This window comes from Anopheles moucheti, chromosome 2 (assembly GCF_943734755.1).
Source record: "Anopheles moucheti chromosome 2, idAnoMoucSN_F20_07, whole genome shotgun sequence".
Classification (NCBI taxonomy): Eukaryota; Metazoa; Arthropoda; class Insecta; order Diptera; family Culicidae; genus Anopheles; species Anopheles moucheti.
Window position 1 is genome coordinate 89437114 of NC_069140.1, and position 137500 is coordinate 89574613.

Sequence of the window (137500 nt, forward strand, 5' to 3'; positions counted from 1 at the left end):
GGTAGCTTTTGAAGCGATTTTGCGGTGGTTTTCGCGCCAAATTGCTGTACTAGGTGCTACCTCTTCCGTGGATGCTCTCCTGGTACTTTACAGTCGGAAACTGGTAGCTTTTGAAGCGATTTTGCGGTGGTTTTCGCGCCAAATTGCTGTACTAGGTGCTACCTCTTCCGTGGATGCTCTCCTGGTACTTTACAGTCGGAAACTGGTAGCTTTTGAAGCGATTTTGCGGTGGTTTTCGCGCCAAATTGCTGTACTAGGTGCTACCTCTTCCGTGGATGCTCTCCTGGTACTTTACAGTCGGAAACTGGTAGCTTTTGAAGCGATTTGGCGGTGGTTTTCGCGCCAAATTGCTGTACTAGGTGCTACCTCTTCCGTGGATGCTCTCCTGGTACTTTACAGTCGGAAACTGGTAGCTTTTGAAGCGATTTTGCGGTGGTTTTCGCGCCAAATTGCTGTACTAGGTGCTACCTCTTCCGTGGATGCTCTCCTGGTACTTTACAGTCGGAAACTGATAGCTTTTGAAGCGATTTTGCGGTGGTTTTCGCGCCAAATTGCTGTACTAGGTGCTACCTCTTCCGTGGATGCTCTCCTGGTACTTTACAGTCGGAAACTGGTAGCTTTTGAAGCGATTTTGCGGTGGTTTTCGCGCCAAATTGCTGTACTAGGTGCTACCTCTTCCGTGGATGCTCTCCTGGTACTTTACAGTCGGAAACTGGTAGCTTTTGAAGCGATTTTGCGGTGGTTTTCGCGCCAAATTGCTGTACTAGGTGCTACCTCTTCCGTGGATGCTCTCCTGGTACTTTACAGTCGGAAACTGGTAGCTTTTGAAGCGATTTTGCGGTGGTTTTCGCGCCAAATTGCTGTACTAGGTGCTACCTCTTCCGTGGATGCTCTCCTGGTACTTTACAGTCGGAAACTGGTAGCTTTTGAAGCGATTTTGCGGTGGTTTTCGCGCCAAATTGCTGTACTAGGTGCTACCTCTTCCGTGGATGCTCTCCTGGTACTTTACAGTCGGAAACTGGTAGCTTTTGAAGCGATTTTGCGGTGGTTTTCGCGCCAAATTGCTGTACTAGGTGCTACCTCTTCCGTGGATGCTCTCCTGGTACTTTACAGTCGGAAACTGGTAGCTTTTGAAGCGATTTTGCGGTGGTTTTCGCGCCAAATTGCTGTACTAGGTGTTACCTCTTCCGTGGATGCTCTCCTGGTACTTTACAGTCGGAAACTGGTAGCTTTTGAAGCGATTTTGCGGTGGTTTTCGCGCCAAATTGCTGTACTAGGTGCTACCTCTTCCGTGGATGCTCTCCTGGTACTTTACAGTCGGAAACTGGTAGCTTTTGAAGCGATTTTGCGGTGGTTTTCGCGCCAAATTGCTGTACTAGGTGCTACCTCTTCCGTGGATGCTCTCCTGGTACTTTACAGTCGGAAACTGGTAGCTTTTGAAGCGATTTTGCGGTGGTTTTCGCGCCAAATTGCTGTACTAGGTGCTACCTCTTCCGTGGATGCTCTCCTGGTACTTTACAGTCGGAAACTGGTAGCTTTTGAAGCGATTTTGCGGTGGTTTTCGCGCCAAATTGCTGTACTAGGTGCTACCTCTTCCGTGGATGCTCTCCTGGTACTTTACAGTCGGAAACTGGTAGCTTTTGAAGCGATTTTGCGGTGGTTTTCGCGCCAAATTGCTGTACTAGGTGCTACCTCTTCCGTGGATGCTCTCCTGGTACTTTACAGTCGGAAACTGGTAGCTTTTGAAGCGATTTTGCGGTGGTTTTCGCGCCAAATTGCTGTACTAGGTGCTACCTCTTCCGTGGATGCTCTCCTGGTACTTTACAGTCGGAAACTGGTAGCTTTTGAAGCGATTTTGCGGTGGTTTTCGCGCCAAATTGCTGTACTAGGTGCTACCTCTTCCGTGGATGCTCTCCTGGTACTTTACAGTCGGAAACTGGTAGCTTTTGAAGCGATTTTGCGGTGGTTTTCGCGCCAAATTGCTGTACTAGGTGCTACCTCTTCCGTGGATGCTCTCCTGGTACTTTACAGTCGGAAACTGGTAGCTTTTGAAGCGATTTTGCGGTGGTTTTCGCGCCAAATTGCTGTACTAGGTGCTACCTCTTCCGTGGATGCTCTCCTGGTACTTTACAGTCGGAAACTGGTAGCTTTTGAAGCGATTTTGCGGTGGTTTTCGCGCCAAATTGCTGTACTAGGTGCTACCTCTTCCGTGGATGCTCTCCTGGTACTTTACAGTCGGAAACTGGTAGCTTTTGAAGCGATTTGGCGGTGGTTTTCGCGCCAAATTGCTGTACTAGGTGCTACCTCTTCCGTGGATGCTCTCCTGGTACTTTACAGTCGGAAACTGGTAGCTTTTGAAGCGATTTTGCGGTGGTTTTCGCGCCAAATTGCTGTACTAGGTGCTACCTCTTCCGTGGATGCTCTCCTGGTACTTTACAGTCGGAAACTGATAGCTTTTGAAGCGATTTTGCGGTGGTTTTCGCGCCAAATTGCTGTACTAGGTGCTACCTCTTCCGTGGATGCTCTCCTGGTACTTTACAGTCGGAAACTGGTAGCTTTTGAAGCGATTTTGCGGTGGTTTTCGCGCCAAATTGCTGTACTAGGTGCTACCTCTTCCGTGGATGCTCTCCTGGTACTTTACATTCGGAAACTGGTAGCTTTTGAAGCGATTTTGCGGTGGTTTTCGCGCCAAATTGCTGTACTAGGTGCTACCTCTTCCGTGGATGCTCTCCTGGTACTTTACAGGCGGAAACTGGTAGCTTTTGAAGCGATTTTGCGGTGGTTTTCGCGCCAAATTGCTGTACTAGGTGCTACCTCGTCCGTGGATGCTCTCCTGGTACTTTACAGTCGGAAACTGGTAGCTTTTGAAGCGATTTTGCGGTGGTTTTCGCGCCAAATTGCTGTACTAGGTGCTACCTCTTCCGTGGATGCTCTCCTGGTACTTTACATTCGGAAACTGGTAGCTTTTGAAGCGATTTTGCGGTGGTTTTCGCGCCAAATTGCTGTACTAGGTGCTACCTCTTCCGTGGATGCTCTCCTGGTACTTTACAGTCGGAAACTGGTAGCTTTTGAAACGATTTTGCGGTGGTTTTCGCGCCAAATTGCTGTACTAGGTGCTACCTCTTCCGTGGATGCTCTCCTGGTACTTTACAGGCGGAAACTGGTAGCTTTTGAAGCGATTTTGCGGTGGTTTTCGCGCCAAATTGCTGTACTAGGTGCTACCTCTTCCGTGGATGCTCTCCTGGTACTTTACAGTCGGAAACTGGTAGCTTTTGAAGCGATTTTGCGGTGGTTTTCGCGCCAAATTGCTGTACTAGGTGCTACCTCTTCCGTGGATGCTCTCCTGGTACTTTACAGTCGGAAACTGGTAGCTTTTGAAGCGATTTTGCGGTGGTTTTCGCGCCAAATTGCTGTACTAGGTGCTACCTCTTCCGTGGATGCTCTCCTGGTACTTTACAGTCGGAAACTGGTAGCTTTTGAAGCGATTTTGCGGTGGTTTTCGCGCCAAATTGCTGTACTAGGTGCTACCTCTTCCGTGGATGCTCTCCTGGTACTTTACAGTCGGAAACTGGTAGCTTTTGAAGCGATTTTGCGGTGGTTTTCGCGCCAAATTGCTGTACTAGGTGCTACCTCTTCCGTGGATGCTCTCCTGGTACTTTACAGTCGGAAACTGGTAGCTTTTGAAGCGATTTTGCGGTGGTTTTCGCGCCAAATTGCTGTACTAGGTGCTACCTCTTCCGTGGATGCTCTCCTGGTACTTTACAGTCGGAAACTGGTAGCTTTTGAAGCGATTTTGCGGTGGTTTTCGCGCCAAATTGCTGTACTAGGTGCTACCTCTTCCGTGGATGCTCTCCTGGTACTTTACAGTCGGAAACTGGTAGCTTTTGAAGCGATTTTGCGGTGGTTTTCGCGCCAAATTGCTGTACTAGGTGCTACCTCTTCCGTGGATGCTCTCCTGGTACTTTACAGTCGGAAACTGGTAGCTTTTGAAGCGATTTTGCGGTGGTTTTCGCGCCAAATTGCTGTACTAGGTGCTACCTCTTCCGTGGATGCTCTCCTGGTACTTTACAGTCGGAAACTGGTAGCTTTTGAAGCGATTTTGCGGTGGTTTTCGCGCCAAATTGCTGTACTAGGTGCTACCTCTTCCGTGGATGCTCTCCTGGTACTTTACAGTCGGAAACTGGTAGCTTTTGAAGCGATTTGGCGGTGGTTTTCGCGCCAAATTGCTGTACTAGGTGCTACCTCTTCCGTGGATGCTCTCCTGGTACTTTACAGTCGGAAACTGGTAGCTTTTGAAGCGATTTTGCGGTGGTTTTCGCGCCAAATTGCTGTACTAGGTGCTACCTCTTCCGTGGATGCTCTCCTGGTACTTTACAGTCGGAAACTGATAGCTTTTGAAGCGATTTTGCGGTGGTTTTCGCGCCAAATTGCTGTACTAGGTGCTACCTCTTCCGTGGATGCTCTCCTGGTACTTTACAGTCGGAAACTGGTAGCTTTTGAAGCGATTTTGCGGTGGTTTTCGCGCCAAATTGCTGTACTAGGTGCTACCTCTTCCGTGGATGCTCTCCTGGTACTTTACATTCGGAAACTGGTAGCTTTTGAAGCGATTTTGCGGTGGTTTTCGCGCCAAATTGCTGTACTAGGTGCTACCTCTTCCGTGGATGCTCTCCTGGTACTTTACAGGCGGAAACTGGTAGCTTTTGAAGCGATTTTGCGGTGGTTTTCGCGCCAAATTGCTGTACTAGGTGCTACCTCGTCCGTGGATGCTCTCCTGGTACTTTACAGTCGGAAACTGGTAGCTTTTGAAGCGATTTTGCGGTGGTTTTCGCGCCAAATTGCTGTACTAGGTGCTACCTCTTCCGTGGATGCTCTCCTGGTACTTTACATTCGGAAACTGGTAGCTTTTGAAGCGATTTTGCGGTGGTTTTCGCGCCAAATTGCTGTACTAGGTGCTACCTCTTCCGTGGATGCTCTCCTGGTACTTTACAGTCGGAAACTGGTAGCTTTTGAAGCGATTTTGCGGTGGTTTTCGCGCCAAATTGCTGTACTAGGTCCTTCCTCTTCCGTGGATAGTCTCCTGGTACTTTACAGTCGGAAACTGGTAGCTTTGGCAGCGATTTTGCGGTGGTTTTCGCGCCAAATTGCTGTACTAGGTGCTACCTCTTCCGTGGATGCTCTCCTGGTACTTTACAGTCGGAAACTGGTAGCTTTTGAAGCGATTTTGCGGTGGTTTTCGCGCCAAATTGCTGTACTAGGTGCTACCTCTTCCGTGGATGCTCTCCTGGTACTTTACAGTCGGAAACTGGTAGCTTTTGAAGCGATTTTGCGGTGGTTTTCGCGCCAAATTGCTGTACTAGGTGCTACCTCTTCCGTGGATGCTCTCCTGGTACTTTACATTCGGAAACTGGTAGCTTTTGAAGCGATTTTGCGGTGGTTTTCGCGCCAAATTGCTGTACTAGGTGCTACCTCTTCCGTGGATGCTCTCCTGGTACTTTACAGTCGGAAACTGGTAGCTTTTGAAGCGATTTTGCGGTGGTTTTCGCGCCAAATTGCTGAACTAGGTGCTACCTCTTCCGTGGATGCTCTCCTGGTACTTTACAGGCGGAAACTGGTAGCTTTTGAAGCGATTTTGCGGTGGTTTTCGCGCCAAATTGCTGTACTAGGTGCTACCTCTTCCGTGGATGCTCTCCTGGTACTTTACAGTCGGAAACTGGTAGCTTTTGAAGCGATTTTGCGGTGGTTTTCGCGCCAAATTGCTGTACTAGGTGCTACCTCTTCCGTGGATGCTCTCCTGGTACTTTACAGTCGGAAACTGGTAGCTTTTGAAGCGATTTTGCGGTGGTTTTCGCGCCAAATTGCTGTACTAGGTGCTACCTCTTCCGTGGATGCTCTCCTGGTACTTTACAGTCGGAAACTGGTAGCTTTTGAAGCGATTTTGCGGTGGTTTTCGCGCCAAATTGCTGTACTAGGTGCTACCTCTTCCGTGGATGCTCTCCTGGTACTTTACAGGCGGAAACTGGTAGCTTTTGAAGCGATTTTGCGGTGGTTTTCGCGCCAAATTGCTGTACTAGGTGCTACCTCTTCCGTGGATGCTCTCCTGGTACTTTACATTCGGAAACTGGTAGCTTTTGAAGCGATTTTGCGGTGGTTTTCGCGCCAAATTGCTGTACTAGGTGCTACCTCTTCCGTGGATGCTCTCCTGGTACTTTACAGTCGGAAACTGGTAGCTTTTGAAGCGATTTTGCGGTGGTTTTCGCGCCAAATTGCTGTACTAGGTGCTACCTCTTCCGTGGATGCTCTCCTGGTACTTTACATTCGGAAACTGGTAGCTTTTGAAGCGATTTTGCGGTGGTTTTCGCGCCAAATTGCTGTACTAGGTGCTACCTCTTCCGTGGATGCTCTCCTGGTACTTTACAGTCGGAAACTGGTAGCTTTTGAAGCGATTTTGCGGTGGTTTTCGCGCCAAATTGCTGTACTAGGTGCTACCTCGTCCGTGGATGCTCTCCTGGTACTTTACAGTCGGAAACTGGTAGCTTTTGAAGCGAATATGCGGTGGTTTTCGCGCCAAATTGCTGAACTGGGTGCTACCTCTTCCGTGGATGCTCTCCTGGTACTTTACAGTTGGAAACTGGTAGCTTTTGAAGCGATTATGCGGTGGTTTTCGCGCCAAATTGCTGTACTAGGTCCTTCCTCTTCCGTGGATAGTCTCCTGGTACTTTACAGTCGGAAACTGGTAGCTTTGGCAGCGATTATGCGGTGGTTTTCGCGTCAAATTGCTGTACTAGGTGCTACCTCTTCCGTGGATGCTCTCCTGGTACTAAACTGGTAGCTTTTGAAGCGATTATGCGGTGGTTTTCGCGCAACTTCGCGCGCAACCGCCATCTTGTTCGCCATCTGGTACGCCATTTTTCGCGCCATCTTGTCCGCCATCTTGTCAGCCATTTTGTCCACCATCTTTTCCGCCATCTTGTCCGCCATCTTGTCCGCCATCTTGTCCGCCATCTTGTCCGCCATCTTGTCAGCCATTTTGTCCACCATCTTGTCCGCCATCTTGTCCGCCATCTTGTCCGCCATCTTGTCAGCCATTTTGTCCGCCATATTGTCCGCCATCTTGTCCGCCATAATGTCCGCCATCTTGTCCGCTATCTTGTCCACCATTTTGTCCGCAATGTTATCCGCCATCTTGTCCGCCATCTTGTCCGCCATTTTGTCCGCCATCTTGTCCACCATTTTGTCCGCCATTTTGTCAGCCATTTTGTCCACCATCTTGTCCGCCATCTTGTCCGCCATCTTGTCCGCCATTTTGTCCGCCATCTTGTCCGCCATCTTGTCCGCCATCTTGTCCGCCATCTTGTCCACCATTTTGTCCGCCATCTTTTCCGCCATCTTGTCAGCCATTTTGTCTACCATCTTGTTCGCCATCTTGTCCGCCATCTTGTCCGCCATCTTGTCCACCATCTTTTCCGCCATCTTGTCCGCCATTTTGTCCACTATCTTGTCCGCCATCTTGTCAGCCATTTTGTCCGCCATCTTGTCCGCCATCTTGCCCGCCATCTTGTCCGCCATAATGTCCGCCATCTTGTCCGCCATCTTGTCAGCCATTTTGTCTACCATCTTGTCCGCCATCTTGTCCGCCATCTTGTCCGCCATCTTGTCCACCATCTTGTCCACCATCTTGTCCGCCATACTGTCCGCCATCTTGTCCGCCATCTTGTCCGCCATCTTGTCCGCCATCTTGTCCACCATCTTGTCCGCCATCTTGTCCGCCATCTTGTCCGCCATCTTGTCCGCCATCTTGTCCGCCATCTTGCCCGCCATCTTGTCAGCCATAATGTCCGCCATCTTGTCCGCCATCTTGTCCACCATCTTGTCCGCCATATTGTCCGCCATCTTGTCCGCCATCTTGTCCACCATCTTGTCCGCCATCTTCTCCGCCATCTTGTCCGCCATCTTCTCCGCCATCTTGTCCGCCATCTTGTCCGCCATCTTGTCCGCCATCTTGTCCGCCATCTTGTCCACCATCTTGTCCGCCATACTGTCCGCCATACTGTCCGCCATCTTGTCCGCCATCTTGTCCGCCATCTTGTCCGCCATCTTGTCCGCCATCTTGTCCGCCATACTGTCCGCCATCTTGTCCGCCATCTTGTCCGCCATCTTGTCCGCCATTTTGTCCACCATCTTGTCCGCCATCTTGTCCGCCATCTTGTCCGCCATCTTGTGCGCCATCTTGTCCACCATCTTGTCCGCCATCTTGTCCGTCATCTTGTCCGCCATCTTGTCCACCATCTTGTCCGCCATCTTGTCAGCCATTTTGTACACCATCTTGTCCGTCATCTTGTCCACCATCTTGTCCGCCATCTTGTCCGCCATTCTGTCCGCCATCTTGTCCGCCATCTTAACCGCCATCTTGTCCGCCATCTGGTACGCCATCTTTTGCGCCATCGTGTCCGCCATCTTGTCCACCATTGTGTCCGCCATCTTGTCCACCATCTTGTCCGCCATCTTGTCCGCCATCTTGTCCACCATCTAGTCCGCTATATTGTCCGCCATCTTGTCCACCATCTTGTCCACCATCTTGTCCGCCATCTTGTCCGCCATCTTGTCCGCCATACTGTCCACCATCTTGTCCGCCATCTTGTCCGCCATCTTGTCCGCCATCTTGGCCGCCATATTGTCCGCCATCTTGTCCGCCATCTTGTCCGCCATCTTGTCCGCCATCTTGTCCACCATTTTGTTCGCCATCTTGTCCACCATCTTGTCCGCCATACTGTCCGCCATTTTGTCCGCCATCTTGTCCGCCATCTTGTCCGCCATATTGTCTGCCATCTTGGCCGTCATATTGTCCGCCATAATGTCCGCCATGTTGTCCACCATCTTGTCCACCATCTTGTCCGCCATCTTGTCCGCCATCTTGTCCGCCATCTTGTCCGCCATCTTGTCAGCCATCTTGTCCACCATCTTGTCCGGCATCTTGTCCGCCATCTTGTCCGCCATCTTGTCCACCATCTTGTCCGCCATCTTGTCCGCCATCTTGTGCGCCATCTTGCGCGCCATGGTGGAATTGTTGGGGTAGGAAGGGGGAAGGGGAAGGAAGATGTCACCTCTTGAAGTACATGTTCTCCTGGTATCGGAAATCTGAAAACAGCTGGTTTGTATGGAAAGCTAGTGTTTACACATTGCATACCTTTCCGCGTATTGCATTGTAAGTTGATTGCATACCTTCCGGCGCAGTACCAGGAGCTACCTCCTCCGTGGATGCTCTCTTGGTATTATACATTCGAAAACGGGTAGTTTTCGAAGAAATTTTTCACGAAAAACGGGAAAGTTAGGGAAGCTTTTGAAGCGGTTTTGCGGTGGTTTTCGCGCCAAATTGCTGTACTAGGTGCTACCTCTTCCGTGGATGCTCTCCTGGTACTTTACAGGCGGAAACTGGTAGCTTTTGAAGCGATTTTGCGGTGGTTTTCGCGCCAAATTGCTGTACTAGGGGCTACCTCTTCCGTACCTTCTACCGTGGATGCTCTCCTGGTACTTTACATTTGGAAACTGGTAGCTTTTGAAGCGATTTTGCGGTGGTTTTCGCGCCAAATTTCTATACTAGGTGCTACCTCTTCCGTGGATGCTCTCCTGGTACTTTACATTCAGAAACTGGTAGCTTTTGAAGCGATTTTGCGGTGGTTTTCGCGCCAAATTGCTGTACTAGGTGCTACCTCTTCCGTGGATGCTCTCCTGGTACTTTACAGTCGGAAACTGGTAGCTTTTGAAGCGATTTTGCGGTGGTTTTCGCGCCAAATTGCTGTACTAGGTGCTACCTCTTCCGTGGATGCTCTCCTGGTACTTTACAGTCGGAAACTGGTAGCTTTTGAAGCGATTTTGCGGTGGTTTTCGCGCCAAATTGCTGTACTAGGTGCTACCTCTTCCGTGGATGCTCTCCTGGTACTTTACAGTCGGAAACTGGTAGCTTTTGAAGCGATTTTGCGGTGGTTTTCGCGCCAAATTGCTGTACTAGGTGCTACCTCTTCCGTGGATGCTCTCCTGGTACTTTACAGTCGGAAACTGGTAGCTTTTGAAGCGATTTTGCGGTGGTTTTCGCGCCAAATTGCTGTACTAGGTGCTACCTCTTCCGTGGATGCTCTCCTGGTACTTTACAGTCGGAAACTGGTAGCTTTTGAAGCGATTTTGCGGTGGTTTTCGCGCCAAATTGCTGTACTAGGTGCTACCTCTTCCGTGGATGCTCTCCTGGTACTTTACAGTCGGAAACTGGTAGCTTTTGAAGCGATTTTGCGGTGGTTTTCGCGCCAAATTGCTGTACTAGGTGCTACCTCTTCCGTGGATGCTCTCCTGGTACTTTACAGTCGGAAACTGGTAGCTTTTGAAGCGATTTTGCGGTGGTTTTCGCGCCAAATTGCTGTACTAGGTGCTACCTCTTCCGTGGATGCTCTCCTGGTACTTTACAGTCGGAAACTGGTAGCTTTTGAAGCGATTTTGCGGTGGTTTTCGCGCCAAATTGCTGTACTAGGTGCTACCTCTTCCGTGGATGCTCTCCTGGTACTTTACAGTCGGAAACTGGTAGCTTTTGAAGCGATTTTGCGGTGGTTTTCGCGCCAAATTGCTGTACTAGGTGCTACCTCTTCCGTGGATGCTCTCCTGGTACTTTACAGTCGGAAACTGGTAGCTTTTGAAGCGATTTTGCGGTGGTTTTCGCGCCAAATTGCTGTACTAGGTGCTACCTCTTCCGTGGATGCTCTCCTGGTACTTTACAGTCGGAAACTGGTAGCTTTTGAAGCGATTTTGCGGTGGTTTTCGCGCCAAATTGCTGTACTAGGTGCTACCTCTTCCGTGGATGCTCTCCTGGTACTTTACAGTCGGAAACTGGTAGCTTTTGAAGCGATTTTGCGGTGGTTTTCGCGCCAAATTGCTGTACTAGGTGCTACCTCTTCCGTGGATGCTCTCCTGGTACTTTACAGTCGGAAACTGGTAGCTTTTGAAGCGATTTTGCGGTGGTTTTCGCGCCAAATTGCTGTACTAGGTGCTACCTCTTCCGTGGATGCTCTCCTGGTACTTTACAGTCGGAAACTGGTAGCTTTTGAAGCGATTTTGCGGTGGTTTTCGCGCCAAATTGCTGTACTAGGTGCTACCTCTTCCGTGGATGCTCTCCTGGTACTTTACAGTCGGAAACTGGTAGCTTTTGAAGCGATTTTGCGGTGGTTTTCGCGCCAAATTGCTGTACTAGGTGCTACCTCTTCCGTGGATGCTCTCCTGGTACTTTACAGTCGGAAACTGGTAGCTTTTGAAGCGATTTTGCGGTGGTTTTCGCGCCAAATTGCTGTACTAGGTGCTACCTCTTCCGTGGATGCTCTCCTGGTACTTTACAGTCGGAAACTGGTAGCTTTTGAAGCGATTTTGCGGTGGTTTTCGCGCCAAATTGCTGTACTAGGTGCTACCTCTTCCGTGGATGCTCTCCTGGTACTTTACAGTCGGAAACTGGTAGCTTTTGAAGCGATTTTGCGGTGGTTTTCGCGCCAAATTGCTGTACTAGGTGCTACCTCTTCCGTGGATGCTCTCCTGGTACTTTACAGTCGGAAACTGGTAGCTTTTGAAGCGATTTTGCGGTGGTTTTCGCGCCAAATTGCTGTACTAGGTGCTACCTCTTCCGTGGATGCTCTCCTGGTACTTTACAGTCGGAAACTGGTAGCTTTTGAAGCGATTTTGCGGTGGTTTTCGCGCCAAATTGCTGTACTAGGTGCTACCTCTTCCGTGGATGCTCTCCTGGTACTTTACAGTCGGAAACTGGTAGCTTTTGAAGCGATTTTGCGGTGGTTTTCGCGCCAAATTGCTGTACTAGGTGCTACCTCTTCCGTGGATGCTCTCCTGGTACTTTACAGTCGGAAACTGGTAGCTTTTGAAGCGATTTGGCGGTGGTTTTCGCGCCAAATTGCTGTACTAGGTGCTACCTCTTCCGTGGATGCTCTCCTGGTACTTTACAGTCGGAAACTGGTAGCTTTTGAAGCGATTTTGCGGTGGTTTTCGCGCCAAATTGCTGTACTAGGTGCTACCTCTTCCGTGGATGCTCTCCTGGTACTTTACAGTCGGAAACTGATAGCTTTTGAAGCGATTTTGCGGTGGTTTTCGCGCCAAATTGCTGTACTAGGTGCTACCTCTTCCGTGGATGCTCTCCTGGTACTTTACAGTCGGAAACTGGTAGCTTTTGAAGCGATTTTGCGGTGGTTTTCGCGCCAAATTGCTGTACTAGGTGCTACCTCTTCCGTGGATGCTCTCCTGGTACTTTACATTCGGAAACTGGTAGCTTTTGAAGCGATTTTGCGGTGGTTTTCGCGCCAAATTGCTGTACTAGGTGCTACCTCTTCCGTGGATGCTCTCCTGGTACTTTACAGGCGGAAACTGGTAGCTTTTGAAGCGATTTTGCGGTGGTTTTCGCGCCAAATTGCTGTACTAGGTGCTACCTCGTCCGTGGATGCTCTCCTGGTACTTTACAGTCGGAAACTGGTAGCTTTTGAAGCGATTTTGCGGTGGTTTTCGCGCCAAATTGCTGTACTAGGTGCTACCTCTTCCGTGGATGCTCTCCTGGTACTTTACATTCGGAAACTGGTAGCTTTTGAAGCGATTTTGCGGTGGTTTTCGCGCCAAATTGCTGTACTAGGTGCTACCTCTTCCGTGGATGCTCTCCTGGTACTTTACAGTCGGAAACTGGTAGCTTTTGAAACGATTTTGCGGTGGTTTTCGCGCCAAATTGCTGTACTAGGTGCTACCTCTTCCGTGGATGCTCTCCTGGTACTTTACAGGCGGAAACTGGTAGCTTTTGAAGCGATTTTGCGGTGGTTTTCGCGCCAAATTGCTGTACTAGGTGCTACCTCTTCCGTGGATGCTCTCCTGGTACTTTACAGTCGGAAACTGGTAGCTTTTGAAGCGATTTTGCGGTGGTTTTCGCGCCAAATTGCTGTACTAGGTGCTACCTCTTCCGTGGATGCTCTCCTGGTACTTTACAGTCGGAAACTGGTAGCTTTTGAAGCGATTTTGCGGTGGTTTTCGCGCCAAATTGCTGTACTAGGTGCTACCTCTTCCGTGGATGCTCTCCTGGTACTTTACAGTCGGAAACTGGTAGCTTTTGAAGCGATTTTGCGGTGGTTTTCGCGCCAAATTGCTGTACTAGGTGCTACCTCTTCCGTGGATGCTCTCCTGGTACTTTACAGTCGGAAACTGGTAGCTTTTGAAGCGATTTTGCGGTGGTTTTCGCGCCAAATTGCTGTACTAGGTGCTACCTCTTCCGTGGATGCTCTCCTGGTACTTTACAGTCGGAAACTGGTAGCTTTTGAAGCGATTTTGCGGTGGTTTTCGCGCCAAATTGCTGTACTAGGTGCTACCTCTTCCGTGGATGCTCTCCTGGTACTTTACAGTCGGAAACTGGTAGCTTTTGAAGCGATTTTGCGGTGGTTTTCGCGCCAAATTGCTGTACTAGGTGCTACCTCTTCCGTGGATGCTCTCCTGGTACTTTACAGTCGGAAACTGGTAGCTTTTGAAGCGATTTTGCGGTGGTTTTCGCGCCAAATTGCTGTACTAGGTGCTACCTCTTCCGTGGATGCTCTCCTGGTACTTTACAGTCGGAAACTGGTAGCTTTTGAAGCGATTTTGCGGTGGTTTTCGCGCCAAATTGCTGTACTAGGTGCTACCTCTTCCGTGGATGCTCTCCTGGTACTTTACAGTCGGAAACTGGTAGCTTTTGAAGCGATTTTGCGGTGGTTTTCGCGCCAAATTGCTGTACTAGGTGCTACCTCTTCCGTGGATGCTCTCCTGGTACTTTACAGTCGGAAACTGGTAGCTTTTGAAGCGATTTGGCGGTGGTTTTCGCGCCAAATTGCTGTACTAGGTGCTACCTCTTCCGTGGATGCTCTCCTGGTACTTTACAGTCGGAAACTGGTAGCTTTTGAAGCGATTTTGCGGTGGTTTTCGCGCCAAATTGCTGTACTAGGTGCTACCTCTTCCGTGGATGCTCTCCTGGTACTTTACAGTCGGAAACTGATAGCTTTTGAAGCGATTTTGCGGTGGTTTTCGCGCCAAATTGCTGTACTAGGTGCTACCTCTTCCGTGGATGCTCTCCTGGTACTTTACAGTCGGAAACTGGTAGCTTTTGAAGCGATTTTGCGGTGGTTTTCGCGCCAAATTGCTGTACTAGGTGCTACCTCTTCCGTGGATGCTCTCCTGGTACTTTACATTCGGAAACTGGTAGCTTTTGAAGCGATTTTGCGGTGGTTTTCGCGCCAAATTGCTGTACTAGGTGCTACCTCTTCCGTGGATGCTCTCCTGGTACTTTACAGGCGGAAACTGGTAGCTTTTGAAGCGATTTTGCGGTGGTTTTCGCGCCAAATTGCTGTACTAGGTGCTACCTCGTCCGTGGATGCTCTCCTGGTACTTTACAGTCGGAAACTGGTAGCTTTTGAAGCGATTTTGCGGTGGTTTTCGCGCCAAATTGCTGTACTAGGTGCTACCTCTTCCGTGGATGCTCTCCTGGTACTTTACATTCGGAAACTGGTAGCTTTTGAAGCGATTTTGCGGTGGTTTTCGCGCCAAATTGCTGTACTAGGTGCTACCTCTTCCGTGGATGCTCTCCTGGTACTTTACAGTCGGAAACTGGTAGCTTTTGAAGCGATTTTGCGGTGGTTTTCGCGCCAAATTGCTGTACTAGGTCCTTCCTCTTCCGTGGATAGTCTCCTGGTACTTTACAGTCGGAAACTGGTAGCTTTGGCAGCGATTTTGCGGTGGTTTTCGCGCCAAATTGCTGTACTAGGTGCTACCTCTTCCGTGGATGCTCTCCTGGTACTTTACAGTCGGAAACTGGTAGCTTTTGAAGCGATTTTGCGGTGGTTTTCGCGCCAAATTGCTGTACTAGGTGCTACCTCTTCCGTGGATGCTCTCCTGGTACTTTACAGTCGGAAACTGGTAGCTTTTGAAGCGATTTTGCGGTGGTTTTCGCGCCAAATTGCTGTACTAGGTGCTACCTCTTCCGTGGATGCTCTCCTGGTACTTTACATTCGGAAACTGGTAGCTTTTGAAGCGATTTTGCGGTGGTTTTCGCGCCAAATTGCTGTACTAGGTGCTACCTCTTCCGTGGATGCTCTCCTGGTACTTTACAGTCGGAAACTGGTAGCTTTTGAAGCGATTTTGCGGTGGTTTTCGCGCCAAATTGCTGAACTAGGTGCTACCTCTTCCGTGGATGCTCTCCTGGTACTTTACAGGCGGAAACTGGTAGCTTTTGAAGCGATTTTGCGGTGGTTTTCGCGCCAAATTGCTGTACTAGGTGCTACCTCTTCCGTGGATGCTCTCCTGGTACTTTACAGTCGGAAACTGGTAGCTTTTGAAGCGATTTTGCGGTGGTTTTCGCGCCAAATTGCTGTACTAGGTGCTACCTCTTCCGTGGATGCTCTCCTGGTACTTTACAGTCGGAAACTGGTAGCTTTTGAAGCGATTTTGCGGTGGTTTTCGCGCCAAATTGCTGTACTAGGTGCTACCTCTTCCGTGGATGCTCTCCTGGTACTTTACAGTCGGAAACTGGTAGCTTTTGAAGCGATTTTGCGGTGGTTTTCGCGCCAAATTGCTGTACTAGGTGCTACCTCTTCCGTGGATGCTCTCCTGGTACTTTACAGGCGGAAACTGGTAGCTTTTGAAGCGATTTTGCGGTGGTTTTCGCGCCAAATTGCTGTACTAGGTGCTACCTCTTCCGTGGATGCTCTCCTGGTACTTTACATTCGGAAACTGGTAGCTTTTGAAGCGATTTTGCGGTGGTTTTCGCGCCAAATTGCTGTACTAGGTGCTACCTCTTCCGTGGATGCTCTCCTGGTACTTTACAGTCGGAAACTGGTAGCTTTTGAAGCGATTTTGCGGTGGTTTTCGCGCCAAATTGCTGTACTAGGTGCTACCTCTTCCGTGGATGCTCTCCTGGTACTTTACATTCGGAAACTGGTAGCTTTTGAAGCGATTTTGCGGTGGTTTTCGCGCCAAATTGCTGTACTAGGTGCTACCTCTTCCGTGGATGCTCTCCTGGTACTTTACAGTCGGAAACTGGTAGCTTTTGAAGCGATTTTGCGGTGGTTTTCGCGCCAAATTGCTGTACTAGGTGCTACCTCGTCCGTGGATGCTCTCCTGGTACTTTACAGTCGGAAACTGGTAGCTTTTGAAGCGAATATGCGGTGGTTTTCGCGCCAAATTGCTGAACTGGGTGCTACCTCTTCCGTGGATGCTCTCCTGGTACTTTACAGTTGGAAACTGGTAGCTTTTGAAGCGATTATGCGGTGGTTTTCGCGCCAAATTGCTGTACTAGGTCCTTCCTCTTCCGTGGATAGTCTCCTGGTACTTTACAGTCGGAAACTGGTAGCTTTGGCAGCGATTATGCGGTGGTTTTCGCGTCAAATTGCTGTACTAGGTGCTACCTCTTCCGTGGATGCTCTCCTGGTACTAAACTGGTAGCTTTTGAAGCGATTATGCGGTGGTTTTCGCGCAACTTCGCGCGCAACCGCCATCTTGTTCGCCATCTGGTACGCCATTTTTCGCGCCATCTTGTCCGCCATCTTGTCAGCCATTTTGTCCACCATCTTTTCCGCCATCTTGTCCGCCATCTTGTCCGCCATCTTGTCCGCCATCTTGTCCGCCATCTTGTCAGCCATTTTGTCCACCATCTTGTCCGCCATCTTGTCCGCCATCTTGTCCGCCATCTTGTCAGCCATTTTGTCCGCCATATTGTCCGCCATCTTGTCCGCCATAATGTCCGCCATCTTGTCCGCTATCTTGTCCACCATTTTGTCCGCAATGTTATCCGCCATCTTGTCCGCCATCTTGTCCGCCATTTTGTCCGCCATCTTGTCCACCATTTTGTCCGCCATTTTGTCAGCCATTTTGTCCACCATCTTGTCCGCCATCTTGTCCGCCATCTTGTCCGCCATTTTGTCCGCCATCTTGTCCGCCATCTTGTCCGCCATCTTGTCCGCCATCTTGTCCACCATTTTGTCCGCCATCTTTTCCGCCATCTTGTCAGCCATTTTGTCTACCATCTTGTTCGCCATCTTGTCCGCCATCTTGTCCGCCATCTTGTCCACCATCTTTTCCGCCATCTTGTCCGCCATTTTGTCCACTATCTTGTCCGCCATCTTGTCAGCCATTTTGTCCGCCATCTTGTCCGCCATCTTGCCCGCCATCTTGTCCGCCATAATGTCCGCCATCTTGTCCGCCATCTTGTCAGCCATTTTGTCTACCATCTTGTCCGCCATCTTGTCCGCCATCTTGTCCGCCATCTTGTCCACCATCTTGTCCACCATCTTGTCCGCCATACTGTCCGCCATCTTGTCCGCCATCTTGTCCGCCATCTTGTCCGCCATCTTGTCCACCATCTTGTCCGCCATCTTGTCCGCCATCTTGTCCGCCATCTTGTCCGCCATCTTGTCCGCCATCTTGCCCGCCATCTTGTCAGCCATAATGTCCGCCATCTTGTCCGCCATCTTGTCCACCATCTTGTCCGCCATATTGTCCGCCATCTTGTCCGCCATCTTGTCCACCATCTTGTCCGCCATCTTCTCCGCCATCTTGTCCGCCATCTTCTCCGCCATCTTGTCCGCCATCTTGTCCGCCATCTTGTCCGCCATCTTGTCCGCCATCTTGTCCACCATCTTGTCCGCCATACTGTCCGCCATACTGTCCGCCATCTTGTCCGCCATCTTGTCCGCCATCTTGTCCGCCATCTTGTCCGCCATCTTGTCCGCCATACTGTCCGCCATCTTGTCCGCCATCTTGTCCGCCATCTTGTCCGCCATTTTGTCCACCATCTTGTCCGCCATCTTGTCCGCCATCTTGTCCGCCATCTTGTGCGCCATCTTGTCCACCATCTTGTCCGCCATCTTGTCCGTCATCTTGTCCGCCATCTTGTCCACCATCTTGTCCGCCATCTTGTCAGCCATTTTGTACACCATCTTGTCCGTCATCTTGTCCACCATCTTGTCCGCCATCTTGTCCGCCATTCTGTCCGCCATCTTGTCCGCCATCTTAACCGCCATCTTGTCCGCCATCTGGTACGCCATCTTTTGCGCCATCGTGTCCGCCATCTTGTCCACCATTGTGTCCGCCATCTTGTCCACCATCTTGTCCGCCATCTTGTCCGCCATCTTGTCCACCATCTAGTCCGCTATATTGTCCGCCATCTTGTCCACCATCTTGTCCACCATCTTGTCCGCCATCTTGTCCGCCATCTTGTCCGCCATACTGTCCACCATCTTGTCCGCCATCTTGTCCGCCATCTTGTCCGCCATCTTGGCCGCCATATTGTCCGCCATCTTGTCCGCCATCTTGTCCGCCATCTTGTCCGCCATCTTGTCCACCATTTTGTTCGCCATCTTGTCCACCATCTTGTCCGCCATACTGTCCGCCATTTTGTCCGCCATCTTGTCCGCCATCTTGTCCGCCATATTGTCTGCCATCTTGGCCGTCATATTGTCCGCCATAATGTCCGCCATGTTGTCCACCATCTTGTCCACCATCTTGTCCGCCATCTTGTCCGCCATCTTGTCCGCCATCTTGTCCGCCATCTTGTCAGCCATCTTGTCCACCATCTTGTCCGGCATCTTGTCCGCCATCTTGTCCGCCATCTTGTCCACCATCTTGTCCGCCATCTTGTCCGCCATCTTGTGCGCCATCTTGCGCGCCATGGTGGAATTGTTGGGGTAGGAAGGGGGAAGGGGAAGGAAGATGTCACCTCTTGAAGTACATGTTCTCCTGGTATCGGAAATCTGAAAACAGCTGGTTTGTATGGAAAGCTAGTGTTTACACATTGCATACCTTTCCGCGTATTGCATTGTAAGTTGATTGCATACCTTCCGGCGCAGTACCAGGAGCTACCTCCTCCGTGGATGCTCTCTTGGTATTATACATTCGAAAACGGGTAGTTTTCGAAGAAATTTTTCACGAAAAACGGGAAAGTTAGGGAAGCTTTTGAAGCGGTTTTGCGGTGGTTTTCGCGCCAAATTGCTGTACTAGGTGCTACCTCTTCCGTGGATGCTCTCCTGGTACTTTACAGGCGGAAACTGGTAGCTTTTGAAGCGATTTTGCGGTGGTTTTCGCGCCAAATTGCTGTACTAGGGGCTACCTCTTCCGTACCTTCTACCGTGGATGCTCTCCTGGTACTTTACATTTGGAAACTGGTAGCTTTTGAAGCGATTTTGCGGTGGTTTTCGCGCCAAATTTCTATACTAGGTGCTACCTCTTCCGTGGATGCTCTCCTGGTACTTTACATTCAGAAACTGGTAGCTTTTGAAGCGATTTTGCGGTGGTTTTCGCGCCAAATTGCTGTACTAGGTGCTACCTCTTCCGTGGATGCTCTCCTGGTACTTTACAGTCGGAAACTGGTAGCTTTTGAAGCGATTTTGCGGTGGTTTTCGCGCCAAATTGCTGTACTAGGTGCTACCTCTTCCGTGGATGCTCTCCTGGTACTTTACATTCAGAAACTGGTAGCTTTTGAAGCGATTTTGCGGTGGTTTTCGCGCCAAATTGCTGTACTAGGTGCTACCTCTTCCGTGGATGCTCTCCTGGTACTTTACAGTCGGAAACTGGTAGCTTTTGAAGCGATTTTGCGGTGGTTTTCGCGCCAAATTGCTGTACTAGGTGCTACCTCTTCCGTGGATGCTCTCCTGGTACTTTACAGTCGGAAACTGGTAGCTTTTGAAGCGATTTTGCGGTGGTTTTCGCGCCAAATTGCTGTACTAGGTGCTACCTCTTCCGTGGATGCTCTCCTGGTACTTTACAGTCGGAAACTGGTAGCTTTTGAAGCGATTTTGCGGTGGTTTTCGCGTCAAATTGCTGTACCAGGTGCTACCTCTTCCGTGGATGCTCTCCTGGTACTTTACAGTCGGAAACTGGTAGCTTTTGAAGCGATTTTGCGGTGGTTTTCGCGCCAAATTGCTGTACTAGGTGCTACCTCTTCCGTGGATGCTCTCCTGGTACTTTACAGTCGGAAACTGGTAGCTTTTGAAGCGATTTTGCGGTGGTTTTCGCGCCAAATTGCTGTACTAGGTGCTACCTCTTCCGCGGATGCTCTCCTGGTACTTTACAGTCGGAAACTGGTAGCTTTTGAAGCGATTTTGCGGTGGTTTTCACGCCAAATTGCTGTACTAGGTGCTACCTCTTCCGTGGATGCTTTCCTGGTACTTTACATTCAGAAACTGGTAGCTTTTGAAGCGATTTTGCGGTGGTTTTCGCGCCAAATTGCTGTACTAGGTGCTACCTCTTCCGTGGATGCTCTCCTGGTACTTTACAGTCGGAAACTGGTAGCTTTTGAAGCGATTTTGCGGTGGTTTTCGCGCCAAATTGCTGTACTAGGTGCTACCTCTTCCGTGGATGCTCTCCTGGTACTTTACATTCGGAAACTGGTAGCTTTAGAAGCGATTTTCCGGTGGTTTTCGCGCCAAATTGCTGTTCTAGATGCTACCTCTTCCGTGGATGCTCTCCTGGTACTTTACAGGCGGAAACTGGTAGCTTTTGAAGCGATTTTGCGGTGGTTTTCGCGCCAAATTGCTGTACTAGGTGCTACCTCTTCCGTGGATGCTCTCCTGGTACTTTACAGGCGGAAACTGGCAGCTTTTGAAGCAGTTTTTCGGTGGTTTTCGCGCCAAATTGCTGTACTAGGTGCTACCTCTTCCGTGGATGCTCTCCTGGTACTTTACAGGCGGAAACTGGCAGCTTTTGAAGCAGTTTTTCGGTGGTTTTCGCGCCAAATTGCTGTACTAGGTGCTACCTCTTCCGTGGATGCTCTCCTGGTACTTTACATTCGAAAACTGGTAGTTTTCGAAGCAGTTTTTCGGTGGTTTTCGCGCCAAATTGCTGTACCAGGTGCTACTTCTTCCGTGGATGCTCTCCTGGTACTTTACAGTCGGAAACTGGTAGCTTTTGAAGCGATTTTGCGGTGGTTTTCGCGCCAAATTGCTGTACTAGGTGCTACCTCTTCCGTGGAAGCTCTCCTGGTACTTTACAGTCGGAAACTGGTAGCTTTTGAAGCGATTTTACGGTGGTTTTCGCGCCAAATTGCTGTACTAGGTGCTACCTCTTCCGTGGATGCGCTCCTGGTACTTTACATTCGGAAACTGGTAGCTTTTGAAGCGATTTTGCGGTGGTTTTCGCGCCAAATTGCTGTACTAGGTGCTACCTCTTTCGTGGATGCTCTCCTGGTACTTTACAGTCGGAAACTGGTAGCTTTTGAAGCGATTTTGCGGTGGTTTTCGCGCCAAATTGCTGTATTCGGTGCTACCTCTTCCGTGGATGCTCTCCTGGTACTTTACAGTCGGAAACTGGTAGCTTTTGAAGCGATTTTACGATGGTTTTCGCGCCAAATTGCTGTACCAGGTGCTACCTCTTCCGCGGATGCTCTCCTGGTACTTTACAGTCGGAAACAGGTAGCTTTTGAAGCGATTTTACGGTGGTTTTCGCGCCAAATTGCTGTACTAGATGCTACCTCTTCCGTGGATGCTCTCCTGGTACTTTACATTCGGAAACTGGCAGCTTTTGAAGCGATTTTTCGGTGGTTTTCGCGCCAAATTGCTGTACTAGGTGCTACCTCTTCCGTGGAAGCTCTCCTGGTACTTTACAGTCGGAAACTGGTAGCTTTTGAAGCGATTTTGCGGTGGTTTTCGCGCCAAATTGCTGTACTAGGTGCTACCTCTTCCGTGGATGCTCTCCTGGTACTTTACATTCGGAAACTGGTAGCTTTAGAAGCGATTTTCCGGTGGTTTTCGCGCCAAATTGCTGTACTAGATGCTACCTCTTCCGTGGATGCTCTCCTGGTACTTTACAGGCGGAAACTGGTAGCTTTTGAAGCGATTTTGCGGTGGTTTTCGCGCCAAATTGCTGTACTAGGTGCTACCTCTTCCGTGGATGCTCTCCTGGTACTTTACAGGCGGAAACTGGCAGCTTTTGAAGCAGTTTTTCGGTGGTTTTCGCGCCAAATTGCTGTACGAGGTGCTACCTCTTCCGTGGATGCTCTCCTGGTACTTTACATTCGAAAACTGGTAGTTTTCGAAGCAGTTTTTCGGTGGTTTTCGCGCCAAATTGCTGTACTAGGTGCTACCTCTTCCGTGGATGCTCTCCTGGTACTTTACAGTCGGAAACTGGTAGCTTTTGAAGCGATTTTGCGGTGGTTTTCGCGCCAAATTGCTGTACTAGGTGCTACCTCTTCCGTGGATGCTCTCCTGGTACTTTACATTCGGAAACTGGTAGCTTTTGAAGCGATTTTCCGGTGGTTTTCGCGCCAAATTGCTGTACTAGATGCTACCTCTTCCGTGGATGCTCTCCTGGTACTTTACAGGCGGAAACTGGTAGCTTTTGAAGCGATTTTGCGGTGGTTTTCGCGCCAAATTGCTGTACTAGGTGCTACCTCTTCCGTGGATGCTCTCCTGGTACTTTACAGGCGGAAACTGGCAGCTTTTGAAGCAGTTTTTCGGTGGTTTTCGCGCCAAATTGCTGTACTAGGTGCTACCTCTTCCGTGGATGCTCTCCTGGTACTTTACATTCGAAAACTGGTAGTTTTCGAAGCAGTTTTTCGGTGGTTTTCGCGCCAAATTGCTGTACCAGGTGCTACTTCTTCCGTGGATGCTCTCCTGGTACTTTACAGTCGGAAACTGGTAGCTTTTGAAGCGATTTTGCGGTGGTTTTCGCGCCAACTTGCTGTACTAGGTGCTACCTCTTCCGTGGATGCTCTCCTGGTTCTTTACAGTCGGAAACTGGTAGCTTTTGAAGCGATTTTTCGGTGGTTTTCGCGCCAAATTGCTGTACTAGGTGCTACCTCTTCCGTGGAAGCTCTCCTGGTACTTTACAGTCGGAAACTGGTAGCTTTTGAAGCGATTTTACGGTGGTTTTCGCGCCAAATTGCTGTACTAGGTGCTACCTCTTCCGTGGATGCTCTCCTGGTACTTTACATTCGGAAACTGGTAGCTTTTGAAGCGATTTTGCGGTGGTTTTCGCGCCAAATTGCTGTACTAGGTGCTACCTCTTTCGTGGATGCTCTCCTGGTACTTTACAGTCGGAAACTGGTAGCTTTTGAAGCGATTTTGCGGTGGTTTTCGCGCCAAATTGCTGTATTCGGTGCTACCTCTTCCGTGGATGCTCTCCTGGTACTTTACAGTCGGAAACTGGTAGCTTTTGAAGCGATTTTACGATGGTTTTCGCGCCAAATTGCTGTACCAGGTGCTACCTCTTCCGCGGATGCTCTCCTGGTACTTTACAGTCGGAAACAGGTAGCTTTTGAAGCGATTTTACGGTGGTTTTCGCGCCAAATTGCTGTACTAGATGCTACCTCTTCCGTGGATGCTCTCCTGGTACTTTACATTCGGAAACTGGCAGCTTTTGAAGCGATTTTTCGGTGGTTTTCGCGCCAAATTGCTGTACTAGGTGCTACCTCTTCCGTGGAAGCTCTCCTGGTACTTTACAGTCGGAAACTGGTAGCTTTTGAAGCGATTTTTCGGTGGTTTTCGCGCCAAATTGCTGTACTAGGTGCTACCTCTTCCGTGGATGCTATCCTGGTACTTTACAGTCGGAAACTGGTAGCTATTGAAGCGATTTTGCGGTGGTTTTCGCACCAAATTGCTGTACTAGGTGCTACCTCTTCCGTGGATGCTCTCCTGGTACTTTACATTCGGAAACTGGTAGCTTTTGAAGCAATTTTGCGGTGGTTTTCGCGCCAAATTGCTGAACTAGGTGCTACCTCTTCCGTGGATGCGCTCCTGGTACTTTACAGTCGGAAACTGGTAGCTTTTGAAGCGATTTTGCGGTGGTTTTCGCGCCAAATTGCTGTACTAGGTGCTACCTCTTCCGCGGATGCTCTCCTGGTACTTTACAGTCGGAAACTGGTAGCTTTTGGAGCGATTTTGCGGTGGTTTTCGCGCCAAGTTGCTGTACTAGGTGCTACCTCTTCCGTGGATGCTCTCCTGGTACTTTACAGTCGGAAACTGGTAGCTTTTGAAGCGATTTTGCGGTGGTTTTCGCGCCAAATTGCTGTACTAGGTGCTACCTCTTCCGTGGATGCTCTCCTGGTACTTTACATTCGGAAACTGGTAGCTTTTGAAGCGATTTTGCGGTGGTTTTCGCGTCAAATTGCTGTACCAGGTGCTACCTCTTCCGTGGATGCTCTCCTGGTACTTTACAGTCGGAAACTGGTAGCTTTTGAAGCGATTTTGCGGTGGTTTTCGCGCCAAATTGCTGTACTAGGTGCTACCTCTTCCGTGGATGCTCTCCTGGTACTTTACAGTCGGAAACTGGTAGCTTTGGCAGCGATTTTGCGGTGGTTTTCGCGCCAAATTGCTGTACCAGGTGCTACCTCTTCCGTGGATGCTCTCCTGGTACTTTACAGTCGGAAACTGGTAGCTTTTGAAGCGATTTTGCGGTGGTTTTCGCGCCAAATTGCTGTACTAGGTGCTACCTCTTCCGTGGATGCTCTCCTGGTACTTTACAGTCGGAAACTGGTAGCTTTTGAAGCGATTTTGCGGTGGTTTTCGCGCTAAATTGCTGTACTAGGTGCTACCTCTTCCGTGGATGCTCTCCTGGTACTTTACATTCGGAAACTGGTAGCTTTTGAAGCGATTTTCCGGTGGTTTTCGCGCCAAATTGCTGTACTAGATGCTACCTCTTCCGTGGATGCTCTCCTGGTACTTTACAGGCGGAAACTGGTAGCTTTTGAAGCGATTTTGCGGTGGTTTTCGCGCCAAATTGCTGTACTAGGTGCTACCTCTTCCGTGGATGCTCTCCTGGTACTTTACAGGCGGAAACTGGCAGCTTTTGAAGCAGTTTTTCGGTGGTTTTCGCGCCAAATTGCTGTACTAGGTGCTACCTCTTCCGTGGATGCTCTCCTGGTACTTTACATTCGAAAACTGGTAGTTTTCGAAGCAGTTTTTCGGTGGTTTTCGCGCCAAATTGCTGTACCAGGTGCTACTTCTTCCGTGGATGCTCTCCTGGTACTTTACAGTCGGAAACTGGTAGCTTTTGAAGCGATTTTGCGGTGGTTTTCGCGCCAAATTGCTGTACTAGGTGCTACCTCTTCCGTGGATGCTCTCCTGGTTCTTTACAGTCGGAAACTGGTAGCTTTTGAAGCGATTTTTCGGTGGTTTTCGCGCCAAATTGCTGTACTAGGTGCTACCTCTTCCGTGGAAGCTCTCCTGGTACTTTACAGTCGGAAACTGGTAGCTTTTGAAGCGATTTTACGGTGGTTTTCGCGCCAAATTGCTGTACTAGGTGCTACCTCTTCCGTGGATGCTCTCCTGGTACTTTACATTCGGAAACTGGCAGCTTTTGAAGCGATTTTGCGGTGGTTTTCGCGCCAAATTGCTGTACTAGGTGCTACCTCTTCCGTGGATGCTCTCCTGGTACTTTACAGTCGGAAACTGGTAGCTTTTGAAGCGATTTTGCGGTGGTTTTCGCGCCAAATTGCTGTATTCGGTGCTACCTCTTCCGTGGATGCTCTCCTGGTACTTTACAGTCGGAAACTGGTATCTTTTGAAGCGATTTTGCGGTGGTTTTCGCGCCAAATTGCTGTACTAGGTGCTACCTCTTCCGCGGATGCTCTCCTGGTACTTTACAGTCGGAAACTGGTAGCTTTTGAAGCGATTTTGCGGTGGTTTTCGCGCCAAATTGCTGTACTAGGTGCTATCTCTTCCGTGGATGCTCTCCTGGTACTTTACAGTCGGAAACTGGTAGCTTTTGAAGCGATTTTGCGGTGGTTTTCGCGCCAAATTGCTGTACTAGGTGCTACCTCTTCCGTGAATGCTCTCCTGGTACTTTACAGTCGGAAACTGGTAGCTTTTGAAGCGAATATGCGCTGGTTTTCGCGCCAAATTGCTGTATTCGGTGCTACCTCTTCCGTAGATGCTCTCCTGGCTCTTTACATTCGGAAACTGGTAGTTTTCGAAGCAGTTTTTCGGTGGTTTTCGCGCCAAATTGCTGTACTAGGTGCTACCTCTTCCGTGGATGCTCTCCTGGTACTTTACAGTCGGAAACTGGTAGCTTTTGAAGCGATTTTGCGGTGGTTTTCGCGCCAAATTGCTGTACCAGGTGCTACCTCTTCCGCGGATGCGCTCCTGGTACTTTACAGTCGGAAACTGGTAGCTTTTGAAGCAATTTTGCGGTGGTTTTCGCGCCAAATTGCTGTACTAGGTGCTATCTCTTCCGTGGATGCTCTCCTGGTACTTTACAGTCGGAAACTGGTAGCTTTCGAAGCGATTTTGCGGTGGTTTTCGCGCCAAATTGCTGTACTAGGTGCTATCTCTTCCGTGGATGCTTTCCTGGTACTTTACAATCGGAAACTGGTAGCTTTTGAAGCGATTTTACGGTGGTTTTCGCGTCAAATTGCTGTACTAGGTGTTACCTCTTCCGTGGATGCTCTCCTGGTACTTTACAGTCGGAAACTGGTAGCTTTTGAAGCGATTTTGCGGTGGTTTTCGCGCCAAATTGCTGTACTAGGTGCTACCTCTTCCGTGGATGATCTCCTGGTACTTTACAGTCGGAAACTGGTAGCTTTTGAAGCGATTTTGCGGTGGTTTTCGCGCCAAATTGCTGTACCAGGTGCTACCTCTGCCGTGGATGCTCTCCTGGTACTTTACAGACGGAAACTGGTAGCTTTTGAAGCGATTTTGCGGTGGTTTTCGCGCCAAATTGCTGTACCAGGTGCTACCTCTTCCGCGGATGCGCTCCTGGTACTTTACAGTCGGAAACTGGTAGCTTTTGAAGCGATTTTGCGGTGGTTTTCGCGCCAAATTGCTGTACCAGGTGCTACCTCTTCCGTGGATGCGCTCCTGGTACTTTACAGTCGGAAACTGGTAGCTTTTGAAGCGATTTTGCGGTGGTTTTCGCGCCAAATTGCTGTACTAGGTGCTACCTCTTCCGCGGATGCTCTCCTGGTACTTTACAGTCGGAAACTGGTAGCTTTTGAAGCGATTTTGCGGTGGTTTTCGCGCCAAATTGCTGTACCAGGTGCTACCTCTTCCGCGGATGCGCTCCTGGTACTTTACAGTCGGAAACTGGTAGCTTTTGAAGCGATTTTGCGGTGGTTTTCGCGCCAAATTGCTGTACTAGGTGCTACCTCTTCCGTGGATGCGCTCCTGGTACTTTACAGACGGAAACTGGTAGCTTTTGAAGCGATTTTGCGGTGGTTTTCGCGCCAAATTGCTGTACCAGGTGCTACCTCTTCCGCGGATGCGCTCCTGGTACTTTACAGTCGGAAACTGGTAGCTTTTGAAGCGATTTTGCGGTGGTTTTCGCGCCAAATTGCTGTACTAGGTGCTACCTCTTCCGTGGATGATCTCCTGGTACTTTACAGTCGGAAACTGGTAGCTTTTGAAGCGATTTTGCGGTGGTTTTCGCGCCAAATTGCTGTACTAGGTGCTACCTCTTCCGTGGATGCGCTCCTGGTACTTTACAGTCGGAAACTGGTAGCTTTTGAAGCGATTTTGCGGTGGTTTTCGCGCCAAATTGCTGTACCAGGTACTACCTCTTCCGTGGATGCTCTCCTGGTACTTTACAGTCGGAAACTGGTAGCTTTTGAAGCGATTTTGCGGTGGTTTTCGCGCCAAATTGCTGTATTCGGTGCTACCTCTTCCGTGGATGCGCTCCTGGTACTTTACAGTCGGAAACTGGTAGCTTTTGAAGCGATTTTGCGGTGGTTTTCGCGCCAAATTGCTGTACTAGGTGCTACCTCTTCCGTGAATGCTCTCCTGGTACTTTACAGGCGGAAACTGGTATCTTTTGAAGCGATTTTGCGGTGGTTTTCGCGCCAAATTGCTGTACTAGGTGCTACCTCTTCCGCGGATGCTCTCCTAGTACTTTACAGTCGGAAACTGGTAGCTTTTGAAGCGATTTTGCGGTGGTTTTCGCGCCAAATTGCTGTATTCGGTGCTACCTCTTCCGTGGATGCTCTCCTGGTACAATACATTCGAAAACTGGTAGTTTTCGAAGAAATTTTTCACGAAAAACGGGAAAGTTAGTGTTTAAAAATTGCATACCTTTCGGTAGTTTTTGAGCAAAATTGCTGTACTAGGTGCTACCTATTCCGTGGATGCTTTCCTGGTATCGGCAATCTGAAAACAGTTGGTTTTGTATGGAATTTCGTACCAGCCGACGGAAAGTTTGAGCGAGATGAAGGGTACTTTCCGTTTCATCCATCTTCCTTACACTAGCGATCGCTCTCACGGGTTTGATAGTATGCAATGCAAAAGGGATGGGCAAATTTATTCCACGCTGCAGATGTCACCTCTTGAAAAACGTGCCCTCCTGATATCGGATATCTGAAAGCAATTGTGTGCGCGGCAACGGTATAGTGGTTTTTTGCAGTTGACCAGCTGATTTTGTCACTTGACAAATTTGTCAGTATTTTGTCAACTCTCGTGGCCCTGCACCTATTGGTTTGTCATCGGAAAACAACATCACGCAATGTAGGCAATCCGCACGACACCGTGCGTTACGACTCGTTACGTTTCTTCAGTACGCTCTACACGATGATGGAAGTTCGTAAGATTATTATTTATTACAACCTTCCACTGTAATAAGAGGTGACTTCTTTTCAGCGTGGCACGTTTAGTTACGCGTATTTCAGCATCTCGGGATTATTAGTTTAATAGTATGAATGAAATAAATAATAATAAATAAATTACTCTCTAGTACATAAACCCTACTATCCTATATCTTCGGTAACAGCTCAATAAACTCCTTTATTGGTGGTAAACTACACGGACTTTGTGGTGAAGATTACGCGCTATATCTCGGCACGCACAAAATTCACCCCACTGCAGCACGCGACAAGGCGCTCTGTGTGTGGAAACGATACGATACGATCGGTGTGTGTACCAGCGTAGGTCGTGCACGTACGAGCGATCTCTATCATGCCCAGTCATTTACCGTGGACCATCAGCAAAGGGGAAGATAATTCTATTATCTATAATAATTCCTCCGTGGACAGCGTCTTCGACTATTCGCTTTCTTCGCCTCTGCTGGACACGACATGCAGAGGACCGATCCTGGATGCGTACATCTAGTAGTCGCATCGGCGTAGTGTGTTCCTTGGATAATCTGGCTGTGTTCAAACAAGGAGGCGACGCCCCGAGCATCCAGCATCCATCGCAGTAGCTGAGCAAAGGGAGCATACGAAGCAATCCAGTGACACGCGGCCTTAGTTACCCCCTTAGTTACGTGCGAGTTCGATAACGAGCAAAATGCAGGTGCTCTGATGGTGTGAATGTCAGGCGTACACCATTCTAAAAAAAGGGCGCTAGAAATAGAGAGATCTGGATCGAGAGAAACAGTACGAAAGAGACATCCAGGGTCGATTGCAACAGGTACAAATAGAGCGGGACTCTGCGAAGAGAACTAAAGCATTGGTGCGATAACGGCGTGTTACTGCAGGGGTAGCATAGGGTTGTCCAGGTAACATACAGGTATAGATCTCCGACGGTACCGGAGCGACAGCTAGTACGCGTTAGATTCGCCATCAAGTTAGGTGTTTGTCCGTTTCCGTTCGTTAGCAAGCGGTTGTTGACAGGCACACGTATGCGACGGTAACGGTGGCCAGTGAGGGTGATGAGGGCAAGGTGAAAAACATTAAAGGTGCTAACGGTGGAACGAACGTACGAATTCGACAGGAATAGTGAGAGTGATCCACAGTAAAGCGAGACGAAGGGGGCGCGTCCGATAAAACCCAAAACCAGACAGACGAAAAGAAAGATCAAAATCACCAGGAAGGTGTTAACATTAAGTATCAATAAAACATTTGCTACGCAGCGCACTCGGCGCCCGCCATACAGCGGACATAACAACCACCGGGAGAATAGGCATCAGAATCAGAGGCAAGATAGCTGGATAAACAAACCGTCGAAGGATGGACGTTCTAACGACGACAACAGAGCGCTTGGCCGAAACACTAGCGTCCGTCGGTGCAAACGGAACGCTTACGCTGAACCCCTTCCAAGATGGCAACGAGCATGCCGATCACGACGATGAAGATTCGCCAACGATAGCCAAAGTGACCTCGATGGTGGTACTGTTCAGTGTCAGCATGGTGTGCGGCCTGGTACCGTTCAAGTTGGTGCGCTGGTTTAATCTGAATCCATCCTCCCCGTCCGGTGGCACACATTTGTTCCTGATCCGGCTGCTGCTATCGTTCGGCGGTGGTGCCCTGCTCAGTACCACCTTTCTGCATCTGCTGCCAGAGATTAACCACTCGATCACCGAGTTGGTCGAAACCGGTGCACTGCCCGAACCGGACGATCTACCCTTTCCGCTCGGTGAATTCCTGCTGACGAGCGGGTTCTTCATGATCTATCTCATCGAGGAGCTGGTGCACTGGTGGATGCATCGCCGTTCGGCAAATGCCCGTGCTGCCAAAGCCAAAAAGAGTGCGGCCGGTGGAATGAACTACGAGGCTCACTCCAAACATGAGCTAGCGCATGGACATTCACATGCCGGTAACATTACCGCCGTCTACCCGGTGTCCGATATCGATGGAACTCCGACCGCAGTACCGATCGATGTCCCGGCACCAGCAGCGTCCAACGCGAACGGACCACTCCGCGGACTGCTGATTGTGCTTGCCCTCTCCATTCACGAACTATTCGAAGGGTTGGCAGTCGGACTGGAACGGTCCCCATCAGCCGTGTGGTTACTGTTCGGGGCCGTCGCCTCGCACAAGTTCGTGATCGCCTTCTGTGTTGCATTCGAGCTGCTGGTAGCGGCCGTACAGTTCCGCATTGCCGTCGCGTACATATTCGTCTACTCGGTGGTCAGCCCGCTCGGTATCGGCATCGGGATCGCGCTCAGCTCCGTCAGTTCCGACACGAACCAAACGATCGAGGTCGTGTCGGTGATACTGCAGGGTCTGGCCAGCGGCACGCTGATCTACGTGATCTTCTTCGAGATTCTGGCGAAAGATGCCGGCCACAGTCACGGGGGTGGCGGTGGCGGTGATAACGATGGACAGCAAGGGCACGATCATCAGCATTCGGTGTCGCCCACGAACGGACTGTGGCAGTTCTTGGCCGTGCTGGCCGGGTTTGGTCTGCTGCTTGGCATCAAGGCCGCAAGTGAGTAGGGGTTGGCGTATTAGTGGGAATACCCTAATATATATATGTGTAGCGTAGCCCGTACATTGAATAATCAAACGCGCGTCATCAACCGGCTGGGAAGAACGCGGTGTCGTACTGAATTAAACCTCAACCGAAGACTTAATTCCGGCGGATGTTGGAGTGTTTTATTCGAGTGTGGTATTTGCAACAATTTGTACCTTAATTGCCAGTGATGAGTTTACTGTGCCGTCCATTGAGCGTGGCGTTGCCGATCGAGGAAGGAAAGAACAATTTTTAGTTCGTTATTTTGGTATTTTAGCTTTTACTGGAACTCGTTTGCTAATAGTAATGGCCTTTTGTTTGTCTGTTCGTCACGGTTCCAAGTGGAACAAACACAACTGTGCATCAATTTTCTACTATTTAGGCTCACAGTGTGCTTCTTTCGAGGGGTGCTTTTTTCATAGCGAGTCGAAAACAAACAGACTACGAAAACACTTGCTCAAATATGATAAATATTTCCTACGGCAGAGCAGAAATTCTTGAGGAATTCATTAAACGTTCGTCAGACAATAGTGCTATCACGTTTGTCTGATGAATTTATGGTTGAAAAAGAATGACTTCCACTTTTTTGGGGTGGGGGTGGTTTTTTGTATACCAATTTGCTTATCTTTAATGCAATTAGCAACATTTAGCACTCTTGCACCGACCCGAATCCACGTAAAACGGTCTATTATTTGTATTTATTTATTCTGTTAGAGATTGCACAATAAAGATGCTCATTTAAACGAAGATGCCCATTAGTCACGATGAAACTGCACACGATTGTGCACGTTCGATTAAGATTGATTGATTCACCTGTCGTGAGTGAGATTCACCCAAAGCCGGCCCATATAATGTGCATTAATTGTTCAATCCACCATTAGTGGACCTTCACTTGATCAATTAATTGGCCGGCTTAAAAGGTCCATCGACGTCTCTCTCCATGGTGTTAGGTAAAGTTTAAGTTTTAGTTCAAAACAATCTGCCTTGTATGAAACCCCCGCCTTGCCTTCCTATAACTTGTTAAGATCGAGTGCACTTCACTTGAGTGTCGGCATGTAAATAAAGTCATCAAGTGATCAGTTACTTAATTGCACACAATCATTAGACCTCAGTGGATGAACGGTGGGCGGAGTAGGTCGGAAGCCTAGAGCCTCACAATGTAAGGTGACCTCCGAAGAAGATTGTTATGTAGGAAAGAGTATGTGATTTTTAATAGTAAAAGTTTGGAAAATCGATACTCTCCTCAATCTATTCCAAATCAGGGGCACCTAGCAATCATTCCGACCAGAGTCTCCGTAGGGATTGATCCGCTACTATTAGATCTACCTATATTCCAGCTGTGATTTTCAGATCAACTTCCAATGTATGAGGGCTTACTTTGTTACAGTGCCCTCCATCCACATTAGCCCAAAGGATAATCACAGTGCTCAATCAATAGGAAGCATGAGCCGTTATCACCTCCGTTATATGGCCCCTTTTTTCGTGAAGATATTGATAACGGATGGAATGAACTTATCGAAGCCTAGTAATTGAAACTACGGTCTTCTAAGCATAGCTGGCCCTATTTTGAAATCGTTACCCAGTGGGTTAAGGGCGCTACCCAACAAACCAACACCGACCCGTTGTCCAGCGTTATCGACTTGACAACAACTTTTCCAGCCGTTAAGTAACGTGGTACCTAAGGATGAGAACAGGAAACGGAGTGCAAACCATGCGATCCCCTAACGATTCCGTTATCATTCACGCCCGTTAAAACAATATAACGAAATAACGGCGATTACCGAACACACTCTACCGCTATCATCGACAGGGGCAGCAGGAGTGCTGGTACAAAGTGATCGCCTTTGTGCGCCTCGTTAATATCATTAATAATTTCAAACAGTCCCATCAAATAGCTCCCATACCGATCGGTTGCGATAAGATAAGTCAACCGTATACAGACTGGCAGCAACGGTTCAATAATCAGTCTCCGTTCATTCAAGACATTCTTTGGTTTCGAAGAATTCACCAACAACGGCCCATCAGTAACATTGTAACCCACATTCTCCGGATCGCGTCAATGAGGCGCAATCAAATCCACCACCATTTGGGCTTATCTTTAATGACTTACCGATGACAATCGATTAAACTGTGTGTACCCAATTTTACTTACACAAATATTCTGTTTCATTTCTTCCAGCCGGACACAGCCATAGTCATAGTCACGGAGGAGGTGACGATCACGATCATGACCATTAACCGTATGGAAGCCACGAAGAACGGGGTGTAGATTGTCTTAACTTAATGCCATGCTGTGTTTTACCTAAAAGAACGAACGAATGCGATTGAAAAGTTTATATTTGTATTATATAAAACACACGATATGATATTGTATAAATTGTAGATATAGTAAGAGGACATTGTAAGCCTGTTAGTAATTTGATGTATAAGTGTGCCTAACCGATTGGTGTAATAATCAACAATGTGATACAATTAATTAGGACACAAATACATACCACGAATACGATCGTACAGCTGTGAAATAACGCACCACAAGATATTATTGAGAAAAAAACAGCCTCAAGTACATCAGGATTAGCACAATTGACTAGCAAATTTGTTTTTATTGAAATAATCGTATCTTTTTTCCAATATCATCAGGATCGTAATTAATGTATAATAATGATCAGTATAATCTTTGCATAATACACACATATGGAATGTCTTAAGCAAGAGAGATTGTTTGATTAATTCAAATTTGTGTGGATGGATTTTATCTACGACCCTTTGAGGTCACTACAGTGTGTAAATAACTAGATAACTTAAAATTGACTAGACAGATTCTTTGGTAAGGAACGGTCTTTACGAGTATTTGCAGATCTCTGGTCATTCGTTACATCGGTGAATGTTTTAGGTTATTAAATTAAGCAATAATTTAGCCTCTTAAGTTTCGTAACACACCATACGACACTAATACAAACTGAACGAACTAGCGAGAAAGGAATGCGGCAGTTAGGAAATCACCTGTTTACGTAATCTTTCACTTAAATTAAATCTATAAATTATCAAACTTTTGGTAGAATCAAGATTCATTTTAGGGTTAGTTTTTATAAAATGCTTTTACTTACGATGCTTACCGGTCAATTTTGAATTTTTCGCCAGTTCTTAACCGCTCAGTATCCTAGCTAAACCCGTTTGGGTTCGTTATTTGGTTGTTTACCTAAATATTAGTCCATTAGACTTTGTAGCCAAATAGAGTACAGTATCATGATGCAGTGCAGTAGCAATATGGTAATTTGGTCGTCAACATGTTGTTCACTTAAGCACATACCTTTACCGATCCGGAGCGCGAGTTGGTTCAGAACGTTTGCGCATTACGACAAATTCCACAACCCAATGCAAACTCTTCACCCGTGGGCGGGTGTACGACGTGTAGAGGACATTCTTCGCCGGTCAGCTGTGTGGCTTTGGGACCGGCCGGACAGCGCGGTAACTTTCCCTTCGGTAGATTCGTCAAACGCTGAAAATCGTCATGGCACGTGTCGCAGAAGTGGGTTGTGCCGAAGCAGAAAAATACTGCCACCGAGCAGCAGTACCGGCATTTATACTCGAGAAAGTCCATACCGTGCTTGGGACACATCTTTGCCTTCGATACATCGCTGCAACCACCACACACCAGTTCCTGAGGGTTGAAGTTTTCACCCAGCTCGGCATCGCAACGTGCTTCACCTCCGTAGTAAGCCTGCGGTGGAGGATTACAATATTATAGCAACAGGTACATGCAGAAAATGACTCAAAACCCTTCCTATTTTACCTTTCCACACTGGCTGCAAACATAGTATGCGTATCGCTCCATTGCGTAACGTGTAGGGTCTGTTCCATCGGCGGTTACCGCTTTAGCTAATCCTTCGTATTCCAACCTAAAGTAAAATAAATTTCATCCATGAGAATAAGAAAGCAATCAACACCAGCAAAACAAAACACTTACCTCATCAGCGCCTTTCGTTTGACATCCTGCCGCAAAGCGACGATTGGTGCCAAAAACGGTTCCAACGACGGATGCTCAATGTCAACCTTACAGATGGGGCACTGGGCAAAGCCAAAGCTTATCCGCGGACCGTTCCAGCGGCGCATTAGTACGGTTTTGCAGCAATGGAAGTGAAACACGTGACCGCAGCGCAGCTGTATGGACGGTGCCGTACCGAGTGTTTCCGTGAAGCAGATCATGCACATGTCCTCACCGTCCTGGGTCAGACGGGGCTGCATACCCGCCCCGTACTGACCCGAATCTCCCTCGGACTGGCAGTTCGGCACCAGGCACGGTAAGCATTGACCTTCGTTGATAATGCCACCGCACGCGTGCCCACAGCGCGGATGCACCTTGGTGCAGGACACCGCACCGTACTCCTGGCACTGGGCATCGGGACAGATGTTGCCCAGTGCCAGCAGACCGCTGCTACCCGTAGCACCACAGAAACGGCACACGCCCACACCGGTGGCCGTGACCGGTACGGTGCTGCAGCCTGCGCTCGGATCGTGCCCACGAAACTCGAGCATGCCCTTGAGCGTGCGCGAATCGACCACCGCCCATAACCAGTACAGTTTGGCGCGCCCACAGCTTTCGTGCAATTCCACACGGATCGCGTCCTGTTCCTCTTTGCAAACCTGAAACCGAAAAAACGAATATTAAGAAGGCGTGCGATCGCTAGCAAGAAGACTTCCAACTTACCGCTCGATGATGGTTTCTGGTGCGCCGATTAAGATGCAATACACGGTCACAATCAGCACACAGTGAACCACACAGGGCACAGTTGAGGACGGCATATGTAACCTCATCGTCATGGTTGCTACACAGTGGTCTGTTTGATTCCGATTGTCGATGCCATTGGTTGGAAGACAGTCTGTAACAAAAAATTATCAAATAAACATTTAATCGTCATGTCAGATACTAGATGCTATAAATTATAGCATGATACAAATTGAATACAAAACGTACCTATCTATCTGTTCTCGATCAATTACACAGAGTGCTGCTAACGCTAACCACAGGGTGGCGGTACAGATACACGTATCCGCACTACGACGATACTCCTCTTCCAGTTGGGTCACATTCAGCAGACAACTAGCTACAGCTGAACGGCATGCCGTTGCCCACCGTTCAGATAGCTTACCACTGGCCATGTCACGCACTAGCGCAATAATACTTTCCGCCTGTTTGGCTGCGATTGAACCTCGCAGATACCAACGATGGCGCTGCAGTCGACTAACGCTTCCAGTGCCCGTGGTAAGGATCTGCGACGAGGAGGATGTTACGGTTGCCAAACTGACGACAGTGGTAGCAAGTGAGGAGGGTGGAACGCTCTGTTGGGACGGTTGCTGGTGCTGTCCGTTCGATCCATTCTTTACTTTCACCTGCACCTGTAGTGATTTTGCTATTAACGCTAGCAGCACGTCTAGTAAGGCTTCGGAGTCAGTATCCACGGAATGTTGATTAGGAACGCTGCTGTCCGCAGTGTTGTGAGGAACGTTGTCTGATGGAAGCTCCGGTAGTATACGACGAATGAGAGCCGTCACTTGACGCTGGACACGGTCACTTCCCGTGTGTGCAAGTGACAGCAAATCCTTGAGCAGATGATGCTGTTGCGAAAGATATGTACGTCCAACAGAGCTTCCGGAAAGGGCCAGGACCTTCGAGGAAGATAGAGTCGAGTGTTAATTGTTAATTGAGGCTTATCGTTGAGCAGGCAAAACTCCTCACTTACCATACTAAGCATCTCGAAGCAGTAGGCATCGTTGTATGTTGTAGGAATGTTGACCTCTCCATTTAGCAGCAGTTCCCACGCATCTCGTGCCTTCACCGTTTCGCGTTCAATTGCCTGCACCACGTGCACAATTATTTGCTTCTGCAGATGGCTGAGCTTGCGTCGGCTAAACAGAATGCCCACTGCATGCTCACGAAGATCGTGTATGGATTCCGACAGCGATGGAAGCGGAGAGAGTTCTGTACTGCAAACTTCACCTGAACCACTATTGACGTTAGCGCCACTACCGTTACTAACTCCATTGCCAGAATTCCCGATAAGTGTAGAAGTTTCCTCCAGCAGCTTGCCAAACACCTGACCAGTCAGCAGACGGAACACGCGAAGTGTTTCCTGCTCACACAGACGCGACTGAACCTGGCGCGGTGTAGGAAGCGAAGATGCACTTGGAACCGACGACGCTGCAGGGTTGCCTGATCGAGTTCCATAAAGCTTCACCTGGCGGATACGCAACGTTGCATCGGGGCCTCGAATTTCGAGACGGTAATGGCCATTTGTTGGAGTACTCGAAGATCCACCTGCAGATATTGGAACCGTTTGCCAAGCACAGGCAGCCGGATCGATCTCGATTGTGCGTAGTAATGATAGTTCACCTGTGCCTGTCACACTGTTTAAATGCGATCCTCCGTAAAGCAAGAGCGATGTCACTTTGCACTGAAATGATGGAATGAAATTAGCTTTACAAATCTCTATATCTCCCGAATATGTAATTTTGTTAAGTAGTCTTCAAACGTACCGCTACATCTCGACTGTTGTCCACATGCACAGCAATCAGTGATAACTGACAACCAGCTCCCGGTACCGAAGAGCCTGCTCGACCACCCGGAATAAGCTCGATCGTCTTTGGTTTGCCACGATCCTCTTCATCACTTTCCCAAAATGTTTCCGTAGAGTTATCAAGCAATGCCTGAGCGAGTGCTGGACGAGACGAAACAGTAAGCTGAAAGCGAAATTCATACTTCAGTTTCGTGATATTACATTTTTAACTTCACGCCAATTACCTCGTACAGATCGGTAACATCTTGAAATAGCGTTACTTCGATCGGTGCCTCGTCGGTAACGCCTAGCAGGTGATCACGCACTGACTGTGTCTCCAGCGCTCGTTCCTCTTCTTCCTCCGATTTCGAGAGGATGCGCGAAATGTTGCCAAAAACATTCACACGATGCAAAAACTGATGGTCGGATGGTACAAACCGCAAACCGAAACACTGCACTGCCATGCGCTGTAGAGGCGATCCAAGTGGAAAGTGTAGCGTCAACTCGGACACAGTTGATAGGAAGGCGTGAAGTGCCCGCGAAATTCCACGTCCCAAATGACCTTCGCAACTGGATGCGGGGTGTTCTAGACCGAGCTCAGAATCTGCATCGCTAGGATCGACATCCAGATCGGTGGTGGTGAGAGCTGACACAAACCACCACATAACATCGTGCAGTCCGATCGGTTCGGTGAGTTGTCGCAGCAGCCAGTTAAACCCTTGCAGACTGTACCGGTGGCAGAGCGAACGTCGCAACTGCCTTATCAACAATCGACGCAAACGTTCCAGATTGTGACGCTCCAAAATGAACACCATTGCTGGTCGTCCAAGTAGACCGGCGTGGGTACCATTACTGCTCGTTTCTCCTGCAACGCCTCCACCGATGGGCACACCAACATCCAACGGAACTAATCTGCGCAGATTCTCTGATGGATGGTTCAAAAGATTCGCATCAGAGCACTCATCTTCACGACGCTGGCGACGTCGCAGTACCACCGACGGTCCAGCTCCCTGGCCCATCGACACACTACGATGGAACTTTCCACCCGACAGTGGCAGAAAGCTTCCCGGAGCACCATCGTTCGGATAACGGGCCGCTGTCTGATGTGACGATTCAGAGTCGACAAATGTCCCCAGACAAGCCGGCCGATCCGGAGGCGCTGGCCATTCCGATGCGTCCGTTACCTCAGTCAGAGATGCTTCACTGTTGCCCGTTGTGCTGGCACTGCAGGCGGACGACTCTACCGGAGCAAGATCCAGCAGAAAGAAGGCATTTTCCTTCATCATTGCAAACAGCTCAGAAGGTAGTGTCGACCGGGGCGGTTCATTTCTTCGGTCCGCAGCTGCCGACAGAGCTGCCTGGGGACCGGCGGGAAGTGGTACCGGTGTGGTTCCTTCGTATCGTTTCCGACATCCTTCACACAGTAGATACCAACTCGAGACACCATGTCCGCCGTCTCCACAATCTCCGGCCCAACCTTCGCAATACACTCCGTTGGAATTGTAGCCTTGGCCACCTGCAGGACGCCCACAACCCGGGTGGGCTAGTCGCATGTGATACGTTACGGGAATTGAGTGTAGTATCGTACGACAAAGCTCACAGTAACTACCGTCCGGAGCTGATCCACCATTAGGTGGAGCCGTCGTTGTTCCAGTAGTCGCCGTTCCGGTTGTCGTTGCAGCTAGCGTTAGTCCACTCTTACTAGCCGCTATCGAACCACCACTAGCAGGTGGGATGGCAGTTCCCGCATTCGATATTGGTGCTGGCAGTGGACCACACTCTTTCCCTCCATGACCATCATCATTCCGCTTGTCGTTTGAGTTCGTCTCGACAAGCTGCACAAAGTTCGAACCCAACTGATCCCAAAGATGGACCAAGCAACGCAACGCTACCGGAGGAACTGGATTTGTTACGATCGCTGACGAAGGTCCTCCCCCGTCGAGGGCAACGAATCCCGCACCGATCCCCCGATGTCTACGGTTCATAATGCACCGATTGCCGCTACGCTCCAGTGCGTCTAGCGTGGCATTTGAGAACTCCACCGAGTGACGCTGGAGTACCTTCTGTTCGCGGGTTAGTACAGCAGGAATTGGTAACTCGCCCGCCTGATTGCCTAGCCCAATCGGTGCGCCACCAATTCCAATTCCTGCCGTCTTCGAAATAGTTGGATGAAACTTCAGGAAAGAGGCACAGGCCATCGCATCGTGCACAAGCCCTTCGTGCCACAAGAATGCCGCAAACACGGCCCGTAGCGTTTCCGCAACGGATGGCGAAAGAGCACGCTTTGGAAGATGTTGGTGAAACGATTGCTGCTGCAAATCTTGCTGCTGCGTCTGTCCATGAGGAACATTAGGCTGTTGTTGCTGCTGCTGCTGCTGCTGCTGTTGCTGAGTAGGACCAGCTGAAGGATGATGCGGTGATTTGGTTTGCCCAGTGGTTTCGTCCATAAACGAACCCTCAGTCCCAGATCGATGGAACCACTTCTGCAGTGCCTTGGCTCCTCCACCAACAACCTCGGACAGTGCAGCGGTTGCGGCTTTACGGAAATCTCCATAGTTGATGGTGTTTTCGTTCTCTTCACCGTCACCCTCACAATCGTCTGCCTCAATGTCCTCAACCGTGTCGGCAACCAAGGGTTCCTCCTTGGCAGTAGTATGCTCCAGCAGTACCTTCGTCGAGCAAGTGTCCACAATTGGATGGAGAAGCGTTTTCCCCAAATGTTGGTTGTACTGTAAACACCATGCCTCAACCGGGAACCAAGATGCCGGACAGTGCTCACGTATAGACTCCGCAGTCAAACGCACCCAAACGCCGTCATCGTTTTCGAGCTGTAAAGTTAAGGATTATTGATAACTCATAGGCTAACTATAGGCCGATTCTTTGCAAAATGAACTAAAGATCCTAAATGAATTTTTTAACAAATCGTAATAGGAGCGGAATTAACTAATCTATGGAGAAGTTATTCAGCATTTAATTTGATGGACGAAACGTACCTCATCACCGTAAGCCACGATCCCATTCGGTCGTACCACACCGATCTGCTCTGATTGTAATGTCGGATGCAGACGCACGCGTAAGCCGGCCGAATTCTTGGCCAAGAATTTACGCAACTTCGTCGGTGGGTGCACCTTCTTCAGGCCTTGTCCACCGCCCGCCATACCCTTCTCGCCGCAGTGCATCTTGGGCAGTCCACCGGATGCACCGCTTCCGCCGGCACACGTGCCACCACCACCGCCGGTACCTCCTCCCCCACCACCACCACCACCACCAGCGTCAATTACCTCCAGGCGGTAAATTTCCTCTTCGTCCTCCACCACCACCGGTACGCCGTCGATCTGGAGCGTGAGTTCGTACGCACCCGCAACCATCGGCGTCCACACGAAGCCGTACTTATTTTTACCCAAATCATTGGCCGTCAAGATTTCTGTGGTCGCGGCAGTGGTGATGCTGGCGCTGCTTACGTTCGCCGCGTACAGTCGCAACTCCTCGAACGAATAGCCGTGATACGGGCGCATGGCGCTGATTGCCTGTAGGCAGCTCTTTTCCTTCTCTTTGTACGTCGGCTCGTACGGTACGGACGGTGGCGTGGCGGTGGTCGGTGTTCCGGGCGACACTTTCGGTGTGATTGCGTTAACTGATGTATCACGTCGAAGGGATGCCTTTACTTCAATCTGGAAAATGAGAAATTATATTTTACATTCCAATAAGGTTTCAAAAAAAGTCGATCAAAAAATGTTCAATATAATTTTCACAATCCCTTACTTACCTTTATGCCGGGCACGAAAATCTCTTCCCCGTACTGATCGCGAGTTTCCAGCCGAAAGTGTGATGGCCAACCCGCTCGGAGTGGTGGTGTTTGGGGTGAAATAATTTTTATCTCACACCGGCTAGGATCCAGCCGGGATTCGGGCTGCAACCAGGCGGCCAAACGTGCCCCTGGCGATCCTGCCGCGACGTATATGAAGTCACGCAGGAACTGTTTTTCGTAGTTCTTTTCGCTGTAAAGCACAAAGATCATTTTTATTAAATCATTTTCATCGAGGTGACACAAAGACGCGATCGTTTATTATTTTATAATATTATGCATTTAATTCTTTAATATAAAATTACGACCACGCTGGATCCATAGTGCGCATTCTCACCCCTCCATACGCACGAGCAATCTGCGCACGCAACACCATCTCCTTTGTTTGGCTCGGGGATGGTATACACACACAGTGTGGCACAGTGTGTGTGTGCACGAGGGTGCACCGTCGATCATCGCAAGTGCTACTGCGGCAGTACGCAACGCACACTGCACCACTACGCACGTACCCGTTCTGTAGTGGAGTGGGTGCGGCCTCTTCGTCTGGCCCATTCATCGTAACGCACTTCTACCCTTCAAACGCGTTCGTACATGACTGATCGCCTGCACTGATGCACCTGCCAAAGTGAACCACCGTTTAGTGCGATAAAGTGACCATTATTGTGCGTGCACGGATTGAATCTCCAGCTTCCATTGCCGTCCGGGCAAGGAACACGCACGCACTTTTTCACCCTCTCTCTCTCGCGGTCGATTGCAACACATTGACATTCATCATCATCTTAATGTTTTGTTTTTTCTTGCTCTCGCTAGACCAGTACGGTTTTGTTTTGGTGTTCGGTGCGCGCGTGTGAGAAAATGTCAGAGGCTGCTAGATACGCAGCAGCCGTTCGCACACGAGTGAAACAGATCGGAACGGAAGGGCTAGTGTGAAACCCAGCGGGAAGTAGAACTGTGCAGAACCTGTTTTGTGTCACTTTTCCCATTGCTCATGGTTGATTGGATGCTGGGCCAGCAAAACAGTGTGATTAGATGTTAATTGGTTGTAAAGTGATAGGTGGTTTACCAAGCAAGCGACGGTCAAATCGCAGCATGCCACCACAATTAAGCTGAATCGAATTTTAGGGCCGAGAATCGTTTCGCTTGAGTGTGTGTTTTTTAATGAAAAGCGGTGCATAATTATAGTGTAAAGTGAATGCTGCGTAATGGCGGAATGAAATCTCAACATTAGCAGTGTAGTGTTGTTGAGCAGTGGCCAGAAAGTCCAACACATCGCGGAATGCCGTCCGTTTATTTGTATTGTTAATTTTTACGACTTTTTGAAAAAGGAGTGTTTGGACAAACACGCAAACACTCTCCCAGATTGCCTCTCCACAAAAAGAAAACACAACGTCCAGCTATTATCGCTTAAAATCGTTGGCCAATGATCGCACTCGTCTGCTGCATGATTCATCGGCACACGGAAAGCTAATCTTTCGCATCTCCCGCACGGCGTGAATACGCGATTAGGCGATCTTGAGACGCCTTTGCAATACAACTCAACCAACCTATACCCGCAGTGCGCTCCATCGTGCAAAATGTGACACAAAACAGCAGACGATCGATCGGTCAAACGGTGCCATCAGTGATCAAATCTAGTTTACAAAAACAAGCGATATGGAGACGTGTTGGTCTGTTGGCGCAGTTTGGATGCTGATAGTAGCGATAGCAACCGTCCTTCAGTATACCGCGGTCGCCGGTGTACCGTCCGTCTGTTCCTACCTATGTACTTGTACGAACCAAAACTTCGCCACCGTTGACTGTTTGTTCGACAGCACCAACAGCAACTGGACGGATGCTGGGTCTTTCGTGCTCGACGAAAAGCTTCTTCTGCCTGCGAGTGCTACCGCGCTCAACATAAAGCTGATCGCCGGTGGCCAGCTCAACATACGCAGGGAGTTTTTCAAGCAAAACAACATCAACCATCTGTCAATCGATGGCAGTGAGTCACGGACCGGATCGTCCGACACGTCCGTACAATTTCACGAAGGTGCGCTGTGCAACAATAATGGCCAGTTTCCGGAGATCTTGGTTGCAAACGTTGGCCGGCTGGTGCTGCACAGAAATATCTCATGCAGTAAGATATCACGCGGTTCGCTTTATCTAGCGCCAATTGGCTAGGGCAACCGTTTGCCCACACCACCGCACGATCGTTCTGATTTATTTTCTTGCTTGCTTTACAGGAGCGCATCTGCTAAACATCACGCGCGTGAAAGATGTGCTGCTTAAGACTGAGTTCCTATCGGTGGACGAGGCGGAAGTGTTCATCCAGGACGTCAGCAATCTTCACATTGAACCGAACGCTTTCGGTGGTTCTACATCGTCCAGGGTATGTCAGCATCGGTACAGTAGTTATCATAGGTTCTTTCTCAGAACAACGTCAACAACGGATTGACTTGAAGTACCAGCTAATCTTTACACAATTTACTAGAACTTGTAATAGGTAATAGGATTAGTTTTGTGCTTATTGAATCTTTTAAGAAGATTCGTCCATATGCTCCTTAAGGAGGAGTAATTTAAATCCTTAATCCTTAATCCTTAAGGAGGAGTAATTTAAATCAGGAATCCACCATTAAGAGATTCATTCTTCAGCGCAGTGGTAACCTTAACCGAAATGGTAGTTTGACAAATAATTAATTTTGCCTTAAAACTTTGGAATAGAAATTTAGATTCATTCATTCAGTTCATTTTTTCAGAACCATGAATCAGACCTAGATTAGATCATTCTCCCAAATATTCTCCCTTTTTCAAGCTCATAATGTCACCCCGATGTTAATTAATTCTTCTTTCCTCCATGCAATTTGCAGATCCAAATTTATCGTACCACTATCGAGAGTCTTCCGAAGCTTGGTGCTTCCTTTCGGCTGTTAAGTTTTAATGAGTGCAACATTAGTGAGATAGTAACGCACGCGTTCGATGCAAACGAGGTGGAGCATATAGAGTTTGTCCGGTGTCGCCTAACGAGCCTGCGACAACGGGCCGTCACCGAGCGATTGCTTAGCGATTCGTTCATTTTCCGCAACTGCTACATTCACCGTATCGAGAAACAGTTTGTGAATGGGAGTGGTTTAAAGAATTTACTGCTAGAGAGTAACACGTAAGTAAATCGAGCGATAAAAAGCCTTTGTAAGCCTCATCGATTCTAATTATCTAATTGTTCACCGTTGCATCTTGTTGCAGGATCAATGAAATTGCTGCAGAAGCCTTTACCTTCACAAGTATTTTTACGATCGTCACGGGGAACCACGTGATACGCACCGGGAAGGAATGGCTACACCCGAAAGATTGGCAGAACGTAACGATAACGGGGAATTCGTTTGGTGAATTTAATGGCATCTTGCTGCGGGATCGCAGCCGGGACGGTGTGGATAAGACGAAAGCTCATTGCTACTTTGGAAACAACACCATCACCAATGCGCTGCCGGATAGTTTTACCTTCGGACAGAGTTGCCATATCAACGCCATCCATTTCGGCCGTGAGTGCGGCTGTACGTACGACAGTTGGCTAAGGGAGTTGGTTGGTCCGGTTGCGCATCGTGATAAGTTGCTATCCACGATCACTGCAAGCGCTTCATGTCAGGTTGAGGAAAGCTTACGGTATTGCTTTAATCGTAGCGAAGCGCCATCGAACGATACGACCACCGGTGGCTTGGGACAGGTAAATGTCCAGTATTTCCTGGCGGAGTTTTGCCAAAAGGAAGGTTCAAAAAAGTGCTCATCGTATACTAGCGGTGAGGAGGGAAATCGCAAACCTCCACCGCTAATACCGTTCGCTAAGATAGATTCGCTAGCCAACGAGGACGATGATGGCTTCCTGCTGGATAAGATGCTGTGGATATGGATAGCTCTCGCAGCTCTTGCTATAACCGTGCTTATACTGTTCACCGTTTGCTTCTATCGGCGTAGAGTAAACCCAGCGCGTCAAACCATGACAACACAATCATCACTTGCCGGACCGGTCACAATACGTTCGGCGTCGCTTACTCGAAGTTCATTCACAGCCTCCGATCGGCGCATCATTGCAAATGCGCTCGGTTGGATCAAACAATCGTACGATCACAAAATTTGGAGTGAAATAAACACTCCAATGCAGCAGCTACTAGCCCCGTCACCGAACGGTATTGAGGAGCAGGTCAAGGTGCGACTAATCGGAACCATCCTCGATAGTCTGAAGCGTCACGAAATCAGTTGCGCTGAAATCGTTGCGCTGAATTTCGTACTTCTCCAGCAGCTTGGGCCGCCGCCCCCGGAACTGGTCGAAAGCGTACGGCCAAACAGCGACACCAATGATGAGCTGGGACACATCTACGATGAGCTGCAACTAAATCGCACACCGATGTTCGGGGGCACTGGAACCCAGAACGTCGGATTGCTGGGTGACTATGCAGCACCGTTAGATCACGGTGGAATGACCGTTGTCCCCGAGGGCATTTACTCCGAACCCGTGCTGCATGATCAGCTGTTGTTGCAGCGAAATGGTGGTAAGTGTGCGGGATGAGGGATGTATTTTGGCTCGATCTAATCCCATTTATGTTCTCTGTCGCCCAGACAATCGGAATCTCATCAGTCCGTACGCGATCGGAGATGCTACGATGCAACGGAACCCGAGTGCGACGGAAGGGAACCTGCCGGATGTTATTCTGCTACGTCGACCGCCCGGGAACGTACCGTGGAAGGCGCCTAGTGAGGAGGACAATGATGATGAGGACGAGGATGAAATTGATGGTGAAGCGGAGCGTAAAACGATGCTTCGTCCAGCGGACGGTGGGGACGGTAGCACCGGCCCAACCTACGCGATATCGATGAAACAACTAAAACGGCCCCACAGGGGTAATACAACACCACCACCACCACCAGCAACACTACCATCGGACAGTGGTGAAGATCAACCGGACGGGACCGATGGTAACCGGTCGGAACATTCCGGCAGTAGCATGCAAACGGTTCGCATCGAAGATATGACCCTTGCAGACGACAGCAATGAGCAACAACGGCAATAAAACCATCTCATGTTTTTCACAAATCTAAACCAAATCTTATCACCCTTCACACACACATACACCCACACACACAGTTTTGCACAGCATTATTAGTGAATCATACTGGTGCGATATGATTCTAACAGGTATCACGCGATAACGCGCTGCACCGTGTCGTTGTTTGCACGTTATCTTATCGTAAGACCTCGTACTGTACAAACGAGATACGCACCAAACCGCGAGCAGGAGCGCTTTTCTGTGTTTGTGTGCCAAGTGTAGCCCCCTTACGGCTGCAGTGTACCATTCGGAACGGCGTAATCATAAACATCTACTCGCTCGGCGTCGGCTGTTCAGAAAGAAATACCTTCAGCTATTTCAGCCAGCACTTTCAACACACCGCCACACTGTGAATGGTGCGCAGAACGCGCCTGGACGTGTGTTTGTTTAACCCCACACAATGGATCGTGTTCGGTGTCGCATAGTGTTGTTGATAATGCTGATCGCCATCCGATCGGCGTGCGTGTTGGGCGAACAGGAGCAGCTGGAAGAAATCGTACACCAACCGCTGCAATGTGAGCGAATCGATAATTCACAGTGGGCCCAAACAAGTGGAAGCGATTGGGGTTCATTTCACGGCAGGACAGGGGAACGTGTGCTGCGCTGTGACTGTCACGACAGTGTCCGTGTGCGGCGCGGTAACGAGTACGGCGAACAACGGGTAAGTTATGTTTAACCTTCATCAGCTTTATTTTGCTGAGGTGTCAAAAAAAAACGAACATACTCAGCGGTTATGGTGCCCACACCACATCTCGGCCGCGTGTTGGTTCACGTCTTTATGAATCATGCTTTCTGTTGCGTCATCAGCCCAACTTGCGGAACGCTGCCTTTATCCTGCCACCGTTCGGGGCAACCACCGTGGCCACCGATATTCTGATCGTAAATTGCGAGCAACTGCTCGTACCGGCCGGTACGTTCCGTGCGATCCGCGCCGGTTTCTTGCCAAGAACGATACGGTTCGTCAACATCGAACAGTTGACGCTGGAGTCGTTTGCGTTTGAGAGTGGCAGTCCTGCCAGTGGACAACAGATCGTCAATCCAAACGATCCGCATCCAGTATTCGGACCAATCACACTCAGCATTGAGCGCTGCCAGTTAGACGAACTTCCGGCAAATGTTTTCCACGGTGCGGCGTTGCGTTCCGTGCTGTTCAGTGGTTCTCAGGTGGGGATAATTCGATCGCTAGCAATCAGTACACGCTTCCAGCAGTTCATCTTCTCCGACACCGTGATTGGGCAATTCGCCAGACACGCTTTCAAGCGAGCTCAGATGGAGCAGTTACATCTTCAAAATGTAACCATGACCGGGACTTGGTCCTCCCAAGCCTGGCAAGGACTCATCGTTAGCAATGCGATACAGATAAGAGACTCCACCTTTCTGCAAACCATTCATCCTGCCGCTATTACAGAGAGCAGTAAGTAGCACACTACTGGTCACACTGGTGAGTTCGTACTCTGACCACCATTTGACTCTTTCAGGTGCTGATGAATTGCTACTGCAAAGAAATAGTTTCAACGAGTCTATAGCGGACGAGGCTTTCCAGTTGGAAATTAAAAATCGCATACGAGTGATCGACAACACCTTCGGTCTGCTATCGTCTAATCTTTTTAGAGGTATGTTCCCCCCCGGAACCAATACGAATGTTTAAACACAATCTCCCTCTTTAACGATCTCCATTGCAGGAGTGAGGATATCGAACGACTCCGCATGGAATGCACAACCGAACATTCTGCTCGAGCGCAATCGCATCGACACATTTACCTCCACCAACGATGCGCACACTTTCTTCATCTTTCCACGTAATTTCACCGTCAGTCTGGAAGGGTTCCGTATCGCTCAGCTTGCGACATGCGAAAGCACCAACATATCATTCCCAGCGTGGCCAGAAATCTATTTCCTGCAACCGTTCGCAACGACATCACGCGATGACCCAGAATCGTACATCTCCGTAGAACAATTTCGCGCCCGGGAGGGTTGTGATTCGGAAGGACCAGATATGGTGTTGGTGATCGTGTTGGCTACCCTGCTGGGAGTCACCATACTCGGTGCCATCATTGGTGGTCTCCTGTGCTGGAGACACTATCGTAAGAAACAGCGGATGATGCTGCTGGAGCAAAACTTAGTGCAACCCGTCCCGAGAACCTATCGTGAAACACAGATACTGCTGAAGCTCGAAACGGTCGGTACACTGAAGACGGATTTTTAAGAGCTATGACACTCATCCAAACAAGTGATATAAGAGTATTGCCCGGATAGTTTGAATATGCGCGGTAATGTAAGACTTCTTAGACTGCGTATGCCGACAACCTTGGATAATCAAAGAAGTGTTGTCGAGGATAGTCTAGATCTACTAGAACTACTAGAACTACGAGTTAAGCTATTAAGCTACTTAGACGAAGGCGATGTACATCATAAGGTAACATATCGAATTAAGGACACAGCACAAATGTGAAACTACCAAAAACTAAGCTTATAAAATCAAGTATACTCACAGCACCGGAAGATGGCAGTCGAGAGCGTTGCGAATAGCCAACATGGCGTCGGGTACCATCAGTCCCTTGGCAAGCAGTGTAGTTCCGTATCGTTCCAGTGTGGCTGCCTCTGGTTCGGTGAGTCTGTCGTCTGGATCATCGTCAAAGCGCAACTCCTTCCTCAGCAGATTACGTGCGCAGCGGCCGCCGAGATGTGCCAGCTCATGCTCCAGAGCGATCAGAGTCCCTCCGGCCGTTCCACTAGCACCTTCCACAATAGCATGATGCGCGTCAACGTGTTCACCTGCCGGGACCTGATCGGCATTTTCATATCCAATCACCAGACATTTGAATCCGTACGACTGCTGTTTGGGTTCGTTGACGTACGTCGAACAGGACTCGAGGGAAATCTCTACCTCTCGCCCAGGCAACACCATGGCCCGGCCCGGACCACCATAACCCCAGCGGGAGGGTGTATTATACATCCGTACCGTGCACCAATCATCCAAAGCGTCCTTTTCACTGCCGGTATTGCCACGATCACCGCGCCGATTGGGAATTTTCACCTTGACGCGATCCTCTTCCTGGACCGTACCGCACTGCGCATCGAAGGTAAGACACATCCAGCGCACTGTCGCCGGAAATCGTACACGGTACGCGGTAAGGCTTGCCGTTTTATACGGATGATCACTTTCCAAGATGCAGTAGTGTGGGCTGGTCGTGTTCATGCTGGTAGCCGACGAGGTGATCGTCGTTGTCGCATTCACGCCACTGTTCGTCATGTGAGTGAAGCACTTGCTGACATGCCTTTGACGACGCAGTTCGTTCAGCGCCGTTATGGGTGGAAGAATATCCTGCACCATGGACAGTACCTCTACGGATACCTTCAAGTCCATTCGAATGCAGCGTTCCAGCTGGGCCAGCGTTAGCGGAAGCAAATACCGAAACAGACAGTTCACCACCGACGGTGATCGTGTGGTGCGCGATCGAAACAGATCCCACACGGTGCGTTTGCGAATTGGAACCGCTAGCACCATGGCAGCGCCAGCCGGCAGCTCCATTTCATTGCCATTGGCCGCCGACATTCCAACACCACTCCCCGCGGCACTTCCACTGGCTCCTCCGCTACCTCCACCTCCGGCACTACCACCACTCACTATTCCACCGACCGTTGCCTCCGAGGCGGAATCAATTTCGTATGGATCATACGGAGTGCCAGCGGAAATTCCTGATCCAGCATTACCACTGTTTCCACGCAGCGTTTCCAGCAGTCCTTTCGGGAGCACTTTACCGATCGTCCGTCTCGTCCGTTCAATGGTCGTAGCTGCCGCATTCGAAGAGATCACACCGACCAACCCGGTAGAACCTACGTCCAAATGTTCCTCGATCGGTGTTATGTTATGCTCTGAGTCAATGGCTACACCGCCACCTACAACGCCACCGGCACCTCCAGCCCCGATCACACCACCAGCACCACCAATACCAACCACTCCGGACGATGCAGAAGAGGAGGGCGTGGACGATGTTTCCGACGAAGATGGTGCACGCATTCCCGGCGAAGCGGAAGTCCACAGTGCAAGCTCATGTGCCACAGTGAGCAGCTCGCGACACCGGCCTACAATAGCTCTTGCTACTTCCAGCGCAAGATCACGCGCCTGTGTTCGACAGTTGCCCAATTCGCGACCACTCCCGATGTTCATCCCACCATGCGGAAACCCGGAAGAACCTCCAGCTGGAGTGCAGTAGTACAGGATGGCCGGTATTTGACCACGGGACGGTGTCGTACCGTTGAAGCTCAAATCGCACGGATAGAAGCGGAATGTTACTGTGCCGCATGGACCACGAAGCGACGATTGGCCGCAATCTCCGGAAAGAGTTCTCGCACCCTGGCTGCATAGACGCAGTGCGTAACGATGGTTTTCCTTCAGTAGCACGGCTCGATTGAAGCGCAGTTCGGCCATGTGTTGTCTTACGGCCGTTTGATCGTACGATCCAACGATCGATTCCAACACTTCCCAACGATGCGAATGGGAGTAGGTGTGTGAATGGGTCGAGTGATGACTATCGTAAAGCAGTTCCAACTGATACTCGTAGCTTCCCGATCCGGAATATACCTGCAGGTGAAAAAGAGTTCCATCTCGTAAATCAACACCCGGCAAACTTTCACCCTAAAGCTTCTACTTACACATGCGCCAACAATTGATATGCCCGAACGATCAACGGTAAAGGCGATCGCATCAGGTCCAAAGTTCCCCGTATTCCACGTCTTGCCGAGATCAACCTTTCCAAAGCGACTGCCTGTACTGAACAGCCGATTGCTGCCACCCATCGGTGGCAACGGTGGTACCATCAGATCCGTCGTCGGTTGCTGAGTCGCTTCCTCCGGATCACCGCGATCACCCCGGTCCCGATCTACCGGATCACATCCGTGGTGAATAATTTCCGACAGCAGCTTGGCCAACAGACGACAACCGTTGCGGATCAGCAGCCGTTCCTGGTTTTGATCGTCATCCTGACTCTCGTCCTGATCGCTATCGTCTTCCTCACCATCACTGTCACCTTCGGTGAGCGATTCGTTGCGATACCCTCTGGACAATGGCCAACCTTTACCGACGTCTGCCTGCTCGTTCTCGTAATCATCCCGAGCAAACGTTCCACCATCGTGGCCCCCGTTTTCGGCCAAATCCGTTGTCTCGTCATCATCCAGCTCGTAATCGTAGTCGACACCTTCGCTACTACGACAACTGCTTGCACTACTGGTGTTGCTGTTGCTACTACCACTGCTACTGCTGCCACGACGCCGATGCCGTCCGATCCGGTCCAGCTTCCTGCGCACCGGATCCGACACGAGCTCCAGCAACAGCTCCAGCACATCGCGAAAATGCCAATCGGGCAGATGCGGCACACCAGACTGGCCTCCAGTGTCGGCACTATTCGACACACCGACCGTACTTGTCATCTGCTCTATTAAACTCGCCAACAGGTCACGGTTGCGTGAGATCATCAGCGCGCCCGAGCCGGTTGACTGTGGCCGACTAGAGCCGGAACCTGTTGGAACCGGTGCAGACTGCGAGGGCGATATCAGTATCGAGAAGGTAACGCGAAGATTCACGGACGGCTGACAAAGTCCAGCTAAAATGGCACTCAGTAGCAGACGGCCGGTGGTTCGCTCGGTAGCACTGTTTGAGGAACCGTAGCTGTACCGGTAACGGTCAACGTGTGGTTTTACACCACCATGCAGCATTCCACCCGAATCCGTCTCACGCAGCAGCAGCAACCGCCTGCACAGTACCTCCCATTTCAATGGAGGCGTTGGGTAAAATATGTCAAAGCAGCGGACAAACGTACGGTGACATTCGGCGAGGACTTCACGTTTTGCCTTGCACACTCGTCGCCTCATGGAACGTTCCATTGCGGGCAGTGTAACGCGATCGGCCAGTATGTCGATCAGCAGTGTGCGTATTTCGACCACTGCCATTGCCAACGACTGATGATTTCCGGTAATTGAAGATGCCATCGGATGAACCGTCGAAGAGGACATCGGTGAACAGGTGGCTTGATGTGGTGTTCCGAAAGGATTTACAAACTCCGATCGCAACTGATCGTCAATGTTGACATCGGCATCATCCTCGGATGATCGAGATCCGGTCGGATGATAGATCGCGTTCAAGTATCGACGGAGCAATCGGAGACACACTCTACAGATGAACGAGAGTCGAACGATGAGCTGTAGAAAAGGATATAATAAAAAAAAACATAGAGCCATTAGATGTCTGTGTACAGAATAACAAAAACAACGGTTCTGGAACAATAAAGATTCTTCGCTTTTCAAGCTCTGTGATTATAAATACACAAATCTCTCTTAATAAAACGAGAATGAAATTACAATCTCAACAATTCAACAGCTAATGACACTTACCTTCGCTTCCCCAATCAGACCCGCATTGTTCGTCGTCATTGGGTTGGTGGTAAAAGTCTTCGTCCCACCACCGCTACCCTTCTTTTGTTCGCCCGAAAGATTGCGGAAAGCGTTCCACGCCCAGCTCAACAATGCCGTTAGCGATTCGAACGTTTCACGGTTAATGCCTGTTGCGAATCTTCGCGATATGGGACACAACGCTACCACACTATCCTCCGTGCAGGAGTTACTGAGCGTGTGACTGTTGGTAGTGCCACCAGCAGTGCCACCGGCTCCACCACCAGCACCTGTCTTCTTACGACGATATTGCACACTGCCTGCAGCAACACCGTTGGTAGGACCCTTAGAACGACCCGTCCGGAACGGGAATCGGCTTTCGCTGACGACGTTCGGGGCAGGAAATCCGTTGCTAGCGACTTCCGCATTGCCTATATTCCAACGATTTAACATCGGGATCGCGGGCACTTCCTCGTCAATGCTGCCAGACCCGAAGGTCGGTGTGAGCAGCACTGAACGATGCTCGGGAACGTCTTCCTCCTGCGGATCGTCATCCGGTGCAAGATCGCAAAGTTTCACCTGCCGGCCACTACCAAATGCTGCTGGAATTTAACGAAAAGATTCTTGTATAACTGAGTTTAAGGATGTTTCGTTGCACTACTTACCAGCGCCACCGCTTCGTGATCCTGTAAACCAATCCGATGCATTCACGTTCACATTACCATCCAGCGGCGAAGATGAGGATCCACCAGTTGCCGATCCATCCAGCGATGGTTCGAACGGTGGCCACTGACCGGTTGCACCCAACCGTTCCGTAGCCTCGGTCAGCACATCCAAACAGGCTAGCAGATTAAGCGCCAGCTGAAACCGTGGCACTTCACAGCCATTCCATCGCTGCGGAAGTGCTATTTCCGGACTTAGAACGGTAAGTGTCTCGTGTGTTCCGTACCGCGATTGATCACCCTTCTCACAGTCCGTTTGGTATGCGTGTTGATTCGGTTGATGTTTACGGCGCGATTTGCGCCGATACAGTTCCGATGCAATCGGGTTGAAGATCAGCATGCGCTTCCGGATCGCGTCGTAACACCACAGCACGTTGAACAACGGATCGAGTGTGAATGAGAAATGCCACCGATTTCTGCGATACGCTTCCTTCACGCTTACGTTCGAAGCGTTCAGTTCGACACGTGCGTCGAACTGGTTCATTCGATGCGCACGGCAATGCCCGGTACGGCGATCGATCGTTATTGAACCGGCCAAATGTGACTGATTGTTCGGAATGAGCACTGTGGAATATCGTAATTAACATTATTTTCCGCAATGTTTATAAAAAATATTGATTGTAGATAGTATTGGGTCTTGGGAAAAGGATATCATTAAGCGAGCTCAGAGCGCTCACAACAGAACGCGCTCAACCGCTCGTTTGAGCTTTGATCTTCCTCGCGCTCACCGCTCACTCAGTTCATCATTCTACTACTACTACTATTACTAGTGAAAGTTACTTACAAATTGTTGATCGGTCCGCCGTTACACTGTACTTTGCCAATGCTGCTCCATTGATAAGAGATTCCTCCACCTTGATGTACGTTTGATCGCCACTCGCCGCGATGAATGATGCACGGCGCCCCGTTCCCGGACCGAATGAATCGATCGCAACCGGCCCGCAGTGCCAGAAAAAGTTTCCATCACTTACACTGTCCAGCCTACCCCCCGGAGCCTCCCGACCGAGCTGTCCCTTGTGATAATTGCCAAACGTGTAAACGGCGCCCCGGCTCGTTAGCACCACGGAATGATTACTACCGGCAGCGACAGACACCACCGTACCAGCGCCGTTCGGAAAGCGAACTAGATGTGGTCTACCGCCGGGCGGTGCTTGGAGATCGCCCGTTCCTAGCTGGCCGTACTGATTGCTACCGAAGCTATACACTTCTCCCGCGGATGTAAGCACCAACGAGTGATGCTGTCCACAGGCGATCTGTGTAACGATCGGTGGACGTCTCGGATCGTTTCCGGAATGGGGCAAATCGACGCGCTGCGGTGGTACCGGTACGATACGCGGCGTGTCCGGGTCGTTGGAAGAGATGGGATTGGCAGCGCCGGTGCTGTTTCCCGTACCGGCGTTACCGCAGTGACAGCAACATCCGCAACCGCAACCGCACTTTGCGCTTGAAGCTGTCGGTGGTTCGGCATGTGCTACTGAGGGCGTTGCGTGACAAGCGTTACATGGGGCGTTAGTTCCATTCAACGCATTAGCCTGATTCGTTGCAGTGCCGTTCGTTAACGTTCCTACATTCGCCTGGTTGTTTGTATTGGTAGTAGTTATCAATTCATCCACTAAAAACAAATGAAAAACGTGAAAAGAGCTTAAAAATCACAGCTAAAAACGACTTGTTTCTTGTTACACATTACTTACCATTGCGTTCACGCTGAAATTTTCGACCACACTGTCCCTTATTGTTGAGCCCAAAGGTGTAAAGCTGTCCCAGCGCATCCACCGCTACGCAATGGGCCTTCCCGAGGGCCACCTTCCGTATCACTACATCAGTCAAACCGCCAACGACACCGTTCGGTTCACAGTAGTTCGTGTCCTTACCGTACATGATGAGTTTGCCATCTTTGGTCACAAAGGCGGATGTGCCTAGCAGGACGTAACAAAACAAAAAGGGAAAGAGTTAAAAGCTAATAATGGAACACCGTGATGTGTGTGCGACGTTACACTCACCATTGTTACAGGCCACGAACGTGATCGTTTGTCCGTCCAGTTTGTTTAATCGCTTCGGCTTGATTGCCTTCGGTTGCCGTCGATTAGTTTTGGCCAGCTCACCATCTTCACCTCGCTTTGCCGTGCCGGTAAAGTATACCGTTCCATCGCCGGTTAAAAGTAACCCATGGTTTGCCTCGTGACCGACCGCAACCTGCCGGAAGCAGGTGATACCCTTCGGTAATGCCGTCAGCTCATTCAGCTTCATCGAAACGGTTGCCTTCGGGGCACTCATAACACATCCTATCGCACCGGACACGTTGGCGGATGTTTTAAGACCCAGCGCAGTACCACGACCCCAGTACAGCACTTTGCCATCGTCTACCAGCACCAAACCAAACTCCTTGCCACAGGATATTGACTGTATTCCCGCACCAGTGGGGTTACTTTCCAGCACAGGAGGAGCCAATCCACCCGGTGCTTGCTGAAATCCACCACTATCGACCAGTTCTTCTTCAAAGGCGGCCCAACCGTACGTATGGTATCGGTTTTTTGCTAACTTTAAACGCAACTCCGGACGAGTGTCGTTCTGTGTGGAGCCGCCCGAACTGGAGCTAACCGTCGGTGGGTACAGCTGCTTCACGACAAGGATGTCCTCCTCCTGATCGTCCATATCGGTCGAATCGCGCACAGAGTCGGAAACCGCACCCAACCAACAGATGGCATCACCATCCGAGAAGAGTTGACCGTAACGACGTTGGAATGCGGGAATCGGTGCCGTCTGCACCGTCCCTAAGGCCGTCAACGTTGTGGGATCGTACAGCTGAAACGTCCAACCATTATTGGCCGCCATCTTGTTGATGCGACCATAGTACAACTTGCCCTGAAAGAAAAAAATGCAAATTAATACCACTTACAATTTCCAAAATTCCCACACCATACCCCCGAATAGCCGATCCATCCAGGCAACTCGTTCTTGGCATTGGTTATCGTGACCGCACCGTAGATGAGACCCTCCTGCGTCCCATTGAAACCGGAACCAATCTTCAGCAAACCCTTCGCCGTGACTAGATACAAATATTTGCCATCGGATGCAACCGCATGCACGGCGGCAGACTCCAGCGGTAGCCGGAATTCACCGATTAAACTCCCGCGCGGTACACCGCACCGAAAGTAATCCGCAATGGATGCCCGGCCCGTCGCCATGGAGAAGATGGTGCGCTGCAGCTTGGCGACACTTTGCGGCATCTGGACGGAACCACCGGCGGCACTAGTGCTGGTAGACCCGTACACCGAATTCATCAGTATGGCGGCCACCGAGCGTACTATGCGGCCCGTATCGCCCTTCGCAATGGCAAGGGAAAGTAGTGTCGAGCAGGCCAGTGATGACCAGGAGCCATTCGCCGCCGTGGGAGCACTACTGATGGTGGACAGTTCCAGCAGTAGATCGAACAGCGGTCCAAACACGGCATCTGGCTCGTGACGCATTCCTTCGGGATCTTGACCTAAAAAAGAGGTGTCAGTCAAAAGAAAGTCCTGGAGTTGTTCTACCAACGCTTACCCTGCAGTATGTCGTACAGCGAACGTAGCGCTTTGGTAGCGATCCTTGGTTGACTCTGGCGCGTTTCCGCTATGATCCCGTACAGACTGTCCAAGCCCGCAAGCACTATCTGCGGCACACGCTGATTCGCACCGGATTGTCCACTGCCGATGGATTTCGGTTCATCCAGTGCCGTATCGATTATGCGCATCGAGGCTATCGTTGGCCGTGCCGTTGTTTCCCGTTCCAGCACAATCGACCGGACAGCATGGTACACACCGAAACGGGACGCATTCGACGCTATTTCGTACCGATCCAGGTTGGGTTCCAGCAGCAGTTTCGATTTCGTGTCCTTTTTCGCCGTTGCCGCCGTGTCGCTCGTATCGGACGTTTCGGTCGAGAGGAAAATGCTGTTAAACACCGATCCATAGCGGGCTGAATCGTACAACTCCATCTTCTACCGTACGTGTGAGGTAGAATCCTTGCTGAGTTGATCACAAACAGCGCCACCGAAAACGTGCAAACACCGCACCGAACAATGGACAAAAACCTTTTTTTCACCAGGGCGTCCCTACCAGCGCCCGTCAGTGCGCTGATTTCAGGTTCCAAAATGAAGGCTGGATGTGAAAAATCGATATTTCCTCTTTCCGGCACTCCCTCTCTTCCGTACCCGCGTCCGCCGATGCAGACTTCCCCTGCAGGCCACCGCGCGGCGTGGCGTTTGTTTACCAAAAGCCGATGACGGACGCACGCGAGTCGTCCTGGTTTTCCCCTCCATCGGTCAGCTGACGATGACAGTTGCACGCGCCCCGCAAGGTTTGTTTTGAACGGTCGCAGCGCGTCTCTTGATTTTGGGAGGGGATGGAAAAGCAAAACAGAAAGGATAAAAAACCGGCCATCGGGTTTCGTATTTCCGACAGCACGCGTGCTTTACAGTGCGGCGAATAATTGTGTAGTAGGCATTTGCGTTATATTATTTTTTTTTTGCTTCTCTCAATTTTCTCGTTTCTTCCACATTATGTCATTGCAAAATTAAAAGAGAAAGTAAAAAATCGGATCACTTCAACAAACATATACCACAGCACCGAGATATTCGATTATCAATTAGTTTAATAGTTTACAAATCTTAGGCAATCTATTTTGTCACATTTTCTATTTTTCTTACAGGAAACTCTGTACCTTTCCGTACCTACGGTGTAAAAGGAAAAGTTACATTCGTATTAGGCTTGGACCGTTCTCCATTTTGTTTTACTACCTCACACAGAGTACACTTCTACAGGGAAAGAATAAAGGATGCACGTGGAATAAAACGGAAAGAAAATAATCTAATCTTCATGTTATGTGTGATCACGGTTCATTACTCAAATCGCTTGGTACATGACACTGTGAATAAATAACGAATGGTGAAAGGGGGTAGTTAGAGTTTATCATACATACATACATATATATGCGCGCATAAGGTAAGTGTTGAGTGAATGCTTATGTTGTACATGATAGAATTGACACTATTTTAATAAGTAACTAAAACTGTTCAACTGAGTTTTCCCGCATGCGACGAGTGTCATATCCCACGCACGTGCATGCACAGTGATCGTTACCGTCTCAATCCGTCCTTCAATAGGTAATACGAGAATTAACTAAACAACCGCGTATATATATTCACAAATCCCGATCAGTTGCGGGAAACGAGGATCTTATTAAGTTGCATTAAGTGTTACCCGCGGCAGATCACAAAGATACATCCTTCTAATAACGTAAACGCAACGCGTAGCTTCCAGAGTTCGTTGCCAGCGTGGGGAACCAACACCAGTGCTTGCAGATGTGTGAGTGATGTACAGCATATATGTCGTGTGAATGTTTAACAATTACGCCAACAGAAACCTACTAACAGTTTGCCTTCCACAGAGTCACGCATTGTTCTTTTTGCTGAAAGAACTAACTTTTTTTCGTTTGTTGCACACTGTTTCGTTGTGAAATGGGGACGCGACATGTACTAGAGTAGAAGAGGATGCACGAGGGAATGAGGTTGGGACCCCATTTTGTATAAGCACGAATTCCAACAATATGCGCCACTTCTTCAGGCTCAGATCTACTAAATAAAGACATCGAAAACCGTACGGCGATCCAATAGTTCAGCACTACAGACTTCTAGGCCGATGAGGGAAGATCCTGTTTGGTTTCGGCCATGAGTAATCCGCCAGCACTGTTGCCACCGTTGGCACCCCCACCACCACCGACCGCGAGGGCGGATGGTAGGGGTGGCGGTGGTGGTGGCGATTCCATAATATCACCCACGCTTAAGTCATCCAGACAGATGGACGAAAGCAGTACGTGATGCCGTTGTGGGTGATGATGAAGTAGATGGTCATCTAAACTGTTGGCACCGAGCGAAGATGCCGCCGCCGATGACATGAGTCGTGATGAGAAGGTGTATAATTTTTCTAATCCACTAGCGTCTCCGCTGGTCTCGACCAGCAGCGTCCGGGGCGACGCATGGCTGCTCGCAGGGAATGTATCGTCCTGTGGTGTCATGCAACGATCCTCCAGTACGTCTTCCAGGTTGAACAGCGTATCGTTCGACGCAGTGAGAGAGCTTCGTCTGGCAAGGGCTGGCACAGATTCGGTTGCTTCGCACACCACAGGACCCTCGGTGCTGCACGATGGCGATAGACATTTACAGACAACAACACAAGCAATTAGGAAAATTTGTTTTTGAAGGGGCAAGCAAACAAACCAGTTACCTGATTATCGTACTCTCCACAATATTGGAGCAGTGTGCGACACTGATCGACGGTGGCAAGCTAATTTCGTCTTCGTTTTCCTCCAAAATGGGCGACAGTGAACGGTTGTAGTTGATGATGATTTCGTTTTCCTCCGTCTCTCGTTCAGGCCGCTCGTAATCGTGTATGCCGCCCTGGTCAAACGCTTTAGGACTTCCACCGAGAGCCCTGCAAAGTAGATCAAAATGCATACGATGATTATTTAGGGCAAACAGCATTATCAAACAACTTCACTTACTGATCGTGATCATTCTCGGTGCGAGCAGCTCCCCCGCCACACTCCTAAAAAGCAAACGAGATAAGAGTTCGTGTTAGAAGCTATTTCTCATCTCTTCCTTCATTGACTGACGATCCACGCAGTAACCTACATTGCCCTGGGGTAGCAGTTGGCTCAACTGTTGACGAAGTAGATCAAACGTGTGATCGTCCTGGAATGGATCGTTACCAGCACGATTCCACCCACTGTCCTCGCCTTCGAACGGTTCCATCGATCCTTTCCACCACTCATCATCGTTATCGTCATCCACCGCGGCAAACGACACGTTTCCGTCCAACTCCAAATTTCCCCATCCGTCGAATATGTTCCCCCGGGAGTTGGTGGGCGAAAATTCGTCCGCCTCCAACGGAGAAAGGTTGCTCCCGTTAGCATCCATCATCTGCAGCATATACTGACATTTGTAGAGCACATCGTCGACCAGTTCTGCTGCCTGCTGTTCAACATCCTCCCGCCTAAGCACCTTGTCCGAGGGTGGTTCTGAGTAGATGGACGGTGACAGCGATTCGTCGCTTTCGTTCAACGGTGTGGCTTGGCCCTCGTCCTCATCCTCGTCTTCTTCGCCCTCGATCGCAATATCTAGCGCACGCAACGCTTCCTCAATGCTGATAGCGTCTGCTGACTGTGCCATCGTTGCTGTGACCGTAATGGTGGTGGCCGTTGTGGCTGCCGCTTCGTCTATACTATCGTCACTGACCAGCGGGCGACGTTCGTCCTCGTCCTCTGCGTCCGACCGTGGTGGTGGCAACCCCTCGTCATCTTCCTCACCTGAGGAGGTCGGCAACGCTACCGAAACCGCCGTGAGATTACACTTCTCGCTCCGTTCCAGCGATTCATCAAAAATATCGGAAAACAGAAGGGGTTCATCGCCGGCCACCGGTTCAACGGTCGCAGTAGTAGCAGTCCGTTCGGTACGTTCATCCGATTCATCGTTCGGATCGAACTCATCGTACGTACAAGTCAGCGGATCGCTTCTACGCGTACAGTACGAATCGTGCGGATGATCTACATCGATCTGATAGGTTTCAATCTTATCGAGAAGATTATCAGTGGAAAGCTAAAAAAAAAGTAATGCAAACAGCTATATACATCGCACACTCTCCACCGGGGGTTGTTGACTCCAAACAAAGAAACTTACGTTGTTGGGACTCGACGGGATGACAGCACACGGTACAGATGTGTCTAGTACATTTAAAGCCTTCAGTATGGGGTATTCCGTTGCAATCACCTCTTGTATGATGTCTCCATCCTTAAATTTCTGCAAAAATTAGAAATAAGCGGTCAACAATTGAAACACACAGAGACGATCCGTTTTCGAACCAAATACCTTAAATTTTCCACTCTTCTTTTTGCAGAAAATACAAAACCCCATTATGAACGAACCAAGGCCAAGACATGCTAGCACCCCGAGGATTACAGCGTCATGATGTCCTGTGCGGGAAAGGGAACACATTTTTAAACTCTTGAAAGGGTTCATGCTGAAAGGGCTTTTATGTAATGGTCCAAAAGGAAGGACACAGCTTGGTCCGCGTGAAGCGAGCGAGAGCGGCTGCTAGCTGATGCAGCTGCTAATCAAAACAGCACACGACGATCGTCACCCGCAAGCATAGCCAAGCTGCGCAAACTTGACATTTAATCGATGCAGCACGAGCGCATTATGCACCGTCGTTCACTCACCTGTATGCACGTACGGGATCGGTATTGCACTACAGGCGTGCAGTATGCTCGTGGAAAGGTAAACACTCGATAGAACGTTCTTCATTTTGTCCGTTGTTCTCTGGGCACATCACACGGAAATCCATCCAAAGCTGGTGATGCTGGTCCGATGCTTTACGCTGCGTCGTTACTGCTCCTTGTCTTTGCCACATTTGTCGCCCAAAAGCATGCTTCGTGGCTTGTGCGCTTCTTCCCTCAGTCGATGCTTATCCACCACAACGTACGACGATGTGTATCGACCAATATAAGCCGAAACTTGAGCGTTTTTACGTCCAGATGATTACGCTTCCTCGATACACTTCCAGCCACAGTAGAACAGGTCTCGGTCGTCACACGTTCTGCGCTACCAGCTTGACGATCATCTGTTCACCTTGCCACAGCGCTCATTCGCTACGTGCGAGGACGGACGTGAAAACGAGGAAACACGGGATTCGTTTTACATTACGAAAACAATTCGCCAATACTGTGGCCACTAAACTGCTGAACATGCTGCTCGGCTTAGCATCCCGTGCGGATCATTTCTTACGGCACCCACTTGCTTCAACAAACAGAGGCCACAATTGCTTGTTTAAATCCCGTACAGAAAAAGCTTCTTTTCTGTTCCCGTTGGCCAGGTGAGATTGTTTGATCGTAGTTGCTAAGAGGGGTGCAAGAGAAAAAACGAGTTTGTGCTTTTCTCGGACGGCCGTGAAGACAATGCGAAAAAAGCAGGCAACTTCGTCGATGACAGTGCGATGACGTTTGGAACGACACGGTGCTTGCAACGATGGTGGTCATTCCCAAATAACTCATTTACGCTGTTCTCCAATATTAATGCACAACGTTACAAGTAGAAAAGCAAATAATAACATTTTTTCCACAAGAAAAGCAGGAATACTATTCTGCTCGTGCAGGAATACTATTCTAAAATCTATTCAGCAAAAACAGCTGTGCATGTGATAACCCTGGTGCCGCAAGCTGTCATCAGCCTGTTGGCGTTTCACTTCGATTTGCTTGTCATTGTGAGAAATTTGGCGAATTCATTCTCACAGCCAGCAAACAATTGTTTCCAGTGTTGTCGATTGTCGATTCGCGTTGTTAGTTTACGTTTATTTGAGCAATTGTAATATTCCAACATGCCGGACCATCTAGGTGACGATATGCGTAAGGTGAAAGGCGACAACAAAGAGGTAGAACCCGAAATCGAAGGTAATGGTTGCAACAGTGTCTAGTTCCCTTTTCCCAATGGTGGCAATGGGTTTCAATACGCGTTGTGTGTTTTTCCCTTTTCAGCTTTGGATGAGGTCGATATTGAACTACTGAAGACCTATGTAAGTATGGGCACTGCAGGATTTGGTTTCGATCAAATGCTAACCCTCGTTGTACTCCTTTCCATTCCGTAGGGCCAAGGGCAGTACCATAAATCGATCAAGCAGATCGATGAGGATATCCAGAAGGCGATGAAACAGGTGAACGAACTGACGGGAATTAAGGAAAGCGATACCGGTCTTGCACCACCCGCCCTGTGGGATTTGGCTTCGGATAAGCAAATTTTACAAAATGAACAACCGCTGCAGGTAGGATGCAAACGGAAACAAAGCCGCCGGAAGATATGATGTAAACTAACTGCTCGTTCCATCTGTTTAGGTGGCTCGTTGCACCAAGATCATTAATGCTGATTCTGACGATCCGAAGTACATCATCAACGTGAAGCAGTTTGCTAAGTTTGTCGTCGATTTGGCTGATTCCGTGGCACCGACTGATATCGAGGAAGGAATGCGCGTGGGGTAAGAAGGCTCTCGTGATCGTAGGTTGTGTTCCACTGTTGATTTTTCCCTTTTTCTCCGCATCCAGTGTCGATCGTAACAAGTATCAAATTCACATCCCATTGCCTCCGAAAATCGATCCTACCGTGACGATGATGCAGGTGGAGGAGAAACCGGACGTAACGTACAGCGACGTCGGTGGATGTAAAGAGCAGATTGAGAAGCTGCGAGAAGTCGTGGAAACGCCTCTCTTGCATCCGGAAAAGTTTGTCAACCTCGGTATCGAACCGCCGAAGGGTGTGCTACTGTTCGGTCCACCCGGTACCGGCAAAACACTGTGCGCTCGGGCCGTTGCCAACCGTACCGATGCGTGCTTCATTCGTGTGATTGGTTCCGAGCTGGTGCAGAAGTACGTCGGCGAAGGTGCCCGTATGGTGCGTGAACTGTTCGAAATGGCACGTTCGAAAAAAGCTTGCCTGATATTCTTTGATGAAATCGATGCGATTGGTGGGGCGCGTTTCGATGATGGCGCTGGTGGTGACAATGAAGTGCAGCGAACGATGTTGGAGTTGATCAACCAGCTGGATGGATTTGATCCTCGCGGAAACATTAAGGTACTGATGGCTACGAATCGACCGGACACGCTCGACCCGGCACTGATGCGTCCGGGCCGTTTGGATCGTAAGGTGGAGTTTGGTCTGCCGGATCTGGAAGGGCGTACGCATATATTCAAAATTCACGCCCGTTCAATGTCGGTCGAACGAGATATTCGGTTTGAGCTGTTAGCACGATTGTGTCCCAACTCGACCGGTGCCGAGATTCGATCGGTGTGCACTGAGGCTGGTATGTTTGCTATTCGGGCACGCCGCAAGGTGGCAACAGAAAAGGACTTCCTCGAGGCGGTAAACAAAGTCATTAAGAGTTACGCCAAGTTCAGCGCTACGCCTAGGTATATGACTTACAATTAGGAGCAATCAAAACAGCACAGGCGCCGGCAATACGGTGCAATATCGACCGTTTGTGTAATTTCGTATCGTTTGAAAATAAAAACAATCCTCTTGGAACAATTGCGTTTATGCAAATATTTGATTCCTATATATTACTGTAATATTTAATATTTGATTAAATCCGTCGTTTAGTTATAATTCTTTGTGAAAGAACGCATGCTTCGAAAAGCTTTAAAATACTACAAGTTTTATACTGCGAATCGTAGGAAGATTATACTCCCTCCGGAAGTCTCAGATGAGAAGACAGAAAAGGCTTTGAAGGTGAACTACCGGTGGGTGTTGATACGCATACCAGAAAGGCTAGAATCGACAGACATCTTTCGACCTTTACCAATTCAAAGAACTGCTGCTATTGCAGGACCACTAGGCGGATGTTAAGAACAAGAAATTTCTCCAAGAAAAGATTTGAAACGCTCGTCTTAAAACCTCTCCAGACTGTCATGCAATTAATTCATAATTTCTAATTCTATTGCTTCAAGAACAGTAAACAGACCAGAAAAGATACTACGGACAGATAGAACTCATCTTTCAGATCATGGATCAATGCACACAATAATAATGCCACACAAAGTTGATAGGTTTTGTACACCATATTTCCACCCAAACCGGTGATGGCTTCGATGAAAATGTTTATTTCTTTCTCAACGCGCCCATCTGTTCCATTTCCTCCACGGCTCTTCCACATATACTTCCACTTTACGTGTTACATACCTCCCAACAAAGCTTACTTCGCCTTGCTGTTCAGAATGATTCCGTCATACTTTTGCTGGAACCATTTCATCGCATCTTCCTTGGTGAGGCGGTGGATGAAACCAATCTTGCCAGTCTTGCGTCGTCGCTGGGCAACGTTGTATCCTGGAAGTAGACATTGTTTACAATTATTTTCAGAATAATGACCATTACGATAGAATTGCTTCTAGGCTAGAACAGGTTGCTTTGTTCAGTACTCCCAATAAAAGTAGGATAATCGATAAGACCCACTGAGATTTTGGCACATTTCGATTCCAGGGGACAAATAGGTTTGTTTTTTGCACCTGACTGAACGCATCCCCGAAAAGATAGAGATACGTTTAATTAAAGTGCAATTTGCGTCATTATTTTGAGCATTTAATACAACCGGCTCTTTTGTTGAGCCTTTTCCCGATCCTATCAAATTCGATAAACAAGTGTATCAAACTATCACTAATTCACGATCACTATGTGACGAATACGTTTTTCCTGCTTTCACACAGCACCATTGTTGTCAACATGTTTCACCCAGTTCCGTTCTACCGTGCTTCACTACGCACCGCCACAACCTTGTCATAAACTGCTGCACACTCACCTGGGCGACCGAGAACAACGTAGAAGTCCAATCCATAGATACCGATCGTTGGATCGTACTTGATGCCGAGATCGATGTGTTCCTGGATACCGAACCCGAAGTTGCCGGTCTGCGAGAAGTTATCACGACGCAACTCGTACTCGCGCACCTTCAGACCGCGCTCGAGGATCTCCTCCGCCTTGGCACCGCGCACCGTACAATGGACGGCAATCTTTTCGTTACGGCGGATACCGAACGAACGCACGGTGTATCGTGCCTTCGAGTAGACGGGCGTCTGGTTGGTCAACTGTTCCAGCACCTTGGCGGCACGTGTCAGCCTATCACCGGACTCACCGACGCAAATGTTCAGGCAGAGCTTGCGGATACGCAAATCTCGCATGATGTTTTTCGCCTTGTCCTTGCCCGATGCGGGCTTGGTGGCCTCTTTCACATCCTTCGCTGCCTATTTTACCGCGCGCACGACGGTCGTGAGAAAACGAGAAGCATTTTCGATTTTAATCAATGGAAAACAAACATATACACACACACTTCGCCCAGGGCAGTGCCGATGGGGTTTGCCTGGCCGTCTGTCACGATAGCAATGCTTCCGTATCGGCTCCACGACTGCGCTCAACTTACCATCTTTGCTACCTAAAACAAGACAAAACAAACATTACATTAGCCATCTTCATACTATGGTCCACCGGTAAGCGACGGCTTCCGGAGCACTGGATTCGGTTTAGTACCTAAAATTACGAGGAATTCGTAGCAGACCGTGGCACAACGCGTCCGCTAAACAACAAATTTCACCGGAAAAAGAACTGTCAGAAGGCCGATGAGCAAAACCTCATTTCCGTTTTCGTTGACAGATTTCAATGCGCAGATGACACAAGAATGCTTCATTTACAACAGGGGCGTCAATTTCTGCACTACTTCCATTTCCCGTTGGCGATGAACAATTACTGTATTTTTTTTTCATTTTACCACTTATTTGTGTATTTTTTTAATTTTGTTTAAGTATTTACCATCCACTAGAAGCAAATTGTTAAGTTTACATAATGTTTAATGCTTTAAGTTGCGAATGTTACTGGTATATATTTACTCAAAGTGTTGAACTACTTGTTCTATACTTGTAGATTGATTTTTCAAAAACTCCCGTAGCACCCTGTATCAAAAATCAACTGTGGCTTTTGATGAATAAAGTTTGAAAATCATTAAAATATTTATTGATCAATTGTTCACGGAGTTATTTATGTTTTGAAAATTAAAACACCGCGAAAGTTGAATAAACCTACAAACTGTGAAACTTTTTTGTCTGGTGTAATTTTGTTATTTTATAATGCCTTTGTCCTATCCATATCTATTGCTTGTTTTATGCAAATTTATCTGCAGTTTAGGTTTAATTGGCTCTACTTTATAGAAAAAAACTGAAAAATGTTCTCTTTGCATTTAAGCTAGTAATTAATATAAAATTTAAAAAAAAAACAATATTACCTTAATCCACATGGAGCAGATCTCATTGTGTTTCGCAATCAGGTTACAATTCGCGTGGTTTGTTGGCCGATCTTAACGATCGCTGTAGTCCACCTCGCACCGGCCGGACATTTAATTTTCTCCCGCGTAACAAGACGGACCACTTCTCCGTTCGTCCAACGTGTGTGTTCAGCTGGTTCACTTTTCATCGCTGCAATTCGTGGATTAATATCGTGATTTGTTTCCATCATCTTCATTAGATACGATGGCCCAATCAAGCAAGTGCGTATGATTTTTTTTTATTGTTTTGTTATTGTTTACACTCCAAAAAGTGACGCAATGTATTCAGTGCAAATTATCATCCGTTTTGTGTGAAATCATTTCATTTACGATCGATAAAAGTAAATGTTCGTTTATTGAGATGGGAATCTTTTGTGAGTGTGTTTTTCTTTTTACACCTGACGATGGGCGAGAGAAAATGCGTACGCGTGTCAAAATTTGCACGTTTCCGTTTTGTGCGCTATTTTTATCAGATTTGTTTACCACTTGTCCCACGGTTCTGTTGATTGCTCTTTTTGTAGGTTGCTGATGAAAAAAAAACAACATGCGCAAGAACAGACCACGATCGCAAAACAACTGGTGACTGGTGGGTTTTCCGTTAAAAAAAGAGCTCATGTTTAAAAACACGTTTTCATGCGAGGCAGTGTACAGAAAGCAAACGTGTACATCCCCTAAGAATCCCCCCGAAAGGAAAAAAAATCGTTGATTGGCATTACAAATGACTGTATTAATTGCATTCAAATCAAACACCGTTCACAAACCGCTAGTTATGACGATGGCGATAATTACATGGGTTCTTAGGTTTTCCCATCGTAAACGGTCAACTGTGACGATGCACTTTTACATTACGTGGCCTTGAATTTCCATAGAAAGGCCAGACAAGATAACGGCAGGCTTCGGTAATTCAAAACCACCAGGAAATGGTATTTAAGGATCTTATTACAGATGTAACATTGATCTCTCGTGCTTCTGTGGCTTCCATTCGCTCGGCATCATTTCGTTTACATTTTGAAATGAAATTGCAACTTTATCTTCCATTGTCCAACGATAAAAGATAACATTATTCGAGCCATAAATTGCTCACCATCCACGCCATTCAAGATATCATAGATAACATTAATCGTATTCTATTGCAGGGGGTTTATCATGCGCAAGATAGCAGATGATGGCCAGACGGGGTCGAGTGGATCCGACTGTCTTTCAGCTACGCACCCCATTGGAGGTTGTCTGATTTAAAGTTCATTGTCAATCACCGTTCAGTGAACCGTTTGTCGGCGGTTTCTTGCCCCACCGACAAATTGGCACTTGAAAGGATTCTTTAATAGACGAACTAGATTCATCTGTTACGCTACTGGAATCATTATCACCAGCTGCTGATAAGCGCAAAACGCACCACACCACGCCTCGCTCGGTTCTGACGCCATCTGGAAGAAAGGATGTTAGGGGAGAATAACCTAAACAGATATCTTCATACAACTAATCCTCTAGAGGGCTCTTTGATCAAAGCCTTCTGCTATTGAAGGAGAAACGATTTTGTATAAGTGGCAATATCCTATTGGTCGCTAGGCTCACCATGCGTTATCTTGCACCGCTAATGTCTTCCAGAAGAATTCTTGTTGTTTTTCTTAATTGCAATCAGCTAGGATGGCCGACATCATAATGTACTTTAAATATTTCGTGATGTCCAAAAACAAAAAAAAAACGCCATCCTCCAAAAGTGATAAGAACCGCAAGCCCCTCCATACGCCAAAAAAGAATAACCAACGTCAGCATGGTTCTTATCAGGCGTGGTACCTACGGCGAATAAAAAAAGCGCCCAAACGCCCAACCGTAACGAATCAAAACACACCCCACAATGTTCGGTGGTTTTTGTTTTCACACTTTACGTCAAGAATAATCAGCTGTTTCCATTCTTGATTGTCCAATTCGAATGTTTGCAGTAGTTTTTTTTAATTCGTTTGTTTTTCTTTTATTCTCACACGTAGCAACGATGGTTTCCTTCCCCAGCCGAAGGGATTCGCCACCAAGGCGATACACGTTGGGCAGGATGCGGAGCAGTGGACCAGCATGGCCGTTGTTCCTCCGATCAGCATGAGCACCACGTTCAAGCAGCATGGTCCGGGACAACATGCGGTATGTTGTGAGCACTTGTATGGCTTACTTCAACATTTGGTTTTAAATGATTCGTTTCGTTTTTCAATATCACCCAAGGGTTTCGAGTACGGACGTAGCGGCAATCCAACGCGAGATGTACTGGAACGTTGCATTGCCTCCCTTGACAATGGCCGTTTCGGGCTTACGTTTTCTTCCGGGCTTGGTGCAACGACGACGATTATTACGATGCTGCAGAATGGTGACCACATCGTGGCCGGTGACGATCTGTACGGCGGCACGAACCGTCTGCTGCGCAACGTTGCGCTGAAGATGGGTATCGAGGTGGACTTTGTCGATCTTACGAAGCTGCCGCTGGTGGAGCAGGCTATCAAACCGAACACGAAACTGTTCTGGATGGAGACGCCTACCAATCCACTGCTGAAGGTGGTGGATATACGCGCGGTGTCCGAGATTGCTCACAAGCAACCGGGTGTAAGTATCGTAACGAGAATTACTGGGTTTGCGATTTCATTGGGCAGAGGAGTTGGTGTCATTGGCATGGTTCCTGTTCAAATAGAATTAACATTTATTAAACCAGATCTGGAATCATGCCCTGCATCTTTTTGACTGGACGAGCTTCCTTACGCACACTTTGAAATCTATGACCAGCAACCAGAAATAGACAACAATTCTGCCAGATACAGTAGAAGATGCAAATCAATGCAATTTAACATCCACTCTTATGACTCTTTCTCTCTTAACCAGATTGTGGTGGTGGTGGACAATACATTCCTGTCGTCGTACCTTCAACGGCCACTAGATTTGGGTGCGGATGTCGTTATGTACTCGCTCACCAAGTACATGAACGGTCACTCGGACGTCATTATGGGTGCCATGGTTACCAACGACGAGCTCGTGTACGAACGTTTGAAGTTCTTGCAAAATGGTAATTTGCTATAAATATTCAACATGTATTTTTGACAGTTAAAACAATACGATTAATTGAATTCTAGCTGCCGGAATTGTGCCATCACCGTTCGATTGCTATTTGGTCAATCGTAGCTTGAAAACACTCGCCCTGCGCATGGAACGTCATAAGAGCAATTCGCTGGCTATTGCCAAATTCCTGGAAGCCCACCCGAACGTGGAACGGGTGCTACATCCGGGACTGGAAAGTCATCCACAACACGAACTGGCCAAGCGTCAAACGTACGGCCACAGTGGCATCATGTCGTTCTACATCCGCGGTGGACTCGAAGAGTCCAGCGCCTTCCTGAAGGCACTGCAGGTGTTTACGCTCGCGGAAAGCCTTGGCGGATACGAAAGTTTGGCCGAATTACCGTCCGTCATGACGCACGCCTCTGTCCCACTGGAACATCGTCAGGTGCTTGGCATAACCGATGGATTGGTGCGTTTATCCGTCGGTTTGGAAGATGTGGATGATCTGATCAGCGATTTGAAGCAAGCGTTGGCGAAGGTGTAAGGCGTATCCGCACGATCACGAGCGAACGGGACAAATGATTCCAAGGACACCCACAAACGGAAACAAAGCAATAAACAGCTGCCATCAGATTTTGAAACCTTTTGCAGTACAATTACTTTCACTTTTATTTCATTTGAGTTTGTGAAACTGTATTGTCCTAAAATCGCACTGTACGTTTTTGCGCGCGTGTGCCTGCTAATAATTTCTCTAACTATATTACAATGTGCTATCTAAAAAGGGAGGGATGAAGATTGCAACTTTCTTTACACATAACATTAACATATGGAAGTATAAGATAACCAACAAAACTAAACTCAACGGGAACAATTAACTGCGTACCGATCTCCTCATTTTATGGTACTCTCTTTGCTAAGGCTAAGCACATCGGACACAGATCAGTCCGCTGCGGTGTCAACAGTTGTCCAACGATGGAACGATTACCATTTTCATCCCCACCATCACAATCATCAGTGTTGGTTTTATGATCGGTCTTTTGTTCTGCTTGCGCAGTGTCTTCGTCCACGTGGCAGCTCAGGTGATACAAATTACTACAATCCACACAGGCGTTTAAACTATCGGCAGTGGTATCTATGGGAGAAGAAAAATACCCACACATTATTCGCTTACTTCTTCAAAATAGTTCACACAAAACATACCCTCTTTTTTGCAAACGAAACAAAATTTGCTCACCGGTTCTATCACACTTTCTAGAGAGTCACCTTGAAAGGAGGCTTTTCCATCAGCAGATGAAACCTCCACCGACAGCGAGGATGGTGGCGCCGGCATTACAAGGCTAGACCAAGGCTTTCTTTTCTTAATGGATTTTTCTGCCGACGTTGCGGTGAACAGCAGCCGCTTGTTTACATTATACCGTCGTTTCTGTACAATGTAAAACTGCTGCTCGTAGTAATCGAACCGTCCGTAATGGAAGTCTTTCCGCTCGGTACTGCAACAGCTACGACGCTTGCGCTCATTTTTTCGTCCCTTTAAAAGATTGCTATCCTCGATCGTGTACAGTCCGAACAGTTTGAGAAAGCTGTACTGTTCCCACTCGTCAATGTTTGTCGGCAATTGGCAGGGTGGTTCTTCCGGTGGTAACAAGCGCTCGAGCGATGATTCATCGGATGTACCATTTTCAACGGTGGACTTGCGTGTACTGCCACCATTGCAGGACGTTCCCGGTGTCGAGGCCCGCGAGTTGGATGAATCTGACGACACGGATGAGCTGCGCTGTTCACCCGCATTTACCGAACCGGCCCGATTGTTCCGTCCGCTTTTAATGGCCGAAGCGGGTGGGCTCGTGTGAGTCTGTTTCAGGTTTGTCTTTTGTGTGGTTTTCGCCTTATTTAGCGCTTGTAGCAGATTGCTGCGGCCTCGCTTCACAGCAGCCGACTCCTGCAAAGTGATCGGTGCCAAATGATCTTCCGGCTCGATGCTGATCTCCTGATCGATCGGTTCTTGCTTTATTTCCAGCTCCTGCTTCACCGCAACCACGGGCGTTGTGGAACTAGAACGGAGCATTTTCTTCAGGGTCAAAGACTGTTCGGGCGGTGTTTTACGCCTGCTGGCTGTTGTCCTTGTTGTGACCGTACCGGCCAACAGGGGCGGTGCAGGAGGTGTTATTGGTGTGTTCGAAGGTGTCAGGGAAGGCTCTTCTTTAAAGGCAGTAATATTGGGTATATCACGTTCTTCTTTCGGTTTTAACAGCGAGGTCTGCAAAACCGGTCTTCTACGCAGCCGTTTATCTGGCAGTTCGGGCAGGGCGGTGGCAACTTCACAGCTTTGTGTCGGTTCCAGTCGATACTTTTGGTACAGCTGGCTCTCGCTTAATCGTTCCGATACGGCATGCGGTGTGTATGATGTGTTGCAATGTACTTCCGAGTGATTGGACAGTACCCAGGCGACGTAACCATTCGCAAGGTCATCACCAAGCACGATGCGCTTTTCGTTGGCCGTCTTTCGCTGGAAATGCTTCAGCCGGTTGGTCAAATCCATCACCAGCAAACTCTGTTCCTGACCGATCGCCCTCATTTCGTCCTCCAGCTCGAGCAAGTACTTCCTTACCTGTTCTTGCTGTGTGAAAGATCGCTACATTAGTTTCCCATTTTCGAGGACAGCGTGACTCAAGGGTTGGTGGTTTTGGGTGTATTTGGGGAGTAACATTAACAACCTACCTGACTCACCGATAAACTGTTGCATCGTTCAATAAAGTACTGTGTAGTATCGGGAAGAAAAGGAATTGCATTTTATCATCATCATCTACCATAAGTTATGAGACAATGTCGGGTGCATCGCATTGGGACGAGAACATGTTTTTCATTGAGCGCACACGCACACTGCCACGAGCAACAAAAACCCACCTGATGCACTTTCACGCAGTCCCGCAACGATCGTTGGCAGTAGGCGATATCGTCCTTCACCGTGTCCGGTATGGAGAACTCTCTGATAACTTTATGCTTCTGGCTATCGCTGACCATTTTCTAGTCTTCCTTGGGCAATGCACTACGCTGGAAAGAACGGAACTGTGGCACTCATCTGATTTCTAGTGCGAAAGGAATGTTATCCCACCTGAGCGAAGTTATCAACCGCACACGCACACAACACGACTGCAATGACCATATGGGTTGACAAGTTGCTGAAACGACTGTCAACAAACCCAATTTCATTGAAAGTGAAATTGTTGGTGATAAATAGAGAGGATGCAGGCGTTTTATTCCAATATCATGCTTCCTACTAGTATACTAAAAGAAAGAAAATAAATCTCTACCTGGATCGTCTTTCAAACACTCCATACACTGGAAGCACACTGGTAAAACTGGAAAATATCTTTTAGTAATAGCTATTTGTCCGTATTTTCATAAAAGATTGGCTTAAAACTAGCTATTACAAAGCATCCAACCTCACTTTCTAGAAAGAAATGATAAAAACTTAAAATAAAGTTTCAAAAATTATGTGCAAATGTAGGCCATCCCACCGTGCCGGTTAGTCAGCTGTCATTTTGAACTCAAATAAACGTAAACAAACAAAAACCCTTCGTTGGAAAAAGGGCATACAACACGCGGCAGTGCACAACGTGAAGAAATGCATAAAAGTATAAAAAGATTTCAGAACAGAATCAATTTCAGACAGAATTTCATTGTTCCATATAGAAAATATCCCCCGGTTTTATATACTAACGTTGAGTGCATGTTGCATCAATATCTTCTTCAATAATCTTCAAATATGCGTTTATTGTTCGGCGCATTTCACTCAAATACCATTAGAACTATTGATTATTAACAACAATCAAACCAAGTGCCGCTCGCGGTACGATACGCTACTGTTATCACCCAACTGTGCCTCTTTCAGTATACCGTCTGGATGTTGTGGATCGAAAAATAAAATCTGTTGACCGTGATGAAATCGTGGTTTTCCACTCACGTCCCCATCTCCCTTCTCTGGTTCGATTAATTTCGCCACAATAGTACCACCGTCAGCACGTCCTTCTCCGGCACCGTTGGAATTGCCGTACCGTTTAGCCTCATCATGCACAATACTTTGGATGGTGCAGGATTTATTCGTGCATACGCTCAACATTAAGTGCGGTTGATCATCAGGCTTTCTATGGCGATGCTGGGCCGATTCTCTACCGCCCGGTTCGGTGCAAAGTTTCAGCACACGCACAGTCTTATTTGAGTGCAGCACAAACAGCGTATCGTTGGCTTGTACCATTCGTTTAAGATTGGTTATGGAGTGAGCTGAAAAATTTGCGAAGAAGATATTTTGCACTTCCCTTTAATTTTGGATAAGTACACCATACTTACAAGCATCCGGTTTAACCAATAAAACAGGATCAAATTCCGATTGTACGAAGTGACTCAATCGGATCACTGTTTTGTTGCTGGATAGTACCATCTGGTGATGATCATGCAGCAGAAGATTCTCAAAGGTACGTAACGCATCGTACGCCAAACGTCCCCCAATGCGGTTGCTCAAGTCAATCACTTTCGCTTGCACTAAGGAAACCTCCGGTGGTCTCAACTTCGCGCTGAGTACATTCTCCACGCCTAAATGGTCGTGTTTCTGTGTCTGCACGTTCCATACTACAATGACTCCGGTGGAGAATAGTCCAAATACCTGAATAGAAATACAAAAAACCCTCGAGAGATTTAAAAAGCAATACTTTTTAATAACACAGACTCACCTGATTAAATGCATTTTCGTTCCCAATCTCCACGCTACTGTCCCGAATTACTGGCACAGGGAGCACTTTTACAGCTACGATTTCCCAGCAGTTTAGTTTGTGTTTCTGGTGCAATGTTGGAGCTAAGATTTGATGAGGTGACAACACTTCGTTGTGACTCCGACCTGCATCTCCCAACCACATCTGCAGGGTCCTTTATATTTCGAAGGATAGGAAAAGGATATTGCTAACTTACCCCAATGGTGATTGATAAAAAGTTTATCTTACCCATCACTTGTCCCTCCAAACACCATCATATGCGTTCGCATCTCGTAGTCAATGCAAACGATCGTAGACCACGAGGCGAAGCGATACATTGGCCTTGAGTAGGTTCCACGTGCCCAAAACTCGAGCACAAAGCTGTCACACTGCATCGACGACGACCGTACCAATTTGATCTCGAACTCGGGACACATTTTTCCACCATCAAACGAACGTACTACGTCGGCTGTAGACGTATCGGTACGATGTTCCCTTATTTGGTTTGCACATTTCTCTTTCTCATTGTCATTAACTTTTCGCAATCGAAATCGTTTCGACTCAAGCAATGCTTCCATCGCAGGTGCAGCTCTACGCAAGAGCTGCAGAATGCTGTGCTGTTGATTGTGGTTTCGTGTTGCATGCGTTAGAGTAGTATTCGAGGGCAATAGTCTGCTGCTAGGAGTGGTCAAACGTCTCTCCAGTGCTCCATTTAGTGTGGAAAACATTCGCTCTATGTTCTGCAAACTACTATAGCTCTGCACAGCGTCATCTTCTTGGCCATCGTTTGCTTGATCATTCCATTCCTCTTCCTGGTCGATCCTGTGAGCACCACGGAAGCTTTCGTGCATACAGGTTGATCGCTCTCGTACAGAGATTCCATACGTTTGGCAAGCCGTCGAAACCGAGCTACGGTCAGTTTGTGTATGCTTCCCGTATGCAACAGTATTTGCAATACCGAAATTAGTTCTCAGTTCGGCATACTCTTCCGGATCGAATTGGTACAGCTGTACCGTAATGTCGTTCAGTGATATTTTACTCAAAATATCAACACTTCTTGCATTTTTGGATGTAACGTTTTGTGTCTTACTATCAACTGGAGGCTGTACTACTGCTGCAATAGTTTCGCTTTCCTTTGGAGCAGTTGAAGTCACTTTTTCCTCGCCCTCATCTTCATCCTCGTCGTCACCACCTTCCGATGAAGAATTGTTAGATTCCGTATGTTCCGCACTACTCTCACTGCTGGAACAACCCGCACTGGGCGGGCTTTCGTCGGATTCAAAATCTGACTCATAATCATAGACCGGTTCGGGTGTTGGTGGTTTGGGAACGTTGACTTTTGGTGCAACGGGAACGACTTTCTTCGGAACACTCGTCGGCACGGTTGAACCTTTCGATTTTACCGCTTGCTGTTGTTTGGGTCCCTCATTCCGAACCGCTGGTTTATTGAGCGGCTTTTTCACTACACTAGGCCTGTTTGACCTTGACGGTACGGCTGGTTTTCGTGGCCCAAATGACATCTGTAGGGTGGGAAAAGACTTGGTTATAATATGATATCTGGTTCATTTTAGGCAACTTTTTGGGGGAGGGTTATTATCGCATAAAACGGCTGTAATATTGTTCTCTAATTGTGGTAATATTGCAGTTGAAATGGGTTTCAATGAGCTCAAAAAGAGACGTCCGTCGAAAAAAAAAACCTCACTAAAACAACGGTTACCCCGCTTCGGGCATATCTACAATAGTTCGCAAGCAGTTGAACAGTTCGATTTCCAGTCTTTCGTAAGCGCGTTATTTGATCGGTTTCGGGGTGTCATTTGGCCACAGCAATAAAGTTACGGCAGCCCGTACCAGCGCCTGTGCACGAGCGTGAAAATTAGTCGCAAAAATGAACCGACGTATGTCGATTGAATGATTGATTGTATTTTCACAGTGGCAGTGGTGTCCACCCTGTTAAGTAAGCATCGATCAGCGGATCGGTGTCACGTCAAAAAATAACCAAAAATAATTAAGAGGTACAGATATATAATTCAAACTCACAAAATACTATAAACTATTTGGATTTCTATTATTTGGTTGCTCCATGTTAAAATGTTGGAGAAACATTCCACTGATGTTGCTCAGATTATTGACAAAAGAGAACCAAACCTTATTGTACTTGGAACGGTGGTATTTCACTAGTTAGAGTAAAAGTTAGAGATTCATGGAGTGGAGTTCATGAGGAGAAGGAAAAACTTTCCGCAATAGAATACGAAATGATTTATCAATTAACCTAAGACATTCTGAAGATTTTCAATATTGAAAAAAAATATAATAGATGAATTAACATGTTTTCAAAAACGGTCATTAGGAGCAGGGCCACGAGAGCTGGCAAAATGCTGGCAAATTTGTCAAATGACAAAATCAGCTGGTCAACTGCAAAAAACCACTATACCGTAGCCGCGCACCAGCTGGTACCAGCTGAGCAAACATTTCATGAAATATTTCATCAAACATTTCATGAAATATTTAATGAAATGTTTGATGACATGTTTCATGAAATGTTTGATGAAACATTTCATGAAATGTTTGCTCAGCTGGTACCAAGTGTCACCTCTTGAAAAACATGCTCTCCTGGTATCGGAAATCTAAAAACAATTGTGTGCGCGGCTACGGTATAGCGGTTTTTCTCAGTTGACCAGTTGATTTTGTCACTTGACAAATTTGTCAGCATTTTGTCAGCTCTCGTGGCCCTGCACCTATTCATATTCAGATAGTGAATATTGAATGGATTGAATATTGAATATTGGGTATGTTGAGAAGAATCATTCATATTGAAATACTAAAAATTCACTGAAGAGTCATTTGAATCATGAGTCGACTCTCCACCTCTCATGAGGCAGACGCGACGTGATAGGTTGTTATGTCAAGAAGAAGAAGAAGAAGAAATAGTCTTAAATTAAATAATAGTATTAACCAGTAAAACTATTCCGCAATTGAATGAAAGTTTTGCACGAAAATCAGTAATGTTGTAAGTGGTGCCTAAATTGGACCACTACTGTAACACCCCCCCTTGGTATAACATGTGAAAACTCTTCCCAGCTGACCTCAACCCGGTGGGAAAGAACCGGTAATTTCATGGTCAAACATTGACGGTGACTCAGTGGGCGACGATTTTCGATCTATTCCTCTCGCTCGCGCTGAGTAAACTCTTGACCTAAGATGCGGGAAACACGCCAGGAAACAGCACGGCTTTAGGCAATGGACAATTCTTACCATTTACTCGATCAAGTATCGATCCTCGCTAGGCACGCAGTTGTTGTTTTATAGCAAGACAACAGCTAGCAGAGATGCATTCGCTTCGCGGCTTCTGACCTGTCCATTAAACCTCCTTTCAATCCGTTGGGGGGGAGCTTTTCGAAAACGGGTTTAGATATACATTTATTTTTTCGTGTGTCTGTCCATTCGCTTGTGTTTCTAATTTTTCGATAGTTTGGCGTTCTCTCTCTCTCTTTCCCTCGCCCTCTCGCGGCAGTGCTGGTGGCATCCTGCTCCACTCGTCCCGGTTGCATAAAGATCGGACCACCGCACGAAACCTGCTGCTGTCACGCATGGTGAGCTTTTGGGGTGTTTGATAGATTTTTGCGGCCGCAATAAGGGGACGGTGGATGGCTGACCGTCATCATCTGCGTGTGTCGGCCAAAGGCGACGCATCTCACACACACGGGGTGGGAATTACGTCCTGCTAGTGCCGGAGGGGCAAATACGGGTGGTCAGTGGGGTGCCAGTCGAGAGGGAACGCCGGGTGACGCGGGTTGTTGTTTTGGTTTGATTGCTTTCTCACACACAGTGGACACTGCGTGGACTGGACTTCCCGAACTGTCTATGTAGCTATCTCTCTCTCTCTCTCTCTCTGTCCGCGAGACTCCGCGCGTGTGTGTGTGTATCGCGAGCTACTTATTGTTTGAGCCTTTTATTTTGGTATGCGTTTTTGGGGGGCCGCGCGGTCGGGTTTCTGCGGTTTTGTGGATTTACCCCCGCAATGAGGAGCACGTGGAGCAAATTAGGTGGTGGTGGTGGTGGTGGGGGAGGAGGAGGGGGGAGGCGAGGTTCAGGCTTAGCCTTTCGCACTGCTCCAGCCGAATCGAAGCCGTCAGATCGTTTGCGATCGCGAACGCGTGTGCGCGATCGTTGCTCGCTTGCTGGATTTTTTCCGTCAGTAGTCGGTAACGAAAATAAAAACCAACCCCTACCTACCAGAACGGGACGGGGATAGATTGCGCGTGTGATTTTATGTTTAATGTGTCTCACGCGCGGTTTTCGAATAATTAGTGATCAAACACGCCGAGTGATCCGCAACTAGACGTGCAGTTTTTGGTGGAGTTTTATGAGAATCCCGACTTGGGGCTCGTCATGGTTCCAATGCAAACCTCCCTCGCGATGGTGTCCGTACGGTGGGCGATCGTTCTGCTGCCGTTGCTGATGTTGCACGCTATTGCGCTGGACACCAAATCACAACCCTCGAAACAGTGTAAGTATAGCGCGCGTGTGTGTGTGTTGCAACATCGTTTCGTGGGCGCATTTCTTTACGTTTCGGTTTGGCTGTGCTGTCCGCGCGCCACCGTAATAGAACAAGTGATTTAAATGCGAGCGCAAGCTACGAACGCGTGCGCCAACCTTTTGTATTTTTTTTGCAAGTGTCACAAGTGTGCAGTCAATGCCGAACGGGCAATCATTATCACTCCATCCGTTGCATAATGTGCAAGCATAAAATTGTGCATAATAGTTGCATCGCAAGATGAATGTGTGTTTTGTTTTTTTTAATTGTCCGATGGTACAAGAAAGTAGCACAGCAGTGACAGTTGGCAAGGATAGCGAGTGATGTACCGATCCCACCGCAAGCCATTAATTTCCCTTTCGAATGACCCGTCCCGGGATGGGGATGTGATGTGTGCGCTGTGGGGAACAAACAGTTATAAAACCCGTACGCGAAGGTGCCGATGGTGCTAACCACAGATGCTTCAAGGACACGCGGAGGGAGTGTGATTTGACCGCGCAGTGCTGTGTTTAATGAATCCTGCCGAAAAGCAACGAGGCCAATGTTAGCGAGTTTATCGCTCATATCGCCACGGTGGTGGCGCGTAATTTAGCCACCGTCGTTTGGACTGTTTCCTTTATCGCGATATACACCACCTGCACCTGGCCGTGGCACACCACGGAATGGAATCCTTTCACTTTTTACCCGAACTTGCCGTACGTTTGTAATGGGTGTTTGTGTGTGTGTGGTCCACATTTTGGCAGTGTAGTACAGGTTCAAAAAAAATGATTGCGCAATCCCAATGTTGCCATTTTTGTTTTGGTTTTTCCATTGTAATTATCGTGTTTTTTTTTCTTAAATTAAAGATAAAAGAGAAAACTGTTCCTTTATCCTACCAACAAAAAAGGAAAGGTTTAACATCGTACGATAATTTAATTCAAGCGATCAGGCGTGAAAAATGGCTGTTAAAAGACACTAATAAATACGGAACACACATCCATTGCTAGGAAGCAGAATATATTAGTACGATCAATAATTCCTACAGCAGCATTCATTAAAAGGCACCCACACACACACACATTCCTTTTCGTCCAAGCCGGCTTAAGATTTCCTAGTCAATTACCTCGTTAGATGTGTTACATTATCGTCGGATTGAAGGTCAACGGAAATGTCGGTCAAAAACCTGAAATCAAGCTATGTACAGCCCGGCCACACGCTGGATCACGTTGCAATTCGCAACTGTCGCACATTTCTAGATGAGTTCGCACCGGTTCGCATGATCGGCGATGCAAATGAAGGTGTATGTACGCCGCTACAGTTTAGCCGTGCGTTTGGGGAATCCCCCAAGAAAGCCTAGAGAACTTGTTGATCTTTTCTTTTTGTTTTTTGCTACTTGAGAGTCACAGAGCTAGAAACATGTACCAACGTTGTGTGCATTCCACCGTACCATACCCATGTATATATATATATGCAAGCAATTATTAATGCGCTTTTCGCGCTTCCTTCTCGTTTCAGTGCGCGTGTGCATCGTGGAGGGTAGCGGCAACTACAAGAAAGGGACACAAAACTGTCCCACGCTGGAGAAAACCTCCAACATACGGTGCGTGTACGGGCTCGATCGGCTAGACTGCTTGCGCAAAATACACAAGGGTACCGCCGACTTTGCCGCCTTCTACCCGGAAGACTTTCTTGCGGCACGGTGGGCCGGGGTGGACATGCTGGTTACCAGCGAGCTACGGTTTCACGCCGGTAAGCCAATGCCTGCCAATGTCAAGTGCAAGCGTGTCAGCGTAACCACGCCGTTGGGCCGGGGGTTTACTAATCGTCACCGTTTCGGCATTCCGTATTTTCGACAGAACACTTCGAGTACCAGATCGTGGTGGTGGTGGATAATGAGGCGGAGATTAACACGGCACGCGAGCTGCGGGGAAGCAAATTTTGTCATCCCGGGCATGGGTTGAAGAATCACTGGACGGCGGTGCTGGCAGATGTAAGTATCAAAGTAAATAAAATAGAATAGAGTTCCTGTTCCCGAACGCTTGATCACGATCAAGGCCATTGAGCACTATGCACTACGTTTGCGAATTGTCCACAATTTATTTAAAATGTTTTATATAATTTCCTCCAAAAGGGAACGATCGGGTCTCAGGACTCAATTCCTCAGGACTTTGATTTGATTCATTTCCTTACTAAAGATTCATATGAATGACTTTTCTGAAAAGATTCATTAAGCATAATACTATACAAGAGCCAATTAAAGATTGAAGATCAAATTAATCAAACAGGTTCAGATTAAAAAGTAGCCAGCTTGTTGTGTTCGGAGAAGCTACCAGGAATCTACTTTGGCATTCTGTAGAATCTGTTAGATTCTGTTAGAATCGACATAAGCTCCAAATATAGTGTAAAGCACCCAGCGCGAGTCCCATGGGGTTGTTTAGTTCTAGAATGACGTAAAAGAATTTAGAAGGGCTAGACTTATCTGAGGTGATGGAGGTACTTAAATTGATACAGGGTCCCTTTTATATTCGGGTTCGGAAATAGACGAGTTTTTTTATTTAATTTGACAGCTAATGTTTATAACAATTCAAGCATAAAAGGAAAAAGACAGGTTGATAATGTCTGATCACCCTTCGCCCCTAGAAACTCCGAACCCGTAAGAAGGAGGTTCACTTTATAATATTCAGTTAGTACCGCAATATAGTATACGCGGAAATTCGAGGTTCAGAGATCCACTCCCGGGTTATAATGATCCACTACGATAATATCTTGGGAATTTTGTAAACTCTAAACTATATCCTAAAGAGAGACGACCATCAAATCTTAACGATATTTCAGATCTCGTCATAAAATGTGCCTAAAAATCGAATTCAGAATCATGATACTCGCAATGAGTATAAAAAACTGATAGCGCCAATATGCAATTAAAACGTGTCATGGCCCAATAATTGGAGACTCTATTCCTCCCTTTTCACGAGCATTGAACATTGTTTAACTGAAAAACCTTATTTTTCCTCCCACAGTACTTTGAAACGAGACTGACACCGCGTGATTGTGAGGAAGATCTGTCGCCGGTAGAATCGAGACTAAAGTCCGTCGCCTCCTTCTTTGGGCCTTCCTGTCGGGCTGGCCCATGGGTACCGGATCCGGCAGAGGATCGACGATTAAGTAAGTATTTCCCTGAAGATGTTCTCTGAATTCCACGAAAATGGTGCCTAACCTTCCCGCCTAATATTTTAGAGAAAAAGTATCCTTCCTTGTGTCAACTGTGCTACAACTCCTACCAGTGTGCGATTGGTGATAAACACTGGGGCAGGCGTGGTCCACTGTACTGCTTGACGAGTGGTGCCGGTGAGGTGGCTTGGGCAAGGTTAGACGACGTACGAAGTCACTTTGGATTTTCAGGCCTAGTGGCGGAAGCGAACCCAACGGAGTATAGTTTCCTCTGCCCAGACGGACATCTGCAACCGCTCAACACACGGAAACCGTGCGTTTGGGTCTCCAAACCATGGCCAGCAGTTGCTGCTAAATCGTAAGAATTTCTGAGCCACATCAGCTCTCGAGGGGCCACTTACTTAAAATTGCGGTTTCATTCTCTCACGACACAGAAAAGTAGCAACGGAGGTACAAGATTTGGTGTCCAATCTAACACACGACGATGTCAACAGTTGGCAGAATGCGTTGCTTATGCTACTGGAAACGTATCACGTTAATATTACCACCCTGGACACCGTCATCCCGGTCGATGACTATCTGGACCAGGCAGTCGGATTTCAGGACGCGTACAACAATCCCGGCTGTAGCCCGAGCCGGTCGATAGTGTTCTGCACCAAATCGTTGCTGGAGCTGTACAAGTGTTCGTGGCTGCAGGAGGTTGCCAGTGTGTACGGTGTCGAACCAGGCTTCCAGTGTATCCGTACGGATAGTTTGGACCAGTGCATGACCAAGGTACGGTCCAAAGACGCAGATCTAGTGATAGTCGATCAGGATAATGCGATGCGGGCACAGCGGGACTATGGTTTACGTTCTACACTACACGAATACTCATCGAACGCACTCCATAAGTACCTAATAGTAGCGGTCGTTGCGCGTAATGCAGGTCTACGTTCTGGATATGGTAAGCACACAAACAATCGCGATGATAGTGATGATTAAGAGTTAATTAAATGTTTTCCTCCGATTTCCTACAGATCTTCGCAATCGTCGCGCTTGTTTCCCGCAGTATGAAGGAGCGGCCCACACCGCAGTAATGACCGCTCTGCGAAACCATTCGATCGGAAACGTGCGAGACTTCTTTTCCGAAAGTTCATGCAACTGGAAGCGTACCAGCCGCTGCTCCTCGGTGTACGACGGAGATGCGGGAGCCATGCGGTGCCTTCAAGACGGCATAGCGGACGTTGCGTTTGTCAGCTACGAAACGTTCAAAAGCATGAAAAATTCCGCACAAGCTAAGCAGCAGGAAAACTGGACCATATTCTGTCCGTTCAACAAACCGGTCAAACACAATGCCCTGTGCTACCTGGGCTGGACATCGGTGGGGCGCATCATGATCAGCAACGAAACGATCGTGCGGCGGCAGAACGAAATCTACAACGCCATGAAAGATGTCGATAAGCTGTTCGGGCGCAAGAACGGTCTCAAGGCGGAAGCATTTAATCTGTACGGTATGTTCGACGGTCGAAGCGACGTGTTGTTTAAGGACGGCACCGAAAGTCTTCGCAATTGGCAGGAAATGATGCGTGACAAGAGCGATGGCTTTTTCGACCCGGCGGGCGTGGATCAGCTGCATAGCATGGGCACGCAGTTGAAGTGTAGCTTGCACCAGCTACTGACGGCTGTGGCAGTCATGACATTCACACAACTATTGCAAAGGGTATAAATGAATAATGGATGAGGGATAACTTGTGGAGGAGAGAGCGATAGAAAAAAGCGCCCACATTACATAGCCTAGGTAGGGAAACAACAAATTGCGGGGCAACAAAACACGACCGGATCGTTACGCAGCTAAGGGCCCGCTGTTGCAACAGACGCTGCACCGAGACTTCTATCGTTAAGATCGTGGAATGTACTGGCTATGGTTAAGTATTTTAGCGTAGATTTCATTATTAAGTTTTAGCGAGTAAAGCAGCTACTTACCGCTTCGAGCGTTTTCGAACCGTTCGTTTTCAATTATACCTCGTTAGCTTTTTTTCCCCCACAAAGTTCCTGTGCGGTACACGGACCACGGTTCTCTGGATTCAGTATCGTCTAGAAAGCATGCGAAAAGAAAACAACCAAACCATTAATTCAATACTCCTCATCCTCCGGCCATTACGGTTAATTTTGTTATTGTGTAAAATAATAATACTTACATGCGGCACTGTATAGCAAAATTAGGAACAAAAACCAACGAAACGAATAATTATCAGAATAAAAACAAATTGAAATGCTTCGGAAAATAAGAGCTCGACTTTGTTTGTGTGCATTCTATTCCCGGTTGGCATGGTTACAAAAATGTCAACACGTGATTTACCGTTCGCTCTGGCAACACTGCTCCAGAAACAAACAAATGATTGTGCTTATTTAAGCTATATTTTCTACTCAATTTCGTGTTATCTGTACGTAATCAATAAATACATTGTGACAGAAGGATATTGAATCAATTGTGAATGTTTATCAAGTTTGTAAAAAACTCTTCTATAACTGCTTTAGCATAAACCGCGTGACAATGTGCATTCGGTACGTGTTTTTGTACAGCGGCACCTTGCCTTTTTGAACGCTCGTTTGCTTGTACGCTTGCTCGTGACTTACTGCGATGCTTTTAAATGCCACAAAAAAAGAAGGAAAACGCAAAAAACCACCTGTTGCAAGGCGAGCCTCCAGCCGATGACATCGTTTCGGATCAAAAACCTTTTGCCCGTTCCGCTTTCCCTGGGCCTCCGCCCTCGGATTCCTCGTCTACCGGGAGGCCCCCGTGTGGGCCCGACTCGGGCCCCCTTCGGGCAGTAATAGCCACCCAAACTACTATTGCGACTCGCACCGAAATCCTGTCGGGCAGTATCGAAAATAAAAAACCAGGACATGCGTAGAAAGTGCGTAAAAAGGGATTGTTTTCGTCCCGAACGGTCCCCTCTACTACGGGCACATGGGACCCGCCGTGTGAGCGCCCCCCGACCGACACTCATCATCAACATCATTGTCATTCTTGCTCGTCCTTGTGGACTCGAGAATTGATTCCTCTTCAGAACGGCGACCGTGCTCCCGTACAGGGGATTATTCATTTTGTGGCGGTGAGCTAAAGGTGACGCCAGAGTACACGCGCGCTCGTGTAGTGTTCAGTTTCCTTGTTTGCCGAGCTATTATTCGTTTTTGGAAAGGGTTTATTAATCGATATCGGTTACACAGTGTGCAAGTGGGTAGGTAGTGAGCCCTTTGAATTGTACGTAGTAATAGGCATTCGTTTTACCTATATAACTTATGCAACTTGGAGAGTTGCTTCAGTGCAGTTGCTGTTGTAAAGCTGTTTATTCATTTAGCAAGCTTATTATATAAAATATTCTTAATATCCCAACTTCGAGGTGTATATCATGATGCTGTCCAATAGCAACGGTCTAAGGATGGAGATTATTACCGAACCGTGGTTTCCGGAGGTCATACAGCATCTTCGTCAAACGTTCTTTGCCGACGAACCATTAAACAAGGCCGTAAACCTGTGTCGTCCCGGTGACGGGCATACGCTGCTGGAAAAGCACAGCCTCTCGAGCCTCCGTGACGGCATAAGTGTCATGGCAATCACAAACAGTGGAGAGGTTGGTACCCATCCTCTTAACCGCTACACATTCTGAGGAAAATTCGTTCGCTCCATTTAGAGCAAGAGAGCGAGAGAGAGAGAGGCGTGGAGAGTGCAAAAGTATGCAATAGCCGTAATTTCCGTTTCACATTTAACAGATAGCTGGAGTGGTCGTTAATGGGATTCTACATGGCAATGAGGATACGGGCCGCGCACTGGACCGGTTGGCCGAGATGGATGATGAGAAATTTCGCAAAATTTTCACCCTGCTGTACGAGGAAAATCTCAAGATTGACTTGTTTGGGCAGTTTTCGGTGGAGAGCATTTTTGAAATACGCATCCTGTCGGTTGACTCCAAGTAAGTTGAAGTTCGGTAATCATGTGGTTTTTTAAACGGTAATTAATTGATCATTACGGCAACTGTTTTCCCTCAGATTTCGTGGTCAAGGATTGGCGAAAGAGTTGATGCGAAAAAGTGAAGAAGTTGCACGCGCTAATGGATTTCGGGTAAGTAGTAAATTCTGATCAATTGGACATCTGCGACGACACCCGTAACCGATACCTTCCCCATCATGCAGATAATGAAAACCGATGCAACCGGTTTGTTCTCCCAACGGGTGGCAACTTCGCTCGGGTTCGTTACCAGACACGAGGTCAAGTACGACGACTATCTCGACCAGGATGGCCATCCGGTGTTTCATGTCGGTGAGCCGCATGATCGATTAAAAATTATGTACAAAGCACTGTGTTAAATGTTTTGCTCACCGTAAAGGCGAACCGCAAAGAACCAAAAAGGCGGGCTACGGGAAAACACAAATCGTTGTTATTATCAGTAAAATGTTATTTATATGGTGTCTGTGTGTCGTATGATGGTATCCGGGTGGAAGCAATTTCTGTGCCAAAGGCATGAGAAAAAGATACAATACTACTCAAATGCAATGTTTATGCATTATAACACGGTGGATAGATAACCGAACATAGGCTATGGCTATGCGTCTATATAAGGTGTTATTTGTGCCCAACCCAAGCGTCATAACTCCAACAAACCAGCTCCACACAAAAACTTCTACCGCCAGAATAGCATAAAGTACGAAACCATCCAATATGATAGATTGTCGGTTTGTTCCCTGAAACTGACTGCATGATTTTATGCAAATGTTTTGTCTGTTTTAAATTTAGCGTACCATTTTAAGTGTCGTATACTTTGTTTCTTTTTTAGACTTAGTTAAGTGATAAGTTAAAGGTTAGTCTCCCGCGTACTATTTAAGATTACGAAGAATAAGTGAGTGCGACAATAACTGAATTGTGGAGGATACAAAGAACTTTTTGTAACATTCAATGCGCAAGTAACATTATTTTACCTTCGCAAACGTTCCAACAGTCCAAACAGGTAGTTAAGAACAATGTTTTGATAAATAACTGTATAACATAAACTTAGTACACCAATGTGCAAAATGGAAATAAAAACCTTAACATAAAAGCTTAGAATCTAACGGTCTTTCTTGGAGAATTAATTAATTCTAGGAATTCTCTTTGAAGAATGAAAAGATATGTTATGACTGTCATCATTATTCTCTCCGAACGTACAATCAAAGCGTTCCCTACAAAAATGCGCTGAATCGATTAAACTTTAAAACCCACACTGCTAAAAACTACTCGAGGAATATTTTATTCATCGGTACCTTGAGAAAGATTTGGTTGGCAATCTTTTTGAAAATGTATCCGAACGTGTCCTCGTACGAACTGCGTAGCTCCCGAAACACAACCTCCCAGTTATCGTTCAGCACTTGGTGCATAGTTTTCCCTAAAAATGTAAAACACAAGCTATAAATAAGTGATAACAACTTCCTGATGGTCTTACCTAGCCGTTCATCGCCATTGAAAAGGTTCCCAAACTCGAACGTCACCAACTTCGGTTCGAAATGCACGAGGTATTTGCGAATGTGCATGTACTGTTCGCCACTCCGTTCGACGAGCTCTCCGATAAGCTCGTGGTGTGTCTTCAACCGATGCAGCGTAATGTTGGCCAAACCTTTGCCAGTGATGGGCAGCACCAATATCCGACCATCCATGCTGTAGTTGCCGACGAACTGTACCTGCGGTGTTATCGCTTCCGTCTTGATGATGAGTTTCTTCAGATCGGTACTGAAAGAAATGTAAGAAAAATTCATTGCAATAAGCGTTCATAATTTCGATAAAAACCCATTCACAACTTACCGATATTTTAGAATGGTTGACTCGGTAAGGTGACTTAGCCGGACGTTGGTAAAATGTTGCTTCAGTTTAATCGGTGACGACGGTTCACCTTGTTCAATCACCAGTGAATCCACTGCCAGTGGTTCTAGTGGCAAGATACCGAACTCTGGTAGACCATCTTTAAGAGCCCGTATCGCACCGTTCACCGCACTCCGAAGACACTGATCAAACTGTGGATCGCTCCGATGGCACTTCTCAAAACTGCTAGCTAAAGGCAAAAGGGAAGAAACACTTTATTAATATAAGAACTTTTGAACTTCTAAACAGAAAACGATCTCTATACTTACGCAAATCTTTCCCATCGATGAAGGTCCCCAACGAGAGGAACCATATGCCTACGAAGCAGTGCAGAATGTACCACGCGTTTGCACCCATCGCTGTTGAATGTTTGTGGTTTGCGATCGTTTCAGTTGATCCTGTCGTTCGTACCGGTCGGTGCGAAGTGTGGTCCGTATCGTCTACTGGTAGACGGTTTTATATAGGGAAACGCTTTGGGGATCAAAATACTATCCCTTTGTTACGCGCAAGATGAAAAGACACCCCGGAAGCAGACTTCCCCCATTGCCAGATGGTAACACAGACAACCATTCGGAAGAGTTGTTTAATGAAACACATCACGTCCTTACAGCCCAGCACCCAGTTCGAGCAATCGGGTCGACGTCACTGTACGCGTACGCGCATTGGATCTGAAGAAAATCGATCATAACACAGTCGTCTTCGGAGACAGCCGCAAGTGCATTGTTATCGTATCGGTGATCCCCACCCCAGACGCATTTAATATGCAGCAAAAGTAATAAAACTTTGATCGGCAAGTGCATATGCACTATCGCTGCAACAAAAGACTATGCTTTATGCGTCGGGCACTATGGTGGTACTTGATAACAAAAAGAATGGAATTGATTGCTCTACGTTCGTGTAAAATTATTATATGATCAGAATTATTCTCATCGAAACCCCTTTAAAGGTGTGATGATTTTGCAATTCAACATTTCTAGTAAGAAATCTTACCGTTGATGTGTAATTTCGAACATATTCATGCTCCAGCAATGGATACAACAAAATGTGAACAACAATATTTTTGCGCGAAATATAAATAATATACACACCTCTACACAGTTGACGTCGAACGTTTGCCGATAACAGCGTATGATTGAATATGCAAATGTAACACAGCGACTCACTACGGGACGGGGGCTTCTTTTTTTTTCGCGTTAAATTTCGTGTGTACCGCTTGCTTACCTATTTAGCATGGTCCTGCCCCAAAACGGGATGTGTACGACGGCACGCGGTTGCGCGACCTTAACGAGATGATACCGTATATCCACATCGTGAGCATAAATGAAATATTGGCCAACGGTGTTGGGCGCCAGTGGAATAACAATAGTTCTGGTTTCGTGTTTTGCTTTTGGGAAAACCGAGCTTTATAATAGCGCAGAACATGAGGCTAATTGCGAAGAGTCAGAAGCAACTAGTATGCAGAGAGCCGAACGAACAGACACAAGATGATCTCCTGTTTGGATCTCTCAAGTTTGTTTCTTTCGTACATCAGTGGTTTTCATCTCGAGTTTCATCTCGAATTTCCTTAAACAAGGATCTGAGGTGGTGGGCTAACTCTGCAATTAAGAAGGAGAGAGAGAGGACCATCCGCGATTCAGAGGTAGACACTTCGGAGACCATAATTCAATCCAGATCCTGGCAGATACGCTGATGACATAGACATTATTGGTTTACGGCTCTCTTGCGTAGCGGATGCTCACCGAAGGATTTAGCAAGCGACTGAAAACCTTGGGTTGGAAATTAACAAGGCAAAAACTAAGTCGATGGTGGAATTACTCTTAATACGAACAGAGAGGAGAGCGCACATTCGAAGTCGTCCAGAATTTCAAAGGCTTGGATTATGAATTCCCAAACGACGGCGCTCGATCGTGAGCAGTTTAGAAGTAGACTCCTTGCAGCAGACCAAGACCACGAAGCAGTTATGGCGCATGATAAGTAAGTAAATGAGTAATTTAACGATGCAAAATTATTTCACCAGGTAGAATAATGTCCGCAAGTCCAACTGTTCGCGACTATCCAATTCTTTCAATGATACCAAATTACAAAATAGGAATATCGAGTGAATAATACTTTAATATTTTTTGCTAAACCGTAGAAAACAATGTACGATGGCAGATATTAAGAAGTGATCGAAAAGTAAATGATAATTTTGTTCTTTTGAAAAAGACAATTTCAATACGCCAAAAATACTCAATAATTTTGAATACACAGTACGGAAAAGGTGGGGATCCAAAATAATGTCCATGTGTGCTTTCCCAATTGCCGCTTGTGTGTTATATTGCACATTTCGGCCAAACTGTGTGCTTCATCCCGACCAGCGTCCTGACAGTCGCTGCAAGATAGGAAATGTAAATGCTTCACAATCGATCATTTAAAAAAAAACGGTGAGCAAACAAAAGCACACAGCAAAAGAATTTCAAAGGAACAATGGAAGGATTTTTCACACTCACACAGCGAGTAGAGAGAGAGAGAAAGAGAGACACACATGTAGGGAAAATTCTTCACATTAGGGAATGCAATTCTTGGCGTACGAAGCAATACGAAAAAGGGAATCCAAAAAAAAACAGGACAGGAATACAAGGGCAACTACGCAAAAAAGACAAAAAAGCACAATAGGTTGGGAAAGCTGACGAGGAACAAAGTCCGCTAATTCCTCTCGTACAACAAAAACTTAAAGTTTGTTTTGCTACTCTAAACCTACATACACACTAATAGCTCTAAAAAAATTTTCCCTTGCTTGAACATAACTTAAATTTCAACATCAACTTTATATCCAAACGGAGATACTGTTGCTTAATTATAGCGGTCCGGAGTAAAAGTATAGTAGCTCAGTGGCATTGAAAAGGCATTACAACCAGATAGACACATATGTACAACCGAAAGAAAATTAAGGAGAATAAACGAACAAACAGATAGAAAGTGAGGAGTATAATAGAAAATTAGCAAAACGAATAAGAAAAGTGAACAACAAACTGAAACAAAGAAACGATACAAAAGGATCAACAAAAAAACGCACGGATATAATTTTGAGCAGGGGGAAGAATTTACAACACAAGCTACTGTACTGTCAATATGAGTAGCATGGTGCCATGGACAGGGGAACCGTCCATTGAACGAAAAGAACGCTACGCACGTTAACAAAGTCTTATCGCCAACAAGGTACGCCAAGGGTCCGTATCCGTATTGATCGGATTCTGAAAACAACCACACACACACACAGCCAAATGGGAAAAGGCTTACAATGTTATTGAGACACAGCACCAACCACTAACCACCACAACAACAGCACACACACAGCACACGCCAAAGAAACGGAAGGGGAAATATAGGCATACGAAAGCATAAAATAGTATGAGCGGGTAGTCGCGTACTGGGTTGGATATACTCACAAACAAAACAATAGAAAATCATATTAACGCTTGGGTGGGTGGGTTGTTGCAGTGTTGGAGGGTGCTGATAGGCTGCCTGCGGCCGCGTAATGCTGCTCTGAGCCTTCCATTTTGTTGCTCTTGCACTATTACATATCGTATTGCGTTAAAAAGATCCTTGGAGCCTAAATAGCTTTTCTCCAGGCGAGGGGTGCTTTAAATTCCGTATATGCGTGTGTGTGTGTGTGTGTGTGTGTTTCTGTATTCGAGAGGGAAGAGAGATACGCAACCGGTAAAGGCATCCCTAAAGCACCAAAGCACTGTGTGGTTCCCTCCTGTTCCATCTGATTTTTGATCGTTCGTTCAGCCTCTCCATTCTCATTGTTCCATTCCATTCATATTTCGGTCCATTTCCCGCGTGTCTTGCCCCATTGGGCGCCATTTTGCATCGGTACGCAGGTTGGCTCATCTTCCGTCGTAATAACATGCTCTAAAATTTGCTGCTTTTGATGAGCTTCTGAAAGCCACCTACACCGAAATATAGGCAACAAACAAAAATGGTGCTGCATTAGTATGTGATGTAACAAAACAAAATGGCTACATGCTAGACAAGACAGATCAGGGCACAAATTACAGGGGATTTCGATCCATATATAGTGGAAGTGGTTCAATCACTTAGGAGAGGGTTTCATACCGCTAGTAGAACATTGCAATCACACTGTTGGAAGTTTACAATCATATAGTTCAATTTTACATACAAACAGGGGGGATGTGTTTGCTGTGGAACTGAAACACTATATGGATCGAAACCCTGTATATTGTGCACTGTGTAAAGAGTATACAAACTGGGAGGAATTATAATGTGGGTGGAAAGAGAGAGAGAGACAGAAAGCGGCATAACAATTTCATTTACGCAAACATCGTCACAAAACAAAACGGAAGAGAAGGACGTCGGGGTCTATGCCTTTACACAATGACACTTTTATATTATTGCGAAAAAAAAACACAAAGTAGAAATAGACAGGGCAAAATAGAATAAGATAAAGGTGAAAGCTAACAACACTACTACTGCTTTATAAAATAATATTAAACAACTATCTCCAAAATCGAAACAAAGCAGTTGTTGACAAATTAAGATAGAAGAAGAAAAAACATTCTCAATGAACATGAAAAAAAAACCGATGAATGAAAATGTCAAACAATGACGATACAAACACTACACAATTGACATTGCAAATATGCTTTCGAACTAGGATGTGAAAAAAAACGGTCACTTTGATCCCATTTTTTTATCGTTTTGTGTGATACAATTTTTATTTATGCTGTTTAAAATTTTGATTCTTACTTATGTGTTGTGTTGTGGTTTTTTGGGGGAGGGGAGGAGAAGAACGGGGGGGAATGGGAGGTTGTATTGTTTTCAGTTTTACTTCCTTACACAGCTTGGTTTTGCATTGTTATCAACAAACGTATTTTCTGTTTTGTGTGTGTGACATTGATCTATACTTGTAACTTGCATTTCGTGTACAAATTGGACGCCTCTGGACCGCGTTGTGTGTGCTGCTGTGTCACTATCTTCTCTTACCTCCTCTCTCTCTACGTTGGAACATCATTTTAGATTCCAACATTTTTCCTCTTTTGTTTTTCTTCTTTTTTGTTTGTAAATTATGGGAAAGCGGGATTATTAAGATATTAATACGATCCGTGTTCTGTTCTTTTGCCGCATCGTTTCATTTGCTACTACTGCAGAAACGTATCATGATTTTTCATTGTCATATTTGTTTTTGTTTTGTTTTTTGTGTTGAAAAAGATGTGGCATTTAGTTTAATTAGGTGAGACATTACATTACACACCATTTTGCCATTTATCCTTGCGCGATTCGTTGAAGCATAAACTGTCTATCCTTCCGACACACACACACACGCAAACACACAGGAGTAGAACGTAAGCAAACGCGAGTAGTTTTACTACAGATCGTGGTGATCGTTAACATCAAAAAAGTTCGCTGCCGAACTAATCAGCCGGTTCACACCGACGCTCCTCCAAAAAGTTCCACGCCCACAAGAGACAAGTAAGTAGGAGTAAAGTATGACCCCGCAGCAAGGCGTTTGGAGCGTTTTTTTTCATTAATATTGAAAATTAATCATTTCATTTCTATTTATATTCCAGAGTGTGACGAACCGCTGCATAAAATGCATCGCCGTTTAGCTATCATGTTTGCCATTGCAAGACTTGCCAGTTTATTATCGTAGTCCCTTCGAAATCAAAGCACAGGAAAGAAAACCTAACTAGTAACCAGAATCCTAACACACCACATCCTGGTCAACATATATGACATAGAACAGATGCGTATTACAACGGTAAAAAAAAGATGAGCTAATTGATTTCAAACAAAAGGACACTAATATGATACACATGCAATGACACATAACGTACAGTTTGCAAGATATTTTACATTAAACATAAGATAAATAAACGAAAATTCCGTCACTCTAAACATTACAATTTTCTTTAAGACCTCAATGTTCGATGCCAAATCGATCTCAAGCATTTAATAACGCATAATGCAATTTCTCTCGTAATGCAACGATAAATTTAACCCACACAGTGCGCACACATAGAGGTTCGGGTCTGAAGACTGTCCAAAGTGTGTCGGTACTTTATTAACATTAATGGAGACATTTCAATAATGAACTGGCAAATCCCGTCAACTTCCGTGCCACCAATTGGTGTCTTCTAGCAGCCCGAAAGCTCCCTTCCGATAAGACCGCGCAAATAATCCCTTAAGGGACCATCGACACGCGAGTAGACATTTGTCTCCTTTGTTGTTCCGCGGTTCTGACTGAATCGTAAAATAAAGTCCTCCCCCTAGCCTGATTTGCTGATATGCTAATCGAAATTGTTCACTAAATCTGGATTGGTTGGGCCATTACATTACAACATGTTAACAATATAAAAAGGAGGAAAACTGTTATGCGCGCGATACACAAGAAAGAACAGTTTACGTTAAATGTAGTTGGGGGATTTCATCCCAGCTGCTTACCCCGCCAGTCAAGGGCGCAATATTTAATCGTAATCTCAATCAGCAAAGAAAAATGGAGCCAGTTTTGCTTCCCTTTCTCTCTCTCTCTTTTGTTTTCTTCCTACCCGGCGGCACGGGATGCTTGAATGTTTTGCTGATTTCGCGCATTAGTGGCGGTATTACTGTTTTTGGCGGTTTTCTCTTTCGCCTTCCCCCCTCTGTGCTACTATCAGTTGCGCCGGTGGCCACTGTTTGTAAAAACATTGTCTCAATTATTGTAATCAAAGAATTCTTATACCTCACTTCTAGTAGTGCTGCTCATTGTAAGTCAGGCGCGGTGCCGGCGGGTGGTGGTGGTGTGTGTTTGAGCTGTTGTTTGTTGGTGCAATCACGCTGCCTACAGAGAACGCAGAAGTGTGAATGTTTCATTGCATTTCAAATTCACACACACACGACAACAACGCACACACACATATGCGCTGCTACTTGGCCCACTGGATTACGGTGGGCCATCTCACCAACTGACAAATCTACCATTTGTTATCATGTGTTGTTAGCATGCATATTTCATGTTTTTTTTCTCTCTTTCTCTCTCAATGTTTATTTACCTCTTTCCACACTGCATTTGCGTTCCTAACGTGTTTCTAAATTCAATTATCATCCAGAAACGTTCCTGTGGTTTACCTTTGTCTACTACTGTTCTACACCTTAAATGGTTGGCGAATATGTTGTTTGTCACTATATGTTCGAATCCTTCCCTCCTTGCAACGGTGGTGGTGCGCTTTTTTCGCCCAGTTTCCCCGCGTATTGCGTTGTGATTAACAGATCGTCTAATTTTTGCTCTGTGTTTTTGTCTTCCAAGCGCGTATCGTCGAGTAACAACAAAACAATCAGAAAAAACAGTAGTGATTCCAGTGGGGACGCCTTCCATGCCTATTATCTTGCACTTTTCTCCTTTTGCACCGCCCTTGCGCACGTTCCTTTATGAAAGATGGTCGGACTGTTTCAACTGCACCTGTTTATAGCTACTTTATAGGTTGAATCCTAACATCTCGACTTCTTCGCAACCCGACGTGTGCGCGTGTGTGTATATATGAACCACGCACACCGGCGGCAACGAATTGTGATGACATAACTGTCCACAGTTTAGTGTTTATCGAAGATACATTTTGTTTTGCCTTGCACAATTCACCAGGCGAACGCGCGCTCGCGTCCCCCTGGCCACTGGCATTGTCAGTCGATCAAGTGTTGTTTTATAAAATGTTTATAAGGGAATTGAAAGGAAACACCCTGGAGTACTGAGGGGGGGAAGAGATGGGGGCGGGTAGATGCAACAGAACGGATACCGCACAAGTTTGGTAGTACGTAATTTGTAGTAGTTTTAATAGTAGTAGTTGTTGTAAGAGCATAGTACTATTGGATAAATTATTTCTTTTTGTTTTTACTATAATTCCGCGGTGGTGTAACTGGCCGTCCGGAATTGAGGCCACCATATTGGAACTTACGTTTATCGGCTGGCTTCAGAATTTGGAACGAGCACATCAACGTATCGTCGACGGACATCATTGCACCTGGGGGTGATGAGAGAGGGCACACAGCGATGTTTGTTTATTAATCAAAACATTCTTTGCTTTCCAACACGGTATATCACATACAACAGGGCCTATCACCACCATAACGTACTTACCGGCATTATCGAATTCTCCGCAATAGTTGGGAGCGGAGAAGAGAGTTACGAGTTGCCGCTTGGCAAAGAACTCATAGCCATCCTCAACCACCTGATGTGCTCGACAGATTAGATCAAAGTCATGCTTGGTTAAAAACTTGCCCACAATCTGTAAGACGATGCAATAGCGTGAAAGTAATTAAATGTACAATTAACGTTTGTGTGACGGACAGGGTTTAAAGTTTTTGCACGACGTTATACTTACATCGACACCGAAGGTGAAGCTGACACCACGATCGTTCTCACCGTAACCGTTCGTGTCCTTGTCAGGATCGGACCACAGCAGATCGCAAAGCAGTCCCTGATCTGGCACGTCTGTGGGTCGCATAATGCGTCGAATCTGTTCCATGGACTGCAAGTCCGGGCTGAGACCGCCGTGACAGCAGAAAATTTTCTCATCTACGATCGCGGCCACCGGCAGACAGTTGAAGCAATCGGTGAACGTTTTCCACATCTTAATATTGTAGCGCCGCTTGCACTCGTCGTAGAACCTATATCGTGGGAAGGGTGGGAAGATGCATGAAAACATGCGCGGAAAGGGGTGCCCAATATTCATGAATTTCATATCACCAACGAGAAACACAACACACCATCTTTGCGCTCGATAAGATTCGATCGATATGCGACAGCGCGTACTTACCCGTATATTCTATTGATACTTGCGCATTCATGGTTGCCGCGCAGCAAGAAGAAATTTTCCGGATACTTGATTTTGTACGCCAGCAGCAGACAGATCGTCTCCAGCGATTGCTTTCCCCGGTCGACGTAATCACCGAGGAACAAATAGTTCGACTCTGGCGGGAAGCTACCATACTCGAACAAACGCAGCAAATCATAATACTGACCATGGATGTCACCTGTGTATTTGCACGCAAAACAAATTCGCAAATATTAGATAGAATGGCGGGCAAGAGTTATGGGTTTCGTCATGTTAAATGCTTCTCAGACTCGATTTAATTTTAATGCCAACACGAGACGTTGGTGCCAGATAGCAACAAATATCTCGCGTACCTGAATTGACAGCAGTTGATTACAATCGAACACCGAAGGTTGTCGATAACATTTTTTTTTTTTCATTGTTTCTTGTTTCCTTATCGCTGTCAGCATGCTTCCCATGTGCGTGTAGCCAATTAAAGATGAAATTTATACCTTTCCTAGCTCAAAGTGATGTTGAATCTAAACAGTGCTTTCTAAGCGTGAACAATTTACTAGCTTTTGTTGCCACAACACTATAGAACTATCGGGATTATTCATTTTGAATGGTACCAATGAGAGGTAGCTAGAGGTAGGTAGGACGAACATAAAAAAACTCAAAGCCTTATCGGACGACCATACGCCAATTGGCCTTAGAACCTTAGGTTAGGTCAGCCAAAACAAAAAATGTTAGCCTATTTAGCAGCATCAGCATTAGGAGGCTTAGTTTTCTTCAGAAGAATCTCATCCTTAACCATTCGAAACGTCATTTTTCACCAGAACCTTCAGTCACTCCTTTTGAGAGATTACCTCCGTTGGACAGATGCGATTAGCCGTGACTAACACAAAACAAAGTTCTTCTTGTCCAGGTTCTTTTTCAATGTTTTACTGCTCGATTGTATCAACTTCTAGGGCAATCGCAGAGACTCCGTTTCCTTCGATTAAACTGTACTTTATGGTAAGATCAGATAGTATCGGGAGGTCAACACAGGACTTCTGTTTGACACTCTGTCCGTTCTACAGCAGCAGTTACATTTTTCGCACCGGACACGCCTGCAATCTGACGACACCTCAAAAGGAATTGCCTCATTAGTTTTCGTTATCAACTAATAACGGTGCCAAATAGTTGCTATTCATAATAGGATAGTTACAAAACACGAAACAATGCTGAATACCCCATTAGATGTCACGAAATTCTTATGACATATCGCTGAAAATTTGCCCTTTTTCAATGCATACGTTAACGGTAGTGAATGTTTGTTTCCAAAGCAAACTGTGTGATCGGAAACCCGTGAAAATAGATTCAAAGATCATTCGCAAACAGCCAACAAAAATCCCTTTTTCTCATTTTTCACACGGCCAAGGGTTTGACCGTCAATTGATGCTAGCAGCCTTGCCATTCGATTAAAGCACACCGTCGTGACAAATACACTTTCATTTTCCTTCGTGCCAATCACGTCGCAAAGACGCACACATTACCGTCCGTGCCACCTTCTTTAATCCGTTTGGCTATCTTGAGTTGGTGCGATGCGTTTTAGGTAGAGTGCCACCGTCAATAAAAGGAAGTGTGTACGCATCGGCTTCGATGGAGGTATGCCCGGGGAAGGGTAGAGAAAAGCAGGGGGGTCAAGATATGAATCGCGCTATCGCGAACAAATTGCCGTACGCGTGTGTAGTGTGACTGAGCACTTGGGGCTCTGGTTTTAATGCGGCTACTTTTCACGATCTCAGGGCAACACCTTCCCGATGAGCGAACATTCGATTTTTTTCTCTCCCCACCTCTCGTAGCTGATGAGGCATGATTGATCGGAAGCAGCACGTGCAGCAAGGGCGAAGGTTGGGGACGACCCTTTTCGTAGGACGTACACACACACACAAACTCCGGAAAACATAGTCGCAGCAGTATGTGTGGTTTTGCGGTATCACACACCTTGGGGTTCACAAAAACGTTCCTCCTCTCCCTTGGGGTACTTTTACTCGGGTGTACACATTATGGAATTACCATTAATCGTAATATATTCCGCTTCTTGGCATAAACGAATGCAACTCTGGGGATGGAGAAAAAAAAACATTCCAAGCTTGGAGGATGGGCAAAGTCACCGGCACATAGTAATTCGACCGGTGAATAGCATTAGCAATAACAAAGAGAGAAAAAAAGGCATCGAGAAGACAAACAAATATGGCCGATTTGGTACGCGCGTTATGCGTCAGGCGTTGGTAAGCGTAAATAAACCTTTTTTCGCTTACTGCCGCTCGGTACGGTAATTTTGTCGGCCAACTACACACTCTTGAATGTAACAGATTACGATGGTTTACTTTGCTGTCAAAACTTACCGCAGATTTTTAACGGTGCCTCCAGCTCGAGCAGTATCGGTTGGGAGAGAAAGATTTCCCTCGACTTCAGGCATAGCAGACGTATGTCCGTTTCCGACAGTTGTACATTTTTCCCCGGCCTTGCACCGCGAACTGTGGGAAAAATAGATAAAAATCAGACGAGGAACCAAGAAAAAAAAACGGTGACACTCGGGGAACCAAGAGATGAAGGCACGCATTTTACAGTGCTCGCGCTCTCTTTCTCTTTGGCTCCTGTTTTGCCTTTCTCGCGCTCGCTCTCTCCTTTTCTATCTCATGTTCAGCACCGAAATCTTCTACTGACTCATAAGCACGCACGAAATTTCTGTTCATAGCACACTTGAACACACACACACATACACACAAATTCATTCGCGGATTCACACGATGGGCACGTTATTCATGATTGACCGTCACTATCACGGAGCAGACGACGGATAGGTCATGCATACACGGTCATACTATCCCCTGTTATTACACACTAGAAGCGCAATGCTAGCCCTCTTCGGTACTACTATAGCCGCAGCACCATCATTACTTCGAGACCGGAACCGATCGAGAGCGGGGGCGTTGGCCAAAACAGGGCACAATGAGATGCGTCATGTATTACCATTTTTCTACAAAGAAAAGCACACTATACAGCTATTTTGCAATTACCTTCTAAAAGCATCGCGATGAGGTGGTCTATGTTTGATAACTCTACGTCCGACATTTTGAATCGATAGACTCAGTTACGCTCAATGATGACGGGAGGACACACACCGGGATTGAATGGACCGAAAGGGGTGGGCACACGTCGGGGGGAGAGGAAGATTTTACGTTTTCCCTTCCTTCCGGCACTACTTTCCACCGTACGGATATATTATCCGGTTGCTCCTGTTGTTGCTGCAACTACTGCGATACAGCTTCGTCGTCGTCGTCGTTGACTTTGCGCTGTAGTTAAAATCGAGCGAAGAAAAACACGGCGCAAACACACATACACACTCGCGCGCGTATCGCCGAATGATGGCTGGCTGGGGTTTCTTCTTCTCCTGTGCGGCTTCCTCTTCCACTTTCGTAGCGAAACTTTTTTCACGTTGTGTCCTCCCGAGGCGTAGTCCGGAAAGGTTTGCGCGATATGAAATCCGGCGTGCAGGGATGGATTTGGATCACAACTTTCCGATGCCGACGTCGTAGCGGGTCAGGCAGATGCCGCGGAAAAAGAAATTTTCCTTTTTCCTGACGGGCGCAAAAGAATGTGCACGCACAAGAGCCTCTGTTCAGCGCAACTGTACGAATGACCGCGTAGTCACACACACACACATGCGCTGCTTCGTCTGTAGATTCCGTTACTCCCCGATCAGTGCTGCCAAAACAAGGTGAGCGAATGCAAGAAAGTTTTGCTCTCTCTGTTTTTGTCAAGATTCAGCAACAGTCATGATGACAGCAGTTAAAGCTTATTTTTTATAATTCAATATTTCCACCTATCTTCCTCGAAGTTGAATTAATCGATTCAATTTTTTATTCCCTTCATTTTCCACTAATTATTTGTTGAGTTAACGAGAAACTGGCTGCGAGAAAAGTTTTATTCAGCGGACAAGCAAACTGTCAATTCACGTGAAGTTCCCTGGCATGAAGGTTCTTTTTCCGAGGAAGAGGAACAATAAATTTGACGTTTATATTTCGCCGAACCGCAACTTTTATTACAATTGTTGTGCTGCTTTCTATAGCTCTACGAAGAACCTACAACTTTCTGCAAATAAATTAATACCGAGCCCTACCCAACACACAGAAGCCTCAGCATGGAAGAGATCGAATTACCAAAACTAGAAACCGACCAAAAATCATATGCGGGCATTCCGGAGGCTGTGTTTGTCGTAAGTAGGCGTAATGGTAATGCCCTTTTAAGGCTCACTGCACACAAATTACCAATTCAGTGCATTTTGGTTGATTTGTGAATCCGGGCAAAGGCTGTCGAAAGGCATAATTGCTTGAAATTAATGAATTGGCTTTCCTTTGTCCACACACCGCACAGGATGATGTAGAGCAGTACATGAAAGATTCTGGCAACGAGGATAACGTCGAAAAGGTGCTGAAGAACTTTGACGAGCAACACAGCAAGTACCGTTTTATGGAATACAACATGGTATCGCGCAGGAGACGGCTGCGGCAGCAAATTCCAGACCTCACGAAAAACCTGGAAATGATCAAGAACCTGCGCGAGCAATCGGACGACCAGGTGACCCAGTTTCTGCTAAGCGACCAGGTGTTCGTGAAGACGATCATGCCGCCCACGAAAACGGTGTGCCTGTGGCTCGGTGCAAACGTCATGCTCGAGTACCCGCTGGACGAGGCGGAGGAACTGCTGCGCCAGAACAAGAAGTCGGCCGAGGTGAACCTGCGGTGTCTGGAACACGATCAGGAATTTTTGCGCGATCAAATCACCACGACCGAGGTGAACATGGCCCGGGTGCACAACTACGACGTGAAGAAGCGGCAAGCGTTGAAGGCATCAGGAGAGGACAAAGCGTAGAGAGCATTATCGTGTGTGCAAACTGATCACGGCGAAAATAAAACTGCATTTCCGATACATCATCGTTATACTTTATTTGTTTGGATTGTTTTTCTTCACTTAATAATGGCTGGAATGATATTTATGTTTCGTAATGAATATAGACCCTTGATCCACGATCTAATTTCTAATTTGTTAAATACGATTGACTAAGATCGTAAACGAAATATTAAACATAAAGGATGCAGCGATCGATGATGGCAATGGTAAATGAAACGAGATGCAATTAAATACGTGGAAATGAACATGCTTAGTATAATACCGTCTACCTGCTTCAACCGGTTCTACATTCAATTGCACTGAAGCCTCTAATCTGTTTTAGTTCGCGTTTTCTTTGTCATTTAGAATTGGACGGGATTTTTTTTTTCGGCAAGAGCACACATATTCTTGCAGTTCTCCTTCATCCACTTTCCAGTGGCCTGCGTTGCCTAGTATTCGAATGCCCGATTCGAAAGACACTACATGAGTTAACCTAAAGGAGTTTAACCGTAAAACGCTTACTTGCTGCTTTCGCTGGTGTTTGGTTCCTTAGCGTCCGGCGCATCGTTCGGGGATGGAGCCGCAGCAGTGGCTACTGCATTCTCCTGAACTTCTTCCTTGCTGGACGATACTGGTGGAGTTTCTTTCGGAACGGTAAGCTCGGCCGTAGTCGATGGCACAACCGCGTCCAGATCTTGTGTCGCGGTGACTTCAACACTTGCTGCGACTTCTCCAACACTATCGTCGTTTCCGGCTGGTATCTCAACACCACCATTGGTTGCCGTTGCCGTATCGATCTCTGCCTCTTGCTTCACAACTGGGCCCGACGAAACGAGAGCTGGTTTTCCCGTTTTCTCCTCCTCCTTCAGTTCGCTTAGTTCCTTTTTCAGTCGTTCGATTTCCTGATGTGCATCGAATAGTTGCGTTTTCAAGTTGCCGTGCGTTTCACTCAACGTTTCCACCACAAAGTCAAGCGCATGTTCCGGCCGTTCGGTGTTGCATTTTACCAGCACTTTCGTTATCGCATCCAGCACACCTTGCCTGTCCAAATATTTGCGAAAGTCCTCCTTCGACAGATCAATTGGCTACGTGGGGAAGAAGGAAGAAAATTGTAGCATTTAGTTGTACACTAGTAAGCAGGCACAACGTGAGTCACTAATTGAAAAATCGATATTTTACCCCATGCCGTGCACTTACCTTGTAGTTCGACATGGTCTTATATAAGTTTTCCAAAAAAATGTACTGAACAGCGATATGTGTGTTATCACTAGCAAGAGGCAAATGCTGCCGCGGTGACCACGAGGAAATTTTCGGTCGAGTTCTTATCAGTGCCTTGTAATCAATGCAGGGGAGGTTGCACAGTTGTTTTTATTCAAGGGAGCCATCTATCGATTTGCCTTGCGCTTGCTGTCATTCTTTTACAATTATTTTTCTTGTAGCAGCACAACAATCAAATGTCTTTCTTTTCTTTTATCTATCTATCTTATTTCAATTTATTAAGGAAACCTTGCAAAGAATCAGCAAGGAATTAAACGGTCTTGATAGAATATTTCTTCCTTTTTTGTTTTCGACGAACAGCTGACAGCAGCCATCCGCTCAGCACAATATTCGATAAAACTTTCATCGACGCTGACAACTTCATCGATTAACTGTCAGATCGTACACAAGTGCAATGTGCATTTGGGAAGCTTTTGCAGTAATATGCAAGCTTATGCGTTTTGAGCATTGCCGAATGCACTAAAAGATAACAGATGAAGTACGTAAATTAGTAAAAGGTTTAATCCTGTCAATGGCAATCTCAAAAACATTACAATCCAGGCAACCGGGCTACCCGGGTAGCCAGAAAGTTTGGAAGCTATTAACTTTTAAAAACGTAATTCAATATCGATGCAATGTTCTGATGAACATGAATTTAACTCTTCTAGTTTACACTGCTATTAATATAACACCTCAACTCAAGGCCGTTGCAATTTTTTGGGTTTTCAAAGTCGATTTGATTTTTAATCCAAATAATTGCAAAATGTTAAAAATAATTCTTTGATCTTCTCACATAATTTCCACGATGTGCAAGCAAGCATAAGCAAGGGATTAAAATACCGGGGAGTCTGTGTATGTGTCCACAAGTTGCTACCCGTCATGGACTTCTTGCTGATTTACACACTGGGTGATTTAAGGATCCAAAACTAAAAAAAAAATAATATAATTATTGCTTTTTCTCTGTGACATTTATTCCAATCAATGGTCTACACACTGACCATAGCAGTGCTTCGTTAGCTGTACAAAGTTGTTACCGTTTTTTTGAACATAACTTGAACAGAACAAATGTCGTTAAGGAGCCGCCACTGGCACCTAGATGGCGCAACTATCTTTTTAACGTTAATATCCAAGTTTAACAAACATTCATTTCTTTCCTTAGCTAGAACCCGGATAAACATATTCTAAACAAGATAAACTGCTCAACAAATCATGCTTTATTGATATACCATGTAACTTAACAACTGCAGCATATTTCAGATAACTTACGGTGCAAAACTATTCAAGTACACGTGAGTTTACATTCCGCCTTTTCCAACGTATCGCTTTCAACAAACATTCCTGCTGTCCTCGGTTCTTCCCCTTTGCTCGTGTTGACCGCATTGTCGGTATGCTTCGGGTCCAATGGTCGCTTGCCCGCTGGTGCGTCGTTCATCTTCACGTTGTCCTGCTGTAGCTCCGCGCGATAATAAGGATGCCATTTTGCGCTGTGACGTTTGATTAACGATCGACCTAGTCCGGTGAATCGCTTTTCGCGGGCTGCCTGTTCGTCCGACTGCTTCAGCTGCACCAAGGGCGCAAGCAACGCGCTCACTTCCAACGGTCTAGGTGTGCGCGGTTTCGACAAAATGGCCGACCGACACTGGCAGTTGTTGTTCAAATCTACCAGCTGGCAAGGAATGGCAACCGTCGCTGTGTCCATAGCCGTACCCGGGTTTCCCGGTGTCCTGGGTGTCCTTTCGATGCAACTTTCCAATCGCTACTAAGACGGTAGTTTGCCAAACCAACAAATCCACGCTGCCCGGGTCCATTGTATTGCGATCAGGACCGGACAGGACGAGCACGCGAGATTGCGCCATTGCACATTGCAGTTCCGCTCGTAGCGCATTATTGTTGTTATTGTTATGTTGTTGTTATACATAGTTTTGTTACTTTTGGGGTTGCACCCAACGGGGTTTTTTTTTTGTTAAAAACGACGCTATGTACCAAGACCCAAGAGTACGGGGAAAATTTGTTAAAGCACACACACACACACACACGTACATGGGGCATGCAAAACAATATTTATGCCAGGCAGCAGTTGCACCTCAACCGCGCCCATCGAGAAAACCTGGTGCAGCCCCGTTAACCGTTGTAGTTTGGCTTGTTGTACCGTCGCAATACGACGCTGCCTTAGTTCGTGTAAGCTGTTTCCCTCTGCCCCCCCCCCTTCCCTCCCCCGCTCCTACAACGAAAGAAAATGGCGTCCCGATTGGTTGGTTGGCGCACTTGGTTTGCACAGTGAGAAGCGAGTAAATGATAAACAGATATTGCCCGGGATTGGGGGGGCACCGCAAGCGCACACTACGAGCAAGAAAATAAACACAGAGTAAATAATAATCAACAAAATAGTTCGCCCGTACGTTCGTGCCGTACCGCCACCACCATGGCCCGCGCTCAGTTGTGAAGAGTCTCCGAGTTGCAAGCTGCATTCGGCAAAGAACTCGCAGCGAACCAGCGAATAAGAACACTGTCTCTGTGTGCACCTTGATGGCCCTGGTTGCCAGAGTGCGAAGAGTTCAATGCGCGTAAAAGAGAGCCAATCGCTGCGAAAGGCATCTTCGGGCGGGGTGGGCCAACATGGGGAACCCGGGTATCGTTTATGTTATTGCAATATGTGGAACGATAGTGCACAAAACCATTGCCAGGGAGTGTACAGCAAGGCAACAATAATACAACACGCCACAGTACAAAACTACCCGGAGCCAGCCGGAGTATACATTCTCAGGGAACGCCTTTTTCAGCACCGGGAACTCGCTCGCTCCGAGGGAGGACGAGAGCGGTACAAGATTGATGGAAGCTACAAGCGGGGAATATATCCCTCCCCCCACGATCGCCCCATCCAGAATGCTTTCCCAACCAACTCTTCGTGTTCAACCGTGGGACGGTGCAGCAACAACTAACATTCAGCTTCAAGATGCAGCAACGTTGCACATTGATACAGCGACAGTAGGGGCCCCACTCCCGGGGTCCCCTTTCCCCAGTGCCTTCAACGCTGCTTCGGAGTTCCGCCATTATTGTTATGGCCCCGGGAAGATGGCCATTAAAACCGAACGCCCAAAGTACACGAACGATCGAGTCCTGTTCGCATCTTCGCATTTTGGGTGACGGCAGCGGTAAGGCAACAAAAAGCAACAACGCAGGCTGTGAGGAGCCCTCCCTCCACCCCCACAAACGCCCCCTTCAAGAATCGCCTGTTATATTAACAATAATGTACACTACACAATATACAAAGATGAACGGGTGCACACCTACAGCACTACTACTATTACTACTACTACAGCTACTACTACCACTTTCAACACTTCCATACACACCTACCCACTGTATTGTGCTGTGTTTGTTGCTGTTTGATTATGTTTTTTTGTTGCCTCTAACTGCTTCGTTTGCAGTCGCAAGAAAGCAACGGCGCACGTTATCAAACGACATTCCATGGCCTGCCTCAATCGCTTCCAGCATACGGTAGGGTTTTTCCTTGCACTTCCCTAGGTGGGTGTTTGCATCACAATGATAATGTGTGTGTGCGTCTGGGAGGTGGCAGAACTTATGTACTGTCAGTCAGGAGAGGTTTGGCCATCCTTTCCAAGCACGTTTTGCGGCCCCGATTCGTTTCACAAATCGGGATCCGGTTCGGCAATGTTCGGCCCGAAGTTATGTAACGCTACGCTACGAAAGAGCGTTAAAGCACCGGCATGCACTGGTCTCCAGCTTCAGTCATGTACCGTGGCACTGGGCGAACACATCGCACCGCAATGGCGGAGATTATCTGTTTCTTCCTTATCTTAACAGCAGTGGCCGCAAAGGTGGAATTACTGCGAAGCAAGTGATGGTGCTTAAGTTTGTTAATGATTCACAATAAACTTGATTGTTTATTGGCCAAGTTTAATGAAAATGTTGGTCTATTGTTATCGCTGATTGTATTTCATTACCAAATGCACTTTTTATATAATCTACTGTTTGTTTAAAAACAAACGACTTGTTTAACTGTCAAAATTAACCAAATTTGTGTTGCTGTTTTTTGTGGATATAATTTCATTATCAATTGCCCTTTTTCAACATTTACGGTTTTTTTTTTGAATAAAAAATGTTTATTTGAATGAGAAACCAATCATAGACTACAAATGAGTTAAGGAATGACAATTTATTAACTTTTTCATACTTTTTTGAAGTTTTTGTTTATATATTTAACAAATGATGAGCGAGATCAGAGTGCTTTTGTTTAAGTATTGAAAAATCAATTAGACTGAACAGACAATGTTCCATAATAACACACTGCACTAAACACACTTATTCAAAACTTCTCTATAATTTCGGATAAGAAAATAAGTTACGCAAATACACACACAAATTTAAGTTCCATTTAAAATTTAACAAAGTTTATTTCACTAATGTGTTTTATTTTGTCACTGAAAAGAAAACATTTGGTGATAAGAACTCTCAACTTACGAACCGTTACGATTGCTGGAATTATAGCTTAATATTATATTGCATTGAAAGTATTCAAATTGGAGCGAAAAAACCATGAAAAATATTAAATATCAATCAATGAGCCAAACTGAACCTTTATTACCCGCGTTAGTGTTTTCGGCCGTTTCCGGTACGTCCTGGCTCACTTCCTCGCTCTTGATGCTGGGCGATCGTTCACTGTTCATGGTTGTCCTCTTATCGTTCGCACGGGAAATCGCGGCCCGCGCTAAGCTGCACTAATCGAACGCGGACGGTCGCGTTACTACTTCCGCGCGCCGTTTTTTGGAACGTTCCGCACAACACGGTATGGCGAGCGAGACCCGTCCGGCAGCGTTGTACACGGTGTTCGGCGACACACTACAACACAACACAGCGTCAAAACATCGACTGAAGGGGATAAAGCAACACAAAACATGCTTTATATTAAAATGCAACACAACACCACAAAACGCGCGTGTCGGGGATCGGTGGGTTGGCGTTTTTTCTTCTTCTTTGCCGAAGACGGAGATCCCAGAACCCAGACCTCCCAATCCGACCCCACACAGGGCAGGGTGATGGCACAAGAAAATGCACAAGAAATCGCACATACTAAAGCAGCCAACCCTCGCACCCGTCGCCAAGGCAGTGGGGGTTGCTGTTTTTCCCGAGACTCGGGGTTGTGTATTTGTGTTTATTTATTATTTACATACACATCGCTGCCGAGATGAGTCGCAAATGCGGCTACCGCTGCTACTAACGCTGGCTGATGGTGCTATCGCTCGAGCTAGCCTGCTGCTGTGTTCGCGTTGGCGTTCCGTCCGGTTGCGCCATCTCTTGCCGATGTGTGTGCCGATCGGGGCCCCGTACACCAGAGCGGGATGGAACGCGTTTTTCGCTCGGCGCCCGGTTTGTTGCTGGGCTGAGAAAGGAGAGAAAGCGCAAGCCCGTTCATCGGCCACCCGAGCACCCGAGCGAAACGTACGATCGAGTAAGTATTTCTACATAAATACAAATTAAATACACAACCCCGCTCGTTTTGTTGTGTGTTGCTTGGTCTTATGGTCCGCTATTGTCGGCAAAAGGGGGAAGGCTTTCTTGTTGCGACCGTCATCGAGTGACCGTTCGGCGTTGCGGGAACCGAGTGCCGGTTGCGTCGGGCACCCGTACCGCACAACGCTTCTTCCCGGGGATGCATATTGGCGGTGCAATGTTGCTGCAATATTTTTCCTACCCCGTACACAACGATCGTTTTGTTGTGTTAATGGCGTACCGGGCGCATCCATGGCCGCACAGCGCTGTACATATATGTATCACCGGCAGATGCTGGTGAGGAGTACATATACTGTTGGGAAGAAAGTGCAACCAAGAAGTGCAACAAAAATATCGCTGCTTTTCCACGTGTATCTCCCACCTCCCCTCCCCGGAAAGCAGTGCAGTGTGAAGTAAGGGATGGTTTTTCTTTCCCCTGTGTTCGTGTACATTATTTCTGCACTGCAAGCTAAAAGAAGTGCATCGTTTGTCGCATGGAAAGCTTTCGTCCCTGTTTGGCAGGATGCGCGCAGTGCAGCAAAGCACCGAAGTAGGCGTGTTGCTAGGCGAACTTCACTGCCGAGCAGCTGCACCGTTGGCTGCACGATGCTTTTCTTGCAACGGTGTGGCGCAAGCACGTTTCCTTGCACGGTGTAGAAAGTTGCACATTTTGCTTTTTGCTATCTTTCTCTCCCTCTCTGTTTTATTATTGCACTACTGCACAAGCAATGGGCTGTTAAAAACAAACACCATCCCCGGTTATGGTTGTAAATGTGCATTAACTGTTATGTGTGCTGCAAAAAAAAACAGGGTTGGAAACGGAAATGGTGTGTTGAGTTTTGCTGCAGAAACTATAATGTTCGACCCACCAGAAGCCACTCCTATGAATGGTTGAACGTTTTTGCTTCTGATGATTGATTCCATTATTTTTATTGATGGCGGGTGCTAATCGTGCTGGGCATTAAATATGAACAATCCGTCGGACAAGCCCCATTTTATTAGTCAGTTCCTTCCGCTATTTCGTTAAGAAACGTTTTTTGTGCAGTCTTTTAACCTGAAGGGGTATAATTTTTATTGTTTTATAGTTTGTATTGAATGCAGATTGAATTTGTCTCTCTGACCCACCAATAAGTCAAACAAAATGCATTTCATATGATGCGGGATGTATGGTTAAGATATACATTGTTTGATAATTAATTCTCAGTGTGAAGCATCATCATTTAATTCAATTTTTAGGACCTTGGTTTTAGTAAAAAGGCATAATTTTCGTTGTATATTTGTTTAGGGACACGGTTCGGGTTCACGGGATTTGTTCAGAAACGGTTCTACCGTGTGAATTTTCGATTATTTATAAGCTAGTTATAAGCTTTAGACGTTTATTCGCGAAGATTCTCACGTACGAGGATCTCAAAACTATGATTAAGTCCTTTACCTACAACCATTACATTATAAGCTCTAAATACTTTGTGTAACTTTATCTCAACATGTAAAATATTGTAACTAATAGTGGTTTAGATAATTAACTGTCGAATTGATTAGAAAATTATGGAATTTATTGTTATTTGGAAATGGTAATGCTCTGCCGAATACACCCTGGATAAGGTGTAGAAGATCGGAGAAGTAAAAGTCTTTAATATAAAAATCAATGTAATAAACAAATTGCACAAATTACGTGAAATATATTCTTAGATTAACGAGGAGTTCCACTTTGACAGTTTAAAGAAAAATCAAATAAAATCAAACCTTGCTCTTCAATAACATTCACCAATGCGGTTAATAGTGGCAGAAGAAAACAAAAGTCTTTTTTCTTGTTTTTTCATAAAAATTATCCTTCAATACGGTCATGCCGTTCTTCTGGAAATAAAACAAATAATATAATTGGTTCAAGTTGCAATGCATCCAAATGGAGGCGCCTAGTCTTTAATGCAATTCGTACCATATTGTTAATGAACACAATAATTACAACATTCGTTCTATTTTCATATGCCATTTGGATAGCATTCTTTAAAATGTGTTGTATAAATTTTCGAATTTATAATCTAATTGCAGCTTATAGTTTTTATTTTAATTTTAACTTTTTTGTTTCTGTTAAGCATTGTCGACTGACTGATGATGGAGGCGCATGATGTTTTACACTATCAACACGTGCGATGTCACTATCAAAAACGATGTTATTGCTTCAATATGTGTTTTTGCTGTATGTATTTTATAACTTTGTTTATTTTAAATAATTACAGTTATTTTGAGGCAAACAATTGCAACTAGTACGATTCAGTTATTCCGTTATAAAAAAACCCCGGAAGATAAATACAACAAAGAAGAGGGAATAATTCAGCAAACTGACATATAGGAAGGTAGATTGCTCTCTTTTTGGCGTAACGTCCTTCTAAAGTCATGTCTAACTCAGCTAAATATTTCCAATAACAGAAAACACATTTATTAGTATTTTTGGCCAGGTTTGTAAAAAACACATATAGTGCAACATAGATTGTAATAAATTTATATCCCCTTCTTCTTTAGTGGCACTACAACCTCAAAAGATCTCGGTTTACCATTCCTGGCTTTGTTTGACTTTATTTATTCGTAACTGCAAAATCAGTCCTGGATATGTCGTGTCCTGTTATGTCTTGTGAAGAGAGACGTCTCTTGAATTTAACACCGTAACCCAACTAAAAATAAAATGCTTATGTTTATTTCGCCGTTTTTCGGGTGTAGTAATTAATTTTCTGCTTTGCTTTGGGTTGCTCCAGGGCCAGCATAACATCTCTGACGACACCCCTGCTAATTGGTTGCTAAGTGTAACCAAATTCGAAATGTTGTATCTAATATTATTATAAACTTTCTGCGATTGTACGTAGGATTTGTATCACATTGTAAATTAAAACTCTTTTAATTCGAAGAATTTTTAAGAAGATCGAGCATAAACGGGGTATAAGTTATCAAGAAAATAATACACCACTCCCAGGCATACCAGGCATTAGGCAAAATGTGCCTGCCGTTTTATAATCATTATTTTGCCTGCTTATGCAAAAGAATTGCTCCGTCTGCACTCAATATGTTAATATGATATTGTTTCATATTCATGTAATTCAAACTTACATTAACGCTGCGTTTAATAACGCCAACCGGTCGCTATTTATATCAAACCAAAGCACATTTATGAAACCAATTTGACGCTCAGCGGACGAGGGTTCAATTAACACCGGTACCTTTCTGCAGAAAAGATCGATAAAATTACCAAGCGTAATGAAATCCCCCACCCCCTTTCGGTTGTCTGTTATTCTACGTAAATTCATATTGTTCAAATTGTTCAACCGTGCAACAAATTTTGCACAACCCACACACACTCTCACACACACATTTACCTCTTATGTACGGGTGGAGCTTTTTTGCTTAAAACGGGCAAGCTTTAAATCCGTCTGGCGAAAGCTTCATCGTCTCGTTCAAGCTCACACCACCGCATTATGTGTCGGCACTGCTTATGTACCGAAAATGTTAAGGCGACCAGCGTGCAAACTCGTCACTATCAACGGCATGCGCTGAGGGTAGCCTTAACCGTCCAGCTGTTTTCGCTGACGATTGCCCTTTTCGTCGTGCGGTTTGACGGTCGACAGCTATCTTTACATAACGGTCCGCTCGATTTTACCGGTGAGGGTTGGAAAAATGTTCTTACACTGCTGGGTAGCTTTCTTTGCGACAGTCGCTCGCTATAATCGTGCGGCCAGTCTGGATACTTCGGAATGGTTCTCCGCCAGCCCACCAAACGGCTCATCCGACCGAACCATGAACGCGCTCGTTCGAATAAGGTTGATTGGGGTCCGGGATTTTGGGGCCGGCGAAGTGGTTTCCCATTCCGGAAGACAAACAAGCACCGTCTGGCTGATACATTTTGTGCGGGAGGAATACTCGCATACACACACACACACATTCAGACAAGAGACAGGAAGTATGCGACGTAACAGAAAAAAAATGGACACTGACAACCGTCGAAGAAATGGAGGGAGCTAAAGGTGTTACCCGTACTTGCGAGGGATCTTAATTTCCATACGGTTTTGGGCAATCGATAAGTAAATGAAATACGGGCTGGAAGAGAATGAAAAAGTTTCCCTCAGGTAGGACAGTGACAGTCGATTGGTCTTTGGATTGATTTTCTTTGCTTTCATTGTTTGTACTTAAGTCCCACCGAGCGGCAGAACCTCGTGCCAATTGAATTGACATCGAAGATTATTACAACAATGAACTAAGTTTTGTTTTGGATGGTTTTTTTTTCAAAAGACCCAAGATGAAGTGCTGACTTTTATGGTTTTTGTGTGCAAAGAGAGATTAATATTTTCATTTTTAAATTTTATTTGTCAGTACGCGTCGGAACAGAAAAATCGTTTTTATTTGCAATATGTTATTTCAGAACAAATGTAACGAACTTAGGAGTTGTTCTAAAAAGTATTGTTTGTAATAAATAACAAAGTACTATCGAAATATTTGGTATCAAATAATAGTTTATTTATTATTAGATTTTATCAATTGTCAACCGATTGTACCAATAAACCGGAGAGCTGTAATTATAGTACGATAATTAAAATTACTCTCCATTTCCTTCCATCTCTCTCTTTTTCTTCTCTCCATTTGGTTTTCCTCTGCCCCTTTATTACATTGCCGTAACAGTGTGTAACATAATTATATGACAAGGAGTTTCTTGAGTAAAAAAAACGAGTTCACTTTATTGTAATATCCTTTTAAATATTCTTTTAAATGGTGTAGGAAGTATATCGAAAACTTTAGTACATATTATTAAAACTCATTTAAACGCTAACTTATCACTACATCAAAACTAACTTAAATCGAACTTTAAAAACCCTAATCGATGAACTAATAAATTAGTTTAACTAAGTCACACGAGGAAAGCTGACGAGCTTGTGATCTCGAAGATTTTAGGAAGTGTTTTAGTACAGCCTAATCATATCTTATATATTTTAAAATCCTAATAGTATAATTCATTGCAGTAATAGTATTACTTTAGATTCTTTTTCTTATTATTTTCGTAGCATTCTGTTTACAACAAGTGTCCAAGTGTAAATTAAATACTAAAAATTTGCTTTAGAATTTCTGAAATCACGTTTAAAGAAGTTAAACAATATATTCAAAGTGCAAAAGTCACACTTTTTAAACATTTTTAGTAAGTTATAGGTATAGTTCTACTTGAAAAATTAAATAAAATTTATGCGAATTTATATATCAAGAATACACAAAACAAGGTATTTTTAAGTAACAGTATAGTTATGTTTCAAACTGTATAACATTTTGTTTTTTTAATTGTTAAAATGTATAATTTTGCTAAACCACCATTAACTTGACTAATATTGTTTAGAGCATTTCTCACAAAACAAAATAAACAATAATTTCGCTCCCTGCTCGAGGTTAATTATTGACATTATAAAATTCATTCGGAAAGAAAATTTAAATTTCTTCTGCCTGCCTCATTATTAACCTTTTCCGGCACAACCGGCAAAACTTCGGCGCTCGGCGTTGGCCAGGATCCTAAGGAAACATTTCTGCCAAGTTTTCCCAACCGAGGCCGGGCCGGGTTTTTAGCATCCATAAAGGACACATTGAAAAAAAAAAACAACCCCGACAAACAACAAACACCCGAACGTATGCACGTTCGCTCATTTCACATTAGAAACAGACAACATTGCGTAAACAGGGGAAGAAACAATTTTCCTCTATAAACAATGGAAAATTATAGAAAAACACTGCAAAACTCTTCACGCTGCCCGCCGTTCCCTTTGCCTTTGAGACAGTGTCCTTTGCATTCGCTGCTCGCACCTCCACGCATACACACACACAAAAAACCCCAGTGCGAACAGAACGGATGTCCGTTTTACTTTTCCGTTGCCTTTCCTCACGTGAAGAATCTGCTCCGTAACGGCACCGACGGAAACACCGACGTGTGTGCCTTCTTTACCCTGTGTGCCCACACTGCGTGCTTCAGTGTCCAAACTCGTAGCACCCCCGGCAGCAATGACCAGTAATGGGCAAGTGGTCAAGCGGAAATAAATGGGTAAACAACAGTCACAGTGCGAGCGAGAGCCAGGTTCGCAATCGGTTGTAATAAAATAAAAGCGTAAATTCAAAGCACTTCCACCGGGGATGGTGGATCGGTCATCCGCCAGTATGTCTCCCGAAGCGTATTGGTGTTCGGGTACCGGGCGGGTTTTGAGGTTTGCGGCAGAAAGGAGATGTGTACGGGAAGGAAGAAACAACAATACACAACGAGCAGCATCAAACATCAACACTGCCCACGGTCTGACGGCATCCTGGAGTTCGGATGAGTTGAGGATGAAGGTATTCGCTTTGGTTGCGTGTGTGTGTGTGCGAAGGGGACTGTGTTAGTGTTGCGAGTGGAAAGAAAAACAACGCCGTAACGTCGATGGAAATGATGCAACCCTGCGCCGAACAAAACAGGAACAGAGAGGGTTATCGTCTAAAATAACAAAAATAGTCCCTTAAGTCATTTTCCTATATCATCAATAGAAATGTCTTTCGGTTTGAGTCGGTTCGGTTCATCAGTGCCGGTGCTAGTTGCCGTTAGTTTCAAGCCCGAATTCTCGATGACCCACGCACAGTGGTGGGCAAAGTGTTTGCTTTTCCCAAAACAAACAGGATGTTTTTTAAAAATAAATATTAGGTGGTAAGTTTAGGTAGCGTTTCTGTTGCAATCATTACGTATTCAGTTTATACAAATGGTCGAAAGTTTCTCTTTGTAGGTCCTGGCCTTGACTCTCGTCGAACTTGACCATGTTGGTTTAACTATAATATTCTCGAACTTCTCTAGTAATTTATGAAGATTCTACTTAATTAACTTCGTAGAAATTAAAGAGAATAAATTATTCTCCCAACGTTTAATATCTCCTACAGACCGGAAGTGCTGCAGGAACGCCTCATTGACCTAAATAGGGAATATTAGACGAAGAACATCCCATTTCATTCTTCCCCGATAGTTGTCTGGGTAATTTTGGTAATTACTAAATTGTTTAAGTTAAAATTATTGTACCTTTATTTACATTGGAATCAAAGTTTATGAGGAGATCATAATAAACAATCCCGAATAGATCCCACCAAGTAATCAAAGTAAAAATGGTGTAGTTATTGCTGTATTTATTAATTTCTTCGTCTTTCTAAATTCTGAGCCGGCATAACAAGCTCTTTCTCAGATGTCCCTCGACACTTTCCAGCACTTTCCACAAATAATTCACAGTAGTCATTGTCAATATTTTCTGTTGCACAAGAATCATGCAACTCCATATTTATTAGTTATCGTAACTATAGAACATTGTAAACAATAGATTAAAGCTTTAACTGGTAGACGATTTAGGCGTTACGGTACGACTACGGTAGAATTCCGTCTCTAGATCTAGTATTTAAAACTGAAGAGAGCTTTATTAGAAACGGATTACTAACTGAGTGTTCTAGCGCCATCTATCAGAAAAAGATGGCAACTAATCTGGAGCCCAAATAATTACTACAGCGTGCCAACCTCAGAACATGCTTTGTTTGTTTATAAATTACAGATTAGATTCCAGAAGATTAACTTTCCTATGCTTGTTTTTCTTGTTTTGTGGAGTTGTTAAATGATTTAAAATGTAATTCTATACAACGTTTACCATATTCATACAGCTAAGTCCAAACTCTCTTCTTAGCGTGACGACCTACTAGGTCTTGTCTGCCATTTCAGCCTTAGTAGACTAATTATCTACCTTCATATTATCGGGCCACCCCTCCCAAGTCCGATATTAACACTAAAAGCTATGATTTCTAATACCAACTGGACTGACATAAAGTTAATAAAAGATTTTACACTAAACACTTACAAATTGCTACTCATTGTTCGATGTGTTGCTGTTGGTTTATCGATAGGTGTAATACGCGAACCAGTCAAGGAAATAACAAGCATGAGTTTGTCCATGTTTCGTGCGACATTCGATACGAAAGTTGACGGACCGGGTAGATGGCCATCTCGATCATGTGCATGTTACCTGCTTCTTGAGCATCCTCCATCCCAAAAAACGATGCACAGCGACGAGGACGATCCCACATGCCCATTCATTCGCACACGGCAACACATTTCCGCTACAACCGGCAGCTCAAAATCATGTCGCTAACAATAGTGAAATGACGCAACTGGAACAAAAAGTGCAAGACACAAACGGGACCGGTTCCTTTTCATTCGATCACGAAAACGGGACGGTTCCATTCAAAACGGTCAGTATCACCTTCGGGGCAGTTATGCTGTCCGTCGTTTGTTCGTCGTCGCTAACGTTGCATAGACACCGATCGTTGCAAATATTGTCACGACGGCGACGACAACGGCGACGACAACGGCGACGAAACAACAAATGGCCCCGGTCGGTGGTACGGATTTTTTTGTTGTTCTATTACAAAACCGTGGTGTTCTTTTTCCCTAAACATCCCAACCCCACCATTTTGCACGCATTTAGCTTAATCTATTCACCCTTCACGCAAACTGCAAAGCGTGGGTTTGTGTTGCCCAAGGAGGGAAGTGTAAAATCCGCCACATCTCTGGTGTCTGAACCGATTCGATGAAATTCCAATGGTCCATAATCACCTTAATTAATTTTCCAACGCACCACAAAATCTGCTCCACGCTGACCAAACAGAGAAAGGGCTGCCCAAGGACAGAAAAAATAAAACAAAAACTTTGACACGAGGAAATGTTTCCCTCTATTTGTCTTCCATTACCTGGGACGTGTGGTCGAGATGCGGGTGGAAGGCGCAATGCATGCATGACATTAGGGATCGGGTTGCTTTGGTTGATTTTCCTTTCTCTCACACACAACGTATGCGTGTGCAAATTGGTGGTGAGGGCAAACAAACAACTACAAAAAATACACACCGCAACGCTTACTTCGAGAACGAGAAAGTGGCAGCTTACTATGAGTAATGAAACATTACACAGACGGTAATAAAAAAAAAACGCGTCCGAAGAAAAACTCACTCATTGCTGGCAAGGGAGTTGCCTTTGGGTATTTCGTAACGGCGCACCAAACAAGAAGAGAGAAAAAAAACGCACACCGAATGGTCACACAAATCGGAAAACTGCTGACACTTGCTCTAGACAAATGGACCCTTTTCTTCCCATGCTCCTTTGCAGGAAGGAATGCTGAGATTGGATAATTTCATGTTTTTTTTCCATGCCGAAACATGCCGACCCTGGCGGCACTAGTTCGGGATGTTAATAAATTAAAGGGTATCAATCATATGTCTTGCTGTGGAATTGAAATGAATTCCACTGATTTGAGTTTTTTCAGATTTTTCAATGTTTTAGGATTATTCCATGTTGTACTACAACTTCAGCAGTTTTGGTCTGGTCACCTTCAGGCTTTACACGAATTTTGGACGCCGGCAGCTAAATTTCGTAAACATTGCTAGAACATCAGTCCTTTCTCGTTTCGCCGCTATACTCCACTGCATCTACTGTTGCACCTGATCTCCAACAGGTTCAGCTCAACTTCTTGAAGTAAACGAGGTATCTTTTAGACGACATTGAAAGTCTGGAGCTTGCTCCAGAGTTGATAAAGTCCGGTCAGTTCTGATCAATTAGGAATTAATTTGCATAACTTTCTTTATTAAATTATTCTCAAATAGTGACAATTTAAGTTGTAGAATTAGCAATTTCTTGAACTAGCATTTAGATTTGCTCCTGAATGTAGGCTATATTAGGTACAATTGTAGACTAAAAGTTTTTACTTTGGACCGCTGCTTCAAACATTTTCAACAACATTAAGATTAGGCACCCAGTTAAGTAGGAACATTCTTTTATGTATTAATTATAATAAACCATTTAATAATATAAATTTTATTTTTAAAATGGTCGTTTTAATCATTAAAAGTGCTCATTTAAATAAGCTAACAACAGTTTTTCGAAGACCGTTTTTCATTTCCCACACAAGTACTGTGCCGTGCCGGAAAACAAAGTAATGTTTGTCCCATGTCCCTCATACCTTATCGAAGACAAGTTACCAAAAAGCAAGAACCACCTTGTCATTGTCATTGTCAGCGTTACCCTGCACAAGGAACTACTTATATCTGGCTACCTAATCACCCATACACCCAATCCCAATGTCCCGGGGAAGTGATATTATCTGGTCCTTGGGAAACACTCCGTGTTTCACCATTCCCCCACTCTCAAATCGGTGGGTGGTGTGGCAAGTCGCCCACCAACGATGGTGCGGCGTTGCTTAGGCATTCGGCTTTCGAAAAACCGTTCAAACATTCCGTTGTTCCAATTGATTTTCGTATTTTCCCTCCACATGTTATTGCTTTATGTTTATCGCAGCTTCCTTTCCCATGTTCTGCAGCGCGCTTGCTTACATCCGAGCCGTTTTATGACCGATCCGTACCAAAGTTACACTCATAAAACATTCGAAAGATGGCACTGTGGTTTGTAGTGTTCGTTGGACAAAAAAGTCGAAGCAGAACTTTTGATATAAAATTTCCAAATAAGTGAATTTATTTTAGTGTCTAAAATGGTAAATTTATATAAACTTGTTATTCGATCGAACAAAACTTTTCCTAACCCCCGATCACCGAATAGACCATAGTTCGACTCTCGACACACATGCCGCACAAGCGAATCTGTACATACGAGCACACTTTCGGTAACACACTTTATTTTTGCTTACAGTTGCTGTATTTTACTTTTTTGCCTCGTTGCTGGAGTTTTCTGTTCGGTTTTGTTTTTTCCCGTCGCACACTAGTAACAAGACTACCAGATATGTGCCCGACTGCGACCGAAGGGCCATCCCATCCCCATCGTACTGATTGTGTTTATTGCCCCCCCCCCCCCCCCCCCCCCCCCCACTCCGGGTTATGCGTGATGGTTATGATTGAAGGCTATTTCGGTGTCATCGATACAAAGTGCCACAGCTACTGGCACTGTAAAACCACAAATGGGACGCCCCATAATCGAAACTGTCGCGGTATAATGCGTGCGAATAAAATTATCGTTAGATTTGAATGATTGGCACAAAAAAACACACACAACAAGCTGGCAAAATGGGAGGAGGTTTTTGGCAGAGCAAACAAAATCGCGGTATGTAAAGTGGTGTGATTCTAGAGGGATGGTTTTTTATGGGATGTTTCTGCTTAAGGATTGCCAAGCAGAGATATCACAACAGAAATAGTTCGTTATTAGTAGTTTTAGTTCCTTTAAAACTCTTCTAAATACAATTTAGTTAACTAGTCGAACTACCCATTACATATGACTGGCTTTTTAACGCTCAAATGTAAATAAGCGTAAATTAGAAAGAAATCATAATACAGTCGTTATAAGTGAATCATAACATTTGTCTTCTAAAGATCAATAGTGGAGTCACCGCAACGTCAAAATGATATTAGCTATGACAAAATCAGAGGAAGACTTAGGAATAGCCTTATAAGGAAATTCCTTCCAACTCCCTTGGACTGTCTTCGGTATTGAAGGTTTCTTTTATTCTCTGCTGAGGATATTTTTTCTCAGACATCATTAACTCCATAAGTTCTCCATAAGTTAAGGATGAATCTCCCGACTGCCAATGCCATAAATTCATTGCAATGAGCAGATCCTGAACATTCTATTTGAGACCAAAATTTCTTCAAGCTTTTGACTTTTACTGCGGATAAAATATTTATAAATATTATAAATTGTATATATTTGATTACAATATAAATTTTAACATATATTTTAAATATTATAATATAAATTTTACTGTGGATAAAATATCCAGGATTGATGGAAAAGGAATTTCTACAAGCAACGTATCGTAACTAGTTAAAAAGGGTACAAGAAGAGAAATCTAAAAGTCCTACAATAAGACAATAATAATACTTCGAACATAAAATAGAAATGTAGAAATAAAGAAAACAAAACAAAAATGTCATCCAAAGAGCTAACATCCACATCTGTTCATATTTGTCGAAAAGTTCAACATGGACAATGCACCGTGTAATATTTTGTGACTATTGTTTGCTTTCGATACAATAGATGACCTATTCGGTCATTGTCCATCATCGCCATATACCGCTTATCGATTCATCCCTGTTGGTTGAGCTTCTGCCACGCCGGACGAGTGTATGGATTAAATAAAACACAAAAGCAATAGACAACGGCTGGAACAACAAGTCCGTTGTCGATTACAGCAGCGAAAAAGAACCAAAAACCGAAGGTACATTACCAAAAGTTGAAAACGGAGAAAAAAGCAATACAAACCCAAGTCATACAGGCTGCCTTATGTACACAAACGCAATCGGGGAAGGTAATAACGGCGGAAAAGCCCACCCCATGGGCCTGGAAAGCATGGAAATCCAACCGACTGTCGTCATCAGTCAGACGTTTGCCTGTGCTCGTCATTGAATCGATGCCATTTGACAGATGCGTGGCAACAGCCCCGAACACGAAGAAGCAAAACAAATAAATAACAGTTTTTGATTGGAATGCAAACACCTGCCGCCCGTGCTGTACTAGTGCCGTACCCTCATCGCGATCATCTTTACTGACACGGAGGAAAACTTCGAGAGAAAACAATCTCCCGCCATGGACGACCATTCCTTAAACGTCCCCACCATGCACGATTGCGATGGTTTTTCCTAGATAAGCAATAACAAGAGAAAAGATCAACTGCACACACACACACACTCACACGGTCGCCCTCAACGGTCACTGTTTGGAGTGAAACCAATAAAGGAAGCTTTACGCCCTGCCCGATCGGAACGAAATCAAAATAACAACATTGAACGTTTGGGTAAAATGAAGAAAAACATCATTACTTTTTTTTCGCCCTCAACCACAATCAACCTTCATTTGTATCTCACAAGTTGGGCAAGGAGAAGAAGGCAAGAAGGCTGGAAGTTGGAAGGAACGAATATGCAAGGTGCAAATTTTCCGTCCGGAAGTTCAACAAAATCAGCCAACATTGAGCAACAGTGGGAGCTAGCGAGATGGATGGAACCCCTAACGAACGGGACGGTGAACGTGACACGAAATAAAAATCGTGCCGTGCTTTTTTAATGGCTACTTAGATTGCTCCTTTATGGCCGTGCTCTATGATTGTTATGTGTGAATGGTTGAAACGAAACGGAGTAAAGAACGATACCATTTTGAAGTGGATTGATAATGGATTATTAAAAATAAAATCATTCAAATAAAAAAATCAGCATTTTTCAGTAGCTTAAATAACGCGAGAGACTATAACACACGATGCAGCAGATGATAGCACAATTGTGGCACATGATATCATAGTTGTCCTCGGTTAGTATATAGCATGTTAGTTTTTTTGTTATAATATGCCACACTTATGATATCATGTGTTGCGATCATGTGCATTATTTATTTCATGTGATTCCTTTGTGCTGTAATCAGCTGTTTTTATTATTGTTAGATGCTTGTGTTGTTCTTATATCTGAAAACCCTGCAATTATCTAAATTTCTCAAATACATAAAATTAGTTTGTAATTATGCTACTCTTCTTGATTTCATATTAATACATTTTTTTAAATAATCTGTACCAATGCATTGTTTTTTTCCAAATATCAGCTAGCTTCGTGTTTAGTAATTCAACAGAAAGTTCTTTGCTATTCCACACCACTAATGGATTTCAAAAATTTGTTAAAATATTTGTGTTACATTTGTGTTACAGTATTACATTATTTATTAATTGCCTTTAATATTTCAGCCCACGGAAAATTGTTCCCCAATCATGTTGTAGTTCAATTATTGTTTTCTTTTGCGCTCTGCAAAAACCAACATCAACCCACAAATAAGTTAAATGATTGTTGAAGAATTCTTGAGCGCACATTCAAATCCATTTTTTACGGCAACCCAAACCCGAAACAACCAACAACGCTCACGCAAACCGGCGCTTATACGCACCCTCGCACAAACAACAAATCTGTTCGAACATAACCCAACCCCATCGGATGAAGACAGCGAAAGTATTTAAGACAGCGCAACACCCATTGTCTCACCCACCAGCGAAGAAAAGAAAATAGGGGAGAAATGGTGGTGGGTGAGGAGGGGGTTGGTGGAAATTCATGAAAATTACCGATCGTTCAATTTATTGCGTCTGGCGCGGCAGCCAGCCCGCTGGCGTCTTCGATTGTCTTCGCCAATCGCCAATGCAAACGGCGCGAAATGAACGCACTGGCGCGACGTGGACGACACGCAGCACGAAAGATGGTGGACTGTCAGCCAAACACACAGACAACCGCAAAGAGTGAAGGAACGCCGGGAAACAACATGAATATCGATCGAAATTTTCCTATCCACAGCTTTGGTTCGGACGCGATGGTGTCACAGTGTGCCAGCGCGAACAGTGATCCAAGCAGGCGGCGAACGTTTCAACGCAACAGCAAAGTGTTGATCGAATGGTTAGGAAACGCAAACGTGATCCAAGCAAAACCGGGCGAACCGGGGAGGGAAAAAGCTTGCGAAAGCTTTCCTCCGAAAGCGCGCTAGTACATAAGAAAATTCAACCGCTACCGCTACACAGTACATAAGACGCTAGAACAGCGCTGGCTGTGCTTTTTTATCGATCGCCCGCAGACGTCAGCCATCGGGTGGTTGTGTCGGGTTTTACCTCCTTTTCCATTGTTTTCAGTCCGTCCGAACCGCCAACCAAACACCCGAGCACTGGGCGAAGATTCTGCCACTGGTGTAGCCTTAAAGTAAACAATCTACGGTTGGTGTTGCCCTTCGCAAAAATGTTCGCAACACAGCGTTGAGCCCTTCGGCAGACGCTTTGCCGAGCTGCAAAACGGTGAGAAACAAACAAAAAAAACGATGAATGTGGAAAATAGTGGTTTAACAAAAGGGAACGGACGAAATGCATGAAGTGTGGTGTAGTAGACGGGAGATGCTAATGTATTTCTTCCACGATTTACGTGCACACGGCGGTGAGTGTCTGATTTTTGGTGCGTCTGGAAAATATATATTCGTTTCCCGCATCTTGTCTACCCGGCATTTGCCAGGTTTTTGGCTCCAGGAACGCACACCCCGGGATGCGTTCATGTGTGAATGATTTCTTCACCTACCCGTTTGGTTGGTGTGCGCTTGGAGGTTGGTGAGGTTTTCATTTTTTGGTTTGTTTTGGGCATTTATTTTTCTTCCGTATCACTTTTCTGAAGCGAACCAAGATAGGGGATAATTTTCCGGTGCGTTTTATTATTAACTGACCGTGCCCGGGCTGGGGTGTGGCGGATTTGCTCGGGAAGCCAGTTTTCGATGGGCCGAGAGGTTGCTTTTTTTGATTGCGTGTAATGTTTGAACGGTTGGGCCCCGCTTGTGGGAGATGTGCGTACGCAACCGTGTGCATAAATTTTACTTTTCAAGTGGTTTTTTTCACTTCTGGGGATATGTGGATATTTCAACAGATTTTTGGCCTGGCCGGGTGTACTGGTGCCTTTTTAAATACCTTGAACAAATAGTGGTTGGGATAGACCCCATCGTTTATGGGAACGTTTTATGGGCGAACGATAAACCTCATTAGACTGCAGGGTTTCATGATTTTATTACTGTTTTATCTTGTAATGTATATGAAAGATCTATCAATATTAAGATCAAACAATAAAGCTTTAAGTTTTAAAGCTAACGCTTTTTTAATAAACTAACTAATCTATTAAAAAAAAATTATTGAGCGAAAACTTAATTATGGTTATTTATTCTTTTATTATTATCTAACACAGGGTGTACCTTCTAAATGCGCAATTTTTTATTATTTTTCAAATGCAATGAATAGTTTTTTTTAAATTACTACCTATATAACGACGGTTTTTGGCCGTATTGATAAATTTAATAGTTACCATATTGTAAAAGAATGAGCAACATTAGATCAAAATCTTATAAGATGCACCCTGTATTTAATGTTTGGTTATTATTCCTAATCTTCATTATAATTGAAGCTAGTTAGTTTAAAATATTACTTTTTGGCTTTTTGATCTTTTATATTGTTGTGTATACACCTCGGTCGTGAAGCGTTACGGCTTTGCTCGATCCTGTCGTCGTGCGACAGCGATCGACGTACGCTGTTCGGCTATCGTCGGCTGTGCGCGCGGCCATCGTCTTGTTCTCTTCCAACGCAACCGTCCAAGCGAAGGGACGTGTTCTGTAGCGTCCCGCCTTATTGTTATATTTGTGTTAAGTCTTAAAATAAAGTGTGTTGTATTAAGTGTTTTAAATTCGACCGTCTCGGTTTTTATTAAAGTAAAACGAAAGTGACTTTTAAACACAAAATATATCATCTTTATTAAAGGATATTGTATAAATGATATTTAACATCTTCTTGAGAAGGCGATCAAGATGAGATTTGATGTCGAAACGCAAGTCCACCGAACCGCTTCCACATGGGCCCACTGTTGAGCTTCAATAAAACGTGTTCATCAAGACCACAAGTTCGCATTTCTCCTAAACACACATACACAATTTTACCGCAAAAGGATAATTGCTGTTAAGGATCGATGTCATACATAATTAATGTATTGACAATGCTCTACAACGGTTTATTGATAATTTCCTCTCGTTCCCCAAGTTGCATCCTAAAAACCGCCATCCCGGCACGATTCATTTTACGCAAATTTAGTCATTGTTCGTGCCAAAAGTCTTCCGCCTCGACCGACCGAACTTTTGTTACACGGTGCCAGAGTGTACAAACAGTGTGGCCCCGGCGGCTTCCAACGCCGAACCGATTGAAGCGGTGTGGACCGTACCGACGCGGTGGCTTCTTCAAATTTTCATGCCACCAAGGATCAAATGTTTACCTTGTAATAAACGTGATTTGCCACTGATGTAGCCGCAACATTGGCCGCCCGGCCTGCCCATGCTGGATGCTGGATGCGTAAATCCACCACCGGAATGGGGGAGTATCTCCGTCAAGGCAATTCGAAGTGAAAGCCAAATTCTCCACCCACCACGGTAACACCGTCGTAACGCAACCGTTTACCTTCTCTTACCAGCGGCCACCGGTAGATGCGCGGTTCTCCTAAGATGAATTTATAATTATGCATCCGCAAGCAGTATTTCGCATTGCACACTGCCGCATCCTTGGGACGACTGATGGAGTGTGTGTGTGAGTGTCTTTGGGTTTATTATTCTTTGTCTGTTTCCTTTTTGTAGCGGTGGGTGGCGCTTTTTTTTAATATATTGCGTCGATTCCATTAGATTCGATTGCGTGACAGCGGGTGCGGGTGCGGGTTTGCGGATGTAAATTATAAATGAGATATTCTTGATGAAATTATGGAAATAGCGGCGTTTAAAGTTTTTGGCATTTGGCGTGCATGTGGGCCTTTTTTTGTTGACTTACGGTACAAGACATTGTGTATGCACAACAGTTAGAATGAGTGGAAAATGCGGTGGACGATATCTGGATTTTGTGTTTCTTTTGTATCATTTAATTTAGTTTCATAATTTATTAAACGAATATTTTTTTAAGTATTCTAAATAGTCATATTTCTTATTTAGATATCTCATCATGGCCCTGTTATACAGAAACATTTATACATCAACATTAACATTTTAATATATCTCCAGTTTAAAAAAATACTAACAATGTGACACCTGTGCTTACTAAACATGTCAACTTCGTCTATAAGCTGAAGCACAAACCGAGTAGGCCGTCACTGATGTACTGTCACATCTCTGTCAGACGACAAACAGCAGCAGCAGCAGCAGCAGGCGGATTTTTACAAAATGCAAATGCGACAGGCGAACAAGCACCGACACCATCCGCTCGATAGTCAAGTGTGACCGCGGCAGTAAGGGCGGGCCGATTTCTTTCACCATCCATCCGTGGTTGGGTTGTTTGTTGATTGCTGCGTTGGCTCAATTACTGCAGATCAAGGGGGGAAGCCATGACGGTATGCACATCGCGCGGTAGAACAGCGAACAGAGGAATCTGTTAATATCGCCTTTACCGTATTCACCCCTCGTATCGCTGCGCTGCATAACAGCGCATCCTATTGTTCTTAATTAAGGAAATAACTCCGAGCAGATTGTGAGCACATAATCAACTTGACGCAAGGGGTGCCCGGCAATTGGATCTACTTTGTGGCTGGAGCAAAAATAAAGCGGAGGGATTTTTGCTTCGATGTGTCATTGATACAGTGTCATTTTGCAATTCTATCCAACGAGATCGCTGGGGATAATGCGAAGTAGATTGCGTTAGTAAAAGATTATGGTGTAAGTTATACACTTTGATTCAAAAATATGTCACTCTTATTAGCTACAACACTGAATGATATTAAAATTTGACACTACTTGTTATGGATTTCAATGTATTCCATTTAGTCTCAAGTCAGTCGATTAACTCAACAATTAAACCATTTGTCGTCTAGGTTAGACAGTTGCCTCCCTTAATATACTTAACGACTTAGTAAGACTTGGCTACCTTATAATAACTTCTTAGATGTATGCGTGCTATGTCAACATGTACTCAGTCCTTTTTAGCAGGATGTTCCTACGAATAATCAATCCTTATGAGAATCGATCGATAGATCCACGATCTACAGGATATTTTTACAACAACAGTGCATTAGACCTTGATTTTAAGGTAAACCATTACATCTGAGGAATGACTGTTCAAGTCAAAGAAGTTCAGATATATCAAAGCTTGGTGGTTAAAAGTATAAAACAAAACCAAAAAAAGAAAAGAATGGCAGAATAATCCTAACACCGTTCAGAACACCATGGCTGCCACATGTCAGGTGAAGATCTTAAGTTGAGTTTGCAATCAACCAACAGATTGATCAAAGAGCAGAGAATTAGTCAGGTTAAGTCAAAAGACATCATGAAGATATTTCAAGAGTGTTCCTTAAAAAAATCTTCATTGAAAGCTGCAAACTTCTGCAATGGAGTAGTATCCGAAACCTCTTGCAGGTCCCATAGTCCCTGGCTGCGCCTTAACTCCGATTCTGGTCCAACGCCTTCGTCTTGCAGAGTGGAAAAGAGTGACTTCATATATTTACGGACTAATTCCTATCCCCTGGGATTATCCAATTTAGGAGATGCGTGGACTTTTGGGCTTCCTGGACGCCTGGACTCAGCCTTCGGAAGACCCTCTAGAGGTACATGGGGGTTTGGCCAGTCATGCTGTCTCAAATATTCTATGGACTGCGAAAAACTTCATGATTAATGTATCACTCCTTCAATATCGAGAAACACTATGCCTCAATAAGTTCGAGATTCGTCAATAAAAATAAACGTTTGATAGAAAAATGATAAATAAATAATAATAAAGACTCATTACTACGCATGGTATATGTTTCATTCATTGTAGGTGGGTTGATCACGTCATAAAAATGACACCGGACAACGTAGCTTTTATAAATATTTTCTTATTCTTTTTTATCGGCATATCAACCTCAAGAGTCCTCAAGGTCTGCCATTTCTGTCTTTCTTTGAATTTATTTACCCGTTGCCGGATAGTCAGTGAGTCAGTCTTTCGGAGGATTGGTCCGGATGGGGTTTTGGACCGGTCCTATTGTGTGAAGACCGACGCCGCTACATCCGAAAAGGACAGAACAGACTGCTTGGTCATGATGCTGCATTAGATCAAGACCACCTGGTGTCGCTTGAGAGCAAGAGTGATAAATAAGTAAATTCCTAACGTTTGCTAAGAAGACTGATTGATAGTAAACTATTTTAAATAAAAACGGTCAATCATCACATCCTCATCCTAAAAAGTACGTGAAGATAATCGTGTTAACAGTTACACCTTGATTGAAGCATGTGTGCATCCAGTCTCTCGTTCAAGATCACAGCTCGATCTATGGCGTCGGGTATGATTGATTTAATCTTTTCAAATTTAATAAACCCTTCCGTTGGTCCTCGTGGGATATTTTTCAATATTTCATAAAACTTGATTAACAATGCCGAAAGCATAAACACCAATCCAACACGCGTTTGTGACTGGCTCAACCCGTTTCGTTACATCGAGTGCCGTTTGTTCGAATTTGCTTTGCTGTTAACATCATCCACCGTTGGCATTCGTTTGTGAGGGGGGGCCAACACACTCACGCACTTAACTTTGCAACTGCAATAAACACTCCAAAAAAAAGGGACACACTCCAACACGGAGGCCTCTGCCTGTGACCGAAATGGGAAACGGTTGTGCCGAAAGTTTACGCTTTCCATTATCGTCCGGTAAACAATTGTTGTTCGTCCACCGTACGGCGTTGTGATGTGGGATGTAGTATCATGATGCTCTCGCACAATTTCGTTACCAACGCACCCGGGAGACCTGTTTGCGTACGAGGAGACCATGGAAAGAGTTGGCAAAGCGAATTTATGAATCAATGTTTGCACATTTCTCACGCGCTTCTACACCACTTGTAGACAACGTGCAGGGCGGTCCCGGAGGTCCTGTTTTTACTAGCGCGAGTGTACAAACTTTTCCGTATTTCCTTAAGAGCGACCCCGGACGGTGGCAAAAACCAAACAGCTGCTGATGATTTACGAATCAACATTGTTAAGTTTGTGTTGTGTTTCGCCTACTTGTTTGTTTGTTCATCAGGCGCTGTTCGGGACGTAACTTCACCGTTGGGAGTTTTGAAGTGAAGATAGGAAAAATAGCGTGCATCTTGCTTGCAACACTTCATGTAGACATCGAAACATTTTCACCTCATGCTCACTAATTATCTGTATCGAGAATAAAGAACAATATTGATGATGAGTACTTTGGAACTTCAATTGGGAACTCTATTTGTCACAGTGTCTACACACACCCACACAACTCCTTTGAAATGTGGCCGCCAATCAAAGGCTTTCTGACATTCCCAGTTCGCTAATTACGCTACCGATATCAGAAGTCCCATATGTCCTTCTCCAGGGGTTGACATACCGTCACCATCTGTTATGCACCATTAGAAAACATTGGCCAGTAAGAAGTGTCCACCGGAGAATCGCTTTCCCTTTTGCCATTGCTAGTCAACTGGCTGATTGGTTGAAATGTGTCTCCCGGGCTGGACGGTCTCTCCTGTGGCAAATTGATTTAATTGAGGAACAACGTTCCGTCGGCGAGCCGCCAATTTTCCGGCACCGAGTATGAAATTCCGGCACTTCGCTTTAGGTGTGGAATCTTGATTCAGTGCTGGCCCTTTTTCTGCTCTTATTTTTCCGGTGTTACAGCGCTATTTGGAATCATTTTGCAAGCGAAATCGTTCCTCACCGACGAACCCGGTACGAGCCGTACCGACAATCCGTACGACGACCATCGGTCAATATCGACACCATCCTTTTGGGCCCCATCGCCTCCCATCCGTCCGTAAGCGTGTTGTAAAAAGGTAAAAATATTTGCTTATCCATCGAAAGGATTGCGCTGGCTGAGTCTTTCTGCACGGTGTTGGTAACCTGTTTTTTTATTCGCCACACTTCTGGATCTTTCGCGGTCTAAAAGTACCACGGTACGGGCAGTACATCCTGGTCCACGTATCGGGATGTTTATTTGCTTCTGTCGGAAGCTATTTTGCACTCATCAGACTCAAACGCGGGATGGGGCTACCGTCGGCCACACAAGGAAACACATTGTTTCCGAACGCTTGTTGACGCAGAGTGAGTGCAACGGTCCGACTCGGTGCTACCGGTCAATCCAGACGGGCTCTCAGAAAGAACCACTTTTCGGCAGCTTCCGACAACTTTTCACCAATATAGCAACTACATGCGAGCCGTTTTTGCGAACGTACATCCTGCCTGTCCCCCCGGTTTTTGGGCCTGGCAGGACAAAGAAAAAGGGATTCCGGGTGTCGATGTCGATCCCGGTGTGCCGACGTTCTTTTGAGAATAATTGAAATTTCCAACCAGTACCCGGTCGGCAAGCAGTCGGCCCATTCCCGGCGCACGGCATGGAATTATACCACGCTGTCCATTAATCCCGTTTACGTCCACGCAAGGTTGCGCCAAGGTGCGGCTCGGAAACGACTCGCTTGCCCAGGAAGCAATTATTATTACTTGCCCTATCAATTGATTGTTTTGGGATTGTATGTCGAACGTTTGGACGCGCTCTTTTATTTTCCTTCGCTTTTTTTTCTCCTATTTGTTTTTTTTTGTTTTCGATTTCGGCACAAAACATTGTTGTTCCTCCCAATTTCGATATGCTTCTTGTTTGTTTTCCATTCTTTTCGTTAGTTCTTTTGCCGGAGAGCAAGTGAGTCGCTTTCTGGACTGGGTTCGTCGTCCGTCGGGCCAATGTTTGCATGTTTGCATAATCTTTATGCTTATCAAATGGGACCTTACAAAAGTTTCAATTTCATCGCAATCGATTATAATGTCGGGAGTTGAATGAGGGGAGTTAAAAACAACCAACCTCTTACTCTCTTCCATCGAGCGTAAGTAATTGATAATACGGGAAATGGGTTTTTACCAACGGCTATAATTTGAATAAATAAGTCAAATTGATAGATAATTAAAAAAATAATGTGAAAAATGAAAGAAAATTCCATCATCCATCTCTGTTACAACTTGCAACATCGTTCTTTCTATTACATAAAATACTAACTCATAGCAAACATAATTAAAACACACAAAACGGACTTCTTTTAGCAATATTTATTTGCCAAATCGATTACCTCAGATTCGGCTAATTAGAACCGCTCAAAACTCACGTCCCCATTCGCCGGGTTAGCTTTTTTCAGTCCCCTTTCTCCTGGCTGTCGATCCTCTTAACTCGGGTGTCATCGGTTCGATCGGTTTCGCCATTCGATGTAGCGCCCTCTACTGTCAAACGATCGAAGCCAACTGTCACATTCGTATCGACCATTGAATATATTCTACAAGCTTCGTCTGGAATGAAGATTGTACCGGGTTCCTCATCATATATCACAATTGAAGTTCGATCTTTGTCACCTCCAGAAAATCTGTTGCAAGAGCCTCGACATCTTCTACCAGTGTACTCCAAGATTCGACATATCATTGTGCGATATACTTGCAAAATTTCATGCCATGATGGAGTCGATCGAGATCTTAAGAGTTTTGGAAGTCCATAGTACGTATGAACACTCCAGAAGAGTACGCTTCTTTGTTGCAAATGGCGCTTCGTGGTTCAATAATACCGGAAGATCCTACAGCGACTGCCAATTCATAAAAGGACTGATTAATTAGGGGTGTTGAGAACCTCAAAGAGGCTTGATACGCCACTGAAAGAAGATCTTTCTTGGAAATGATCCTCAATTCAATCCTTATGACCATCGATTTTCATTCTGCCTTGGAAGAAGCTGGAAACGATTACGAGGAAATTGGAGTCGACTCCGATATTTCAAGTTGTAACAAATTATGCCAATGATTCTGATTACTTGTGAATACTCCTACTATTGCTCAATCCAATTTGGACATCATAGAGGGATCGGGATGCGGAGATCCTAATTATACTAGGTCTTTGTGCTGATTGAATCGTGCCTAATCAAGTCGTGTCTAGGTTTCTTTAGCTGCCATCGTTGAGTTGTTTTTGTGATTAAGGACGAGATATCTATAATCTTATCCTTATATTAGATCTTCAGATTAGATCCTTGGATAATGATTAACACATCTCCAATCGTTAGTGTTATTGAGATCTATCTCAACAAAATATGTCTTCAATTTGTATCAGGATGGAATAAACATTTAAAAACGAACATAAAACTAATTACATACAATAACAATGTTTTGTAACATAAATAACTTATGAAATGAAATGTCATCAACGCTGAGCAACACACAAATCGCACGATTAAACCAATACACAAACACACACTACCGAAACGTGGATGGGATACAAAAATCACCAAAGGATGTTTATAACGTGCTTTATTTCATCGTTCTTACATGGTTTATCATTTGCTGCGAAGCATCATCATCCAATCCGTACATTTGACCATTTACGCACCACAAACACTAGGCTCTCGGGGTTACGGGTTCTAGCTCGATATAAGTTCTTTTTTTTTTGTTCAGTGCAGTGTCACGCTGCCTCAAATTGGGTTTGGTTTTGTTATGTTTTACAAAGTTGTCACATTACATTTTCGCTCTTTTTTCCCTTACGATATCATATATGCAAAGACCCACAAGTGCCACATTGATTCATTCGCTCCGTTGCATCACCCTGCAAATTCATATACGGATCACTACGAATATATACTTTTTATATATATATATACCGATGAGTTGTATATTATCTAATCAGTCTAGATTAATCACCAAGGTTTTTTCTTTTCAGCAAAGAGATTTTCTTGTTTCTGTGTGTGTGTGTGTCTGTTTTTTCTTCTTCAATTTTGATTATCTATGTGAGAATACGAGTTCGAATGTTGCATATAAGGATTAGTGAGAATGTGTAAGTTCTCGGTTCAGTTTTAAACATTTTATAATTTTTCTCGTGTTTTGATAGGCATCAGTTTCGTTTCCCATTTCTGTTTTTTTCCATATGGTTCCTTTCAAGTCAGCAAATGTGCACCGCATTTCCGGCGCTCAAACAAGAAGTACAACATTCAGAAGCTCACCATTTGTTTAAGTAGCAAAATGTTATGTACTAATTACGAACGAATCGAATCGAAGAGTTGCATGCCCCCTGTGGGCTATTGGAAGGTGTAAATGGTGCCAGCAACAAAGTAAAAGAATGTACCCCGTGAAACCAGATTCATTACAAATCTATTTCGTCCTGCTAGGACATTTCGTCTTACTGCAATCCGGAATTCTCCAAAACCCACCCTTAGCACCCCTGTATTGCATCGTTTAGATGTACGTATGAATCGTATATAGTTCTAAATGTTTAAGTCTTTACGGCCCTTTCGCTTATCGTCGCAATCGTATCGGGTTCTCGTACTCCTCCGCTCGCCAAGCTCTTTTGCTTGGTGGTTGCAATATTGAAATCTTTTTTCCTTCTTCTTCTGCGTAATCTCACCCTTAAAGCTCTCCTGTTCCTTCCCGAAATTCTACTCCTGGAACGCCTTTTTGTCCACGTTGTTATTATCGTCATGCAGCGCGGTGGAGCTGGTCGGTGAAAACGGTGCAAACTTGTGCTCCTCGTACATTGTGCCGGGAGTTCCCGGTGGTAGCGGGCTGTGCGTGTAGACACGCGTATCAGCAAGCGCCGGCCCACCGGCACTGCCCGAACCCGACCGGCGCAACATCCAATCCGGGCTGGCCATCCCCGGGCAGCATTCGTCCGGTGTACCCTTGCTGCCGTTGTTCATCGCCAGCGCCCGTTCCATCGGGTCCTGATCGTCCAGCCCGAGCGTGCTTCGAATGCGCCTATTGATGGCTTCGGCCGTTAGCGTGTAGTTAATCGGACTTAGCAAATGATGACCTCCGCCGTACGGATCGAGACCCCCACCGGCACCCGGTTCATTTCCACCACCCGCACCACCACCACCTCCAACTCCACCCCCATTACCCCCCGGTCCATCCAGCATCGAACCACCGGCCATCCCGTCCACTCCCGCACCAAACGCACCCCGGAGGCTCTTCTCGAACGAAAGATATGCATTGTCGTAGTAGTTGGCGGCCACAGCCGCAGCGGCCGCTGTTGCGGCGGCCGAAAATTTGGCCTTCTTTGGCCCCGGTACCATATCGCCGCCGGGCGTACCTTGGAAAAAGCTGGGCAGTTCCGTGTGCCGGTGGGCCCGCTTGCGGGAATAGTCCGGCAGTGCGAGCGGTCCCGCACCGGCGTGATGGTGGTGCGGATGGTGATGATGCTGATGGTGCTGTGGATGGTGGTGACCGTGGGAATCGACCCCTCCCGGCGACAGGGGCGATGGTTGACGCAGGTCCAGCGTTTCGTTGTCGGGCAGGGCGGCGGCCCGGAAGGCCGACACCAGCTGGCTCTCCAGTGCCGCCGTTTCCGGTCTGTGGTGGCAAGATAAGCGGCGTGCAAAGCGCGAAAGAACAAATGGGAATCAGTGAGTGAGTGAAGCAACGCAATGCGCGCAAGTGAAGAATGGCCAAATTTTACGGGGTTTGGTTTGTTCAACACACACACACACACTCCGCAGCTGCCGTGTACCGTAATGATGCTGTCGACGCTCGATGGTTCGCTCGATGATGCTCAACGATGTCCGACGAATTGCTCAATGGTTAGACAATGTGTGGGGGCGAAGATAATTCTTCGCAATTGTGTACGACGGTTCAATGCAAAAATGGTAATAAAAACATCCCGACCCCCACATCCATAGGTGGTGAATCAATCAACCACAATTTACCTGCAGCCCCGGTGCCAACAGATGGTTGGCATACATCGAGCGCTCGCTATACTCACGCGGCTTCGAGGCGGTTGCGTACATACCAGCGCCGGTCGCTCCACTGCTGCTGAATGAATCTCAGCCATCCGTATCCCTTTCCTTACTTACGAGGGGCGGCTTTGTATGCGTTTCGTGGCACAATCCATTGCAACTCGCTGCACCAGGTGCTTAATCAACTGTGGACGATATTGGAGTAATCTTCCAGCGGGGGACAAACATGCCTTTAAATAAAGAAATAAAAGAGTTGTACAATCCACACCACTGACCAGCACCATTGTTATCTGCATCGCAAAAGGAGAAAAAGGAATATTCCGATTGAAACATTGGAGGAACTGGTGGAATATTTTGGAGTCTTTTGCTTTACTCTTTTTCGATAATTGAAATTACTGCAATGGAAAATACTTAAAAAAATACTTCAAGGTGTTTTAATTAATTTGTCTGAAAATAAAGTTCACTTTTTATAACACAAACGTGGAAGCAGCTCCGACTATCAAGATGAACTTTAATAAAAAAATGATACACTAAACACTGTAATAGAATTTTCATTTGCCTATATAATTAGTAATATTAAGGTGTAATATTTGATTAATTATTTTAAATTTAAAACATATCGAATTTAAAAATGGAGAATTCTTTAGATATGTATTAAATATTGGTGGAGCTCAGAGAAGTGAATAAAACATTTTAACTTTTCTGTATTGATTTTATAATTAAACGGAAAATATCATTATAATATCACATTCAAATTTTATTCCTAATTACCTTCATTTTCTTTGTGTTCTTTTTCTTGCGTATAATAATTAAGAATTTAAAAAAAAATTATTTACGTGTATTAATTAATTAATTAATTAATTTATTTATTTATTTATAGGTAATCAACTATTTTGAGATTATTTTTGTCAAACACGTTTAATATACAGAATTTGTCAATATTTCACCATTTTTCTGGAGTTTTTGGCACCGATTTTGTTTACAGTAATACAAAAATTTTAGTTAGAAATTAAAAATGGCTGAACTATATTGTTTTAGTTACCTACTTTAGTAGAATTTAAAATAATTAACATGAAATAAAAAGAAATGAATATTTTAACGAAGCTAACGAACTTTTTCCAAAATAAATTCTACAGTTTCTCTTCAACATCTTTTGAGTATGCAATTTATTAACCTTAAATTGTATAAGTTTTGATTAATGAAAAACTAAGTACACTTTTTACCAACAAGACAAAAGAGCCTCAATATCACACAATTCTTCACCAAGATTCTCCGAATCCTCCGTTAAATTTGTTAACATTCTACGAGTTCTACTACTTACCTCTCATTACATAGAGTGATTGTTGGTAAACAAAGTATTAGCAGGAAACTGCACGCAACTGAATCACTGTAAAACACAACACATGATAAATGGGATGTATTTTATACACTTTGAATAACGTTTTCTAAACCTTAATTCCACACCTTTGCTTTATATCATTTCGGAACAACCATTAGGTTTGAAATAAACCCTCTCTTTTTCTCACCATCTCACATAAATTGCACTAAACTGTTGGTTGGTTTAAAACGTGTTTTTGGCGCCATGCTCATCTTCAGTGCGATAAACCGGTCGGTATACCGGTCTAACCGGTGGGATATCGGAACCCACACTGACCACAATCGCGTTCCATCTAACGAATTCCACTGAAGCGAATTGTCAAACTTCGTCGAACCACGAACAGCCGAACGCCGGAACGCCGGATGTGCTGGGTCCACATTCCCCACCCAAATGGTGGCGCATGGCCAATAGAGCCCAGTTTTCCGAATGTATCGACGATCCAGCCGAAACGGATCCGATAGCCCGAGTGGCAGGGTATGAATGAATCTGCATCGGGGATGCCAGCGCTAACATAACAAACACCGCCACG

General features: G+C 46.0%; 17 protein-coding genes across 22 annotated transcripts; 8 read left to right on the top strand and 9 right to left on the bottom strand.

Annotated features, from left to right (window-relative positions):
• Positions 1-29460: 29460 nt before the first annotated feature.
• Positions 29461-33731, top strand: LOC128298142 (zinc transporter ZIP1-like). Its single transcript, XM_053033885.1, has 2 exons — positions 29461-31094; positions 33298-33731. Exons 1-2 carry the CDS (start codon positions 29894-29896, stop codon positions 33354-33356), a joined length of 1260 nt encoding a protein of 419 aa, XP_052889845.1. The 5' UTR covers positions 29461-29893; the 3' UTR covers positions 33357-33731.
• Positions 33732-33908: 177 nt separating this feature from the next.
• Positions 33909-57631, bottom strand: LOC128300043 (E3 ubiquitin-protein ligase highwire). Its single transcript, XM_053036109.1, has 25 exons — positions 57199-57631; positions 56580-57142; positions 55659-56520; positions 55350-55574; positions 54443-55270; positions 53602-54222; positions 52940-53538; positions 52299-52747; positions 51819-52217; positions 51206-51506; positions 49325-51134; positions 49042-49267; positions 41439-41670; positions 40666-41343; positions 37918-40500; positions 37653-37856; positions 37162-37570; positions 36860-37062; positions 36397-36785; positions 36094-36360; positions 35827-35998; positions 35412-35762; positions 35086-35375; positions 34912-35017; positions 33909-34839 (listed from the first exon to the last, which is right to left on the bottom strand). Exons 1-25 carry the CDS (start codon positions 57629-57631, stop codon positions 34456-34458), a joined length of 13584 nt encoding a protein of 4527 aa, XP_052892069.1. The 3' UTR covers positions 33909-34455.
• LOC128298140 (uncharacterized) lies at positions 42226-46513 on the top strand. Its single transcript, XM_053033883.1, has 5 exons — positions 42226-43590; positions 43697-43842; positions 44321-44610; positions 44694-45994; positions 46062-46513. Exons 1-5 carry the CDS (start codon positions 43131-43133, stop codon positions 46511-46513), a joined length of 2649 nt encoding a protein of 882 aa, XP_052889843.1. The 5' UTR covers positions 42226-43130.
• Positions 46950-49530, top strand: LOC128298141 (uncharacterized). Its single transcript, XM_053033884.1, has 4 exons — positions 46950-47210; positions 47357-47963; positions 48028-48162; positions 48232-49530. The coding sequence occupies exons 1-4, from the start codon at positions 46950-46952 to the stop codon at positions 48753-48755; spliced, it is 1527 nt and encodes a 508-aa protein (XP_052889844.1). The 3' UTR covers positions 48756-49530.
• A 680-nt stretch (positions 57632-58311) lies between the features above and the next one.
• LOC128310016 (uncharacterized) lies at positions 58312-62567 on the bottom strand. Its single transcript, XM_053046547.1, has 7 exons — positions 61909-62567; positions 61559-61662; positions 61370-61489; positions 60326-61288; positions 60196-60239; positions 59919-60125; positions 58312-59830 (listed from the first exon to the last, which is right to left on the bottom strand). The coding sequence occupies exons 1-7, from the start codon at positions 61991-61993 to the stop codon at positions 59326-59328; spliced, it is 2028 nt and encodes a 675-aa protein (XP_052902507.1). The 5' UTR covers positions 61994-62567; the 3' UTR covers positions 58312-59325.
• Positions 62568-62967: 400 nt separating this feature from the next.
• LOC128302084 (26S proteasome regulatory subunit 7) lies at positions 62968-64775 on the top strand. Its single transcript, XM_053038812.1, has 5 exons — positions 62968-63135; positions 63220-63257; positions 63330-63503; positions 63574-63713; positions 63781-64775. Exons 1-5 carry the CDS (start codon positions 63063-63065, stop codon positions 64658-64660), a joined length of 1305 nt encoding a protein of 434 aa, XP_052894772.1. The 5' UTR covers positions 62968-63062; the 3' UTR covers positions 64661-64775.
• Positions 64776-65276: 501 nt separating this feature from the next.
• Positions 65277-73731, bottom strand: LOC128298117 (60S ribosomal protein L11). 2 transcript variants are annotated; one of them, XM_053033858.1, is made up of 4 exons: positions 66749-66863; positions 66642-66653; positions 66024-66465; positions 65277-65554 (listed from the first exon to the last, which is right to left on the bottom strand). In XM_053033858.1, exons 2-4 carry the CDS (start codon positions 66642-66644, stop codon positions 65424-65426), a joined length of 576 nt encoding a protein of 191 aa, XP_052889818.1. In that variant the 5' UTR covers positions 66645-66653; positions 66749-66863; the 3' UTR covers positions 65277-65423. The 2 variants fall into 2 exon arrangements, with proteins under 2 accessions (XP_052889818.1, XP_052889825.1); XM_053033865.1 differs by lacking the exons at positions 66642-66653; positions 66749-66863 and adding an exon at positions 73720-73731 and having other exon boundaries at positions 66024-66456.
• Positions 67568-71216, top strand: LOC128298100 (cystathionine gamma-lyase). 2 transcript variants are annotated; one of them, XM_053033838.1, is made up of 5 exons: positions 67568-67757; positions 69521-69668; positions 69747-70121; positions 70395-70575; positions 70643-71216. In XM_053033838.1, the coding sequence occupies exons 1-5, from the start codon at positions 67741-67743 to the stop codon at positions 71110-71112; spliced, it is 1191 nt and encodes a 396-aa protein (XP_052889798.1). In that variant the 5' UTR covers positions 67568-67740; the 3' UTR covers positions 71113-71216. The 2 variants fall into 2 exon arrangements, with proteins under 2 accessions (XP_052889798.1, XP_052889807.1); XM_053033847.1 differs by lacking the exon at positions 67568-67757 and adding an exon at positions 68933-69070.
• On the bottom strand, positions 71205-73696 carry LOC128298077 (uncharacterized). Of its 3 annotated transcripts, XM_053033819.1 has the most exons (5): positions 73681-73696; positions 73473-73614; positions 73287-73325; positions 71769-73185; positions 71205-71700 (listed from the first exon to the last, which is right to left on the bottom strand). In XM_053033819.1, exons 2-5 carry the CDS (start codon positions 73587-73589, stop codon positions 71465-71467), a joined length of 1809 nt encoding a protein of 602 aa, XP_052889779.1. In that variant the 5' UTR covers positions 73590-73614; positions 73681-73696; the 3' UTR covers positions 71205-71464. The 3 variants fall into 3 exon arrangements, with proteins under 3 accessions (XP_052889779.1, XP_052889787.1, XP_052889772.1); XM_053033827.1 differs by having other exon boundaries at positions 73296-73325; positions 73473-73690; XM_053033812.1 differs by having other exon boundaries at positions 73473-73690.
• Positions 73732-74340: 609 nt separating the features above from the next.
• On the bottom strand, positions 74341-85117 carry LOC128297034 (uncharacterized). The gene is made up of 5 exons (XM_053032584.1): positions 84960-85117; positions 75563-76833; positions 75296-75488; positions 74916-75228; positions 74341-74849 (listed from the first exon to the last, which is right to left on the bottom strand). Exons 2-5 carry the CDS (start codon positions 76831-76833, stop codon positions 74398-74400), a joined length of 2229 nt encoding a protein of 742 aa, XP_052888544.1. The 5' UTR covers positions 84960-85117; the 3' UTR covers positions 74341-74397.
• On the top strand, positions 79730-85123 carry LOC128300059 (transferrin-like). The gene is made up of 7 exons (XM_053036110.1): positions 79730-79820; positions 81342-81575; positions 81683-81816; positions 82847-82991; positions 83064-83355; positions 83432-83940; positions 84014-85123. The coding sequence occupies exons 1-7, from the start codon at positions 79730-79732 to the stop codon at positions 84700-84702; spliced, it is 2094 nt and encodes a 697-aa protein (XP_052892070.1). The 3' UTR covers positions 84703-85123.
• A 1266-nt stretch (positions 85124-86389) lies between these two features.
• LOC128297773 (arylalkylamine N-acetyltransferase 1) lies at positions 86390-88045 on the top strand. Its single transcript, XM_053033468.1, has 4 exons — positions 86390-86611; positions 86751-86950; positions 87027-87099; positions 87171-88045. The coding sequence occupies exons 1-4, from the start codon at positions 86390-86392 to the stop codon at positions 87342-87344; spliced, it is 669 nt and encodes a 222-aa protein (XP_052889428.1). The 3' UTR covers positions 87345-88045.
• Positions 88046-88244: 199 nt separating this feature from the next.
• LOC128296960 (protein takeout-like) lies at positions 88245-89245 on the bottom strand. The gene is made up of 4 exons (XM_053032501.1): positions 89136-89245; positions 88810-89056; positions 88454-88737; positions 88245-88396 (listed from the first exon to the last, which is right to left on the bottom strand). Exons 1-4 carry the CDS (start codon positions 89221-89223, stop codon positions 88245-88247), a joined length of 771 nt encoding a protein of 256 aa, XP_052888461.1. The 5' UTR covers positions 89224-89245.
• A 1759-nt stretch (positions 89246-91004) lies between these two features.
• On the bottom strand, positions 91005-101327 carry LOC128297303 (serine/threonine-protein phosphatase alpha-2 isoform). Of its 2 annotated transcripts, XM_053032924.1 has the most exons (8): positions 100721-101327; positions 100046-100177; positions 97659-97875; positions 97224-97509; positions 96980-97127; positions 96798-96863; positions 92295-92801; positions 91005-91237 (listed from the first exon to the last, which is right to left on the bottom strand). In XM_053032924.1, exons 1-7 carry the CDS (start codon positions 100773-100775, stop codon positions 92764-92766), a joined length of 942 nt encoding a protein of 313 aa, XP_052888884.1. In that variant the 5' UTR covers positions 100776-101327; the 3' UTR covers positions 91005-91237; positions 92295-92763. The 2 variants fall into 2 exon arrangements, with proteins under 2 accessions (XP_052888884.1, XP_052888883.1); XM_053032923.1 differs by lacking the exons at positions 91005-91237; positions 92295-92801 and having other exon boundaries at positions 94353-96863.
• A 354-nt stretch (positions 101328-101681) lies between these two features.
• On the top strand, positions 101682-102650 carry LOC128297305 (prefoldin subunit 3). The gene is made up of 2 exons (XM_053032927.1): positions 101682-101919; positions 102078-102650. Exons 1-2 carry the CDS (start codon positions 101845-101847, stop codon positions 102573-102575), a joined length of 573 nt encoding a protein of 190 aa, XP_052888887.1. The 5' UTR covers positions 101682-101844; the 3' UTR covers positions 102576-102650.
• On the bottom strand, positions 102630-103809 carry LOC128297304 (c-Myc-binding protein homolog). Its single transcript, XM_053032926.1, has 2 exons — positions 103791-103809; positions 102630-103678 (listed from the first exon to the last, which is right to left on the bottom strand). The coding sequence occupies exons 1-2, from the start codon at positions 103803-103805 to the stop codon at positions 103112-103114; spliced, it is 582 nt and encodes a 193-aa protein (XP_052888886.1). The 5' UTR covers positions 103806-103809; the 3' UTR covers positions 102630-103111.
• Positions 103810-134297: 30488 nt separating this feature from the next.
• LOC128309088 (AT-rich interactive domain-containing protein 1B-like) lies at positions 134298-135260 on the bottom strand (the record flags this gene model as incomplete). Its single annotated transcript, XM_053045548.1, has 1 exon — positions 134298-135260. A coding segment is annotated over one exon (963 nt), but the record flags the coding sequence as incomplete, so codon positions are not given.
• Positions 135261-137500: the final 2240 nt, after the last annotated feature.

What these genes read in the sequence shown, in the direction of transcription:
- LOC128302084 (XM_053038812.1), top strand. Translation starts at nt 63,063, where the DNA reads ATGCCGGACCATCTAGGTGACGATATGCGTAAGGTGAAAGGCGACAAC. An exon ending in GGTAGAACCCGAAATCGAAG is followed by an intron (nt 63,136 to 63,219) that starts GTAATGGTTGCA and finishes TTCCCTTTTCAG; the next exon opens with CTTTGGATGAGGTCGATATT. An exon ending in TTGAACTACTGAAGACCTAT is followed by an intron (nt 63,258 to 63,329) that starts GTAAGTATGGGC and finishes TCCATTCCGTAG; the next exon opens with GGCCAAGGGCAGTACCATAA.
- LOC128298100 (XM_053033838.1), top strand. An exon ending in ATGGTCCGGGACAACATGCG is followed by an intron (nt 69,669 to 69,746) that starts GTATGTTGTGAG and finishes ATATCACCCAAG; the next exon opens with GGTTTCGAGTACGGACGTAG. An exon ending in TTTGAAGTTCTTGCAAAATG is followed by an intron (nt 70,576 to 70,642) that starts GTAATTTGCTAT and finishes ATTGAATTCTAG; the next exon opens with CTGCCGGAATTGTGCCATCA.
- LOC128298140 (XM_053033883.1), top strand. Translation starts at nt 43,131, where the DNA reads ATGGAGACGTGTTGGTCTGTTGGCGCAGTTTGGATGCTGATAGTAGCG. An exon ending in TTACTGCTAGAGAGTAACAC is followed by an intron (nt 44,611 to 44,693) that starts GTAAGTAAATCG and finishes ATCTTGTTGCAG; the next exon opens with GATCAATGAAATTGCTGCAG. An exon ending in GTTGTTGCAGCGAAATGGTG is followed by an intron (nt 45,995 to 46,061) that starts GTAAGTGTGCGG and finishes TCTGTCGCCCAG; the next exon opens with ACAATCGGAATCTCATCAGT.
- LOC128297773 (XM_053033468.1), top strand. Translation starts at nt 86,390, where the DNA reads ATGATGCTGTCCAATAGCAACGGTCTAAGGATGGAGATTATTACCGAA. An exon ending in CAATCACAAACAGTGGAGAG is followed by an intron (nt 86,612 to 86,750) that starts GTTGGTACCCAT and finishes CACATTTAACAG; the next exon opens with ATAGCTGGAGTGGTCGTTAA. An exon ending in CACGCGCTAATGGATTTCGG is followed by an intron (nt 87,100 to 87,170) that starts GTAAGTAGTAAA and finishes CCCATCATGCAG; the next exon opens with ATAATGAAAACCGATGCAAC.
- LOC128298117 (XM_053033865.1), bottom strand. An exon ending in CGTTGTTCTCGGTCGCCCAG is followed by an intron (nt 65,555 to 66,023) that starts GTGAGTGTGCAG and finishes GTCTACTTCCAG; the next exon opens with GATACAACGTTGCCCAGCGA.
- LOC128310016 (XM_053046547.1), bottom strand. Translation starts at nt 61,993, where the DNA reads ATGAAGAACGTTCTATCGAGTGTTTACCTTTCCACGAGCATACTGCAC. An exon ending in GATCCCGTACGTGCATACAG is followed by an intron (nt 61,663 to 61,908) that starts GTGAGTGAACGA and finishes TTTCCCGCACAG; the next exon opens with GACATCATGACGCTGTAATC. An exon ending in ACCGAGAATGATCACGATCA is followed by an intron (nt 60,126 to 60,195) that starts GTAAGTGAAGTT and finishes TCTACTTTGCAG; the next exon opens with GGCTCTCGGTGGAAGTCCTA.
- LOC128298142 (XM_053033885.1), top strand. Translation starts at nt 29,894, where the DNA reads ATGGACGTTCTAACGACGACAACAGAGCGCTTGGCCGAAACACTAGCG. An exon ending in GCTTGGCATCAAGGCCGCAA is followed by an intron (nt 31,095 to 33,297) that starts GTGAGTAGGGGT and finishes CATTTCTTCCAG; the next exon opens with CCGGACACAGCCATAGTCAT.
- LOC128296960 (XM_053032501.1), bottom strand. Translation starts at nt 89,223, where the DNA reads ATGGGTGCAAACGCGTGGTACATTCTGCACTGCTTCGTAGGCATATGG. An exon ending in CATCGATGGGAAAGATTTGC is followed by an intron (nt 89,057 to 89,135) that starts GTAAGTATAGAG and finishes TTTTGCCTTTAG; the next exon opens with CTAGCAGTTTTGAGAAGTGC. An exon ending in CAATGGCGATGAACGGCTAG is followed by an intron (nt 88,397 to 88,453) that starts GTAAGACCATCA and finishes TTACATTTTTAG; the next exon opens with GGAAAACTATGCACCAAGTG.
- LOC128298077 (XM_053033819.1), bottom strand. Translation starts at nt 73,589, where the DNA reads ATGGTCAGCGATAGCCAGAAGCATAAAGTTATCAGAGAGTTCTCCATA. An exon ending in ACTGCGTGAAAGTGCATCAG is followed by an intron (nt 73,326 to 73,472) that starts GTGGGTTTTTGT and finishes GATACTACACAG; the next exon opens with TACTTTATTGAACGATGCAA. An exon ending in ACAGTTTATCGGTGAGTCAG is followed by an intron (nt 73,186 to 73,286) that starts GTAGGTTGTTAA and finishes TCTTTCACACAG; the next exon opens with CAAGAACAGGTAAGGAAGTA.
- LOC128300059 (XM_053036110.1), top strand. Translation starts at nt 79,730, where the DNA reads ATGGTGTCCGTACGGTGGGCGATCGTTCTGCTGCCGTTGCTGATGTTG. An exon ending in CGAGCTACGGTTTCACGCCG is followed by an intron (nt 81,576 to 81,682) that starts GTAAGCCAATGC and finishes TATTTTCGACAG; the next exon opens with AACACTTCGAGTACCAGATC. An exon ending in CCAGCAGTTGCTGCTAAATC is followed by an intron (nt 83,356 to 83,431) that starts GTAAGAATTTCT and finishes CTCACGACACAG; the next exon opens with AAAAGTAGCAACGGAGGTAC.
- LOC128300043 (XM_053036109.1), bottom strand. Translation starts at nt 57,631, where the DNA reads ATGGAGTTGTACGATTCAGCCCGCTATGGATCGGTGTTTAACAGCATT. An exon ending in GCAACCGTAACATCCTCCTC is followed by an intron (nt 36,361 to 36,396) that starts GTCGCAGATCCT and finishes TGGAAGCGTTAG; the next exon opens with TCGACTGCAGCGCCATCGTT. An exon ending in TTTGCAGCCAGTGTGGAAAG is followed by an intron (nt 34,840 to 34,911) that starts GTAAAATAGGAA and finishes CCTCCACCGCAG; the next exon opens with GCTTACTACGGAGGTGAAGC.
- LOC128297303 (XM_053032923.1), bottom strand. Translation starts at nt 100,775, where the DNA reads ATGTCGGACGTAGAGTTATCAAACATAGACCACCTCATCGCGATGCTT. An exon ending in GGCACCGTTAAAAATCTGCG is followed by an intron (nt 97,876 to 100,045) that starts GTAAGTTTTGAC and finishes GCAAATACACAG; the next exon opens with GTGACATCCATGGTCAGTAT. An exon ending in AGTATCAATAGAATATACGG is followed by an intron (nt 97,510 to 97,658) that starts GTAAGTACGCGC and finishes CCCACGATATAG; the next exon opens with GTTCTACGACGAGTGCAAGC.
- LOC128298141 (XM_053033884.1), top strand. Translation starts at nt 46,950, where the DNA reads ATGGATCGTGTTCGGTGTCGCATAGTGTTGTTGATAATGCTGATCGCC. An exon ending in TGCCGCTATTACAGAGAGCA is followed by an intron (nt 47,964 to 48,027) that starts GTAAGTAGCACA and finishes TGACTCTTTCAG; the next exon opens with GTGCTGATGAATTGCTACTG. An exon ending in ATCGTCTAATCTTTTTAGAG is followed by an intron (nt 48,163 to 48,231) that starts GTATGTTCCCCC and finishes TCTCCATTGCAG; the next exon opens with GAGTGAGGATATCGAACGAC.
- LOC128297305 (XM_053032927.1), top strand. Translation starts at nt 101,845, where the DNA reads ATGGAAGAGATCGAATTACCAAAACTAGAAACCGACCAAAAATCATAT. An exon ending in TTCCGGAGGCTGTGTTTGTC is followed by an intron (nt 101,920 to 102,077) that starts GTAAGTAGGCGT and finishes CACACCGCACAG; the next exon opens with GATGATGTAGAGCAGTACAT.
- LOC128297034 (XM_053032584.1), bottom strand. Translation starts at nt 76,833, where the DNA reads ATGTCATTTGGGCCACGAAAACCAGCCGTACCGTCAAGGTCAAACAGG. An exon ending in TTTGGAGGGACAAGTGATGG is followed by an intron (nt 75,489 to 75,562) that starts GTAAGATAAACT and finishes CGAAATATAAAG; the next exon opens with GACCCTGCAGATGTGGTTGG. An exon ending in ACGAAAATGCATTTAATCAG is followed by an intron (nt 75,229 to 75,295) that starts GTGAGTCTGTGT and finishes ATTTCTATTCAG; the next exon opens with GTATTTGGACTATTCTCCAC.